General features: G+C 46.5%; 1 protein-coding gene and 2 long non-coding RNA genes across 8 annotated transcripts in view; 1 reads left to right on the top strand and 2 right to left on the bottom strand.

The window, feature by feature from the left end:
• Positions 1-3,893, bottom strand: part of LOC130151861 (uncharacterized) — an 11,342-nt gene extending 7,449 nt beyond the window's left edge. The window contains exons 1-4 of one of the 2 annotated variants that reach the window (XR_008822761.1): positions 2,497-3,893; positions 1,302-1,455; positions 488-579; positions 1-44 (exon numbers count right to left, since the gene is read on the bottom strand). The exon at positions 1-44 is cut by the window's left edge and continues 1,021 nt beyond it. This is a non-coding gene — a long non-coding RNA (uncharacterized LOC130151861). The remainder of the gene's footprint in view (positions 45-487; positions 580-1,301; positions 1,456-2,496) is intronic. The other variant, XR_008822760.1, reaches the window with a different exon arrangement.
• A 759-nt stretch (positions 3,894-4,652) lies between these two features.
• SERTAD2 (SERTA domain containing 2) lies at positions 4,653-89,432 on the top strand. 5 transcript variants are annotated; one of them, XM_056343660.1, is made up of 4 exons: positions 66,186-66,506; positions 66,764-66,893; positions 67,943-68,052; positions 83,920-89,432. In XM_056343660.1, the coding sequence occupies exon 4, from the start codon at positions 83,924-83,926 to the stop codon at positions 84,866-84,868; it is 945 nt and encodes a 314-aa protein (XP_056199635.1). In that variant the 5' UTR covers positions 66,186-66,506; positions 66,764-66,893; positions 67,943-68,052; positions 83,920-83,923; the 3' UTR covers positions 84,869-89,432. The 5 variants fall into 5 exon arrangements, with proteins under 5 accessions (XP_056199634.1, XP_056199635.1, XP_056199637.1 ...); XM_056343662.1 differs by lacking the exon at positions 67,943-68,052; XM_056343661.1 differs by lacking the exon at positions 66,764-66,893.
• On the bottom strand, positions 89,130-92,214 carry LOC130151418 (uncharacterized). The gene is made up of 3 exons (XR_008822570.1): positions 91,480-92,214; positions 90,726-91,023; positions 89,130-90,179 (listed from the first exon to the last, which is right to left on the bottom strand). It is a non-coding gene; the product is annotated as an uncharacterized LOC130151418 (long non-coding RNA).
• Positions 92,215-107,139: the final 14,925 nt, after the last annotated feature.

The raw sequence follows: 107,139 nt of genomic DNA on the forward strand, positions 1-107,139 counted from the left end.
CGGCAGGAAGAGAGGAGACTGGACGAATGGGAGAGACACATGACCTGAACAAATCAGACATGTAATACTGGCTTGCATTTCCCGAGTTGACAAATATAAATTAACACTCAGTAAGATGACTGTGTTTTTGAGATAAAATTATAAAATTTTGCTTTCCATGAATACCCTCTAAAATGGGCTTAAAATTCTTTCCATAAACATTTCCAGCCACTAATCTAATTGACTGGAATGTTTTCAAAAAGCAAACACAGCTGAAGGAAATTCACTGCTTTCATTCAGATGTAAGTGAATATTTGCAGGTTTTTAAAGGTATTCCCCGAGTTTGATAACTAACTAAACAACTTTATTTTGTAAACAGCTATTGTGCTGAAAAAAACCCGAACAACAAGCTCAGAGGTCTTTGCGTGAAACTATCTACCAAATCACCTCAATTACGCTCAAAAGAACAAGTATTTTTAGCAAGCATTCCCTTGAACACGATACATACCTTCTGACGCTCCCTGGAAGATGCAGCTCGAAGTGAAGTTTACGTCACCAGGGCACCTGCACGGGTATCAAAGATTTCTGCTTGAGATGCCCCTGGATGCAAGCAGGGAGAGATCAGGCCCCTCTTTTGGGCTTTGAAACCTCAAATTCACAGGCTTCAGGGGAACTACTCTCCACTTACAAGGATGGGAGAGCTGCATCAAGCTCCTGGGACCTCACCTGGCTACAGGCACACCTTGAGCAGGCCTGATTGCCTGAGCTCCTTTTACTTTGGGTTTTGTGGCTTGGTTCTTTCTCCCGAATGACTTGTGTAGCAGCAGCTGTGGAAACCTTCGTGCAAAGCCAGAGCCAAACACAAGATGCATGACCTTCCTCCAGAGTTTTGCACCACACAAATTACAGAGGGGGAGCTACTGAATTTCCAGGCCAGGGACAACAAGCATCCCTGCTGAGCTCATCCTTGTCTAAGCAGCACTAGTTTAGTCGTAAGCAGTTCTGAAGCAGTTCTGAGGAAACGCTGATTGCTAAACCCAGCCTAACTGAAGAGTAGCTTGGCTCAGTTCAGCTGAAGCAAACATGCTCCTCGACAACTGGCTCTAAAACAACCAAACTCACAAAACCAAAAACAAACCACCTCAAACTGAAACCTTCGGCAGCAGGCTGTGTTTTCAAACTTTTCTCTCTAACTGTGAAATTGAGATTTCAGAAGTAAAAGCCAAGATCTCCATCTAATCGCTTCCTTGCCAGCACTGGCCCTGAAGAAAAACTCTTGTATATTGGGAAACCTGCAGCACCGTGATGATATGAAATATTACCTTGGTTGCTGTCTCTGGAAGCGCACGCATGCGAAGCCCCCATAGTAGGTTGTAGCAGCAGAGCAGAATGATTGCTTGTAGACTTTTACCCTCCAGAAGCAATCGTGCCCAAATTCACGAGCTCAATTTCTGTCTCAATTCCCTTAGAATATTGCTGTTAAAGAAGATACAACTACAAAAGGACAATCATCTACCCTTAAATTCTCACCCCTTTCAGGTCTTTAAAGAGGATGTGTGTGTGTATATATATATTTCTCTCTCTATCATTGAATGGTAATACTCTTTTATTTTATTCACTAAATTGCACAGAATCTGATGCAAAGCCCTCTTTTGTGCAGCGTTCAGAAGTTGCTAAGCACAAATCAGTGCACGAGCACTGCTGATGGTTACAGAACCTGCAAGTATTTTAACCTCTTACTATGGCAGGAAAAATAAAGAGACAACAGATCTCATATTCTCTGCTTTTGCCATCAATTCAAATATGGGGATCACTTATAAAAATCCTTTGTTATTCCCAATGATTAGCCGAGATGAATCCCTTACGCCAAGGCAACTGCCTTGGGTTTCAGTGGAAACAGGTCTGTGACAAACAAAATGCACGTTCATATTCATAAATTCTAATGCAAACAGCCAATCACTCAGGAGAAGAGCAAAATGCAGTATGCGTAAAATAAAATGCAACAGAAGAACAATAGGGTGGATTCAGTTCATTCTAATCCAAGAGCAGTTAAAGCAAGAGCATTTACAATAGCAGAGCTCAGCAGATTCCAACACGAAAGGAAATATTAGTCAACAAATCCTCAAAGTTTTATGAACACGCCAGTCGGGGTGGGGAAGCCTTCAGATGCTTTTAAAGCAGACTGAAGAAACAGGGAAGATGTGGTAGTTATTAAACATTATTTTCCCAATAATATCTTAGAATGGAAGGGTTTATGGCTTCATGCAGCTGATGAGCAGAGCAGCGCCACTGCCCAAGGACTTCTGCATGTAAGAAACTCCCTGGGCCCTCAGCATGAAGGCGGCTAATTTCTTACAGCTCATTCTGTGCCAGTGCTAAATGCTCAGGAAGGCATAAGATCCCACTTCTCTTTCTTTGATGAAAGAAAAAGAAAAATCCCACTCAAATCCTGCATGTCTGTATGGCACCATTTCCCCCCCCCCTTTTTTTTTATTTTTCATTACATGATGGCCTTACTGGTCTTATTTGTCCTTCCCCTTTCACACTAAAGCACTCTGAGCACCATTCATCCTGGATTTCTTGCAAGACACTGCGGATGATAGGACAGCTGGCAGGATGATGCCTTAGATGCTAAGAGACAACTCTGAAGGCCATTTCTTTGGTGTGATTTAACATTCCTGCTTCAAATGAGCAACTGTGAAATCTTCACTCCAGCTCCCTGGATCTCGATAAAAGCAAGCAGGAAAAAACTGTAATTAGTCCCATTATTTCTAAAGTGAAAACCAAGAACAAATTATTGCAGGTTATAGTTTTTCAGCTCTTCCATTACTGTGGATGCCAAAATAAGAAAAAGAAAAAAAAAAAACCAACCCTGTATTTATAGCACTCTGTCCAAAGAACAAGTTTTTAAAGCAAACAAAACTGTATTTTTGCAGCCTGGGAAAATGCCAATGTAGTCCCTTATTCTGATAGCATTATCTCATTACCTTACAGAAGTCTATCAGCTATTTTATGCTTTTACTGAAAAAAACCCAGGTCTTATTTTAACAGTTTGTATGTAGAGATGAAGAGGTGACACACAATTTGAGTATCTCATTTCCTTCACCAGGATTAAATTTTTGGTAGGGCTCCAGTATTTTGTTGGAAACTCTTTACAGGCATTACTTCCTCACTCTACCCAAAATAAATTCCTCCAATACTAATAATTTGTGAAAAGTGTTGCTTTTTTACACCGATACTGCTCCTATTTGTCAATCCCCCCCAGCAGCACAAAAGAAACTGCACTTTGTAATGCAACTGTCAGTGCTATTACTTTTATTTTTTCATTCATCTGGTCAAATTTTGACATCACACCGGAACTTGAGATGGGCTTTGTTCTCTAAAAATATCAGACAAAAAAACCCAAACCCGAAACACCCAAAAAACCAAACCAAAACAAAAACAAAAAAAACCCCTCAAAAAATCCACCCAAGAGGAAAAGGTGGACGAGAGAGCTGGAAATATTCAGCCTTTCAGCCGTGACACCTATCAAACACGAGCAAACCCCAACTTCCCTCTTCCAAACCCCGCGGTCCTTTGGGGCCGAGGGAAGCCGAGGCTTTCACAGGCCAGGTTTTCCACCTCCCACCCGGCTGCCGGCCAGCCCTTCCCTGCCCGGTGCCAGCGGGGCCGCCCCGGTTTCCCCCGGAGCAGGCCTCAGCCGCGCTCTCCTTCCTCCCGCGGGAAACGACCTTGGCTGCGCCGCGCTGCCCCGGGGCGAACCCCTCTCCGCCCCGGACATCTCCCGGCCGCCGGCCCCGCTCCGCAGGCAACCCCGGGGCGAGTCCTTCCCCTCCCCGGGGTCTCAGAGGCGCCGGGCCCACTCCCTCCGCCCCGCCCGACCCCGCCTAGCTCGCTGAGGTAACTCCCGCCTCAGTGCCGTGCCCTCCCCCCCCGCGCTGAGGTAACTCCCGCCTCAGTGCGTCTCCCCCTCAGAGGTAACTCCCGCCTCAGTATCGTCCCCCCTACAACGAGGTAACTCCCGCCTCAGTGTCCTACCCTCCCCCCCCCCCCCCGCCCCCCGCTGAGGTAACTCCCGCCTTGGTGCCCCCTCACTGAGGTAACTCCCGCCTCTAGGGCCCCCCTCCGCCGCTCGCTGAGGTAACTCCCGCCCGAGCCCTCACACCGGTGCCGCCTCGACGCCCCCGCCCGCCGCCCTCGGGGCCCGCTGGATGCCCGCTCCCCTCCCCTGGGCCGCCCGCCCTCCAGCTCCAGTCACGCTCGCTCCCTCCCCCGCCCTCCGCGCTCTGCGTGAGCAGCTCCCGGCAAGAGGGCGGGAACAGGCTCCTCTCCCCCTCCCCCCCTTCCCCCGCAATCCTGATTGGGTCGCGCCTCGACGCCCATCAAGCCAAGCCTCAATCGTGATTGGCCGCGGCGGCAGGCCAGTGCACAATTCCCGCCCCGCGGGGTGTCCCTCCAGCCCTCCCCAACACTTCGCGGCAGTGTCCTCAGAAGACTCATTGGGCGGACGGGGCCGCTCCACCGCTGGCGGCAGATCCGCGCGTTCATTGGCTGGACGCCACGCCAATCCGCCGGACCGCGGCATTCTGTAGGCTGGCGGGGCGCCCGGGGGGCGGGGCGGGGCGGTGTCCTCCCCCCCCCTCCCCGGTCCCGCCCTGTGACTAACTCCCGTGTGTGAGTCACGGCGCGGCCCGTCAGCGCCGTTAAATGCCGTGTGCGGGCGGGCGGTGCTGCCTGGGCTGCCCCGGCCCCCTACGCGCGGGTGGCCGCCTCCCCCGCCTCCTCCCCCGGTACATGGCTGGCGGGCCGTACTTGTCACGGTGTCACATCCTCCCCGCCGGCTGCGGCCCCAACTTCCCCCCCAGCTCGGCTGCCGCCGCCGCCCGGGGCCACCGCAGCGGCATGGGATAGAGCACAGCCGCCTCAGCGCCCCGGCCGCCGCCTCCGTCGCGCAGCCCGGCGCCTCGCCGCACGCTCATTTTTACATTAATTTCCCCCCTCCGGTTTAAATTCTTAACCCGCGCGTACCCCCCTCCCCTCACCGCCTCCCCTCCGCGTCCCATCTTGCCGTTGACCCCCGCTCCCCTCAGCGCTTCCCTCAGCGGTCCTCAACGGCCCTCGCCGCGGAGCCCCCCGGAGCGGGTGAGTGCCGGGCACGGCCTTCCCGGGCTCGCTCCTTTCTGCCGGCCCGGGGCTGGGGAGGGGGGTTGTGTGTGCGGGAGTGGGCAGCGGGTGGGCGGCGGGCTGGGGCAGCCCCCGGTGGCTCGGGGAGGCGGCGGGCCGGGTGCCTCCGGTGCCTGCCAACTGTTGGAAAGTTGGGGGCATTCTCCTCACGGCGCAGCCTGGCACCGGCCGCCGAGGTACTTTCCCCCTCGGGCTGGAAAAGAAGCGGGGGGGGGGGGGGGGGGGGGGATTAAAAAAAATATAGAAACCCGCCGTCGTTGCCGGCTACAGATGCGTGTCATGCTGCCGGTGATATGTTTGATTTTTTTTTTTTTTAATTTTTTTTTTTTTTGTTATTTTACATCCTCTCCCCCCACCCCCCTTCGCTGAGGCTGTGGTGAAGGTTGATGTGAGGGGCAAGCTGCCCGGGTCGAGTGGTGGGCCAGACCCCTCCAGACTGGTCTCTGGCCACTGTCCTTGGAAAATCAGGGAAACCCACCTTTTTTACTTCCAGATGCACCATCCTTCCCACCTTGTCGTGCCTGGATCTTTCAGTATTACCTGAGCTTGACTTGGTATGGCAGGAGACTTTGTGTATCCTAGGGTGAAGCCGTGGTCTGCAGTGGGCAGTCTTGGTGGCTTGGATTGATACTGGGAGTGCTTATTGTAAAATGGTTATGTCTCTATTTCATTGCTATTGATTTTTATTTTTTTTCCCTTAATGTATTTTTCTCGTGTGCCATACGTTCAGAGTAGCTAAAATAAAACAGTTACGTGGAAACCCCCAGCAAGGACAGCAGTGTTTCCATACACAGGGCATCTGAAGTCTTGGTACTTTGCTGGGTTTAGTTATTAATATTAATTGCTCGATCTTTGTAATTCATATCATATGGAAACTAATTGCTGAATTGAAGGTTTACCAAACCCCACAGCGCTTCAAAATCATCTTTCCCAGACATCTGACAAATAAATGTGCTGAACTTTAGTGAAGAGGAAAGGCCAGCATCATTCTGAGAGTCTTCCACATGAAGTTTATTGTTTTAAGCTAAGCACTCTTGTGAATAAGAAGTAGTAAAGTATGGCTTTACTCAGAGACTATTAAAGCGTAGTCTTAAGTATGCTGAAGATCAGTAAATTTCTAGAGGAAACGAAGTATTTAACAAATCTTGTCTTGCCTTTATCTAGAAAGAGAGTGAGGGGAACAGCCCTGAGATTGATACCATACAGAAGATCAGTCCTTATCCCAAGGAGTAACTTGCCTGGTGTATCCCCGGGGCTTCTTAAATGCCTGATTTTTTGCCTTTGGGGGGCGGGTGGTCCTTGAGATGTGGACTCTTAGATTAATCTGAAGTAGACTGCTGCCTCTGGTACTAGTTTAGCACCAGTGTAACTTCATTAACTTTAACGGGGTGGATTTGCATTAATGTGAAAAGTAATCAAGAAATGCATGTTTTCAGAAAGGCCCCTATAATAGTGACGTGACAAGCTCTGATTCCTTCTCTCATCAGACCCAATTACGCCACCCTTACTCACGCTGAGTGGTACTTTACTGCGCAAGTGCTCCCTACGATGCTTGTATGACTACTTGTGTACTACAGTATCAATCTGGGTGAGGTACAGTGGCACTTATTTTTTCATAACTATTTTTTTCCCTTCCCTTGAAATAAGAATATATTGGATAACTATTTTTCTTGGGTCATGAAGAAAACTGCTGAGGATTAAATGTAAAGCTGCTGTGTTAGGTGACCATACAAAAAAACCTCCTGTGCTACCAGTGAAACAGGCAGGTAAGTTTTCTGCATGTTTAGCTTTCCCTTGTTGCTATGGAAAGTAGGAAAATATTGTTGAAAAATTCATTATCTTGTCCTGAAATTCCTCTGTGCCTGAGGGAATCCATACCTACATGCAGTGTTCAAGTTGGAGTTGTTTTTTTTCCTTCCCCTCCTTCTCCAGAACCCCCCCCAAACATTAACATCACATTGTTTAAATGTTTGCTAATGAAATCACTGGCAGCAGGATCAGGCCCTCAGTTGTTTTTCTTTGAAGCAGTTGATAGTGGCTTGGATGTGATGTTGTAGAAAGATAATATTATCTCGTGTGTCCACAGCTCAGATCCACTGTCTTATTAGTCTCAGAAGAAAGCTCTGTACTAAGGAGCCTGTAAAGAAAATACGTGTAACAAAGCACAACTGTCTTTTGCCTTTCTGTTCTTATTTGTAAATCTCTTGAAAGTTTGCTTCATACTCTTTCAGAACAAGACATAATCTTTTCATGTTTTGTTTCATGTTTTCACTTCCTAGTATGACTGTGTTCATTGCTAAGCTTTTGTGTCACTGATTGAGATGTTATTGTAATTAACATTAATTATGCAAACTAGATTGTTTTTAGAGGCTCTCCAACTCTGTATTGATACTGTCAACTTGTTTGTTTGTGGAACAAAAATCCACACATTTCACCATTCTCAGAGGAAATAGATAAACTGATTCCAAATTAATAGATGCATGGGAAACCATACCAAAATTAGGCTATTTTAGCTCAAATGGCACATTGAATCTTGATGGAGATGGTGAATACAGTATGGTTGGTACTGAAATATCAAGGCAGGGTAAACAAGGGGGAGCAAGAAAGGGGACTAGGTACGGCAGTTCCAGGAGGGTATTTACACTGCAGAGTTCCACCACATTCTTTCCAGATAGACAGTACTAAATTAATTGGGCCAAATTCTGCAGTCCCTAATTGAGTAAAACTCTCACTAAAGTGTACTGGAGCTGTCTGCTTGGTTGTGGGCTGCTGAATTTGTTTGAGAAATGGAGAAAAATGGCAGAGTTTACTTCATTAATTATTTAGGACATTTTTGATCTTAGACTTGGAGAAGATAGCTTTAATTTAGTTTATAAGGTGTTCTATTTTTTTTATAAGAAGAACTTTTTAAAAAAAAACTTTGAAATGCACATTCACTCTATAAAATAGTCCCTATAGCAATGGAAACATTTTACAGGTTTTTATAGTGTTAATTATAGTGACATTCACAAAAATCTCTGTCTGATTCTGAATCACCCCTTTGAAACACTTATGATCTGACAAGGGCTTTAGAATCTATCCCTAGAAATCATAATTGTTGCAATATTTATATGTTGTATTGTTTTGTACGCTCAGGAAGGAAAAAAAGGGGAGGTGGGGAGAGTTTAAATGAGAATTTGTTGTCATGATATCAAATCTGAAAATATATGCAGACGGGCAGATTATTCCCTGTCTTAAAAATTAAGTCTCTCTAATTTCCCATTTATGTAAGCAAAATTTGGTTTGCATTTTGCTTTGGGTAATGAAAGAGAGGTTTTTTTTGTTTCTACTTTCAGTGCAGTGGTCCTCTGGAAAGTTAGAAACAGCGCCCTGGGGCTCAGCGAAGTGGAGGGTGTACAATTATATGGGAAGGCTCCATAGCATCAGTGAATTAACGTTAGCAGCTGACTGAGTTTTTTAAGCTGTAGAGATGGTATTATGGAAATCAATAAAATGCTGATTTCTTTTTCTTATTGCAGATTCTGTGTTAAAAGGAAAAGATGCTGTTTGTTTGTCTGCCTTTCATTTAGGCTTGCCAAACCGTTGGTTGATTTGGGAAGGCAGGTTTTCCAGTTAAAATAAAATCTGACTACTTATTGTTTTATTTTATCTCTTTAAAATCTTCATTTATTAGATTGCCTTGCAGAAATCACACTTAACAACCTGGCTTGCAAGTGGCTTCAAGTGTGTCTGTCAGCAGAGGCAAGAGTGAAGGTCACTTATATTTCTTATGACATGCTGGTGTGGCATTGTTTGTTGTAGCCCAGATGCTGTATGTTCCTGACGTGCTTGTTTCTGCTTTAAATTAAATTATCTCAAGTATTTGGAGGGTTCTGAGGAGGTGTACTGAAATCCATGGTAAAAATAGAAGAGGAATAGTGACCTTAACTGTTTTTCAGAGATGCGAGTCAGGCGGGCTGATATTAATCACTGTAAGATCTGTAATATGCATTGGCCTTTATTTCTTTGTCTCAGAGCTTCTCTCGCTTTTATACTAGAAAGACTAGTAACCTGATCATTCATCACATTAAACGCTTACAGAGAAATGACAGATCGACAGCCTTATGTTCAGCACTGTGTAACATGTATGATGCATTAAGTTCTGATGATCTATATGAAACATTTTAATTGTGAAGAACAGTAAATGGGAATGGCTGTCTTCTAATCCAAGGACTTGTGTTTTTTTCCTTTCTGATTAAAATTAAACTTAACCCCATAATCAAATTATTTTAAAATACCTGTATGCTATGGCCCTTGATAAAATCCTCTGGAACGTTTTATTCAAGCTAAGATACACTGAGGGCTTTGGGGGAACCTGGGAAACCTGGCTGCCTTAGTGGTGGGTAGCGTAACTGGTGGTAATCCAGTGGACTTTGTGGAACCAGGAAGGTCCAACTTGGCAGCTTCTTTAGGTGGGCTGCAGCGAGCATCTGTTTTGTGATATGCAGGCAGCTGCGTACAGAGTTCAGATATCGTGAGGCGTGCAGAGCATGTTCTTGTATGAATAGAAACAGTTCAAAATGCAGGATTTATGATGCAGGCAACAGTAAAGGTCAGCAACTTGGAAAAATAATAATATGGTTCGTGTTGACATTTCAGAGGGAATTCTGATGGGGGTGTGGTTCCAGTGAATGTAAACTCGTCGGTCCGGCTGCACAGATAAAATAGGCAGCCATCCTCTTATCTGTTTGGTAACCAAAACCTTTTTACTGAAAAACTGGCAAAATTATGTTTATATTCTCCCTATGTTTTATTGTTTCTGCTAATCTCTAATTAAATAGAGCCAGTGAGGGCCAGCATGGTGCTTTTAGTGCTCAACTCCAGCTTAGAAATGACACTCTGCTTTCTAATGATTATGAGCAGGTGGTCATAGGAAAGGTTGGGGGAGTTGGAGTAATGTAGTATGCAAGTAAATTCCCAGTTCTCTAAAACATTTGCCTGTAGTTGTCACGATCCACAGTACTTCATATCTCTGTCATTGCCACAGGTGTCCAGTTAAGGACACTTTAAGAACACAGAAATGAAAAAAAAAAAAGGGATGAAGAGATGTCAACTGAACCTGAACAGAACTTTTTAGCTCCTACCCTGTGAAATAGGGAGGAAGGCCCCAAGACGTAACAAGGGTAAAGTGTTTCATAACTGCAAAATCACAGTAGTGATGGTGACTCTGAAAAAGTAGCTTCGAGATAGGGAAGGAACTGTAGTCAGTTTGTTGTCTTTTCATAAGCTGTTACTAATGTGGTTAAAGCATTAGTTCTGAGAACAAGTGCATTGAGAACTTAGATGCTTCCTCTTTAAAAATAAGTGTCTATTTTTATGTATTTACTGTGGGGGAAAATAAAATACTGCTCGTTTGGTTATCCAAATTCAACATTCTCATGAAAAAAACCACCTTTTTTTTTTTTTGTTAAAATGAAGTTAGCTCTTTCTGTGGAAGCCTTTTTCACTTTTGGGTATCTTTATCTGGTTTCCTTTCGTGTAAGTATCTTTTCATTATCTGTTTTCCTTTTTTTCTGTCATACTGAATTCCTTTTTCTGTTGTTGTTTTTGTTTCCCTCCACTTCTTTCCAGCCAATTTTTTTTCCCCCCATTTTGTTGTTTTTCATTCCAGTCTTAATCAACTACCGGTGTTGCTGCTTGCTTATAGAATCGCATTTAACAGCTCTGAACTACACTGCTCTACACAGGGTGCAATAAATAGCAACTGATCCTTCCTTAAAAAGCTCACAGTGGGAATGTGAAAACTGGGGGACTGGCATCCAGTTTTTGTTTTTTTGTGGCCCACATTGGTTTTGTATGGAGAGTGGTTGTGCTGCTGTCATGCAGTGTGAAGGCACATGTTGAGGTGTGGGTTGCCAGTAATATTTAGTGTCCTCTGCCCTTGGCAAGGAAAAGGTTCGCCACCACTGACCTATAGTCCAGAAGGAAAATGTGAGGGGAGAGCCTGTTGGAGGTGTGACATGAGTTGGTGCAGTCATCCAGGAGTCAGGACCACAGTCAGGAATAATACCCAGGTGTCATCAGCTTCAGACATGTGCCCTGTGCTGTAGCAAAGCAAGTTTTTTGCTGTTTCTGTTCTTTGTGGAGCTCAGTTCTAGCTTTTTTTTTTGGTTCTTCTGCTTCTATTTATTTGGTTGTCTTCTCTGTTTTAGTCTTTTCTCACCTCCAGTATGTCATGGCTAATAGTGACCTCTCAGACTGCATCACGAGGATGTTATTAAGATTTAGTGGCTTTTCCCTCTTCCTGTGCTGGAATATTTGGCCATTGCCAAAGGACTTGAGGTCAGAGTCAGGGCCTTTTTAGTACCATGCGCCAAAAAGTAGGTACGTATGCACTGAAGGTACTAAAATACTCTTAAAAAGAAAAAAACCAACAAAAAAATCACCCTAAAACAAAGATTGTAAAGTTAAAAAAGCTAGTATGTGGTTCATGATGCAAGGTGAGAACTAGGCTTCCAATGGTGATGTAAAGGTAAAAGGTGCAGCCTTTTTAAGAGAACCTTTAAATAATTACACCTTTTTAAAGGAACACACTAATCCTTTGCTGAACCTGCTAATTTGAAGGTTTTGGAAGGTAAAGAGGCCCTCTTTCCTGTGACAGGAACATACCTGGTAGGTAAGTTTCTAAACAGAGCTTAAGTCTCTAGGCCTGGTGGTGGTGATAGACAGTGGGAACATGCCCTGGAACAGGGCATCCTTCCAGCGTTCAGCCAACACAAGGAGGGCTGTTTAAACTGCTCTTTGATTTGGCATATTTAAATTTATTCCCTGTTTCAGTGCAAATTCTTGGAAAAGGCAGTTTCTGTCTTTTCAGATTGGCAGATTTTTGTGTCATTCCTACCTTGGAAAGTCCAAAAGAGGGTTGAGGGGGGAACCCCAACAAAACAAAACCAAACAAAACACCAACCCCCCCCTCAGGTATAGGTTTCTACTCTTCCCCTGCCATGTTCAAAATAAGGTAGTCTTCCCTTGTTCAGAATAAAAGCTGTGATAATCCATTGTCTGAATGTTCTGGTAGCATGATTTGATTGTGGTGCTTGGACAGCTATCATATCGTTCCTATAAAAAAAACAGTGTTTGAAATGATACAATCCAAGAAATCCAGAGTTAAAGTGCTTACAGCAATGACTAATTGTGTAATATTGAGTATTACTCTATCTTCCCGATTTATGTCCCTCATTGGCCAAGACAGACTTGCAGGTGAGTTCTTAACGTACTATTTAACAAGACTGTAATGCTCTGTGCTTAAATTGCTTGTTGTGGTTTTTTTATTCTCTCCCTCCCCAGTGTGGGGTTCAGACCTCATTAGTTTTATGGGAAAGCCACAGATCCAGATTCCTTCTGGAGCTGTTGCAGCCTGAGTGAACAAACTGCATGAGGTTTCCTGTTTTAAGAGCTACAAAAGTAGCCCGTGCTCCTTACCAAGAAAAGAATCTGTATTATCTGTGTGACTTTTCTGTTTTTTTGTTTTATTTTTCCTTCTTCCTTTCCCTTTCCTCCCCACTTGAACCCTGATTCTGAAGCAGCTGGAGCAATTACCCAGCCTATCTTGCATCTTTCTATTCAAAAGAGGGTGGGGTGGGAAGGAAGGTCTGCATTGGACTGCAAATGTTCTCTCTAGCCCCTTTACCACCCCCAAGTCACACTTCTTCAACCTGAAAAACAGCAGATGAAACATTCCCACTTGAACACTTTTTCCCTGGTTTTATTGAGAAAATAAGAAAAAAAAATATCTTACTTTTACAAAGAGAGGAAGTAGCATTGGTAAGTGCGTCTAGTGTCCTTTAGGAAAGGATCACCACCATGGGGGTGCTGCTAAGAAAGGTTGCCAAATCCTCCTGGACTATGCACCAGGCTGTTCTGAAAGCCTCCTGTGAAATGAAGTGGCTATATAGCCAGTGTATGCATGCGTATTTCTGAAGGTTATGCTGGATTTCTGCCATGCCACAATACTGATTAGAATAATTTATTATAAAAGTGGGACATGGATTTCAGAAATGGATAATGTGATGGGGGAAGGAGAGAAGTGGGTGGCAGGGAAAGCAAACCTGAAGGTTTTCCTGGTTAGTGGGTGTACCCCAAAGCATAGATTTTCTACCACTGTCTGTAGGAAGAAGCTACCACCCTCACTTTTGTTGTCAGAGGTGACTGTTATATGCTTAGCTTAATGTATGTATAGCATGCTTGTGCATTGCTGTTTATTTACTTGCAGTAGGACTCAAGATATTCCAGGTGCTTTCCAGATGCTTATGGATAATCTCTGCTGCAAGGACTTCACAAATCGGAGAGAGACCAGAGGAAAGTAAATAGGTGGGAATTTGCACGTTAGTAGTGAGAAACAGAATGAGATTCACAGGACACAGGGCCCTTGAGAGGAGTGAGAGTGCGGCAGAGGTGCTGTGCAGGTGAGGTGGGGAGGAGGTGTGCAGTGGCCTCCTTGAAAGAAGCAGGCGTGATGCAGACAAGTGCGCAGACTGCTGAGCCTTCTGTCTATTCTGCATTTATCAGCCATCTAGGCCTACTAAATGTGTGCGTTTTGGTCCCTGGTGTTTCTGGGAAGAAAAGAGATCCTTTGCTTTGCTTCTGCATTACAAGTCAGGCCTTGGTCAGCTTAGAGCTCCCGACACCTGATCCATCTCTTGGATGCTTTCCCCTGTATTTGTCATTGCGTGATGTGACAGCTGTGTAAGTGGAGTTATTCTGTCACGGTCTGTGCAGAGAAATGCTGCGGAAATGAGAAAGCGGGGGAATGAGGCATGTGAGGTGTGTGCATACAACATGAGGCTTGACAAGGCTAGTGAGAAGTAGCATTGGGGCTTTGCACATGCATTCCTTGGGGCACAAAGTGTCATAGTCTTCAATTTTTGCTGCGATTAAGGCCCCTGAGCATGTCTGTGACACAAACCAGAAAGAAAATGTTTTCTCTTCAGCTGTCATTCTAGCGTTGCTTATGTGTGTATGAATCATTCCTCCTCCATCTGGAAGGATGAGATGCAGAGCTCTTTTCTAAGGAGGTATCTAACATACATCCTCATAGAAGCCAGCAATTGGCATGACAAAAGGGTTACAGCTAGTAGCTGGCATTTTTCCCATCCATCTTGCCACTGGAAACATTATGCTTTTGCAATGTGCTTGTTCTTCAGGCACCAGCGTGCAGAGCCGGTCCTTGGGACATGCAAACAGAGCATGTTCGCTTTTGTTTGTGGTACCTCCTCAGAGGCCCAAGAACTGGGAAGTGGGAGTAACAGCGATGAATTGGTTTTCTTCAATAGTTTGACATGGAGTGGATGGGAACAGTGAGGTACTCCTGGAACATCCTCAGGTGTGGGAAGATGAGCAGCAAGACATTCAGCATTGCCAGTGTAACATCAAGTGTGGGAGAAGACCTTGTTTTGCTTCTAACCTTGTATGCTTTGTACAGGACAATGCAGAATTTAGTAGTATTGAGTGTGCAAGGGAAGCCTGATTTTTTTTAAAATGTCATACATTGTTCATGTAAACTACCTTGTATATATTCTGTCCTTCACTTGATTTGCAAGACCAAGGCCCCAAGTCAACTACGTTAGTCTCAAGTGTTCCTTGATGTCAAGAAAGAATTTTATTGCCCATCTTTTTGTAGAGAGGTGTTTAATGTGGTGTCGGAATGGGTAGTGGAAAGAAGGGCCCTTTAATCTCAGTACTGTGCTTTAACAAATCCATTGTTATCTTTCTCTGTTGTTGAGCATGACTGGAAATGTCCTCATCTTGCAGCAGTGAACAGCTCAATATGCAGTTCAAACCTAAATGTAGAAGCTGGATGTTCTGCTGCTGAAGCTCTTGAAACTCAGCAAACGCATGCCCATGGGATTGGACATGTCTTTGCTGCTTCCCTCTTTTGAAGGACAGTTGGAGATGAGGTGGAAGAGAGTCCAGCATACACTGTCTGACCCCAGGGCCTTTACATTTAATGAGGTGATGTTTGGACTACCTCATCTTGGAGCTGAGACCAGTGGCTCTTTCTCCCTGAGGAGGAGCACCTGTGTGAACAGGATGAGCCTCTCTGCTCCCGATTCCTGCTCTGCATTTTAACCAGGATCTGTTCTGCAAGGCAGGCTTATTTTTGCTGCAGGAGCTGGGAGTCATCTCTCCATCTCACACAGGACAGTGTGAAGGTTTAGGGCACCACTCCTGCGAGACCTGTGCCAGCTTGGGTTGGGGTAGGAATGGCAGGTAGGAAATAATCAGTCTGCTTCACCTGAGGGAGCAAAGTCCTGCTCAGCTGTGTGGAGAATACAGACTTGTCACCACTGCTATGCCCTGTATATGAAGGGAAGAACTTTGGCTTTCTGAAGGACAGGTTCCTGCCTTAGTGTGTGGATGGAGAAGCCTCCTTTCTGCTTCTTTGTGATGGATGGGTTTAAGTTGCAGCCCTGTTCTTAACATCTCTTACTAGCTGACTCTAGACAGTGACACGCTGAGCTCAGGAGTGCAGAGTACTGGTGTGTCCCCTAGTGCACTTTGGGCTTGGGGAAGAAGGACATGGCTGACAGGGTCTGTAGGCTTTCTGCAGCAGAGTTCTTGTCCTGAGGTGAGAACAGCTGTGCCCCTTTCCTTTGGAGCTGTTGTGACTCAGGCAGGGACTGTGAAACCCTCCTGTGCTGCTGAAGCTGAAAGCTGCATGAGAGAGACTGTAACTGCTCCCTCCCAAAGTGCGCTCAGGGAGACGTTTTGGAGTTGGGATGTGAAACAGTGTTGAAGAAGGCCACTCTGCCCCAGAGAATGAAATACTCCTGCATATTAGGGCTCAGTGCTGGACTTCGTATGTGAGGGGAGCTTTTCTTCTACTATGTCTCAAGCTTCTGCTTTTATCTTTCCTCTGATACAGGACAGCCTGGAGAAGACCCTTCAGGCAGGGATGCTCTGTTACTTTCTTTAGCTTCATGATTGCTGTTTATACTGTAGTGTAATAAACATGATTAGCATTTCTGGCTTATTTCAGGGTGTGTGCTTGCATGTGAAAAGATTTGGATATGTTAACTCTGCCATCTTTCTTACCTGTGCCTGAGATACTATCTGCTCACGATCCTTCCTGATACATAACAGCTATGGAAAGGAAATAACACTCCCCATTGTCTTGGAAACATTTCAGTAGCTTGACTTGGGTAAGCTGTACAGTGGCAATAGGAATGAGGGGTGATACGTACACTCTCTTGCTTTGAAAACTGGCTTCTGGATCCTGCAGAGCATGGTCAGCAGGTGGAGGTTGTTCACATTGCAAACTGTACCTGCAGTGTCCAGTTGGAACATGCTCCATGTATATAAATTCAGTTCTGCTTTTCTTTGTGTGACAGTTCAAAGCCTGGGGACCCCCAGGGCAGAATTATTGCATTGTTGTGTGTGTGTGTATGTGTATGCTCAGCAGGTGTATTTCTTCTGCAGTGTATTTAATATTTTCCAGGCTGCGCCAGCTGTGGGTATTTCCACTTGCTGGGAGACTGAAGACCAGGTTCTCATGGCCTAAATTCTACCTAAGGCTCTCTGCTTGAAGGCCAGGAGTCAGCTGGAAGGAAAGAAAAGATACAGGAACTTAGGTACAACTTAGGACATCTGAATCTGGCTCATTCTCTCCTGCAATACCAGTGTGGCATAAGCATCTACTGTAGCAGTGAACATGCCAGGCCAACGATCGTATTTTCACTTTCCAGAGTGTTTCTAGACAAACCAAACTGGACTCCCCACCTCTAACCCAGGTTCGATTTGAATTCTCAAGCCAGTCCTATCAGTGTTTGGCAGAGCAAAGAACCTGATCCAAGCAGTGCTGCTTATTCCTGGAAAGGTCCTGACATCTCACAGCATTCACCTTCTGGAGGATAACTGGAGGGGAGATGCCTGGAGCTGTGCTGGTGCACGTGTTGTTTTCTGGCTGTGGGGTTTTATTGTTGTTGTTTTCATGGATTCTTTTGTTTTTCCCTCTTACAAAGTTTCAAAGCTTGCATTGCACCTGTGGCCTAGAAGGACTAGGCAATGCTCTGTTACCAGTCAGCGCCAGGTAGATCTGGTGTTGAACAGGGGAGGCACTTGAGCTCTCAAGCAAGGGGTGCTGAGGGTGCTTTGCTGCGTAGTCCGCATGCTCAGCTGCGGGGGAACTGAGTCCTCCCTGGCTTGCTTGTGGCCATAGTGATCTCTCACTATGTTGGCCCTAGTAATCCCTGACTATCAATCATCCTCTTCTCATTTGGTAGAACTTTGACTTAATAATAATGAGAGATACATCAGCTTGAGTAATTTCTGTTTGAAGATATTAAGCTCTGTGAATACTGAAGAATATCACATCCTAAGCTTTTGAATGGTTCTGACTGTAATGCAGTGCTGTTCTTGGAATGATTTGTTTCAACTATAGGGCCAGTTTAAATAGAGCTATTTAAGTATATGTTGCTGTTCCTCATACATCAAAAAGTGAAGTTCAGCGAGTAATGAGTTATCATGGGGGACCACAATGAGATAAGAACTCATCATAGCTTTGCAATAAATGGCAATGTCATTAAAGGAAAAAAGGCTTTTTGTCTATAAGCTTAATTGGTCAGCATGCTAAAAATCTCCACTCAAGATTTCTGGCTTTTCCAACTAGAATATATTGTAATAAGAGCAAATTTCTGTGTGCAGAGAGCGTCCAAGATCTTGCTTGCTGTGTGAGCCACATGGCTGTAGGATATTTTCCTGTGTGTGCCTTTTACATAGATAAGCGACAGTACCTGATATCTGGTCCTGGAGGGGAAATGTAGTACCTTATTACTGAACAGCTTTCCAAGATGCAGCAGTTGTCATTAAAACTCAGCAGTGGACAGTGGAGCTGTATTTGGCAGGTGTGGACTCTTTATTTTTTTAAACTTTTAATGGCAATGACTTGCAGTTATGTCATGCTGTAGTTTTAAACTGTGCAGGGCAGTTTGACTCGTTTATGTTCTCATTCAGGTCTTTAATGTGCACGCAGAAGAAGCTGGTTTCTGGGATTGCTGATCATACTGACTGGAGGTAGGAATGATCAGCCCTGGTGTACAGGGGTGTTAGGCACTCGCTTCTTCAGCTGAGTTTTGTAACTAAGCCGCTATTCTCAGATTTCCAGTCTGCAGAATATGGGTCCATCCTGCAGTTAATAAAAGAATTTTAGGAGGAATGATGTGCAAGATTCATGTCACTTTTCTTCCCTTTGTGGTGCTTACTTTAACTTACTGCTTTTAGTAAGCAGAATCATTGTACTGCTGTGGTCTCAGTGATAGTTAGCAGGACACCACGATCTGCCCATCTGCAACAGCTCTGCTGGAAAGGTCTAATCTGCAGGAGCCCTTGTTTGCTCTTAAGGATGAAATGCGATTGAGCATCTGGTGAAGCCTGTTCTATGGTAGAAATTAACTATAAATATTTACCTGGGGATTTTTTAATCATTAGGCTTAAATTGATTATTTCCTACCAGTTGTAGGACTTCTAAAAGCTGTTTTTTTCTCTTTCCATAAAAAAATACCAGTTTGGTGGGCAAATGCTATGCTGTGGGTAAGATGTAGCAACAATAATGCATGAGGAGCAGTGTGAGGGGAAAAAGACAACTTCCTGCTCTGTGGTGGTTCTGATTTTTTTTTTTTTCCCCCCCCCCCCTTCCTAATTATGTGGAGTTGGAAGAATGATCTGGTAGGATGTGAATGTTGCCATCCCATAATGAGAGTTGTGGTCATGGGTGCCATGCAGGCATGAAGCTTCAAGAAACTGATGTGTTTTGAAGACAGACGAGGAATAATTCAGTTCTGCACATGGCTTTCTCAGGTAGAAGGTAAGCTAAGGGAATGTCTACAAAGCTAATGCCCAAAGCTGGAATTGTGCTCCCTGTTCCAGTTAAACCAATACATAAACAAACCAGTTCACTTGATGTTCCCATTAATTTGGACTGCTTACCTTTCCAGTTTTTCCAGCTTGTGATTTGAGCAGAATGAGCCAGTAGGAAAAATGGCAGTCTGGAACTGGCTTAACTTGTCTCTGTCTCTCCCCAGAAAGCTAGGTTCTTTTCTACCACCAAAACAGGGACTGGCTCCACAGCTATTGTTACGACACCTGAGACTCCACAGCAAAATCATCTGCCACTGCCCAGACAAGGGACAGCAAAGGAAAACTTGCAATCCTTTGCCAGCTCCTTCTGCGCCTCTCTACCTACTCGGGCTTTTCTCCACTGTACAAATGGTGCAGCAGCTGTGGCTTGAAAATCACTGGGGCCTTCCCCTCACCCTGGGGTATTTAACTGTATCCAGCCCTGGCACCTTTACAAGCACAGACAGCAGAAGCTGCGTGTGGGGCCAGTGTCACGTCTGTGCTGAACGCGCTGCTTCTGACGGCCGTGCTCTGCCAGTGTCTCCTTCCAGCATGGCCACAGCATATAAAGCGAGTTGGCCCATGGAAGGACAAGTTGCACTGTTCTCCTGACTTGAGGCCTTCAGGCCTGTGATGACCTGGAGCTTCTTGTCCCTGAAGATAAAAGGGAGTAGCATGAATAAAAGCCTTTCCTTTTTAGTGGAGAACCAGTCATTTGTGTTGCTGAGGGATCTCTGGGACTGGTTGGAGTAGGTTTTCCCACTGTGTGTGTAACAGGGGACATGGTAGGGAGAAGGAGACTGTGTACTCGGTACAACATTTAATTTGATTGTTTAACTCCACCGCAGCATGCTCATGACGTCTGTTTCTGATTTAACTAAGAACCACTGAAGGTGCAAAGCCCCTCGTTGTCTTCCCTATTCCAGGAAGTCCTGACAAGCTTCTGGCTAAACAGGCACTAAGTCCACTGAGTCCCTTTGGTGTTTTGATGCCTGTGGAAAGAGGAGTTGGCAGTGGGAGAAATGTTCTGGCTTGTGTTGCTGACTGACGCAAAAGTCAGCTTTCTTGCCCTGGAACAATGCTGAGGCTGCGTGCCGGCTGGAGAATACAGCCAGTGGTCTTTCCCTCATGCCTTTTGAAAGAGATTTCTTTGGTATCAGGGTAGACCATAACCTTCCATGAGATCTCCTGGTTGAATTCAGAGGTCCGTAGCTGAGATCTGAGGCCTGCTTTCTCCTCAGGCTCACTTTGCTGTCAGTGTTTATACTCGTGCCTCATGCAGAACTACATAGACTTCGTATTGTATTCTCACCTGTCACTAAGGGCTCCGTGCTTTTGTATGCTGCCTGCGTATCAGTGGATATATATGGTATGCTCACCTACCAAGTGTTCCTTTGTTTCCTTGATACTGCTAGAAGCTGTTCTCAAGTACATTCTGCCAGACAAAATAAAACTAAACCTGTGAATCTCTAAACCTTGGAATCTCAAAGACTACCAAGTTGGGAAATTGTATTTTTGGCAGCACCATCAAGGCCCTCTGACCCAAGATCACAGCAGTGATCCATGTCTGTTGAGCCTTTGGAGATCAGGGGCTGGATTTCTCTTTGTCAGCGGTTGGCAACCTTCAGTATAAAACAGAGTTGTGGGGGGAGGAAAGAAATATGTGTTTGTTTCATTGGAAAAAGAAAAAGGAATATCCTGAAAACCTGTAACTGAATTGGCTTGAGTTTATGATCTAAACTCTTGCAACAATTAACTATGATCTACTGTAATGTTCACACATTTTACTGGAGTGGGGGTTTTGTATGCTGGCTTGCCTTTTGGTCTTGTGTGTGCGTGAAGAGTACAGAATAGTGTGTCAGGTGGCAGGAAAAAATCCCTTTACATGTGCATCTAAGGGACTGTTGTTCAGTGACGAGTTGGGGGTAAACCACACCTTAGACCAGGAAAAAAATAAACTTGAGTAAATGAAGCTGCTAAAGTTGTTTAGTGCGTGGAACAGAGTCTGGCAGAGGAGATGCAGACTGCAGCATTGCACATCTTCCTGGCCTGAGTGATGTTGTGTCAGGGAATTGGAGAGGCTGAAATTCTCAGTGTTGGTTCTGAAGCTGGCATATGTGATAACTGAGATTTACCGTAGGCTCCAGTAGAAGGAATGGAGAGGACTTCAAACTCCCAGAAGGTTGTTTGAATGCTGTGTGTACTTGTATGAGAAATACCACCTGGGAGGGAGGTATTCCTGCTTCTTTAGAAGGAACTAGAAGTCACCTGAAACCATTTGCTCTAGCATTACATGGTAGTGTAAAACGCCATCATGGCAATTTTATTTTCGAATAGTTAGCAAACTAGGGAGTAGTAATAGAAGTGGTTAGTCATGAGTAACTGTGTTGCTTTGGATTTTGTGGCTGAACCAAAAATGTGGGTTGGTTTGAACTGAAAGATTAAAAATTTCTTTTGCTAGCATGAAAAATTAAGATTTTGGGTAATCCGAAAACCCAGGTATTTTGGATTGTCTAAACTCCATTAAGTTAGAGTAAGTGTTTGAAAACAGTTTTTTAGTTTTAGAGAAAAGGGAATCTTGAGGGCTGTTAATGGATTTCAAATTTTTCAGTCCTCCTGAATCAATGTTTTGCTGAATATAACATGGGAGAGATGCACCTGCAGAGGGAAAGGGAGCTGTAGTGCCCCCCCGCTCATACACTAGCAGCTAGAATCTCCCCTGTATCATGGGGGTGTAACCACAACTGTTTAGTTCCCTTATTCAAAGCAGTGCTGTGCACAACCTCGAAATAGTTCTCCAGACCAAAAACCTTCCCAGTATCTATAACAGACAGAACAGAAAGTCAGTCACTATGAGAAGCAGTGCTGTTTGTTTTTTTCCAAAGAGCTCTGTGTGTGTGTGTGTAAGGCAAGCGAAAATTATTCCCTAATGAAAAAGCAGTAAAAGAGCTGAAGAGCACAGCTAAACAAAGGTCAAACTGTGTTGACTGAATGCAGACAGAGGCTAAACCTATTTGCAATACATACAGAGAATGCAGTATAAAATGAAGGTGGCCAGCCCAAGGAATATTACCATGCATAGATAATACATATATATGTAGATGATATATGCAATCATATATTCTGAAAGCCTGTTATCAGAACAAATTGCAAAGCACGGAACACGCACAGGAGTTCAAAAAGACGTAGCTGGAGAGCATAATACCAAGATCACCACAGAAACAGTGTTCCTTGGGGGTCACTTTGTTTAAAGCAGCCCTTTAAGGCTCTACAATGCATTGGCAAGCTAATTCACAAAGTGAATTTCCAAATAGGTGCTGGAGTTAGGTACAGTGAAATTTCAAGTGAATGAATGCAGAAAGGATTGGTGCCAGCCTTATAAAAGCAAAAAAATAAACCCCCCTCAGATTCACTTGCTGGGCACAAGATCAGCCCTGTGGCAAAGCCCATGTTGGCATTTCTATATAATAAAGTTCGATACTATTCAGTAGTGCTTTGCTGTGGAACAGAAAGTCTTATTAACCTGATCAAAATTGTGTTTGCAGAGTGCTTCCACAAATGTATGTACAGAGCAGCATTTTTAAAGAATATAAGAGGCATTTCAAGGAAGAGTGGATTAAGGAAGTTGTGGGAGATACTGATACAGGTCTTTGCATCCCAACAGTGTGTATGATCCATACTGTGTCCCCCTTGTCCCTGAGGTGTAAAGCAAAAGGTGAAAGTGTTAGAATTAAATGTTGCTGATTCAATGTAGTTATCGACCAAGTTACTAGGGTATGGTTCTGGTTTAAAGAAACAAATGCTATTTTGAACTGTTGTTTCTATACAGCAGGTCTAAATGAGGCCACCTTGAGAACTCTTTACCTCAGCGTGGTTACTTGAGGAAGGTACAGAGATGAGCAGGCTTCCAAAAGAGGAAATCACGTCTAGACTTCAAAATGCCAGTTCTCGGTTTTGTTTTAGGTGCTGATAGCCTGTCTGGTATCTTTGAGCCTGTATGGAGGAGAAATAGTTTGACTGAGAGAAGGAAACAGTAACATAAGGAGATGCCATGTATCATTTCAGAGTAAAAGTTCCAAACTTTCATATTGAAAATTGTCACCAACCTTCAGAATTTGTCGCAGACTAGAAGGGCAGTATGCATTTTACTATCTGATGGAGTATCAATTTAATACTGCTGGCCAGCAGTGATGGATAGTGTTCTTGTAAAGGCAGTCTGCAAGGTCTTGACTAACTTGCATGCTGTAGCCAGTTGCTGCCTTCATACATTTTATGTTAAAGGTTAAATATTTTTGCTTGTTCCATGTTTTAGCCATCTTGGGAGTTGATGGATGTGCTATTTCCCAGCTTTTTTAAATAGGTGACTTGTTAAATGTAAATACAGGACATTGGAGCCAAGTTCACTATTTCTGGTGGTTCAAACTAAGTTCCTGAAGTTTTGCATATTTTCTGTGTGTACTGTGCTATTGATGTTGAGTGGGGATCTCAGACTTGGAAGTTTCTTAAACAAGGAAGAAAACAATTATTTATGTTGTTTGTGGTTAACCTACAGAGCAATGTTAATGGTCTGTAAAACCTCTGCAGATAGTTGACTCAATAGAAACTTTTGAGAAACTATTTAAACTTGAAAGAGAAGTTCCATGAGAAGGTAGGATAAGATGGAGTTAAAATCAGGAGGGTGAGTTGGTGTGCATATGAAGATCGTCTTGTGATGCATTTGTGGGAAGTAAGAAGGCAGAGGAGCGTGTACTTAGGTGCTGAGCGGAAGAAGCCATTAAGTGGAACCAAAAATCTTCAGTACAGTTACTTCTCAGATGACAGTAGCAGTCCATGCTTGGATGCAAATACTGGAAACTTCACTTGAGGTGCAAATAATTGCATTTTGTATTCCTCAAATTCAAATATACTGGAGCGTTTTTCCAGGCAGAAAGGATAGTGTAAAACTTAAAATGTCAAATGGATGCTTACAGCCATTGAGATAATTATATTTGTAATGTGTAAAAGATGTGCCTGAAAACAGGACTTGATGCTGTCATGTATCTTCTGTCCCTGCCCATCTGCACACATTCACTCACAAATGAAGTCTGCCTCTTCACAGGGAATAACATAAGTGAAGAAATCTTACAAAGAAGTCAGACTTGGTTAGATTTTTTCTTTCCCTCTGGACTGTTAATATGTTTTAGCATCTTTTCATATAGCAAATTTTAATTAAGTACTCTTACTTAACACTGAAATGGGGCTTTCCTACCCTTAGAGGAAGGCAATGCGGTAACTCTGAAAACTTAAGTAGGCCTAGTAAAACTTCCATTTCTTCTGTGCTGTCAAGTGTTCAGATTTTCATCTCAGTCCTTTTATTGATGGTCAGGCGTTTTTTTTTTTAATTACGTAAGCTTCTTTGTAGGGATTTTAGGGGTATCCCAAGCTTTCTTTTACTCCGTTATGTTTTCATGAATGTTGTCATCCATACTGTGATAGTTCTTGCAATAAGATTGTTAGTGTTTCCCTTTCTCTCCTTTGCAGTTTCTCAGAGAAGATGGAGTGTTGTATTTTTGTTGGTTTTACTTCTGGTTTCACAGTGGAAAATAAAAGCAAGTTGCTTTCCCCCCACATTTGTGTGTGCTCATAAATAGACACACATGCACACTCTCTCTCCCACATGCGTGCATGCATGCAAACACACACAAGGAGTTTGTTCTTGCCTGTGTACAGCCAAAAGAGGCTGGACATGGCTGTCTTCAGCTCAGTGGAAATTGGCACCATCCCATCTCCAGTAAACAACAGCCTGACGTCAGCTCACGCAGTGGTGATAGCAGTATAACTCGAGAGATTTTTCAACTGGCCAAGCTGTTGAAAGGCTATCGCTAAGTTTGATAATCTCTGGCTGCACTTGAGAGGAATTGGTGCAAAGGTGGGGGGAGGAATGGTTGCTTAATGACAGAAATAATAGAGCAATTCCTGATAACTTCATATGGGATGGAGAGATGATTTTTAAGTCTTACACCAAAGTGTATTTTGATTCCCACCTCGTCAGCTGCAGTTGTTCTCTCCAGTGTTATTCCAGGTTCTTAAATCCTGGCTGCTCTGTAGAATTCACAGTCGTTCTGTGTTGTAAGTCGGAGAACAATTAAAGTGCCATATAACAGTCAATCAAGCAGATGATGGAATTTGACTTTTCTATTGTGTTGAATTATGATTTCAATTCCTGATGTTTGCTTTATTCAGTTGTAGATATAGTTCAAAGAACTGAGCCTGGCGATGCTAAGATTTTCTCTAGGTTTTGTACATTAGGTTTCTATTACTGGGGTATAAGTTCTTGAGGCCCCACATTGTGACCACAACACTTAGAAAAGGTTTACTTGAAAGATACTTGATTGTTCATCATTATCAAATTAGGCTAGAATAAAGGTATCATTTTGTGGTGCTGGTTTCAGATTAGGCCTTTAGAAAAGTAGCTGGTTTTCATTCAATGTTACAAATGCCTTGACGGCAAAGTTAGTGAAGCCTCCATTGCGTTTCTGAAACAGAGCCACTGTGACTTAAATTTAATAACAGATGGTTCTCCTCATAACCCGACAGTTGAAAGAGACTTTTCTATTGTTCAGTACTACCGCTGAAAACACATTTTCATTATGAACTTACAGTACTCTTATGCCAAAACCAACAGTTAAAAATGAATGGTTTGCTCTGGTAACAGGACAAAACAAACATGAAAATCATTGTGTGGTGTGACAGAAAAATCAGAACGTTAGAGAAGTTGATAAACCTACCAGAATAATTATTTGATGGGCTATTCTTGGATCAATGACACTTCCAAGCAAATATTTCAAGGATATAAAGAACAGTGCATCGGCTTCTGGTTTGTTTCTTATAGTGCTACAAAGATAGAAAAAAGTTCCTGTTCCATTTAGGTCCTGTCACAAGGGATTTACGGAGTTTTGTGAAATCCTGGAAGGGAATGTGAATAACTACTAATATTAACATTTTCTAACGTACACGTTTTTACATCTGCTTTTAGGGTATATTCAGACTAGGTTAACCATAAAATCTGTCTTAAGAGAGAGGGACAAGAATGCAAGAGGGAAAGAAAAACTGGACTTCTTCTAGGATGATGTCTGTCTGTAAGTAGCTTTTGAGCCTTTTGACCAAATCTGATGAAGATGCACAAGTCTCAAAAGTTTCACAGCTTCTGTGAAAGTGGGTTAGAAAGCCAGGATCTGTCGTGAGTCATGCTTCTCAATGAATTCATAGAGATCAAAGGCAAGTGTGGGATAGATCTGTGCATCTTGAACGATGCAACTGGGACTGCTGATCTTGCAGAGGGGAAGGAAAGGGTGAACAGCAGCTCTTTCAAAACCAGGAAGGTCCTGACTTTCTGTGAGTCTGACTGTCCTTGGAGACTCCTGTGGCTGCTTGACATCCTGCTCCCCAGAGGGGCTGGCATGTGGCAGGGCCTGACTGTTCTTGATTTATAAGAAAAGCCCAGGATTATTTCGGAAGAGACCAGAAGCCAAGCTGTCGGAAAGCTTGTACTTGAGAGCTTGCAGTAGCACAAGAGCTGACAGCTCAGGTAAGAAATTTGTTCAAGAAGAATTGGCTGGAGCAAAACTTCCCAAAATCTCAGGCTAAATAGTCAGGCTGGCCGTGGATGAGCTGTTAGCTGTCTGTGGGCAGAATTGGAGCTCTGCTGCAGTGCAGGAGACGTGTGAGATGGGTGCTGAGGCCCCCGGAGCCACATTGGTGTGGCGAGGTAACCTTTCCCCAGCTGCAGGCTTCTTGTGCTTCAGGGCCTGTGGGCAGCTCCAGCGTTACAACTTCAGCTCCATGCAAATGTAAACTTGCCAGTGTGTAGGAGAAAGGCAGGCCTCTTCAGTTGTCCTTCCCAAGCAGGTGTGACACAGGTTGGGTAGTGTTACCTGCATACAAAGTTTGGAGCAGGATTGCCTTAGGTCTGTTCGTTATTTCTTTCCTTCTGTGGGGTCTGGCTTGTGACTGGGGATGTGTGAACTTGTGACTTGCAAGACTGAAACTCTTGCAGTGGACTTAGCTGAGCAGGGATCTTGTCCTAGGCCATTTCAGCAGCACTGTGCATTGCACAGGGCTTGTCACAACCCCCAGCAGAACTTCCCTTTCCAAAAACTGTACCAGCAACTAGCAAAGGCAGTTAATCTCTCAGCTGCAGCCTCACTGAAGATCTGTTATGATCTGTTATGCCATGAATGGGAGGAGGCGTGCAGTAGGAAAGTTACTTTATGTTCTTTTTTTTTTTTTTTTTGGTTGTGGGGTTTTTTTTTTGCCTGCCTTTACTGCCTCTCATCTTGTTCAACCAGCCTGCTACTGCTCTAAGTAGGGAGATGAGCTGGTGGGAAGGGCCTGTGCACTTTGCCTTTATCTCCAAGTGGGTAACATTTGCATTTGCTGCTAGTGGTAAGTTAGCAGAACTGCTCGCGCTAGCCTTGACTTAAACCACAAGCTAGAGACATGTTGCAGTGTGTTTCCTCTTGCTGGGAACCTGCAGAATGGCCTTCTGGATAGCCAGCTCTGCTTGGTTCTTTTCTGTGTAATAAAGTTTACTTGGATGGCTGTTGAGGTTATGGTTCGCTTTGTATTGAGCAAAGCATTAAGTTTAGCTTTAATGTGGCCAGGGATCCAATAATACGGAACTTTAACCAGTTGCAAAAAAATGTTGAATTTGCTTTTGGTTTTATAGAGATAGTCCTAGAAAGGCTCCCAAATAGGCTGGTCTGCTATGAAGGTGTAATTTTGGTACAATTTGGTCATGCATCTTAAAAGGAATTATCCTTCCTCAAAGATTCAGAAAAATCTTGAGGTCAGCTCTTTCAAAGTAATGTTGTAAGGCTTCTAAAGAAATGATGCTGAATACTTTTTGTTTTCAGATTATTTTTTGATCCTTGCCGGTTGATAATTTCAGGATTTCTGTGTAACATAAGGGGCTAAAGACCAAAAGGAAAAAGAGTAAAGTTGAAGTTCTTATTTAATCACTTCTCAGTACTTGGCAACACTGCATGCTCCTGCCATTGCTCCTCCTGTGCTTCTATAATGGTTGCAACTTTTCTGAATAGTAAAGAATCATTATAAGGATGGCCTCTCCCCATACTTGATTGCAATGTGAGATGGGAGCAGACTGCACAAACAGCTCTGGGCGAGACGGAGGGAGGGAGGATTCTTACCAGAATTTACCACCAGAGCTTTGCTGCTTTATAAGGCAAGAGCTGCTCCCTGACCTGTTCTGTGTCTGCTACAGCACGCACATCAGCAAGTTTCATAAGGTGGAGGACAGTCCCCGGTAGATGTTGGGGATTTGGGGTTTTCTTGTTTGTTTTAAGACAATCCTACAAAGTAAAGGAGCAGAATAATTCTGCAACTTACACCCGCTCTGTGTAAACTCAAAAACCCAAGAACAATTTCCAGGTTGGGTTTCATACCTTGGCCAGGTCCTTATAGCTTATTGGCAGAAAGTCTGGATTTGTAGCAAAAGGAGACCAGCAAGAGCAAAAAGGAAGGGAGCCAAAGTGATCCAGTTTCATAGCTTAGAGATAGCCATCATGACCTGCTCTTTTTTTAATTTTTTTTTCTATAATTCTTATTATTACCCACTCCTGCAATGGGCAGAAGGTCCTGTGAAGCATGTGATGCCTTCACATCCCCTCCCTTGCTCATGTCTTACTGAACAGAAGACCAGTCCTACCCAGAGGGATCCCAAAGTTCCCCACAGCTGCCTTCTCAGACTGGAAAGGTTCTCCTTCGTTCAGTCTTTTTAAGTGTAGTACCAAGCACAGAAAACTTACTGATTTCTTCTTGTTGGCAACGCCACAGAAGCCCAACAAGGAGGAAGAAATCAAGAAACCAGAACAGAGGGTGGGGTAAACTGGTGAGCAGGAGGAATTGGGCTTTTATGGGTCTAAACAGAACAAACCAGGGATTTGTGTGCTATTGGACAGTCAGGTAAAGCACACAGCCCACTGTTCAGCTCTGTGGTACTGTTGCTCCCTGTTGAGGCCCCCCAGTTTCACCTGTGCAAATGCCTTGTGGATTTTTTCACCCTGGAAAAAAATAGTATGGTTTTAAAAGAAAACAACAAAACAATTAAAAAAAAAACAACCAACAAACACAAAAAAAGACCTTGCAACTGAAATGCCTGTTTCTACTGCAAAAAAAAATTTTCTAATTACTACAATAATGTATTGAATTAAAGTGGCTGAAGACCTTCTTTAATACTAATTTTATTTTTCTTTTTGGTAGCAATAATACTCAAGCAATGGCATGCCAACGAAGAGAGCTTTGAATGCGTAGCAGTCCTGAGGGGTGCCATCCTGCTCCCTTCCCCCACCAGTTCCACCTCTCAATTCTTGACAAAGAAAACAAGTTGCTGCCTCTTCAAGATTTTTCTTGTCCTTTCTGTTGGTGACAGGCATTAAGTGTTAGTAACATCTGCTGGCCTGAGCTTGCTTCCTCCTGCAGCGCTGGTCTCTGGCAGGGCTGTGTGGAGGAGACAGGAGCTACGGGTGCCTTGTGCGAAGCACCCGGTGTGGCTTCACCAACCAAAGCTGCCAGCAGAACTGCTTCTGTGATAGCAGCAGCGCAGGCTTGACATGACTGGCAGGGCTCTGCTTATCTTGTGGTAGCTCTTGGGCCCTAACTCTCAAGTGGCAGGTTTTTTGTTGTGTTTGGAGTTTTTTTTGTCTTTTCAAATAATGAACGTTATTTTAAGCAAAATAGCCAAGGGGGATAAACTGATCAACATGTGAATCTGGAAACATTTTCTGTTAGCTTTGGCTTAGAAAGTTACTATAAATGACAGATACTACAGAGAAGACTTTTTCTTTCGCGATACATTCTTTAACTTGTTTCTGCCTTTCAACAGCGTTTTGCGAGTCACTAGGTTTTCTTTTTTTAATTTGCTCTGTCAGGTTTCCTTGATGGTGGCAGTATTTTCCGGAGCAACTGGGAGGAAAATATATCTGTATCTATTTTAACAGGAACATGGTATCTGTAAAGTCACAAGAAAACGAGCAGACTGTAAAGACAGATGCAGACCCTGCTTTATTTATTTTGTAGTTGTTTGCTCCAGAGCTGGCTGGGTTTTCCTTTGGATGAAAGGGACAAAATGTATTTTGTTTGTTTTGCTTTTTTTAAAGCAAGGCATAGGTTTTTCTGCTGCTTCCTAAGACTGGCTGGTTGTTTACTTCTAATTTTTTCATGAAATTAAAAAACCCAAACAAAACCAGCTACAGGAATATGTGGAGATTTGGTCTATTTCATGTCACATGTGAAGTCAATGGAAAAAAATTATGTGCGTTTTAAGAGTGAAATTTCTCATACTTGTCACCTCCTAAGTAGTAGTGATCTTGCTGCTTGCTCTTAGGTTGTACAGTACCTGTGATATACAGAGGAAAAATGGGCAGTAATGCAATACTGTGCTTCAGATCCATTATTGGGGGGAGGGTGGGGGGTTCCTGAGGTTATTACATGTGCAGTTTCCTGATGTGAGAATTTTTAAAGACTTCTGTAATGATTTATCTGGAGATTTTCTTCGAACAGCATCAAGAGGCAGCCTGAAGTTGTACTATCCTGTATTTCCCTCTAATCAGCCTTTGCAATAATCCAGTTGTTTCTTCCTCCTACATACGCACAGAGTGTGTGCAATGATGATCCTGGAGTCTGCAGGCAGCTGTGACAGAAAAGGACTTTTGTGGTTTGCTTTTGCTTTCTCTTCCTGTCCCCTCCATTTTCACATATGTTTTTTAGAAGGCTGAGTTTCTGATGGACTTACTGCAAGAGCAGTGGGAAGTGAAACTGTGTTTTAGGGCTTGTTTTCTTAGTTCTTTTGGTTTTCATATAGCACTCTATCAAAGACACTGTCCTTAATATTAAAAACAACCCAGTGGACTAAGAAATTAAAAATGTCAATTGATAAAAATGAAAATCTGAACTTTATCTGTAGAAAATATTAGTAAAAGAAGCAGAGTGTATCATCCCCCCCAACCCTGCCCCCTGCAGAATGCCAAGCGTGGTCACTTTGCATCATTTAGGAGTAACCCTGAAGTACCTCTAAGCAGCTGAAAGTGGAAAGATTAGAAATCAAGTTGATAATAGTTTCTCTTCAGATGCGTCCTCTAAATGTTTAATAATGTGTCCCTGAGGAAGTCCCATTATTAAAGCTGCGTGACTATGAAATCACCTTGACTCTAAGGGGTAGATATTTGAGAGTTCTGGGGATTTTCCTTATCTGACTTACAGCTTCCTTTCATTGCAATGGTTACCAAGTTCCTTGCAAAATGTGTCCCTCAGAGTTTATATTCTCTCTGGTCAAGTCAAATTGATGGGGGTGGCAGGAACTACTGCAGGTACTCCAGGCATATAAACCCAGTTATGGTACTAACTGATACTAACAGTTCCTGTAAACTTTTTTCCAAAGGCTGTTAGAGCTTGTCACAGATAAATGCTGAAGAGTTTTGGTGCTTTTCGGACACCTTTTTCCCGTGTTGCATTAATAACACTAACAAAAATAACGCAATAGTGTTTACTTCTAATAGATGTAATTGCAGAAGATCCTAACACAATTTGCAAATGATACATGCTTGAACACAGGAGCTGTTCCATTCTCCTCTGACACAGCCTGGGGTGGAACGCAGCAGCTGTTTGACAGAATGACAGCACACGCGACATTGGGATGAGAAGTAGGAGAACTTCACTGTGTTCTGTAGAAACTGTGAAGGATTTAGGGTAACCCAAAATGGAAGCTGATCAGGACATGAGGGTTTTAACAGTTGGCTGATTGATAAATTTCATTTCACTGCAAAGTGTGGACTGTTGGTTTGTTGGTTTTTCTTCCTGAGAGATGAAAACCTGCTCGTTCTTTGGTTCAACTTGACTTACTCCAGGTTTGGGTATAGGGCAGTTAGTGAGCCAAGGCATGGGGTATGCAAGGCAGTGTACAAGGTGCTTTGCCATATCCCCTCCTGTATGGATAATGTTGTATCTGCTTTGAAAGTGGTTACCTGTGTTGCATAAGGGCACCTTATGGCTCCTTCGATATCTGCACAGAGTTAGGTATAAGATACGGTGCTGTAGATACACAGCCGGGTGACTGTATAGCAGCTTCCCTGGGGGTAGGCAGTCCATGGGAGGGAAGTGCAGTACTGGTACATCACTCCCAGTTCTAGTATCTGCAGCACTTGGATCTTTCCCTGGGGGCCTCTCCTTTTTGTATTGACCCAACCTGACCCTGCTTGCCTTGCAGGAGCTGCTTAGATCACAGCTAAAGGTGGTATGGCTGTAGGCATGAACGTGTAAGGTCTGACACTGATTGTATCAATGAGCAGGAAGCCTTATACTGCTCTGTGTTTTTAATGAATGCTGAAGCCAAAACATTCATGCATTTCTCTTTTCATCTCTTTTCAGTACAGCATATTTAACAGTTGTTTGAAAACTACATGATTTAAAAAAAAAAAGGGGGGGAGGGGAAGTGCCAAACCCCTTAATGAAACTATTTCCAAAGCATTCTTATTCTGGATGGGCATAAGCAGGGGCAGAATACTAGCATGGTTTTCTGACAGGATCATTCAGCCTTAAACTGAAGTGACCTCATTCTGGAGGGATGCAAGGAGCTCAAGCTCTGAATTTTTTCTTGCCATGGTCGCTGATGATTTCTATACTGTTACCAAGACTTTTGGTTGATGATGTACCAGAAGCCTGCAGGGATAAAAATTACCTATGAATTCACCAAAGCGAAACTATGTGTGTGTCGGTTCCAAGGAGTAGAAGGGTGTCTTTGGATTTTGATTATTTCACCTTGGGCTTTGGTGTGTAGTTTCAGTCAGGTCCCTGGAGCTGCCACTCTCCTGACAGTAAATTCACATTTCTGCCTTTTTTTTTTTTCTTTTTTTTCAGTTGATTTGATTTTGTGTAATGGGTCAAACTTTTTCCTTAGTTATGATCAGATAGTGCTGATGGGTTTAGTAGGGGGCTGCTTTTGGGGTATAACTCAAGATATAATGTGGTTCTTTGTGTTTAGGTATATGTGAGCACAGAAATATTTTTAGTGACTGTGTTCCCACTTGAAGTGCATGCTCTTCTTAAAACGTTGGTTTTGCTTGGTTATATATACCAAAAATACTTTCTTTTCTGTTTTCCTCTTTCTGTTGCAGAAACTGACTGGTCAAAGATCTGTTTGAATTCAGGTTTTCTTTTTCATAAATTTTCCATTACTATTTCTTGGGGTGTACTGGGCAAATTTCAGCAGTGATTTAAATGAGCCTGGGATAGAAGTTAGGCATAAATATCACAAAATTCAGTATTTGTGCATGATTTCAAAACTAAACCAAGCAAATCTGAGAAGCTTTGTTTTCAGATCTGAAGACAACTCAAACTGCAAAGCAAGGGAAAAAGGAAGTCTGGTACTTCTAATGCTGTTGAAGTTAGTGCAGCTTTTGGAACTGCCAGCCATTAGAATATGCTAATTACTCCAAGGAGATGATAATGTTTTTGGAAGTCTGCTGAACAGTTGGTATGAAACTTGGGCCCTGGAAAGTCAGCTGCTACTGACTGTAATGGAGCCAGTGTCACCTGCTGACCCTTTTTTAAAGAGTTCAGGCTCAGTGTGTAAAGGGGGTAGAAGACATTTCCCTTCATGTAACTGGAGATACGGGTGTGTAACTATAAGAGTTGTCACTGCCCAGAGGCAGAGACTTGGGGTAATTAAGCAGGGGCACAGACACCTAAAGACAGGGAGGATTACCAATAACTAGACATATGAAATTAAACCAAACTGGTGATTCTAGTTTCAGGTAGTAGCTGTACTGGTTTTGCATGGCAGAGAACAGTGTACACAGGGAGTGTTGGGTTATAGTGCCAGCAATAGCTTTCTAAGTACCACTCAAGCAGCCACAATTGATTGATTTTGACCTGGATTTTTGACTACTTTTGATCAGCAGGAAGAACAGATTCCTCGAGACCAAGGGACCAAACCCCACGATCTTGCAGTTGTGAGTAAAGCCTGGTTCACTCCAGACTGCGTTGCAAGTTGTTGTATCATGTGTGACTCATGGCCTAATTAAACAGTCTCAAAAAGAATACAATCTCAGCATTAGGTGTGTTTTCACTAAGCGTATTGGAAAGTCAGATATGCGGTGTTAAATCATCTGCTTGCCTAACATCAGAATGCCAAACCAAAGTGGTATGTCATGAACGTGCAGGACTGGGTTTGTCCTGTGAGCATGTTGGATGGCTGCCTAGGATGGCTGGTTTGGAGGGAGAAATTTCTAGAACTTATCAGTAAGTACCCGCACCTAAATGTTAGTTGGGCCCTCACTTTTTAGATGTGCATGTCTGTGTGAGTGTATGAGAAAAAACAGCTATGAAAAGTAAAGCTTGTGACTCTGTGAGTATAATGGAGGAAGGAAGCAGCAAAATGTATTTGGCTTAGCAGAATAACGTGAGGAGGCTCAGCCTTGTGTTTTCAGCGAATAACTACTTGGTAGTGAAGTAAAGAATGAAAAATGTTCAATTTTGGGAGGCACTGTACATGTGAAACACAACATCTTGGCCTATTGAGTAGGCTGCTCCATGAGATTCATAGTCTTAGTGCCTTTTTTTTTTTTTAAATATGGTCCTTGGTGAAGAGCCAGACCTGCGACAGGTAAACTTTCCATCTTTGCCCCTCTTGCTTCTCACTTCTTAGATCTGCTAACTCGTAGCTTTGAGTCTCTGCCTGTGGCACAGAGCTGTTTGTGCATCTTGCACTCCTGTTCATTCATCAAAAAACAGTTAGTGCTCACAGAAGAATCTTTCCAGGCTGAGGCGCTCTTAAATGAAACACCTAACTTTTATTGTTTGGTACCTAATGTTTTATGACTACAAACTGTTGTAAAAATATCAATGACTTCAGAGACTTTCATCCCTTTGAATTATCCTCTTATTGGAAGTGTTTGCTTTTAACTTTTGCCTGTGCTATACCAACTTACATCTTGTTTCTGCTGCTCCAAATTTGTCATAATTAGGCTGCACTAATACATTTTTTGGCTTTCAGAGCTGGCTTGTGTTGCTTTTTCATTTGGGTTTACTGGTTTCTTTAGAGGGGAAGATTTATTTGTTAATACTTAACCCTATGCAATAGCTTAGCTTCTTTGCTGAATATTTTTTTTTTTAAAAGCCTCACAAAACAGGTGTCTTCCAGTGGACAGGAATGCAGGAGAGGAGAGCAGGGGGTGTGCAGGATGGGAGGGCAACTCGGGAGACCCAAGTTGAGCATTCAGCCCTTAAACATTCCCTTTGCTGTATTGCATTTGCTGTTCCCTTTTCTCTGTTTAATTCCTTATTATTACATTTCCTTTTCCCAACCCTCTGACATACCTGCTTAGCTTCTAAGATGTGTGGCACAGGATTGGGTGTCCAGGCACGGATGTATGTACTGAGCAGGACCCTAGAGAATCTCCCAGCTCGGGGGGAGGACAGTAGTGACAGCATTACCATCGTGCAACTGCAGTGATTATATTCCCACCTTGGGAGCTCGTGCATTTGAAGTTGCTTGTCTCTAGATTCATACACTAGGTAACTCCTCAGTGTGGGAACAAGAGAACCATGCTCCTCTGCAAGTTGCTGCAGCACATATAACCTCCTAGGAGCATCCTGCTGCTTCTTCCCTGAGGCTCCGTGATGGCTTTGGCCCATATTACGCACACCACCAGAGGAGATGCAGTGCTGGTTACCCGGAGCCCCAACCTCCATTAAATGGACTCACTGGTGTGCCTTTGCTGTCACTGCTTTTCTGGTGAGGTTTAGGGGTTTCGCTGGCCTGTCTGCAGGTGTTAAAAGGCTTTGCTACTTCACTTCTGTCTCAGCAGATTCCCTCTGAAAGTGATGTAGCACTGCAGCTGCATCTGGCTCAGGGTGGTGTTGCCTAATCTGTGTGCTGCTATGAAGCCTCCTGACTTCTGCTATCTCCAGGAAAAAAACTCTGTAAGAATAATCTGCTGTATCTGACTTAACGCTGCAGTGTGCTTTCTTTTTTCCTTCCTGCTGCATCCTTCTTACCTTTATACAATAACTAGAGAGTAGGTGCTTTCTGTAGTTGGTGCTTTCATCCCCTGTTCCTTGCTATCAAGCGCACATCACATGATAGCAGGCCTCACCCAGACCCAAGCGGCTGCCTATCACAGCGTGTCGTCAGCTGGCACTGTTCCCAATTCTCCAGAGCTGGCAACTGTCCTCTTTTCTTTGAGCTCTGATAACGGGAACAGATTAGCGGTGGGAGCAGCCAGAGCACTGCTTTATGGGGCTTTACTCCAGTATACCTCCGGTTTTCCACAGATCTTGCCAAGTGAGTTTCCTGATCATGGGCTATGTCATTTGCTGTGCTCCCCTTCCCTGCCCCCACCCATTTCCTGACATCACTTTAAATCCTTCTGTAGCCGTGGTCCAGTTCTGCTGGAGCACTCCACCCAGGACTTCCTAGTGCAGTAAATCTTGCTGATTGAGGGGCTCATACGGTGTACCGAGCTAGAGAAGTTACAAAGCTTAGGAAAGAAATCCTAATAAAATGAAGAGTATTGTACATTTTTCTTTTTTTTTTTCTTCTTCCCATGCTGTGTAAAACCTCACTTGATGCAGCTGCTCTACCCTAAGTAGAAACAAACAAACAGAAATCTTAGTTTGTCTCTACTGCAGTCTTCTGCAGCAGCTTTTAAATGATCTAGCATAAAGGAATAAATAAAATACATTCTCATTGCTTTATGTGGTCCCCATGTGGTGCCTTCCTAGACTGTCATCATCATATTATGAAATGCTATGGGCACTGTTCAGTTTGCCAGTGGCTATACAGTCTGGCCTCAGAGGTAGGAGCTGGTCGTTCTGGGGCTGGCAGTCCAAAGCAGAGGTTTGTAGTGCTGGTGATACTCTCTTGGCAATCTTACTGCCATATACCACGCTAAAGGAGGCTTTTTATTCATAAGGAAAATATTGGAGCTCCCAATGGTATTATGACCAGCTACTTTTCTGCTGGAGGTCCCTAGGATCCAGGATTTCCTTACTTTCCTGGCATTTGGGCTTGTCCCATGTGCCTGCTGATTCAAATCATAAAAGTAGATAAAGGCTGGGCTTTGTTCTTTGCTTTTCTGTTAAGCATGGACAATGGGAGTAAAAGGACATGTCAAATTTTGACCATCTTTTTTCCCAGTGTAAAGTCAAAGTCTTTCCAGCTGCATAACAGGGGGAGGGATCAGGTGGATTTGAGTTTATAACTGGTCCCAGCATGCTCCTGTTCTTAAGAAAACTAATTTATTTAAACAGTGGGCAATTGATGGAATTTGTAGCCTAGTGCTATGTGCTACAGGATTCATAAGCAGTGTCCTGTAGGACACCTGCAATTTGCTACCCTGAAACACTGCTTGGGATCAAAGCACCCTTCTGCCATATTGCCCATGGGCTACGTATGGATGGTGACCAGACACTCTTCAGCCCAGGGCATGTTTGCTGCTCTTTCACAGGGAGGAAAGGAAACCTGAGGGGGAGTAAGTTGTGTGTGAAATGCCCTCGGGTTCTTCCAGATCAGTTGTCTGACTTGACCATAGCTGCCCCTCCTGCCTGTCTGTGCCTTCTTGCCTTTAGCCACAGTTGAATTTTTGCTCACTCTGTATCGGTCTAAAGATACCTGCTGTCATAGCGTAGCATCAAAGCCCTAGAGAGAAGCTATGCCTGGTGGAAAAGATGTCTTGTGTGGATTTAACTGGCTTTGAATACTGCAGAAGGAGTGATGCTTGCTGGTGACAGTTTTTAGGGGAGCATCCTGTTTCTTGGCTGGGGATGTCACAGTTCTGGATGTTCCACCATTGGGATCAGGAAAATGTGCCTTTTTAATTTTTATCTTGCTGAGGCTTTTGCACCATTTTTGTTTTGTTTTGTTTTTTTTTTTAATCAGTTGTGGTTATCTCCCTCACACTGGGTTGAAGTGCAACATGGCGCTTGATCAGAATTGGTTTTATGTCCTGAGCACAGTGGTCCATTGTGAGCAGAGTATGTTTGCATGATACTCCTGACACCCTCGTCTTATTGTGGCTTTCAGGTTGCTTCCAGGGGGAATTCCAGGGACTGGCCATTGTGGGGTGCAATGTCACGAACATACTAGGACCAGTCTGTGTCCACACTGGTCAATTTCTGTGTGTCCTCCCATAAGTGATGTGCTGTGGGAATTTTTCTGCTGTGGATCCTAATGATGCTTACGAATGATACTGACATGGGAGGAGCTCTGAGCTTTCTGGAGAACAGAGTTAGGACTCAAAATGGAGAAATCACCTGGAAAAAATGAGGCAATTCAGCAAAGGGTGAGCACAAAGTTGTAAACTTAAGTGAGAATAATGGACTGGCCAGATACAAAATGGGAGATGTCTGGCTGAGCAGCAGCTCTGCAGAAAGGGACTGGAGTTGATGGTGGATTCCAGGCTGGCCATGAGTCATCAGGCTCATATCGTGAAAAAGGCAGGCTGGGGTTTTGAAGCAAGAGTGTGCAGCAATCCTTCCACTTACCTTGGTGTGGTAAGGTCTCAGCTGGAGTCTTGAACCAGTTTTCGACTCACAGCCTTCAAAAACAGCAAAACAACCCAAAAGTGTGTGTGTGTGAGCCTAGAGGAAAACAGTGTGAATGGGTGATTTAACAGACATGACCTGTGAGGAGAAAATGAAGGTATTGGGGTTGTTCAGTCCAAGGAAGAAGAAGAGGGGGTGGATGGGCGTGATAGCACCTGTAAAAATGTAGGAAGAAATAAGCTGTTTAGCATGTACCTTGGGAACAAGACTGTATACTTGTGTTTTGTGGGAGCATTGTGCAGAGCAGTCCTGGTGAGGCTGTCACCAGAAATCCACAGCAGCCTCTTTCTCTTTTAAGTAAATGTGTTTATCTGGGTGTGTGTTTCTGTGGTGATGTTCCTTCTTTTTTCCTGTTTGATGGTGGCCAGCCTGAGAACCGTGCAGTGCGAAGGGCACCTGTGCTTCCCATTGCAGGAGATCTTGTCCTGTGAGCCGAGGAGAGCCGGCCAGCTGCAGAGCTGACCTGCACCTCTGATCAATACGTGTCATGGCAAAGCTCGCCCCGTGCTTTCATGCTGAGAAGGCAGTGGATTAGTATCCAGGTGTGGCTCCACAAATGCTTGGTCAGAGGTATGCTCTGACATCAGGCAGTGAGATTTTTGGTTCCTGATGCAGGGAAGTTGAATGTTCACATTTCGCTTGCACCAGAAGGCCAGTCGTGTTTCTCTGGGAGTCTGAAGGCAGGGGAGGGGACCAGGGTGCAAGCAAGATTGCTGCTTTAGACTTGGTGGCCCTGCAGGAGCACCAGATACAAGGTCTCAGGATATGACAGACACATCCCGACAGTTGACCTTTTAGCACTGGTAGTCAAAGAAATGATGGTGGTTGCATTGTTGCGAGGGGTTGATTCCCTTCTTTTAGGGAGGTTTTTGTCTTGGGGATAGACTTGCTCTCCTCCATCATGTGGCAGCTACTGCAGCAAAGCAATATTAGGAAATAACATTTTAGCTGTCTTCCACGTGATTAGTCCTGCTTGAGGGAGGGGGAAGGGCCTCACACTCTCTATTAATCATTTCTTCTTCCCTCCTCCCATCTGCTCAGTGATTCTGTTGCTCTTGCATACACCACTAATACTTGATCGCTTCATCTCTCTCTCCCTCTCCTTGTTGGTTCTTTCTTGAGTCTCTGCCCTCCTTGCTCCCAGCTTCTTGCAGAGATGCTGCCCAATGATCTGATTCTCTTTCCTAGCTCCCTATAAAAAAAAGGGGGGGAAAAAAGACAAAGAAGGAAGAAAAGGAAAACACTCCAAAGTGTCCAGTGCCTAATTCACCTCTCCCTGGACATTATGCCTTTGCCTAGTGGTCAGCACCTTCAGCCAAAGTTGTGGAGCACGTGTGGGCAGTGCCTGCTTCCCTCTCCTCCTCTTCGTGCCCTCCCCAGAGGCAGCAAGCCTGACTCCTCCACCTCCTTCTCTTCCAGCTGCTTTCACTAGCCTCCTAGCTCTTCTTGGCAATGAGGAGCCTGGACATCTGTAGAAGCAGCTGGAAGCAAGATGGAGAGCCAATATCCTGCAGCTCACCAGATCTCTACAAACCTCAGCTCAGGAACCAACTGCTTAATTCACTGTGTTTTCGTACTATTTCGTTTGCACTACACACTGCTTGTTTCTCACCGTCACGACAAAGCTATAGCTTTATTGATGTGTCATTTCATAGCTATAGCTTTTTTTTTAATTTTGTAGCCAATCAGTAACAATACATGCTTTTATTCTGTAGTGGAAGAAGGCAAAGTTAAGCTTTGTTTCCCCTTGAGTCTTCAATGTTACCTGCCAGTATCATAGTATATTATTATGGACAGGATTTAATCCTGCATCAACTAAAATTTGACCTCTGTGAAACAACCAATGGTACCACAAACTCATATTCCTGAAAATGCAGCAAAAGTATTTTTGCTGGTTCCCTGTTGCTTTCCCACCTGATTTACATCAAAATCTTCTTGTGAAGGTGACTCCAATGATATTCTGAAAGGTGATGGTTATCTTCCCCTATAAACTGGGAGCTGGTGTTAAACCAAGCTCGGCAGGGCTGACCCTCTTGTGAAAAGGAGCACGAGAGGTGCAGGATTCCTGCTACTGTTCACGCAGAGGTGGGGGAAGCTGGCGGGTGTCAGGAGTTACAGCACTTCGTAGCAGGGCTTTTGGGGATGGGCCCCCGAAGGGAAGCTTGCGAGTCATGTTGCCGTGAAAAGCCTCCCAGCATGTTACATGATGCAAGCTACTTGGCAAACGCTGTAATTGTGTCACTGAAATGGCTGAGCCACAACGCTCAGGGAGAAGGTTTTGCCTTGTGAGCCTGTGAACACATTATCCCCTTCCCTGGTGCATGAGGGCAGTCTGGGAGCGCTGGTTGTGCTGCAAACTGCTGCGAGTGCTGTGCTTGTGTGGGGTTTCTTATACTCCGTTTTGGGATTTGAAATTTGCCAGTTGTGTGTCTGAGAGCATGTAACAAGATGTATAACTAAAGTGATGCTTTAAAGATATTTTTCAAAGGACTTGGAAGATGAGCGTGACTATTAGGGACAACGTTTTTATAAAGCCTTCAGCCCCGCATCCTGTTTTATTCTTCCAACAAACTGCAGTTATGCAGAAAGCAGCTATTGGTGGTGTTAATGTCCCATTCCCTCAGCAGCTAGCAGTAGCTGTTTGCTTTCAGATGTCATCATTCTTTGCGCCCAAAACAGTTGGAGCAGAGAGGTACGAAGTAAAGGGAATCACTTCAGATACCAGGCTTCAGTCCTGATTCATATTCAGGCTTCGGACCACCAGCCCTGACTGGGGCTGAGCTGCGCTTTGTAGCAAGGGTGCAGGTATGTTATGTGTGGGTACACAGAGCGTACGTGTGTTGTTCCTGTCAGGTGTTAAAAGTCCACTGTAAAGCAAATACCATTTGCAAGTAGCCCTGAGATGTCTTTTTTTTTTTTTTTTTTTTTTTCCTACACACATACACCACCACCCCCCAAACCTTTGCTGCGAAACAGAGCTCTCATATTTTCCATTCCTAATTCAAGAGCTGGAGGGATGGCTAAAGCCAGGTGTCAAATTACAAGAGAAAGAGCGAAGACATTTGGTTGCAGCTTCATCGGCTCACACGTACACCCAGGCAATCATTTTCATCAGCCCCCAAGTCAGTGTAAAAACTGCGTAAGGGAAATCATCTTTGCTCTTAAGTCTGTCCTTGGGAAGGACACTGTCTGCAAGGAAAGTTCCCACCAATAGAGGTGTGTGAGGGCTGGGAAGAGGAGGAAGGAAAACCCTGTAATGTTCAAAAAAGCATCTCATCCGTAGTACAGGAAATGTTGTTCCTACTCATCTGAGCTACTAAAAGAAAAAACCCAACAGGTTTCAACAATAACAATTTTCAAATGAAATCTTTTGAATGGGTAATGTGTGTAGCTTAAAAGGAAAATGTGACTCAGCCAGGAATTGTTACTATTACTGGTACTATTTTAGTTTTTTAAACCAAGTCTGCTTCAGATATTTGGCATGTCCTTGGTTGTGATAGGAGGCTGGGTAGAGGTGGTGGCAAAATACCCTTTATGGGCTAATTCAAACTTGGATCTCTTCTGCTGAAATTGGTTTGAGACTGTCTTCTTGAAGTTAGACATGAACTTGAGTGAAGATTTCAATGTGTAAAAGAAAGCCAAAGCCCTGTATTCTATTTTTTTCTTTCTCATTACCTTTTTCCCACCTCCTTGCTAGCATTTATTTTCTTGTTGGCGTTCTCCAGACCGTGGTTTTTCCTCAGGCACAGCCTATTCTCTTCGTGCTTGGATGCTTTCTTCAAACCTTCAGCTGCTTCTCTTTGATTCTCAAACTAGTATATGTGTTTGGCTGTTCCCTCAGTAGTTTTTCCCACCGAAAGAAGAGCCTCCTTGCCCTGTTTACCTTTCCTATGTATTCTCTTGGTCTTTCCCGTGTGTTGGTGTTCCTTTCCCTGATCTCCGTGTGTTACTCCTTTTTGTTCTTCAGTTGCACTTGACTGACTGGAAGAGATGTGAAGCTAGCTCCTCTACCATTTCCCCACCATGTCTTTCCTCCAGAAGAGCTGATGGGAAATGCCGTATTTCCCCCTTCTCGCCTCTCACCGCCCTCTTCCTCTCCTGCTTCTCTTTCTTTTATAGCTCAGTGAAAAAGGCTTAATGAAAAGGACTTTGGCTAAGAGAGGAGCAGCGCAAACTCAAGTTATTTCCCTGTGTGTATTTCTCCTGCCTGCCTGTTCTGGTGAGCAGGCACTCAGCCTTTGAAGCTGGATATTCTTGGGAGTCAGTAGAGAGGTTCATTTTGGAAAGGGTAGTAGTGGACAGGCATTTGATTTCCTTATTTAAGTGTGACTGTTACCCATGTGCTGGAGAGACCACATGTGACTTACAACACCCACTTTCTACGCTTCCTCAGTTTTTCTGCCCAACCTTCAGTTCACATTTTGGTGGCCATCTTCATCACGAGAAGGAACTGTGTTCCCTTTCACACTGAAAGCTTAGGTTAAGATTAAAACATGTACAGAGCTGCAGAAGCTCAGGAGCTCATCTCCCACAGCCCCAAAGGCTGCCTTGTACTTGGTGCAGGGGCTTTTCAGAGAGCTGAAAAGGGGAATTTCAGTCTTATACACAAGCATTTTGCTTCCTGCTGCTTATGTGGCAGTTGTGAAGGTGCCCCTAAACCGTAGTAGTTGTCAGTGTGTGATTGCTATATTGAGATACTCTGTGAACTGTGTGAACCCTAAATGTGAACCAAATACTTAAAAGCATGCTGAGATGAGAGGGGAAATGTAAATGATTCTGCATATTTTCAGTTTATCTGTCTTTATTTTTACCAGCGTAGCAGTGATTTGTTGTGTGTTGCTTGTGTACTGTGTAACATGAACAAAGACCGTCCATGCAGTATGAAGGACACAAATTGAATTAAAACTGTCAAGCTCTTCCCCTCCTCCTGCCACTTCTTCAGGCCAATTTTTTCCTGTGTGGGCTGTGTTGCTTGCGTGCTTCCAGGGCTCAATGAAACATGCAGCACTTCTGGATAACAGACAGAAAAGAACTAGGTGCTTTGTTGTTACCCATATGCCCAAGACTAAGAAAAGACTTGTCTCTTCCCTTGTCTCTTCCCTCCCTTCTCTCCACAGAGCTTCAGTGCAAGGAGTCAGAGTTTGAAGAAGTTGAGTGAAAACCTCAAGGGAGTCCAAGTTCTTCTTATGTCTATGTAATTCATGGTAGGAGTGATGTGATGTAACGCTGAGCAGAGGTGCTGTGCTCATGTAACTTTGGACCTGGGCAAGAGGAAGGAATGCTGTGAGACAGCCTCTTGTCAGGAGCTTCTTCCTGCAGTCCTCCAGACAGGCTGGCTGTATTCCTGAAAGACAGGTCATATCCTGCCAGACATGAGAGGCACTGAGTGAGGCAGTACAGCCTGTGTTCTGCAGGTCTGCAGACTAGATAGGCCCTTGGAGCCTTTGCCGGTGAATACAGCAAGGACACACTATAAAAGGTCCTTTATGCAGGTGCCTTCATATAGGTGAGGAAAAAGGAAGCCTAAGTAACCTGCCTCTTCTTCCATCTTGCCCTACAAATGCCTCCCATGATTGCTAGCCCTTTACTGGGCAGTATGAGACCATTCCCTCCAAGGGGCTGTGGATTGGAGGTGGTGAGTGCTTGCACTAGGGCAGTCTGAAGAGCCAAGTCATCTTTAAGAACAAGAGGAGGACATATGGATGATGCTGGCATACCCTGTCATGTACCCTGGTGCTCAGGAAGAGATATGACTAAAGAGCTCTAACAGACAAAGCTCAGATGTGCAAATACAGATGTCAAACATTTTCTAGTTATTCAAGTTGCCCTTTACTATAATAGAGGCATCAGAAGGAAATGTGCATCTGTGGCTTCTGCAACTGAAAATGTGGCCCCAAGCTCCAAAGTGCTGGTTTAGCCACTGTGTCAGTTGGGTAGTGTGAGATACATGCACGCATCATCTTCTGTCAGCATGGGAGGCTCCTGTTGCAAGGTGGAAAGGGTGCTTGGGGTGGGACAGCTTAAAAAGGCTCCTCAGAGCTCATCTACCTGTGCTGTTAGTCACTGTTCGTCATTTACTCACGCAAAGTTGTGCAGGACTTCCAGGCTAGCTGCTGTAGCTGACAGTCTGATCCCAGATGTGCAAATCTTGCCCTGGCACAGCCAAATGGGAATAGTGCCGTCGTATTTCCTCGGTGCTACCTCTTGATTTCTGCACCAGCAGTACTTGGCTTACCAGCTTAAAACCCTGATTCTAACTACTTATGAGGTGTCAGCTGCTATAAGCAACTACCAGCTGCCTAAGTGCAGCAGCATCTTTCCCTAGCCCTGAGCCTGGCTCGCAAGCTCTGCAGGCCCTGTTTTGCTCCCTGTTGGCCCCGGTGTCTCAGGCAGTGTGAAAGCAAAGTGTTGCACTTAAAAGACTGATTAGCTGTGCTAGAGATGGCATGAGGGCAGGTAGGGCACAGCTGTGGGAGGCTGGCCCTGCAAAGATTGCTCCTGGTCGTGTGGCCATTGGGTAGGACACACGGGACAGGGAACAGCCACCTCCTACTTCAAACGTGAGGGAGAGATGGACAGGAGCAGGCAATAGCACAATTGCATGTTAAGCTTCACAAACATTATGCGCATTGTTCAGATATTTATGGGAGTGGTTTTTATTTTCAGACCCCTACAGAATTGCTGCATTTGGGTCCTAATCATTTGTTTTCCTACACGTGATGGTCGTAAGAAGAGCCTACCAAGCACAGTGTGTGCTTGAGGGCAGTGATTTTGAGGCAAGTTGTTGAGATTGTCTGATGTTTCACATTTTCTGTAATTTAGTGTGTGTGTGAAGGGAGTATTTAAAACTTGTAGACAATAGTTTGCTGGGTTACAGGGAATGAAATCCCTAATGAATAGTCCATTGTTTACAACCATTTGAGGCTGTTTCTTTGCTGAACTAGTGTAGCTTGCAACTCTGTTGTTTTTAACTCCTCTCTTCTTACCCATCCCCTTTCCCATTCCTTATGGTTGCTAAATCCTGCCGTTATCTTCTCTACACAAGTTTCCAAACTTCCTTCTCTCCTCTTGATTTCCCTCTGCTTAAACCCCTTGTCCAAATGGTAATCTTTTGCTTCCAGTTTAGCAATTTTTCCTGTCTTTGCCCTCTTGGACTTGCACCTCACTCCTTAGTATTTTTACTCAAATGAATGGGGTGGGGAGGGACCAGACACACAAAACCTTTTTCCTGCTGCCATAGTCAGGTCTAGATCCTCCTTTTCCCTTTACCTTTCCATCCCCACCTCCTTGCTTTGGAGCTCTTCCTGCACCAGTTTGCAGCTGTGTATATATATTTTCATCTGATACTTGCCTGCAAGCCCCCTGCCCAATTTCTAGCCCTTACTTCCCCCTCTATTGAAGTGCTTTCCTCCCTTGCTCTGTCCGTACTGCTCCGTGCTCTGATCTCTGTGTCTTCTGGTGACCCCTACAATTTGAGGTATGGCTCAAGCATACTGGCCTTGCGACTGCCCCTCTGCCTGTCAGCCAGAGCGTTTACACAGCTTCTTCGCACGGCTTACGGACAGCTGCAGTCAGGGCATGATGACTGCCTTGCTAAGTGGTTTTGTCCCTTGTCTGGTGCTTTTTCTGCCATTGAAACTCCTAAAAGTGGAACCTGGTCTCACTGCTTGTCTTGGGCAGCATCTGCTGGGGGGGAGGTAGCTGCCTTTTACTCCTCTTTAAACAGATAAGCATGGCTGGTTGGTGAAGTTGTAAGTTGTTAGTGTTTTGTTTGGTGGTTTGTTTTTTTTTTCTTTTCCTGTGCTCAGTTTGTAGATGACCCTTTTTTTGCTAATTGAGTCTGTGTAGCTGTTTACCTGCATGACTTGCTGGAGCAATTGCTCGGACTGATGCATACCACACTCTGGGACTGTTTCTTATCTCTCCAGCCCTGATTTATAGATAACTGGAGAAGGGAATTCTTGGCTGCCCTGTTTTCAAAACTATTACACTACAGAAAAACTCATCAAATGAAATAGCAACTGATATAAAACCAGCTCTATTCAGTTTTCTGGTTTTCCCCATCAAAAAAAGCTTCCCTTTATTATTTAAACAATTTCCCTCAAATTATATTGTAAGGGCTGTAGGCACAAAGGCTTGCTTGCTTTTCCAGGAGTTCCTGGAAATTGGAACTGGGTAATTTCCATAATCAATAGAGGGAGTGGGGTATTTTGGAGAGGTGTTATTTGTTGGTTGATGTTTTATTTTTTTTTTTCACACACCACATAGTACAAACCAACCACAGCTCAGTAGAGGTTGTGTGTGCATACTGAAGCACGAGGACAGCTTATCTACAGGGATCTGCAGAGCCTTCCCTATGGCTGAAGAGATTAGCAGATGGGGAGGTTTGGAAGGCCCCAAAGATTTTAAGAAAGTATGTACAGACCAACTGAGAGTCTCCTTTAATTAAAGAAGCGCTATGTGTTGTGCAGAACAACAGCTTTTGCTTCCCTTTTCTGCACAGCCTCTGTGGGATGCCCTCTGGATTGTGACGAGGGCAACAGTATAAGTTTTGAAATACTGTTTGTATGTGTAGGACAGCGCTGGCATCCTTTTGGGTTGGAGGAGCTGCTCTAAAATATGTCGAAATCGTCAAGTGACAAGAAAACCATTGATGCTTCAACCCATGCCAAAGAAAATCCTGCAAGAGGAAGAGTTAGCTGTGAAAATTTACCTTGTTGCTACAGTGCTCCTTTGGTTGCACGTATCATGTGAGAGAGGAATGACTGAAGAAGTACTCCGCTTGGTAAATGAACAGAGAATACATTTGCAGCAGTTACAGGGCAGCTTATATGTGCGTAAAACCCGAGACACCTGGTAGTGGTGCTAGGCAGGTACTGTCTATTAATGGTCAGGTGGGGACACAGATTGTTTTTGAATGAATGGGCTTGTTGGAAGGCAGGGGACAAGGGAATTACCTATCTGTCTAAAGTATTTCTCCTTTTTGATGCCATGTACTGTAAAGGAAACCAGATTTTAGGGACATTAGTTCTGTAAGCAGCAAAAGTTTCTACTTCCCATAGTGGGGATGCTTTCTCCTCCTTACTTCCACTCCAGAACAATGGTGAGGTCCTGAGGCTGTGACACTGTGCTTTCGTTTTGGCCTCTTGCTTCTCTCTGAAAACACAGAGCCAATACATAGCATTTATACATCCTCACTTTCTTAAAACGATTTGTTCCTCCTCCCACCTCTGTCACTAGAAATTGCACGTTCCTCCCAAACCAAACTTCTGTAGGCCAGAAATAGGTCACACACCACCAGCTGGACAACAGGCATCGCTTGCGTCATCTGTTGGCGTGACGTCCAGTGAGATGTGGAGTGTGCTGCGTGAGCGCTTGGTTAGCAGGACCAGCTTTGTCGGAGAGCGGGCTGTGACAACGTCCCTTATGATACCTGCCATCTGGGCATTCAGAGATGACAGGGAAGAGATCTCTGTTTACAAAGGGGAAGGAAAAAAAGAGGTATAAGCTAACTCCATCAGCGCACAGATTTTCTGCTGGCTGGTTTGGATGATTTATAATGGTATACAGAGCTTTGTCACCTTTATGCTGACTCGTTCCAATGCTGCCCAGAGGTCAGCCTGTTGGCCTGTAAAAAATGAGTTGTTGATCTATGTTGCTTTCCCTAGTGGCCACGGTACTGGAGCTGTCAGTCCTGCTGCAGAGCTCAACTAGGCGCTGAAGAGGGCTGCCCAGGTTACCTGGCTTCTCAACACTGGTCACTTCATTTTAGGCATCCTTCTAACATGAACCTATGAAGGGCATAAGCAAATCTCCTTTTTGCTTAGTAGGTAGAGGAGCAGCAATGCCAGCGGTTAGACTTGCAGCCTTTGCGCAAGAATGTGATTTCTTGTCTACGTGGTTACTTTGGAAAGCTCGCAGGAGAGGAGGGCACTTTCCGTTTTTTTCAGATTGGGTTAGCATGGAGTAACAGGGCCAGTTGCCGCAACGGATTAGCTGCAAAGGGGATGAACGCAATGCAATTAGTAGCAGAGCCAGAGGTGTCTGCGAGCATGCAAACATTTTGTTAGGATGTATGTTGTGCTTCTGCCTAAGAAGTGCTGAAAACAAATTGTCATAGAAATACAAAATACATCCAGTCTGTTTGGGATTGAGGCAAGATGAGGGCCCTATAGCCTGGAGAAACATGTATGAGTCTGCATGGGGAAAATGCACCTTAATTAGATGGGTTGACAGATCCTGTTTCTCCTGCTCCTGCAGTTTGCAGTGTTCAGTCTAGGAAGTGCCTCCTGAATTCGTCCACCGGTGCCCTTATGGTGGGCCTGGCACACTCACCTGGAGTCCTCCATGCTGTACGGCCGGACGTCACGGAGACCCAGCTCGTGACCTGTTTGGCTGGATGGACAACTTCACCCTGGGAGGGGAGCCCAGCACATCCCATGCCTTCCACACACCGTGTTCTTTAATGCTGCTTCCCAGCAGCTGGCTGGGTTTTGGTGTGGAGAGGATGGCGCATCTCCTGGCAGGGCTTGGCTGGGTGCTGGGGCTGTGCCTGTGCCGGAGGCTGTGTCCCCTCCTCTCATGCTGTGGAGCTTGCAGCGCTGCTGTTTTGAGCAGTGCTTCTCTGAAAGGTGCTTAATAGACATGCTAGGCTCTACTTTTTCTTGACAATACACCCTTTTCTTGAGAGGAATGGGAAGTTTCCATTTCAGTCACTAGCCTGTTTTTCATTAACCTGTTTTAGTCAGCAAGTCATGTCTTTACTGTGCCACTCTCTCAATCTGCTGCTCATAAGCCTAAAGAGACAGTGGAGCAAAACTCCTGTCCTCTGCAGAAAATGCAGAGAGAGAAGAAGCAGTTTTACCCGGAACACGAGTCGAGACTTGGTCAAGTTAATACTATAGTAAATGTCAAATATTTTGAATTTACAGGGTACTTTAAGCCGCAAGTGGGGGGCAAGGGGGAGGAAAGGGAGAAAGGGATTGGAGTGAAGTTAATAAACCTTTTAAAACTTTTGACTTAATCTTGTATTCAGTGTTTATATCACTTAGTTATCTGCTAGTTAATACTAGTATTTTTGATACCTCTCCAGAGCCAATATACAGCAAACCTTCAGCCCTGTTGGGTATTTGTGCTACAGCATATTTAATAGCCATGACAACAATTCAACAATTGTATAGCAGCCTCCCCTCCCTGTCTGAGTGTTGCAGGCACCAGAGTGTCTCCATTGGAAAACCCCTAAACATACAGTTTCAGCCAAAACTGGTTTAATGATAGTCTACTGAGAGCTTGACAGACTTTAAAAAAAAAAAAAAAGGCACTTTTTTCCCTTCTCCTGCCTGCCCCCAATTTTTTCTTAACTTCTTTGCTTCTTTTGAAAATCTTTTGAAAAAGCTGCTGCTGTAAAATACAAGGCAAATTTAAAAAAATAAATTGCTTTAAATTGCTTAACAGGCTTGATGAGACAAAGGCTGGTGTGTTGGAGTGGCTGCAGGGAGCTCTGCGGCTGCTTTTGTATGATTTCAGAGGTGAATTTAGATGGCTGGAAGATAGATGGGTGCCAGATGCAGTTTGACACAGATTCCAGCAGCTGCTCCTGCGCGAGGTTTCATTAGCGGTGAGTTAGCCAGCAGCAGAGCTCCGGCGAGGCCCTGAACACTGAAATGACAGCGAGAACAGTGAAACAATACAATATTCACTAAGTGATTTTAATCTAGGAGATTAAATGACACCCAGTCGGTTTCCCGACTTAGAAAGCCAACACAGTATAAAGCTGTTCATGGCACTCACTCTACTCAGGCTCTTGTCAAATATATTTATGTTGCGAGTGCTTCCCTAATCCTGCCCCCACCCCCCCCGCCCTCTGAAATGGGAAGAGAAGGGTTGATTTTGTGTCACAGTCATATTTTTCCATCCTAACTGTATAATGTGTTTTTAACTGCAGCAGGAAATATTGGCCTCGCTTAGACAGATGCTTACCTTGGACTGAAGTGCTCACATGCTCCTGCTAAGCACAGGCGTAACTGTTTGAAAGATTAGGGCCATGGTGTGTAAAGCAAACGGCTTCCTTTTTAATAGATGGGCAAGTCCCAAAATCAGGAAGTCATCAGTATTTACGGGCTCAGGGAATTGGGTTTGGTTTTAAGTAAACCAGTGTACTACGATGGATGAGTGGATAGAAACAGTGATGGAGCTGCTGTTCTCCAGGCAGCCAAAGTTTTATTTGTGGAGGAACACTAAATGGTTGGGATTTTGTGAAGCGAGGGAAAATGTAATCAAACTTATTTGCAATACAACCTAGGCTGACTGTGGTTAAAGATTCTTCTAGGGGGAGTTTCGTGGGCTGTGTTTTGGGAACTCTCATTATGGCATGCTTACTATGTGGTTATTTGGTCTTTGTATGAACTTTGTGTATTTCTGATTGCTTTAACAAGTGAATCCCTGACTAGAAGAAGAGGTTTTCCCTCTGTTAGTTGAGGGAAAGTACATAGGGCACTATGTAACTATTATAGTATGTTGTATGTAACAAACAAAATCTCTTTTCTTCCATATGGGCCACCTGAATATTGCCATTGCATATTTAACTGCTGATGTCAAACTTCTCTGTTCACTTTGAGTCATTTACTCTCCTTGCAGTAAGCAAACAAACCAGGTTCCCCCCCCCCCCTTAATATGCAAGTTGGATGTGTACGGGTTGTCTTTCGATCTCAACTGTTGTTTGTTTGTGAATGTTACAATTCTGTGTCTACATGCCTTTGGTAAGTACCCCATGCGTGGCTTCAATTAAGCTTTCTATATCAAGAAAGTATGCCTTAATTTATCAGGTTAAAGATATCTCTGTTACATCAGTTTGTTCACAGTGTGTTGTGACCTAATCAACTAGGGATGTAAGCCATTTCATGAGGAGTAATTGCTCAACAACAAAAAATGTCTCTCTTTCCTAATAGCCATGAGTGAGTTGGCTAATTGGAATCCATTTTGGTAGTGGCAGGTCAGCAATCAGGAGGTGACTTTCCTGACTGGCTTCTAGGTGGGAGGGAAAAGCCAGCAGAAGGTAAAACACAGAGCTATGGCTTCCTGAGGCAGCTGCAAAAGCATTGCTGCTGTTTGAGAGCTTCGCTGCTGTTCATGTTGACGCCCTGTGCACGGAGAGTGTGGTGCCCCAGTGCACTCCTTTACTGATGATGCTGTGACACTGTTTGGTCAAAACCCTTTCCTGGATGTTTTTGAGGGAAAGAATCTGAGTGGGTTGGAAATGCCAGATCTACTCTGAAGACTTGCAAAAAAGCTCTGAATTTATTGTTATTACTGGGGGTAGGGGGTTGCAGTGATGACATTATCATGTGACATCTTCTCCCTTGCCTGGTTAGGCCTTGGTCGGGAGATGTGAAGTTTAGGGGTGTTGGTTCCTTATGTCTCTACTTGGAATAACTTATGACAGTGACAGAGCAATTTTTGCTGTCAGTGCTTCATCGCATAGGAGCATGGGCTGCAAAATCCTGCCAGAGGTGCCATGCTGAGGCATCTTTCAGATGACCCCACTGGTTGATGTCCTGTTTCTTCACTTCACCAAGAGACAGATCATGGAGATGCATTCAGATTTCCCCACCCCCCTGGCCTTGGCTTCAAACCTTGCTGAGAGGGAGGTGGAGAGGAAAATCCTCATGAATTAACATTATTTCCCTAGTGGGCTTTGCTGCCATTTTATCTAATTACGCCTGCTGTTTTCCAGATCACATTGTAAGCATTTGCATGAAGGGGCTTTCACTTACCTCCTCAAGTAAATTAAATAACAGCCCTTAGGCTGGGCTGACAGCATAATGCATTTTCATGTGGGAGATCAACAGCTCCCGTACCTTGAGATGGGAAACGCTGAAATGACAGGGAAGCTCTGCACTTCTTGAATTAGGGCAACTAGACTGAGTTAGGGCTACTTTGAAAATGCCTGCTGCTGACTCTGATGGTGTGTAGGGATCAGCAGGAAGAGAGGGACGCATGGGAATGTGCAGCAAGGGCCACAGAGAACAGACCATAGTTTTTGGCTCACAAGGATCCACAGTCTACGTGCAAGATGTGCAGGAAAGCCTGGGAAAGCAAGCCTGTTGTCAGCAGGTTTAAATGCATAGCCCTATTGGAAAGCGTGAAGGGATCTGCAAACCAGGAAAGATTGGAAGCCACAGACATAAAGCAAATGAGAGGTGCAGGCCCTGCCCTGAGGATGTTTACAATGTGACTTCGTGGATGAGGAAGGCTGGACTTGTGTTGGGTGCTCTGGAAATCAAAACACACAGCCTTGACTTTAATTTCCACAATAAGCCATCCTGTAGTTTCCTTGTGCTTCATTTCTTCAATTTGCAAAATGAGGCAGTAGCCCATCTGCTGAAATGACAGTCCGCTGCTCGCTTTGCCTGACCCGTTACTCCCAACGAGTATCCAGCCCCAGGAACTATCCTCCTGCAAATGTTTCAGAGCTGCTAGAGCCCTTCGTGGTATCAGCCTCATGGGATGATCCCGTTCCTTCCCATTCATGTGTGGTATACATCAGAGACGTACATCAGCCCTTCCCTGGCTCTGGTCACTCTTCCATTTCTTTGATAGAGCTGACAGCTGAGCAGGAGAAGGGATCAGGAACATATTTCTTCAGCATCTGCTCAGCCCAGGCTTGTCCTAGCAGAAGAGAGGATATTGGTGGAAAGGCAGAGAGAGGAACTCCACCTCCCCCCAACCATTAGACTAGGACAACCCTGGGTGGCTCAAAACTCTGATGTCCTCTTGGGCTCTGCCTTTGCAGGATGGTTAAGTGTGCCTGAACTGGGGACGTGCTAGTGAGCAGCCTGCTGCTGCATGGCCAGACTGAGTGAGCATTCAGTGAGTGAAGAGGAGGAGGATATGGGCCTCTATTGCAAGTAGGGAATTTCAGTCTCCACTCTGGCTTGCTCATGTTGCTTGTGAATGGAGGTCAGCAACAGGAGAGGCTGCTTAGCTCCATGTGTGCGTGTGTCTTATGTGGTGGGGAGCCTTGTGTGCCTGTTCTGTGTAAAGGAAGAAAGACTGTATGTGTCCTCTTAGCACAGTAGCTCTGTGGTGACAGCAACCCTCTCAGTATTGTATCTGTAATGCTGAACTATCTTCTAGCTTTTGGTGCCAGTTCTTCTTTCCCTGTGTCATCGGTTAGCATGATTTCCTTAATCCCTAAGATCACTAAGATCTGCTTGAAGGAGTCTGCAGTGACTCACTTTTGTCTGGGGACATTTGCTGAAGAAATGCAATTGGCTTCTTTTCCTTTTGAAAATCAAGATTTCTATTCTATTAAAACATAGTTCCAGGTTGAAGGTGGGGGAGAGCTAAGAAACATTAGTGTGGTAGGGGTGTAAACACCTTTTAACTTACAAGTAACTAGAGAACTACTTTGTGATGCATTCCTGTGTCTGAGATGAGTTTCGAATGCCAGCGAGATAATGAGATTTATCAAATAAAAAGCCTGTCTTTCACTTTGTTCAAGCTTGGCCTCATGCCTCAAATACATGGAGTTTAGCTCAGAAGCAGCTTGTAATTTGTATCACAAAACCACTGCGTGTAATTCATGATGGATGGTAGCCACTGGATACAAGAGGTTTGCAGTTGGGACGTGCTAACAGCTTTGGCTGACATTTGTGCTTGGTCAAAGTCACTGCAACAGGAGAGAGGACAAGTGCATGGTCACTACGAGGTTACTGTGGGAGGGGCTGAGGAGGTATCTGCCTTCATAAATCAGGGATTCAGATTTAATGTCAATCATTTTTTAGCATGAACATGCATGATACTCCAGATGCAAGGCACATTGCTGCTTTTAACACGTTAGGGCAAGATGATTCAGGATTGACACAGCTTCTTCAGTGATCTGGTAGTATACATCCCATTATTAGTATTATTCACTCCTTGTAGATGTTAGAAAGCTTTCTAACAATTACTGATACCTCTCCAGCTCTCATCCCCTCCTCAGTCTTTAAAAAAAAAAAAATAATTTAATTTTATCATTATTATTCAAACTCCTGCTGTACACATCCCCCAAGCAGGTGGGAGGGTGAGTTGGTGGGAGATGACTTGGCTTTGTTGGAACTTCACTTAATGCAGGGTGGGGGCAGAGAAAATGAAGCTAAATTACGCAGATCCTGAAGGCACAGCAAGTGTGCTACATCACTTGTGAGCATGACTAGAACTGAAAATGAATCACAGCCTTGTTAGACACCGTATGTGTCAGTGCATGTGGGCAGAAATATCATTCAGCGAGAGAAAAAGACAGAGACTACATCTTTCAAAGTGTGCTGGTCCCACTGAAATCATTGTAGTATTTAACCTAATGAGAGAGCTGTGAAATGGTGGGACAGCTGCTCTAGGATACTTTGCTACGTCGATTTTACTTCCTTTCTGAAGGTTCAGGAGAAGCCTGGGCCTCTCAGCAGTGACATCTGTTTTCTAAACCAGAAAAGGCTATAATTGCAAGTTTAGGTTTGAACCCACTTTTGAGGACTTCATAATACAACCACCAGGACTTATTCTGGGCTAGATTTGAATGTGGAGTTGCTTCAGCTTGTGTGTTCATTTTGCATTAGGAAGCAAATTTTATATGTTCTTCCTGTAAACTTTTGATGGTGCATGTGCATACAAACACACACGTGCACACTGAGCTAGTTCACGTATTCCAGCTACAAAAATCCAGTCTGGACCTGTAACCTTGATTCTTGCAGCTGTATAATTCAAACAGGACTTATTTCTAAAAGGGAAATTGATTTTACAGTTAGGTTGTAATGTGACAGAGCCACATCAAGTGATTTGATGGAGGGATGCTGGAATCGGATGCCCACTAAAATCTGCTATGTGCATGTTTGTATTCCAGAAGATACTTGACACAAATGATAGCCATGTTCTCAAAGAAGCTCTTCTGCCTCTGCAGAGGCCTAGCCATGGCAGCTAACGAGCAGCAGCCATCTTAAAATTCCCTCCCCCTGCACACCAAAACCACACTTTTTTTGAAGCCAGATGGAGTCAACTAGTGCATTGTTTCAGGGATTTCAGTTACGCATTTCTGTATGTTGTGATCGATCCTGCAATCTCCATATTTTTTTTTTTTTTTCCACTAGCCCTAACCCTGTTACTTCTCCAGCAAAGCAATGGGACCCATTTGTGGACTATCAACCAGGTTGCCAGAAGCATGTCTTCTGGTCTGATACTGCCAGCCTTGTATGGAGGGAGTCTTGTTCCATTTCTTACGAACTGAAGTGTGTCTGCTGCCTCCTAATAGAGATTAATCTGGCCCGAGTCTGCAATATGCATATTTTGGAGTTGTACTTCTCCACTGAGGCAGCACTTTTACCTCTTTAAGAGGGATTTCAGGTTAAGTTTTTTTGAGGTTGAAGAGGAGACTTTCACTTTTCTTGAAACCTGGGATCATCTTTGCTCAGCATAAATTGGAAGCTGTGGTAGGGCTGAGGTATGTTCTGAAATGACACTCAATGGAAGAGTTTGGTTGTTGACAGCACTGGGCTACCAGTGAAAACTTTAAGGAATTTAAAAAAAACCCCAACACACACACACAAAACACCAACAAAACCCACAGATTGTTAATACTGGTTTTCCTGAAAGCTCTGTTACAAGAATATAGAGCGGTTTGTATAGCTATTGTGAGCACTATAGGCTATAGACAGACTCCTGTGAAAGCAGCTTTAGATGCTGTTTCACAGCCTAACGTTTAACCAGAACAAACTCTTGTGTTATATTTTGTGGTTCTTTTTTTCTCTTCTCCTGTTTATATTCCCTTGCTTTCTCATCCATTGAGCGTTGGTATGGCTGTTTCTTGTTAATTGGAGTTTTATGTTCTGTCCCTGGTTGGCCTGTGCTGCTTTTGTCCCCAGCCTGCTTTCTGGTATTTTCTAAAGGCTTTTATCCTACTTGCCCTTCTGCCTGAGTCCATATTAGATAGGATTTCCTCCTAGGCCATGTCAAAGCACCTTGTCTTGAGTAGAACAAGGTGCATCTTCTTGTACTCTCTTGCCTGAAGAGGCTGAACACGTTCAGCTCCAACCACCTTTGCTAACAGCTCAGCTCTCTCCTGTAGCCAGGCATGATTGCTGTTTTCCTACCAAGAGGATGAGCCACAGGCTGGAAGGAGGAAAAGAATTGAGGAGTGGAATCAGCAGGGATGCTGTAGTACTATCTGCCTGACCTGTGCAGTCAAGGCAGGAGTAGCCCGTCAACCCAGGTAGGTTAATTTGAACCGTAAAAACTCCAGAATTCTTGGGGTCATGGTTGACAAAGTTTCCTCCGCAAAGCACAGCTAGTGCTTCCCGTGGCTGGCACTTGTCTTATGGCTGGGTCAGGTCCCAGTGCCAGGCCCTGCTGCTGAATTTGGGAAGACTGTATGCAGGAGAAGACAGGTGGTCTTTGCTGGTAATGTTTGCAGGCATTGGCCCGTGATGTCTTACGTAATTTAAAAGCTGATGATTCTAGACAGTTTTTAAAAAAGTGGCTAGAGATGGGTGATTTCTCCTTTATCCTCCTCCCCACAGACCAGGTGCTCTGTACTTTCTGAACATGCAGTGGTTTCTGAACGTTAAGAAGGATGTAAACTGTTTGCAGCTGATGACACAACAGTGCACCTCCCCCTGTCAAAAAAAAAAAAAGAGGAAAAAAAGGAGGAAAAACCACCATCAGTAACTTTTGAAAATCCTGGTCATCATGCGGTGTTCCTAGAATGTCCTTACTTATGAAATGGGAATAGCTTGTGGTTTTCTGACTCTTAAATGTGACTGGGGAGAAAGGCAGGGAAGGGATCCGTAGTTGTGACAAGAAAAAAAAAGTTTTAATTACTTAGAGCAGGAACATGTTCTGAAAAGTAAAGATTTTGGACTTAATGTGCATGGAACAAAAGGCCGTTGTGAGCTATGTACGAGAGTTGCTGAGAGTTTGTATTCTGCCCTTTTTTTCTGTGGGAGTTATTTCCTGTTGTTGACTAGAGTTCTTTATTTAGAACCACCTAGCTACTGAATGACGGCTCGCTTGCAAGAAGAAAGTGTGATTAAAACTTCCTAGGGCTTATTTCAAGATCTCCCTGCTTCCATTTATTTGAGGGGAATCTTTGCTAAATGAAAGAAAAAAGTTCAGAACAAATGCATTTCCTTCTCATGATTTCGCTCACATCAGCTGTCGACATCTAGAAAAAAACCGTAAGTTGGGAGTCTGAGGTCTTTCACCTGAACATCTCATGGAAGACAATGTTTCTCTAACAGAGGTGGTTTGGTTTAGGTTGTTCTGGTTTTAAAACCAAAACAAACCCGTGAAATGACAGGTGTCCCTTCTTGCTGGTTAAGAGCAATGCACCGGCATTCTTGGGGGGCAGCTCTTTGTACACACCCCACAACTAGAGGAGGAGTATGCACTTGCACTTTCCCAGCTGCTCAGATGAGAAAGTTTCCTTTGAAGAGCACTGCCAGCAAAAAGAGGTTTCTGTCTGCTGACCTGCATGGGAATAGTATTTGGGTATGTGTATGGAATCGAATGGTTAGCACTTTGTCATCTGCTTAACTTCTTTTGCTCTTATGGCAGGGCCTGAACATCCAGTTAAGAGTAAGGGACAGTTAGCAAAAGAGTTGGGAGTGGGAGGAATTAGCAAAAAAAAAAAAGCCCACGTGAAATGTTTACACTACTGGACTATAGGTGCAGGTAAGCAAGCAAAGTAACTAGGGTTTATTATGACTTTTTTTGCTTGTCAGGAATCGCACTAGGGATGTCCTCTGGGTGTGGGTGATTAGAGAGTGCTCTGGGGCATGAGGTATAGCAGATGGGCAATCATCCCTCCTTGACGTGGCTGGCCCCTGGCTGTGAGCTTCTCGCAGAGGGTGCCGGTTCCTGCCCAGCCGTGGCAGATAGGCTGGTGCCTTTCTGTGAGACACCAGGCTGCTGGCTGCCCTGGCAGGCAGGTCGTGGAACAAGATTTACGGCTCAAGACAGCCATTCCCATCTTCCCTTCAACAAATAAAGCTGAGAGAAGCTGGTTTGTAAAGCTTAACCTCTTTTCAGGTGATCTCTCTGTGAAAGAAAGAGGAGTGTGGGAGCCCTCTGCCCATCCCTTTGTACTGGGAAAGTTCATGGATGGGAGAAGAAGCAGGGAGAGCCTCAGTGCTACTCCTTGTGGTATGTTCTTCTCCTGGCTGTCCAGGGGTCAAACCAGAGAATGCCCTGGATTCATTAATAGCACCATCGATGGGGATGCAGCTGTTCCTCCTGGTTTCTCGGGGTCTACTCCTCTCCCTTGGATTGTTCCCCTCTGTACTCTCATCATGTCTCTGCTTTGGTCCCTCGCTAGGGCTAAAGGTAAAAAAAGGGAGCATTATTACTGTTTGAGAGCTGCATGTGGCTGTCTCAGAAAGCTGCTACGGGCTTTGGGAAGCAGCAGTGTGCCACATGCAGTGTCTGTGCCATCCTGTCCACAACATCATCCCACCCTCTCTTTTCTTCTCCCTCCCATTCTTACACATGCTGTGTGTGAGATGGGAGTGACCAGGCAGGAGATCTGCCTCTTCCCTCTTCCAGACCCCCTGCCCCATTTCAAGGACATTAGCACCCCAAAGCCCCTGTGGGAGGAAGAAAGCAAGCATTAGAGGTGTGAAAGGAAGGGAAAGACAGACCTTGATGAGAAGTAGTGGATTTTCAGGGTTTTTCTTTGTCCTGTTGGTAGACCCTAAATACTGGGTGGGTTTGCAGTGATTTAGTGTTTCTTCTTTGCTTGGGAATACTAATTAGGTGTAAACCTCTTTTAGCCTTTGGCTAATGGTCACTAAAAATGAACAGCTTCCTTTAAAGTGAGAGAGCATAAAAAAGGTTAGAGGAGAACTTAAATTAACTTGTGCAGTTCCCTTTTTATTCAGAAAGCTAAAATGCCTTTCTGACCGTTACAGGGGTGGTTTTAGGCAGAATTGAGAAATACATACTTCACCCACAGTCTGTTTACCTGCATATACAGTACAAGCTTTTGCTGACTCTTACCCATGCTAGCACGAGGGAATGTAGAGAGGCAAAATGAATCATTACCACGGGCATAGTCAGTAAAAGCATATGATGTACTCATTCACTCTTCTTCTTTTTTCTTTTTTTAAATCTCTTCTACATATAATCTAAGAAATCACACATTTTGTGAAGGGTTAAAACAGAAAGACTTGTGCATTCACTGCGTTGACTCAATGAGTTGAGTTCTATATGATCTTCTTTTATTTGTAGTGGAACAGAATGGCAGTGGGAGTTTATGCTACATTTGATGTTCTTGTGCTAGGTTTTTTGCCAGCTCCATTCCCCCCCCCCCCCCTTCTATATTTGGCCCTACAGATTCAACTTCTGTTTTATTGGAACTTGTTGTTTTGGGGGTTTTAGTGGTTGGTTGTTGTGGGGTTTTTTAAGAAGTGGTGTAGGTCACTCACTGTTTACTTAAAATTAGACCCTCAGAAACCTCTGTGAAAGGAGTACAGATAAACGTAGTCTGTAAAGAATTTTGTACATGGGACAGAGGAGGGATTTATCATTGCCAATTTACCTTGAAAACGCCTCTATCTTTGTTGTAAGCATTGCTTGAATCTAGTGGCTCTAAGAAGCTACAGAAACTAGTTCTAAATAAAATGCCATGCCCAAGCCCCCCAAATGGTGTTAAACGTGCTGTGTAGGTTGTATTCCAGCCAGCAGAAGCAGCTAAAGGTGGAAGCATTCATTTGGATGTCTTTGTATTGAATCCTGTTTTCATGTAGATAAGAATTGAAATAGTTCTGTTGTGGGGTTTTTTATTTTTTTTTCTTTCCCCTCCTCTCTGGTTAATGCATCTGAGCATGAACACATTAAACTCCAGTGACATGGTATTTAAGTCCTATATAACATATTGCAATGCTATATGACACCCTACATCAACACCATAGCCACAACACTGTTTTGGTTTTGCCCTCCCAGCCTCACATTGCAACTGTTGTACGATGCTTTAATGTGACAAATCTGAGCAGGAACATGCACTTCTAGAAACCTCTGGTCACCCTACTTGTGGCCCCATTTGGTCTATCAAGCCGTTGGCATCTCAGCAAGGTTGAGCAGTGCTAAACATATTCCAGCTTACCTATGCAGCCAGGCCTTTTGCAGGTTTCAAGAGTGTTTAAGAAGAGTGCAGGGGGCATCTGCACTCCAGAAATGCATGGCTTCACACAGCGCTCTGTTGGAGTAGCTTTGCTTCAGAAAAGGTCTGTTATATGTGCAGCGCACGTGCTAAGCCGGATCAGCAGAGCTGCTCTCCCTTGGTAAACAAGGAGCAGGTAGTCCATCAGCATAAGGGAGATGGTGGCGACCTCTGTATTGAAGCGTGTGTGTGGTTCACATTTTTGACAGCCCCATGCTGTTAAGATTTTTCAGGCTCATGTTGGGTTTGCGCTCGAGACTAGTGGGTGGCCGAAGTCTTCTGGCTTGATTGCAGCGACATCTGTTTACACCAGTGGTTAATTAGGCTGAAGACTGCCCATCTCTCTGTATCCACCCCCCCACCCCCACCCCCCCCCCCGTGTTTTTTCTCTGTTTAAAGTATTCCCTCCTTGGTTGTTAAACTGAGCCTTTGGTTTTATCTGCAGATATTATTTTTTTCCCTCTTAATCCACTGCCCCCAGTATGAGATGAATATCAGGACATCAGCGTAGCCTCTCTTCAAAGAAGTAACCAAGTGTTCCAGAGAAGAATGACTTGTGCTTGTGATAGAGACTGAACACTGAAAGGGAGAGAAAAGCAGCCTAAATTTGTTTGAAACTCAGCTCAATGCAAAGTACAATCCACTGTGTCTCGAGAAGAAAAGCAGAAAGGGGAGACTGTTTTAGGAGCCTGTGTGCCATGTGGACGGCGTCAGTGTGAACAGTCTGGCCTGGGTCAAAAATGAGGCACATCTTGCAGGTGATAGAGCCTGAATGGGATTTGAGAAAGAACACAGATGTTTATTAAAAGACAGAAAGATGTCAGAAGACACACAGCAATGGTAGGCAGCCTGAAACTTTCAGAGGACAGAGTGTTTCAGCTGGAGAGAGGATGATGCACACCAGCAGTCTCCAGAGGACTGGGAGTGCACAGGGAATTACAGGGGGAGGGAGTCATCTCTGTGCAAGAGGAATGCAGCAAAACCTCCTCTGACTAAGCCAGCTAATGCACACTGCGTTTTTTTCCTTTCCTGATAATCCTGTTCCATAATATTTCCTTAATAATTTAATATGCGAAGAGTAGCCCTTTTGAAAAGCCTCTAAATCACTGAGTCTTACTTTCAGACGAAACCTTGCCACCTTTGTCCTTGACATGCACTGGGGATTTTTACTGGGTATGGCTATTTGAGAGCCATCTTGGAGTTAAGGGTTTTTTTTCTTAATTACTTAATGAATTTACCATGTGGTTCAACCCTTGGTACTGCCAAGCAACAGCTTTCTATTACTGGACTGCACGGGCCCAATCCTGCGTTACTGAAGCCAAAAGCAGTATTTGGGAACAGACGTTGGCATCGAAATCTGTAGGAAGGCTTAGAATAACTATACAAAAGGGGTTAGTTGCACTCAGAATATTGATTCATGAGCTCCATGGTTTTTTGCATCTCTGTTCATTTTACCCAAGTAAGATCAACTGCCCAACTGGACATATAATATATGATACTGCATTAGAACTAAGGCTGCATTTGGTCATACTCATTAATTAAACTGATTTCTCCTGTAGTTTTTTTTTTTCCTAGAGAACTAACAGAGAATGATAATTAAGCATATTATGCATTCTAGGGAACGGAGTTTCTCCTACTGCCACAAAAACATTAAAGGAGAAAAACATGAACCAAAGCAAAAAATGAAGGGGGGGGGGGGAAGAGCTAAAATTGGAGTGTGAAGGGGGGGAAACATTCCTTCCTTCATTTTTAACAGCTTCCTCTGTGCCTTGGGACGTGTGGGGTAGCCTTGCTGCAGTGAAGAGTTGCACCAGCAAAAAAAGAAGAAAAGCAATTGAAATCTCAAGGAAAGCAGCCCACCTCACAGGTGCAGCTCCCTCCCTGCTAATGTACAGATGCAGACTGCAGTAATGCAGCACCCCAGTTTTTTTGAGGAGCTTGCTTTTATTTGTGGCAGAGCCTTTCAATGAAAAGGGCCTTGCTCCAGAAGGTCAGTATTGATGTCTGAGCTGGCCTAAACGGAGATGGCATGAAGGTCTCGGTGATGTTTAATCACACCTTTGCTTGTAGTGTGCTTGCTTCTTACCCATGAGACCTGTGTTGCTCGGTGGGGAGCACTGCTTTAGTGGAACGAGCATCCTTGGCTGTAGGCAGGCCCCGTGCTTAGCTTTTCCCAAGTTACTGTGCTGATGGGGTCTTTATTTGCAAAAAGTTGTCTCTCTTCAGGCGGTATTAGTTACTTGCCTGCCAGCTCCTGCATGTACTGAAGCAAAAACATCCAGGAGAAAATGAAGATGTGTTGTACAATTGCCTGATGAAATCTCATTGTATTAATGTGTGCTGCAGTTAGAAAGAAAAAGGCCAAGGATGCAATTAGAAACATAGGAGGCAGTTCACTGCTGCTTTTTTTTGAAAAACATGAGGGATGCTGATGTTTCAGCACACCAAATGTTGCTTCTTTTTCCTAATTAGCACACGTGTAGGCAGAGATTACCTGGCAGTCTAATGAATTGCCCTATGAAGTCTGGTGTCTGTCCCCCCCCCCCCCCCCCCCCCCCCCCAACCTTTCTAATCTTTGATTTCTGTGTGTTTGCTTATTTATCTTTAACACAGGACGGTTTTTGAAGGATCTGCAGGAGACCTGGCCTCAGTCAGGCAAGCTTTGACCATCCGTGCTCAAAGACAAGGCTATGCTTAGCCTATGGTCCATGTCAAGTCAGTACCGTTGTAGAAAAATGCAGTTTGGTTCCTTCTCTTTTAGTTTGTTGTCCTCATGTGTGAGCAGTTCGAGGGCCTGTGTCAAGGCTACGACTGCACAGTTAACCTCTGTGCTGCTGCTCCTTGGGAGGCCCTTGCATGTACCATTCCAAAATGGGATGCGTTTTGGGTGGCTCCTCCTTGCAGACACACAGACCTCTTCCCCCTGCTCCTGCAGGCTCTGGAAGCCTCTGCTGACACACTTCCTTGTACAGCATTTTGTGGCTCAGTTGCAGGCTGTTCCTCTGCGCTTACTAACGTGTTCAGGCAAACTGCATTTGGGCCTTGCAGACACCTTCTGGTCAGATTGCTCGGGAGCTGCAGAGCAGAGCTTCTGAGGAGGCCAGGAAGGCCTCATTAAATCAGGCACGAGGCAATGTGAGGAGCCGTGGCGGTAGGATTATTTGCCTTGCCTAGCCTAACCTTGTCCCGCCGCAACGGAGCCTCTGCTGTGCACAAAACGGAGGAAGAGGCTTTGCTTGTATCTATTTGTATCGTGACCTGTGCTCAGTTGAGAGTGCTTCTGAGTGTGGATGCAGGTTGTACTAGTTGTGTTTGGAGGAACAATCTGAGTTACAGCGTGACTAAAAACTCCTGCCAAGAAAGGCCCAGGGGAGTTACAGTAGGAAACAGAAGGGGCGGTGAGTTTTCTCTTATGCTAGTGTAAAATTGGAGCAACCTAACAAAGTCAGAAGCATTTAAAACTCAGACGATACTGAGTTTTAAAAGGCTCAGGCCTTTTACTACCGAGCATAACATGGCAAGATCGGAGCTGTGGATATCGGACTGGAGCCCAGCTGCTTATTTAGCAAATGTTTGTGGGTATGCCCATGGTGCCAGTGATAGTGTGCACACACCCAGGCACAGGGACTGTAAACCTGCTGCGGACTTTGAGCTCCGGAAGGCAGGCACTGCTCGGCCGGGTGCATCCGCAGCGCAATTACGCAAGGCCGATCCTGCTGTGTTACAAATCTGGTGTAAAGGAGGGCAGAATGTGCCCCTGACATTCAGTGGATATGGCATGCAAAAAAACCCCAGTAAAAAATGTGCAAATATTACAAATATTCTGGGTGGGTTTTGGGTAGGCTGGTACCACTCAAGCCCTAAAGAAAATGGGTATGTTCCTTTTTAGTGATTTTTTTCATTATTATTATGACTCTTGTAATTTCAAGAAAGGACTTGTTTCCCAGAGTAGAAGGACCAAATTTCAGTACCTTGCTGCTGCAAAGTATCTAGCCAGGGAAAGTTCTGGTTTTAATTTTTGCTAGTTCCTCAGCAATTCGCAAGTCACTTGTCAAAATTCAGTGAAGGAATGGTTCGTGATTTGCTTTGCAAATTTGGTTCAGGGCTACCTCTGCACAGCAGAGAGAGGGTGAGAGAGCTGGATCTCCTGAAAGGAATGGGTGGTGGTGCGGGTGGAAGGGGAGAGGTGTGCCAAGGCCTCAAGAACTGGCAAAGTCAAACGGTGGGTTTTAGATCTGACGCCCTTTCCTCCTGTTTCAGTGACTTCAGAGTATTAGTTGGAATACCAGTATGGGTATTTAAAACTCAGTTAGATGGGGTCTTTTCGATAATAATTTTAGGAATCCATAAAATCATCACTTAATCTCTTCCTGTTAAGGCAGATTCACTATTTTAATTGTTTTTTTTTTTCCTTTGTGGATTTTTGACAGGTATAATTTTCAGGTTAAAGAGATCTTCCCTCTAAAAGTATCCTACTTTTCCTTTTTGGTTTTCTAGCTGAAAATGGAACTTAATTTCTAACAAGGCCATCAGCTTGATTGATCGCAAATCATTACAGACCATTTCGAGCATAATACCTAAATGAGTCGTGATATTAACGACTAATAATCGCCTTTATGTTAGGTCTTAAAGCTTTATTGTCACGAAGTACAACCGGTTTAGTGGAACATGCAAGGCAGAATGAGCCGAGATGCTGCTGGGGCTGCAGCCAAGACTGTTGGAATCGCCGTTCCAGCACCGGCTGGGCTTGCAGTGCCTTTCGGAACACAAATCATGGAGGTAACTTAAAATAATCGTCGTCTTTCCAGATAGCGCCTGGTGCCGAGCTCCCCCCCCCCCCCCCCCCAGTCTTCGTGCGCTCGAACATCTCCGTTTGGCCTCATTTCTGTGCTTCAGCGGTATCCGCACAGCCCGAATTAGCAGCGAGGATCCCGCGGAGGGGGGCGGCTGCCGGCCTCGGCTCCCAGGTGAGCTCCAGGCGGGGGCGGCCGGCACCCCCGCCCCGCTCGGCCCGGCCGGGGGGCAGCTCCGCGGGGGGCCGGGCTGGCCGGGACAACCGAGCCCCCCCGGTGCCCCGGCCGGGTCCCCGCCGCCGGATAGCAGGGATACTTGTCATATTTGCGGTCGGGGCGCGCTGGCACCCGCCTTTGTCCCGGCCCGGGGCCCCGGCGCTCCCCGGGGAAGCCCCGGCGGCCGCTCTGCGGGGGCCGCGCCGCCCGCCCGGGGCCCGGGGCAGAGGCACGCGTGGGCAGCGCGGGGAGCCGCGGCGGGGCGGGGGGAGCGGGGGAGGGGCGGGGGCGGGGGGGGGCAGGCCGGGGCCGAGGCGGAGCTTTGACGCGGGCCGGAGGGCGAGGAGCTCGCCGGAGCCGCCCCTGTCGTCAGTGCTGGCGGCAAGTGCTGGGAGCCGGGGCTGGTGCCTCCTCCCTCTCCTCCTCCTCCTCCATTGTATAATGCTGCGTGATCGCAGCCGCCGGGGCAGAGCGGAGGCTTAAATCCTCACGCCGCCTGCGCCTGCCGCTGCCGCCGCCTCCACCTCCTCCTCCTCCTCCTCCTCCTCCCCCCCCTCTGCATCCCACCCGGCCCCTCCCCGGAGCGGCGCGGCGAGGGAGCGACATATGGAGCTGCTCTAGGGCGAGAGTTCGCGACCTCCCCCCCTCCATGCTTTAGTTCTCAGGTGGAGCTGCATGTGGTGAGTGGGGCTGGGGGCTGCGGGGAGCGGCGTGCCGCTCGGGGGGAGCAGGGGGCCGCGATTTCCCCCCCTACCCTCCCCCCCAGCTTTGCGAGCTGGCGGGGCGCGTTTTATCTCTGCCTTTAAATTCGTGCTCGGGGCGGGTGTCCTCCCCCTCTCCTCTGGGGAGGATCGTGCTGAGATGAGCAGAGGAGGAGAGCCGTGGAGTTGCTCTTAAAATACCATTAACCGCCCCCCCCCCCCCCCCCCCCTCCCAGCTTCACGGCGATGCGGGGGGATCCCGGCCCCGAGCAGGTGCGTGTGGTAGTTGGACATAAGAGTTTTCATCGGGGCTGCCGGGCTCGCAGGAGCCGGGCTCCTCCGGCTGGAGGAACCGGCTTTGCAGCGGTAAGTTCGCCTGAGCGCCGGGAGCCCCCGAAGCCGACAGGCTACCGCCTTCTGCTCCGTTTTCCCGGCAAGAGCGGGGACTTTCGGGTACCCCTAGAAGTGTGTGCTGTAGTGCCGGGAGAACTGAAAGGGCCGGGGGGGGGGGGGGCACACACTTTCCCTCCGCTGGAGCAAAGCTGACATATGGCTGGGCAGGACCCGCCTGGCCCCCGGCCGGACCCTTCCCGGGTTGGTGCCGGGGCGGCCCTAGGGCCGGGATCAGCCTGTGACCCTGAGCCATAGCGAGCCCCGCCAGCACGCAGGAACAGGCGTCGGGGGGGCTTTCTGGAGCAGGATGGTTCATCTTTTAGGAGCCGTGGTGAAAAAACTGTTTATTGCGATTTCCCTCAGGGTGAGGAAATGCTTTAAAAAGAAATAAATAGCGTTTTGGGATGCTGCTTTCATTTAGAGCTTTACTCATGTCAGTGTATCAGGATCTGGAAAGCTAAGTTCTCGTTAAGTATGAAAATAGGAGTGCAGTTACCTGCTGTCACTGCTTGCATTTTGTGAAGCACAGCTGGAAAACCCATGGCCACTTCTGCTGAAAATCCGTGGAGGGGTTTGTGTGCTGTCCCCTGGGACCCTTGGTGGCTGATTTACAGCTACGGGTCGGCTGCTGGTGTAAAATACACTGAATCTGCCCGTTTCACCTCCATCTGGGGGGGCTGTGAGCCCCTTTTTTTACCCAAACTTCAGCAGAGCATGCCAGACCTGTTGCGTGTGACAGTCTGTTCAGACAAGTCCAGAGGTCTTAGGATGAGGAAAGTCCAGGCTTTTTCAGCTAGTGCCCAGTGAAGTCAGCAGGGTGGCTCTCGCTGCCGTCAGTGGGTGCTGGATTTGGCCACCATAGAATGTGCTATTGCACAAACAATGGTGGTAGAGGGTTTGGCCGCCCCCTAACATCAGTTTTATGCTTGTCTCTCAAATGGAGGAAAGAGTTTTTCTGTTTCTGTGAGTTGAAATGACACTTCCTACCTTTTTATTCTGATTTTTTTTTTTTTTTTTTTTAGGGATTCACCTGCACAAATGAAGGTGCCTGTGTCTTACAGGCTTCTCACAGGGTACAAAATTGACAGAGGCACCTCAGTTTCCATTTAAGTGCACAGGAAGCTTTCACATGGTAAAATGAACTGTAAAAACGAATTATGTTTTCTGAAAAGTTCCTGCTGCTGCTTAAATTGCTGTAAGAAATTAAGCAGTTGATTAAGCAGGCTAAATTGAAAGTAGCCCTTTCTGCTTCAAGGTAAAATGCATACATTTTTACATAATAAGATGGTATCTTTGGTGTCTGATTTGACAAAGTGAGCTAGTGGTGGTGATAGAGATGGGAGGAGGATTAGCAGTTTGTGCTGCCAGGCAGGTATCTGAGAGCATGTCCTAGGGAATACTTCCATTGTCCAGGGAAGTATTGCAGCATCTAACGTAGCAGCTGTGGATCTTCCTCCTTTCGTGACTGATCCTACTTCCATTTAAGTTGGTAGCAAAAACCACCCACTTCTTTTCTGCAGGAACTGGATTGGACTGTTAACAAATGAGCTAGACTTCGTGCATATTAAAACACAGCTTTGATTTTCATGTCAAGCTGATTTCTTTTTCTCTGAAGCCGATTAAAAACAAACAAAAAGAAACTTGCTAGCCGTAGGTACTTCAGGTTTTGTCTGTAGATGAAGCAGTCTTAAAGAGCATTAAATATGTCTGTAGGTGCTGATTTATAAAGAATTGTAATTGTATTCCTTTATACACCTGCTCTTTTTAATGGGAAAGATGAAATAATGAAAGCCACTCAGTGTTTTGGTGGAAATAATATAAATAATCTAAGCACTTGTAATTGTCTACCTGAGAGGCATCAAGGAGTTTGAGGTAATGCCCTAATATCAAGGAAAGCCTCAAATTTCGTATTCTAAATTATTTTGTTTTAGCTTTCATGAGGTGCAACAATCTTATGCGATGTCTGGTTTGAAGGATTTTGCCATCATTTACACAAGATGCTTTTATTTTTCCAATAAATAATTCATAGGGAAAAAAAATTTGTAGGAACCCTGACTTTTTTCGCGCTGTTGTAAAACACTCCTGGCATAGTTCATCTCTGGCAGTGCTAACACTAGACAGGTGATCCAAAATACTTGTGACTATTTTTGCTTTTATGTAACATCTTAAAATGTAATCTGTCAAGCAAGGAGAATGCAGTACTTTGAAAGTGTAAGTAGTCTTCTGGTGCTCTACTTCTTGTAAGGACTGGGTAGTAAGAGAGACACCTTCTTTTAACTCTGCTTTGTATGTGTAACTGGCTCGTGAGGAGACAGCTCCCGTTGCAACAGTTCCTTAACATGAACACGCACACAAATCGGTACCAGAAATGGCAGCTTTCAGTTACCAAGTCCAAAGATCAGGAGCGTTCCAAAGGAGAGAGCAAGGTCCAGCTTAAGTGTAAGCAGGTTGGCAGTAAGCAAAGATCTTTAGTGTAGATGAACACTTTGCTAATTACTAGTTTGTAGGAAATGGAATTTGCCGATCTGAGAACAGCGCTCACTTTCTTCAGGGGGATATAATTGCATGTTTTCTGCCACTTGTTTTATTTGTTAAACTTCTATCAGTCAGAGAAACTGTGCTGTCACAAAGAAGCATCTGGTTTTTGTAAGTGGGGAGAGACCCTCAACATGTGTTGGTTCTTTAATTCTTTTATAAACAAAGACAGTTTTTCTGTTTGCTGTAGCGGAGGATTCAGGTTTGTTCAGCATTACCAATGCAAACACTCTGACAAAAAATAAGATAACAATGCTGATGCTTCACACAAGTGGGCAAAGAAGGCCTTGTAAATGCAGTGCTCACTCTGCCATTGGGTGTGCTGAAGTCGAGCAAAAGAGGCCGAAGCGAATGTGTGGCTGGGAGACAGCAGAAGTTTTGCGGTGGACGTGGGCCTGTATGTCCTGCTGCGTGTACAGCAGCAGCCACAGCAGGGGTCCCTACCCTCCGTCTCGTGGCTGCGTGGGTATTAAATGGCACGTTGTTGTGCAGAATAGAAACTGCATTTTGTGTGATGTTGGCTTTGCTGGTGGCTCCTGGTGAATGTGTCAGATGCTCAGTGTCATTGTAAAGTGGCCAGGAGGAGCTGTGAAGACATGCTAGACCTGCAGCTGGGAGATTCCTCCAGCACACAGGGGAATTCCTGGGTGGGGAAGGGCTGATTTGAGGGGCATTTCCCAAGGGGGAGCTGGGGGTGGTCTCCAGGGGCATCGGGCAGCTGGTAGGTACAGCCTCGTTGGTCTTCTTCAGAAATGGTTTTAAGTTGTGACAAGGAGCAAGATGGGTTGAAAGGACTGAAGAAGCTGTCAAGTCATCAGAGAGTGAGTTTTCGGTTTTAACGTGTCCCTCTGAGGCTGGGCGCTCCGCTAGCTCAAGTGAGGCTGCGGCCACCACCACATCAGAGTGACTGGATTCAAGCTGCTGCAGTGATATTAAGAACATGCTTAGATCCCTGCGTTGGGCAAGTTCAGACCATTATTCTTCCACATTAAGGGGCCAGGTTCAGTACTCTGCTCCGCTTGGTGCGTAAAGCCATATAATGTCTGAAGTTCCCAACCTGTATAACATGATCAGTATTTTGAGGAGCAGTGGGCTTAAGGAGGAATTTCTCATTAATATCACTCTGGAACAGAGTTTTAAGTGGCATTGAATGACAGGAGTCTCTGTCTGTGTAATTATTGGGAACCACGGGCTGTTTACTTTGCTTCTACACCAGTGAGATGTATTGGATTTCATCTGACAGCTTCTGTTTCCAGTAAAGTTAGAATAAAATTTTTATTCTTAATACAACAAAATACAAAGAGAAAAGTGCAAATGTGGGTTATTTTCTTTTAATGTTATTTTTAAAATTGGGCAGTATATGGAAGTAGCAGAAGAAAGAAGTTCCCCTTTTCAAAGGAACCCTGAGTTGCTGGAAAGATCTAAATTTGCCCTGAAACTTGCTCGGATGATCTGTAACAAGTAAAACTGTTTTCTTGATCCCAGATTTTCCAGTCCCCTAGGAAACCCTTGTGCTCTCTGAGGCACACTCACCTTTTAATGGAACTGTGACAATTATCAGCTGCTTTCTTACAGTTTCTTATAGTAGCCTGTAACATTAGTCTTCTAAAAACTCCTGTCATGCCAGGCAGGCAATGAGGTTGAGTGAACTGCACTACAGAAAGAACCACCCATGATTGGAGGTAAACTATGCGGATATATGTTGGGGTGGAGGTTGAAAGGAGCGTGGAGGGCATATTTGAAGCAGACTGTGCAACTGCTACAGCAGGTCTGACTAGTTTGAGATGCCTAAAGGCAGCTTTGTCTTAACTTCAGGTAGCTGCAAAATGAAGTTTTAAAACCTAATTCAGAAATACATCATCATCTTCCGGTGCCTCCGCAAACTCTTGACTTCTCATGTGTTTTTACAGGCGCTCTTTCACCTTGGAAGAAACATTTAATAGATACACATACACGTGCATGCATATCACTTGCATATTTTTAAAATACATGTTTCATCAAGATAGGAAACAGGCGTTCATACTCAAACCACAGTGGTTTTTTTAAACAGTGGTAACATTTTGCTTTCTTATCACGCTCTGTGCGTGTGTATGTGTGTGCATGTGAGAGAGAAGCCTCTCTATTTAAGCATTTTTGACATGGCATGATTTGTTGCCTGTTGGTTCTTGTGCCTTCGCCTGTCCCTGTGTAGGAGGAGTGACTTACACTTCATTAGTCTGTGCTGCGGTCAGAAGGATTTTGACCAGAGTACTCTCATGCCGGCTGTCCCAGGAGTACAATAACCTGCTTAGGTTACCCTCCTGTCATCTAGCTCACGGTCTCCCTTACCCTCCTCCTCCATCTGTTTGGCATAACTGGCTCTTCTCAACAGCTCTTCCCCTTTCCTCCCCTAACTAAAGTATTCCACAAATAACTTGCAAATGAATAGAAGAGAGAGAATATTTTCTGTGTGTGTAACGTACAGTGTAGAGCTTCCTGTTGCTGCTGTGCTTTCCCTCACTGGCAGTGGAACATACGTGATACATATGTGCTCTTATGTGTTGAGTTTTTCTGTTTGATTGGTTTTTTTTTTGTTTTTTTTTTTTTAATTTGGGGAATATCGGTATAATACTGTCTTGGGTGAGGTGAACGGGTTGTGCTTGAGTGAATATGAAATGAAGTTTGGGCCATTTTCAGTTTCCTGATCTCTTCTGTATTTTCCACTCCCAATTTCCAAAGACTCGGTTTGTGGGTTAAGTTTGTACCATGTTAATTGACATGTACTAAGCCTGCTTTGAAATACAGGTTTAATGCACATGTTGTTAAAATATGCTGTTAAAATGGTGTCCCCATATAAATTTAAATGATTTATTTGAGAATGTTTAATTTACTACGTAGAAGTTCTGTGGATCCCATGGTGGCTGTTTTAAAGGGTATCGCTTTGGTGTAGTAGTATTTGTTGTGAAATCAAGCAGATGCCATCAAAAATGGGATCTCTTTTTGTCTCTTAACTTGTGGCTGTTGCAGTTTGAGAGTAGTTCAAGGCTGGCCAAAGTTCCCTTTATCAGTTTTCAGGCGACTTCGTAGGATGTGAGAACACATGCTGTATTTCAACAAACACAAAAGCTTTAGTACCCTGGACTGAAAGGCCAGCAGTTATCATCTTGTCTAACATCACTTAACACCATCTTAGCAAACTTTCATGTCAAACTTTAACTACCTTTTTTTTTTTTGTTTGTTTTGTTTTCACTGGTGGTGGAGAAATGTCCAACAGCTTTTCCACCTCTTTAAGAAAAACATGGGGGTGAGTGGGCGCTTTTTCACAGAATATACTTGTTTTCAGGGCTGTGTTCACTTCAGTTAAGCAAAAATGTTGAAAACGACTCATATGCTGTGTAGCTACTTAAAAAAATGCCAGGGAAACACCTTTCCTTTCTCTTAACTCTCAGTAGTGAGAAACTGGTTAGCAAATAAAATCTGCAGGCCAGGAACTAAACATGACTTGTCATTGCTGGGATGTATGTTGCATTTTGCAGTATACGTTATTTTAAGAGGTTGGGTTTTTTCCCCCCTTCCTCTTCTTCCCCCATGCCATTCGCTGCTTTTCAGTTTGACTGTGATAATTTATTCAACACTGTTTTCAGAGCAATAACCTACTTTTTGGCAAACGATTCGGTTCTTTCCACAGTAGCACGGGTATTTTTTTCCCCCCCATGTGTTTATTAAAGGTCTACAACAAGAGGGGAAAAAATAAGGGGTATCTTTGGGGAAAAGATGCTATGATACGCTTGAAAGCGAGGATTCAATCCAAGTAATTATACATACATGAGGAAAAACTCTTCTCTTATTATACACAAAGGGGTCTCGTCTCTCTTGGATGCATGCACAGTTCTCATTAACCTTAGTAGAAATTATACCCATCGAGTGAAGATGGGTCTACAATACCCGGTCCCTACGCATGCTAAAAATATCAGCTAGACCGTGACATGCGTGTGCCAATGGAGATGTCTTGTACAATATAACACAATGTTGCTGTAATACACTGTTCAGAGCGATGTTGTGGCGGAGGAGGGATGCATAGCCAATCTTGCTATTTCATCATTCTCCCTTAGAGTCTGACCAGTAGCATCTTGTTATTACAGGCATGTAATTTTAGCAGTGAAAAGGGAGCGTGCGTTTGCTAGCCTGTGTCACTTTCTGGTGGCCGTGCTAGCTCTTTCTGATTGTTTTGAATTTAATTTACAAGTAAGGTGCCTCTTTTTAGCCAGCACTTTCGCTGTGCCGATGCCTGCCGGCTCTGCAGTGGGGAGAAATGGAAGGCAGTCAGCCCTTGGCTGAATTGGGCCCTGAAGCAGTACACAGTCGTCCTAATTGCTGCTGCTCCTCTGCTTGAAGAGATTACGGCTCTGGTTCTCCCAGCATGGAGCTGCGTGCACCAGCTCTGGCGTGGCTCCTTGCCTGCTGGTGGGGAGATCTCACTGTGCTGTGGTCTTGCTCGTGGGACCTCCTGCTCATGTGCAGGGAGGCCCAGAGTGCCAGACTTGGGGGGGGGGGGGGGGGGGAACCGAACAAAACCCCAAAATATGAATGTGGAGCAGAGGGAGCTTCTTGGCTGATCCCGGGGAGGCATGTGTGTAGAGGCCCTCACATATTTTTTGGGTGACAACAAGCAGAGTCTGCTGAATAATCAGCTAATCACGTAGTAAAGTCAGAGGATCTGGCCTGGTGCTGTGCCTGCTTTTCTTTACTGCAGCTCCGATTTCCTACTGCTGATGCCCAGGTGTGTAATGCAGCTCCTGGTCCTTGAGCTTTTGATGTTGGCAGCAGAGTTGCTCAGCCCATGTGTACACAGCAGTATAATTTCATTCATGCTTGACGGGCCTGGCTGCTTCCTTAACACTGCCACGTGGAGACCCGAATTTCAGAATAACCTCAGCCCAGCTTTTTTGGGTGGCTTTTTGAAGCAGAGTCTCAGCCAAGGTGATCCCCAGCAAGGAGGCTCCTGTGTGGTGGCACGGGCACTGTTGTGAGTAGCTGGTGTGTGTAGCCATCCTGGGGAAGGGTGTAAAGAGGATTTGGCACAGAGATGACCCAAGGAGAGGGGCAGCTTTGCCCTCTTGCTGAAAATCCCTCACCCCCCAGTGACTATCCCTAACAAACAGTTCCCGATAGTGGGAAGGGGGGAATCCTCCACCCTGGTTTGGCTCAAAGCAGGTACTGCCTGGGGTTGGTGGTCAGTGTGGCTGTGTCTACACCAGGTCTGCGAGGGGTTGAGGTGGCGTTAGCAATCATCGAAAGCCTGTTTCATAAAACTTCCAGTTAAGGACAAGACCAAAAAAGGGCAGGCTGGCGTTCCTGGTTGCATCTGCTGGGCGCTGGCGTAAGGATGCTGATGGGACGTCCTGTCTGAAGCAGAACATGTGAGAATTGTCTCACATGGCCAAGACGTCCTTTGAGATAGAAATTACTTCTGTTGGACAATCCAAACCTGTTCTTTCTTCCAGTAAAGACCAACTGCCTTCCTGTATGTGAATAAAACCTCTTTTGAATAAATGTTTTCTAGCCCCGGTATGTCACAAAGCTATATTCCCCCCCTCTTGCTTCGTACTGAGAAGAAGTTGCCAGAGTTGCTCTGAGCTTTTGCTCTTGACTTCAGCCTCACAGCTGGTTTGAAATAAGCCTAGCTAGCTTTCCATGCACAGAACCTGTGCGGTCTTGTTCACCTTCTAATTCTGCCAGGGCAGTCTTTAATGGTTTAACGAGCTAACAAGTGCTCGTCTGATTTAAACTTGCATTATGTTCTGCTACCCTGATAGAATTCCTAATATTATAAACACCCTTAATAACATAGCTATAATCTAGAAAACCTGCTCTCCTTTTTCCAAACAATTACTTAATGAGGCAGTAATTTATTCTAAGCTGTATTTATTGGAGCCCATTCCAGCTTTATCAGACATACTCTGTTTGGTGTGTGCAGTTAGTCAAAAACATTAAAACTGCTCCACTCCTTCCAAGGGAACATGTTACATTTAGCAAACTGACAGCATTAGAAACTGTTTCCAATTTAATAGAAGCATATGTTTCCTGCAAGACTTAACACACTACAGAGTCGGAGATTGCCTTAGACTGCGGCTTTGCCTTTTTTTAGCATGGTGAAAAGGAGCTGAAAACTGAAGGCAGAAGTGGAGTTTGTAGTCATGTTTTTGGTTGTTTTGCCCGCTTTTGTTTTTTGGAGAGCCTTGTAGCAGGGCTTCGGCAGGCTGCAAGTTTAAGAAACTATCAAGAAAGTAGTGTGGGCGGTGCACGGAGAGCTCTCGCTCCAAACGCAGTTTCTGATCATTAACAAACAGCAAGAGCTTGCTTTGCCCTCTGGGCCTCAAATAGTACAGTATGCAACAAGGGAGCGCAGGCAAGGCACGGGGATGGAAACAGTAGGATCAGATTACAGTTTCAAAATATCGCTGGAACACGTTGGCTGGCGTTTACACTATTGACTGGCTTTATAATTGCATTGCTTATTTGCTGGGGAAGGCTTCACCTTACTTTCTGATTAACACAGACACTCCTTGGGGAACCTGGGGACTCCAGGCTCTGAGTACTGAAGTCAACCCCCACGAGAGCTGCATGACTTCAGATGCTCTTCAGATGAGAGCCTGAGCTTCCTCTGATGTCTTGTCTCCTATTTGCCAGGAGGTTTCCTTGCACAGTCCTTAACTAAGTCCTGCTTAGATTAGCCTCTGAAAGTCGCCCACTTAGGTTTTCCTTTCTTATTTCGATTTTAACTTGAGACTAGAAAAGACCCCTGTCGCCCAGCTGAACTGCTCTCCCCCAGTCTTCACTTGCGGGTGCCTAGAGCGGGGGGCCAAGGCTGCCTTCCTGTAGGAAGGAGGGAAGTGCCTGCCTTGCTGAATGCAGGAGTGGGGTGCTGAGCAGCTTTGCTTGCCTCTCTGCTGCTTCTGGAAGAGCCAAGGTTTGCCCATCCACCACAGGAGATGGGAAGAGTTAGGTCCCCATAAAATGTATGTGAGAAATACCTGCCACTTAGAGTTACTGCTGGCAGTGACAGCCTTGCAGCAAAGGCTTGCAAACAAAAACAATTCCCTGTACTCTCTGGAAGCACAGAGCTACCCAGGAGGCCAATTTTTTGATACAGCTCTAAAGGAGAGTTTTATAAGTGCTTATTAAACCTCACTCAGGTTAAAAAAAAAAAAAAAAGGCAGCCAAAATTAATGTGAAATGTGTGTTGGGGAAAACAAACCTTGTAAATGGTGAATGTCTGAGCACTGGGTCTGGAGTGGACAAGAAACCCCAGCATAGCTCTGCTCCCTGTAATTCTTGTCTAGGGTTGGGGGGTTTGTTTTCAAATTTGCATGTGACATGAGACCCAGTTCTTAGCAGGCAGCGGTTGTCAGGAGTCCTTTCTAGCCAGGCAACATGGACGCATTACACTTCAACAAGTAAAATCTGCATCAGATCCTAGAGAAGCAGCTTTGCAAAAAAAACCCCAACAAAAAACAACAAACCCACACCACCCGTCAGTGTACAAATTGCAAGCCAGCTGCAGCATATTGAACGTAGCTGTGCGTTACTGCGTGGTACATGCTGTACTAGCTCCCGGGGATGCTGCCGTGCCAGGATTTAAAGACCCTGGTGTCAACAGATGAACTCTTCAGGGAGGGGTGATTTTCATCATGCTGTGGCTGTCGCCTCTGAAAGTCCATGTTGCTTGTTTGCTCCAGTCCTGGAGTTAAACCTTGACACCTGGGCTGTACAGCTTTCTTCCTTGTTTTTAGCGAGGTTGGGAGAGGGTGCCAGATTTATGCTGGCGCTCCCTCCGCTGTTTCTCTTCCTTTCCAACTTCGAATGGGAGGAGGATGCTTGCGCTCTGGGAGGGCAGGCCAGCTCCCAGCTGCCAGGGCAGGTTTGCTGTGCTTTGCCAGGATCCTGCAGGCCAAGGAGCATTGTTCTGCAGTGGGTGAGCCCATGGTCCAGCCCTGAGGGGGTCTTCCCAAGACACCAATGCTCTCCCTCCCTCTGCCATGGCCTTGGGGATGTGGGAACAGGGATGGGGAGAGAGAGGTTTACCTGCTTGCCTCCCAGGATCTAGGGGACAGATACTTTGAAGTTGAGTTGTGGAGACTGATTACAAGTTCAGGTGGTCCCTCAGGCTGGATCTGGCAGCACTGAAATGCCTCACGGCAGCCCATCCTGCCTCTGCTAGCTTAGAGGATCTAGCCCTTGTCTTGCCAGTTGAACCCAGTTGGCACAAAAGGCCTTTTTATTTTGGTCCTGCAGCTATCTATGCCAAATTCTGATCCTGCTGAAGTCAGTAACAAAACACTCATTGACTACCGTTGGGCCAGGATACAGCCAACGCAGCCCTCAAGGATGAGGAGCGAGGGATGGAGGAGAGGAAAATAATATTTCATGTGCCAGAAGTGACACAGAAAATGCTTTTGTAATTTACTGGGTAGAGTCTCCAAGAAACCCTGGTGAGGCTCATTTACACCTGAGGTTTGGGGAAACTTCGTTTTGCAAATGAAATGTGCAAATTCAGTACTCCTTGCTGTTCAGGCTTTTATGGGGGGCTTTTGTGTGGGTTTTTTTTTTTTTCTCTGTGCACATGTGTCTGTGAAGTTGTGGTTTATTTTAATCTCAAGTTGCCTTTTTCTTTCTTTTTTTCCTCTTTCTCATCTTTCTCTCTTTTATTTCATTTTTTTTCTCCCCCCCTCCCCCTCCCCCTTTTGGTTTTAATTACCCAAGATTTCAGAAAGTAACCAGTCCTGCTTTCAACTCCACTTTTTACACGAGCCCCTGCTGTTCATGTCTGTCTTTCGTCTTTTGGCTACATGGGGAGGAATTGTTGCCTGTGGACTCTGGAGTTTGATGCTTTTACCTTTTTGAGCAACGTCGTGTTCATTCTAAAACTGAACCTCACTGTATGAAGCTGTTCATCCTCTAGACTGACTGATAGGGTGGTGTAAATATGAGTGGAAATGTAACTTTTTAAAAATCCTTTTCTGCTGTCCCTCTTGGTGTTTGGTTCCTCTTTTTCCTTCCTGTCCGCCTTGATGAGCGGGGAGGGACTAGTGGGTTGTGGAATTGTCTTCCAAGAAAAGCCCTTGGCATTTTAAACTAAACTGTTAAAAATCTTTGAGAATTAACATTAAAGGGTGTTTTTGTTATTGGTGCGATAACCAAATCACTTTCCCCTTCCGTTTTTTATATATCTAGTGCTTCCCTATGCCAAACTCCTAATTATTAAAGACTTCAGAAGTAGTCCAGCAGTGACAAGAGACAACGTCCCAAGTACAATCAATAAATACAATACTTCTTTCATGATGTGCAGGTACCTCTGTCCTCTGGAGAGCGAAGGATCGTCACTAAGTAGGCTCAGAGACACAGTCAGGCATTGCACAAGCTTTTTCTGTGTTTAATCGATGACGGTTGACTCCAGAGAACCACCCGCTCCAGGCTGATTATCTCTTCTACTGAGCCCCAACTGCATTTTTTTCCAGCTCTGTCTGAAGAGAATGCAGAGCCAATAAAAGGAAGCTAAATGACATGCAAATGAAAAAAATATATATTACTTTTGTTTTTCAATTAAGAAAAGCCAACTCCCAAACAATGCTAGGGTTTCTCTGGCTCTGAGGCGCGTGCAGTTGCCCTAAATGGGCAAAAAAGCAAGTTGAATCTTTCTCAGGAACAATGGTTCAGCTTTTGGGCCTGGGTCTTCCAGAGCTGGAGCCAACTGGTGGAGAATATTGGGGAAGATCTCCAAGTAACTCCCCTGGCCCCAGTCCCTGGATAAATGCAGTTTTTCCATTGCCTTTCTTCAGCTTTCTGGTTCCACATACCTAAGTAACATTGAAAACTAACTTGCATACCAAACCCCTGCAACACCCTTTATTAAAACAACAACAACAACAAAGCGATATCCCATCTCAGCTCTTAACAGTTGGCCCCAAAATGACTTTTGCTGGCAGATGGGTGGAAATGCAGCAGTAATACATCTGGCTGGGATTGCTGCTCAGCCAAAATAGATGCACGAAAGACCCTCTGTGGACATGACCCTTTGTCGCTGCCTGTCCAGGCTTGCATTTTGGTGGGTTGCTGTTGTCTGACTGTCCCCATTACGGCCATATGACTTGGTAGGCCAACTGTCCTCTGACACTTGAGAGGATGCGGGTGTATCTCGTTTTGTACTGATCTTTGGCCAAGCCAATCTGTAAGTTTGGCGGTTTTGTTTTCCTAGCAGGAGCTTTGGCTGGAAAGGCTAGGAGCAGTTTTTTGAGATGTACAGAACCAAACCAGATCAAATGTTGGCATTGTACAGCTTAGTTTTTTGGGGGTTTTGTTATGTTCAGTATCTGGAGATATACGACATTGATCTCTTTAATGTAGGTATGAAGCTGTTGATGGAAGGAGAGAAGAGATGGTTTGAACTGTAAAGAACAAATGGGCAACGTTGTCTTAAGCTCTGGGGTGGTCAGAAACTAAAATTCCTTTAAGGAGACCCAGAGAAAGTCTTGCAAGCCTGAAAGCGTGTCTGGTTTTATTGACTCTGTCAGTTGGTCTAAAAGATACTGCCTCCTTGCTTTGCGTCAAATGAATCAAGTGATTTATGGAAACTGGAGGAAAATGGTTTTACAGTTCCCATTTGCATGCCAGAGGAGAAGGGAAGAAAATAAAACTTTATAAAACTGAGAGTCTAGTGGTGCTCATTTGGGCCCACTCTTTGGAGGAATAAACACCCCTTGCTTAGGCTGGCATCCTGCTTTGCTGCTTGAATAGTTAAACCAGCTTCAGTTCAGAGAGCTTTACTGGGGAAAAGGAAACCGAAAGCTGTGCTGAAGAGCAAGTAGGTGAAATTGGGAGTTGCCTGATCTATTTTATCTTTTAAAAGGACAAGCTCTGAACCAAGCTGTGTGAAGATCAAGTGAAATATGAAAGCTTGACAGTGATACATGCAGGAAACCTTGAATCATTTCTAAGCTTCCTGGAAAATGATGTAGTGATGTTATTGTCATGTTTACTAGTGATGATCCCATACCTCTTACTGATCAGCTTAAAAAATGTCTTAACTACCAGCTCCTCAATCCTGGATGCAAACGGGCTCAACTGGATTCATTTGAAATGCTTGTTGACGCCCCCAACAATAATAATTAATAATCCAGTGCAGAGAATGGAGTGTGGCCACCCAATTGGTCTGTTTTCTTTATCATGGGGAAAAAGGTTTGCTTTGTAGAGTGAATATTTCTATACATGCCTGGCAGAGCCTGACAAACTTCAAAACTCTCATAGTCCCTAAGACATTTAAAATTTTTTCCTTCACACAGAGCATTGCTGTTTCTTTAGGACAGAGTCTGTCTTTTTTTCAGGGGGAGGAGATAGGAAGGGATGGGAAGCTGCTAGCTCTCCTCCTGACCCATTGCTGCTGTGAAAACATGCTGGACTGGGGTAGGGGTTTCGGTTCTTGCTAGCCCAGTCCTCCCTTTCTTGCCCTATCTGGCCAAAGTGGAAGGAAGCATGTCTGTCGTGAACATCTGAACAGCAGAGCCCCCCGTCATACCCCAACCCCCGTGCACGGCTCTGGAGTAGTCCGTGGAAGTGACACTAGGGAGCAGAGAAAAACCAGACTTCGGCAGTAGTGCTAAATTTCAGAGGTTTTGTTCACCCAAGATTCCAGGCGCGGGGATTGCTGGTAGCTGGCCAAGGAGCTTGGATGACAGCCTACCTGTTCCTCAGCTCCGCTCAGCTTGCTCCCTCCCCCCTGCCTTTCTTTTTTTAATTGCATAATATGCTAGAAAATGATCTGGATTTGGGACTTATTTTTAACAGAAGAGGCTCACTTCACCCGATCTGATTTTGGATTTAATGTCCAGCAAATGCTTTCTGAATTATTTTTTTTGTCTTTTGCCATTGAAACCCTGATTTCTTCTGCCCCCTCTCCCACTTTGCAAGTGGTCTTTGCTTTTAAATTTTTGTCAGCCATTCTTGGGGATGTTTGCCAGTCCTTAGCTACGTTGTCTTTCTGCAGAACCAGTATATGATGATCAAATTGGTGTTAGACCTGCCTGGTGCAGTCATTTTGCAGGCATGGATCCCGTGGGGGGAACAGGGAATTGTACTCAAATAAAAGGAAGGCAAGTTTTGTCTCCTAGACGATAGCTGCATAATAAAACTGCATACAAGAGGAGTCAGATTTGGGGTTAAAAAATATACGCTTGTTGCAACTTCTGTCTGGGCATTTTTCACTTTTTTCTTTTAAACAGAAAAAACAAGGCAGAAATCTTCATGCCATTTTATTAGTGTTTTGTTAAATGGAGGGGAGGGATGCAGGCGTGGCCGGGGGCTGTCTGTGATCCTACGAAAAGGGTGACTGGGTTAGCGCTCCAGCACCTCACCGCTCTGCCTGGGAAGAGAGAGAGGAAACCCGAGTGTTTGCCCGAAGATGTGGAAACAGGCCGAGCATGGGGTGCTGTTCTGCCGGGCCTGCGATCGTACCCCCGTCTCCGTAGGACTTCTCCTTGGCTGATTTGATGCAGCCCATGGGACAGGCACCTGAAGTGTTAGTACGGCCTCTGCTCCTCCTAGATTTGATTTAGATGTCATAAAATAGCTTGTCTGGTAAACTGGGTCCATGCAGGTCGCGGGGGAGAGAGCTGGGGGGAAGCTGCCGTCTCACAAGCACCAAAAGAAGTGCCTGGCACAGGGGCTGTGCTGTTTCACCTGATTAATTGCTGGTATTTCAACAAACCAGACCCTGGCTACTTAGTGAAGGTGGGGGGGTAGAGTGATGCAGAGGGTTTCTGACCCTAATGCCCTCCCAGTTCAGATGCATAATGTTAGGTCGTGCCTCTGTCACAGCACAGCACAGCAGTTCCTTCATTCCTCTGTGTTTGGGGGCATCTTTGTGTCACAAAAATAATGGTGACAAAATGAGGCTGGGACTGTGCTGTGTAGAGGAGCATTTCCAGGCACTCTGAAACATCCTGGAAGAGACAGCACCAGGGATTGAACTGCCCTACTTACTCTTAGCCCAGAAATTATTTATGATGTGGGGCAAGTTTGGTATAATTCCCTTTGTTTCCTTCTGCAAAATCTGCCATCTGACTGGGAGAAAAGCACATGCATTTATGCTGATTTGTGTTCTTTGGAAAGCCCTACAGCATTCTTTTGTTCTCAAATGAGACCTGACATGGATGTAGTCCTGAGTGAGGAACACGCTTTGATGGGGGAGAAGTGAAGACAAATGGTGCATCTGGAGCGATGCATCCTTGCTGTGGTGCGAAAGCTGTTCTGCCTGTGGCGAGCAAGTTCCTGAAAACCTTACCAGAGGAAGCAAAGGCTGCCGGTGTTGCCTTAGCCAGGCGGAGGCTGAGGAAAGGGTTTCAGACCCCATCATATAAAAACGCTTCCCGCAGCCAGAAGCGCAGGGGCTGCAAGCCCAGCCCGCCCCAGCCCGCTGCCAGGGCTTGCTGTGGGGGTGGGGACGTAGCGCACCCCCCAGTCCAAGGTGCAGCGGGGCCCACGCTCCCCACGTGGATTCGGAGCGCAGGACTAGAGGTGCTGCTGGGCGCCTGGTTCCGGGGGGGGGTGCTCAGCTCTTCAGGAGGTACCCAACCCCTGTGAAGTTTCCTGAAGAAGATGCCCCCAGCCTCAAAGCGGGACCCAGGCGCTGTCGGGGTTGAAGGCCCTGGCTGCAGCAGCAGAGTGTAGCGCAGAGAGTCTTCTTGGGGAGTAGACTAAAAGACCTGATGGATCATCTTCTTCATCTGTAATCTCTCTAATTCCGAGTGTAATAACTGCATTGCCTGCTCTAGTACATTCCTTAGGCGATCAGTTAAATAAACCCACGCGGTCAGGTACATGCATATATCCTGGCGTGCTAAGGGGTTGGATCTCCTGACTTCCCTGGAAGGCTTCTCTCAGCAACTGCGCGAGCCTCGCTCCCCTTCCCACCGGCAACGTGCTTTTAGACGAAAAAGGGAAATGCATTGTGAGAACCTCGGTGCGTTACATGTGTGTTCGCAGGCAGAGTACTGCATCAGTCGGGAAATGGAAAGGAGCGCTCAGTATAGCGTCTGTAGCTTGTGCACCTAGGTGTAGATACTTGGGGACCATATGCTTAATGTATGCGAGAGGGAAATTTGCTGCCAGGCGCGTAAGGGCTTGAGTTTTATAGATGCTGGTTGAATTTCGGCTTGGAATTTACCAGCGTGGCTATGCTTAAACACAGCGGGCCAGAGCACCGTGTTAAGGCGGCTGCTGCCTCCTCATCCCGCTGCTATGAGCCGAGAGTGAGTTGTTCGTGGGACGGGTTTCCAGTTGTGACCGTCAGGGGTAAGCAAGGAGGGGACGGAGCCGCCAGTCTGTCCACACCACGCGTGTGAGGGAGTGGGTGGGCCAGGGTGGCGAGTCTGGTGCGAGGGACGGGCTTCAGGCTTCGCCCGCTTCATCAGTCTCGTCTCTTTCCTTTCAGATATATGTTGGGGAAAGGAGGAAAGCGGAAGTTTGACGAGCATGAAGATGGGTTGGAAGGCAAAGTGGTGTCTCCTACTGACGGTCCCTCTAGGGTGTCTTACACCTTACAGCGTCAGACTATCTTCAACATTTCCCTTATGAAACTTTATAACCACAGGCCATTAACTGAGCCGAGCTTGCAAAAGACAGTTTTAATTAACAACATGTTGAGGCGAATCCAGGAAGAACTCAAACAAGAAGGCAGCTTGAGGCCCGTGTTCGTGACCGCTTCGCAGCCCGCCGACCCTCTCAGCGACAACTTCCGCGAGGCCCAGCCGGCGTTCAGCCATCTCGCTTCCCAGCCCCTTCTCCCCACTGACTTTGTAAGCACTATGCCCCTGGAGTCCTGCCTCACCCCAGCCTCTTTGCTCGAGGACGACACTTTTTGCACTTCCCCGACTGTCCAGCACGATGGTCCGACAAAACCACCACCTCCTGCTCTCCAACCAGTAAAGGACAGCTTCTCCTCAGCCTTGGACGAAATCGAGGAGCTTTGTCCAGCACCTACCTCCGCAGAGGCAGTAGCAGCCGAAACGGCAGCCGGCGACTCCAAAGCCCACCCCAGTGAGTCCAACGTTCAAAAGCCCGAGGGCCTCCCGGAGAGCAGAACAGCCGAATCGAAACTCATGGACTCGCTACCTGGCAACTTCGAGATAACAACTTCCACAGGTTTCCTCACAGACTTGACCCTGGATGATATTCTGTTCGCTGACATTGATACGTCCATGTATGATTTTGACCCCTGCACGTCTGCCACGGGGGCTGCCTCAAAAATGGCTCCTGTCTCCGCAGATGAGCTCCTAAAAACTCTCGCTCCGTACAGCAGTCAGCCAGTAACTCCAAATCAGCCTTTCAAAATGGACCTCACAGAACTGGATCACATCATGGAGGTGCTTGTTGGGTCTTAAAATATAGAAATATAGCAATTTTTTTTTTTTTTTTAATTTTAAGTACCAGTATATACACTTGGTAGTATTTCCATAGTCCCTCCCACCCCCGATTCACAGCACTGTGCATGCGTCCTTGCTTGCCTTTTTTGAAAAGAAAAGGATCACACTAGTTTTTGCTTCAAGCAGAGTTGGAGTGCCTTCATCCATGTATGACCACTTCTAATGTATTTTTTTTTTAAAGTGGTTCCTCAAGGAAGACCGAATATCCTGGTATAGGAAAGAGTATGTATTGTAGACAATGTTATGTTACTACAAAAAAAAAGAAAAAAAAAAAAAAAAAAAGAAAAAAAATTGTAAAAGCTAAGCACAAGGATTATGTTGGGGAAAGCTGTAAATTGCATGTGCATATTTGTCTATTTTTTCTATAAGTTTTATTGCAAGAGGTAAAAAATTTTATTATTTAGATAATCTCAATACCATTTTAGCCCTGTATAGGTTGATTTAGCAATTCAGCCTTTTGGAGGCATTAACCTGCTCCTCTTTAAGTGTTGCATTTACATGGCTGTTTAGAAACTGCTGCCCAAATTTATTTTATATTTTTGTACAGATTCTGCAGTTTATGATATTGTTTTTTCTAAAAACAAATGCTGTTTATACACACAAAAAATAGCTATTTTGATAGGATTTGCTCACATAGTTCCTGCATAATTCAGATGTACAAGAACCACTTGTACTTTTATACAGAGTTGTAATGTTTTATATGTGTATGGTGCAAAGAGAAAATTGGATCAAATAAGCCTGCAGTCGGTTTCCCTGAATGCAAACAAAAAAAGTGCTTTAAGAAAGGGCTGGGAGCTGCTTCTGTAGGAGTTTCACAAGTGTTTGCTCCCTGCTGTACCCACTGCGCGCTACTGTGATTCCTGAAACTTAGAGCCATGTCCTTTTCCAACACGTATGTGAAGCAGTTGGCAGGAAACAGTTGTGGAACTTCACCCAAAGAGGTCCTGAGCACCACCGCGGCCGCAGCCTCCCTGCCCCGGCGCCAGGCTGGTGCCCCCAAGCCCACCTGTGTCCCCTTGCCGAGGCGTCCATCCTGCGTGACGTGGAGCGCCTTAACACGGCGGCAGATCAGCGCTTCCTCACCCGAAGCTCCTGGGAGTGGTTTTGAGGGAGAACATGCCCGTTGCCTGCCGAGAGCCGACCTCTCACGGAGACCTTCCTGACTGATGGGCACACACGGAGCAGGCGGAAGACTGGTGTTGACAGCGTCCACTCGCCCTTTCTTGGAGCATTTCTCCTTCCTCCCCTCTCCCCACCTCACTGTGCTAAGTGCTGAAAAAGGTAACTTCAGTATTACTGCAGTGAAGCTCATCTCTTAACCTGCACTGGATGGACTTGCTTTAATATCCATTGCTGTTGGAACTGGAGCCAGTCACGTTCCATCACTTGGCATCTCGTATAGGGTTGGTTTCTTGTATCAACTGTGTTACCTGCTTTACACTTTATAGACCCGTTTTACAACGAATATACAGACACAGCTTTCTATGCATGGTCCCGTTCCCTGTAACACCTGAGAAATCTTCTCCTTACTGCACCAATAGCATTTTTTTAAGTTCATGATGGTGTACATTTAATTTAAAAAAAAACCAATGTTTGCAATGTATCATGCCTATTGCTGAAGTTGCTATGGCATTTTAGTTTTTCAATGGTACTTTAGCTGTTGAGTGCCGGTTACAACCTATATTGTTGACATGCCTATGGCTTCTTTAGGAATAACTTTTATATTTATTTAAGAAATTTTAAATTATGTTTTACGTCATTTGGCAATATTCAGTCAGTTCTGCTCCCTTCTTGTCATGGATGAAATTGGGTCTTGCCTGCCTTTTAAGGAGGCAGCTTTTTATAAATTGGCACTTTAAAACAGGCCATATATATTTATTAGTATATAGATAGATAGATGTAACATAGATATGCACACAGACACAGTATAAAAGCAAATACATTTTGCAATGAAGGAACTCCTAATTGAAATGAAATGCGTCATGTACAATTACGAAACGCGCTTCTGGCTCCTAATTCATCTGCCAGGGTGAGATGCGTGGTAGGGGAGGGGGGACTTGTGGAGCGGGTGGGTTTGCTTGCTTCTTTTTTCCAAGCTGAACTCAGTGAAGCAGTGGGATTGCTGAAGGATTTGCAGTTGTTTCCTTACATGGACTAAAAAAAAAAATATAGTAATAATAAAAAAAAAATTAATTGCTTTGAACAGAAAACTGTTGACCAAGTGTAGCTTTAGGGACCATCAGAGGCGAGGGGGTGGGTAAGGAGGGGGGGCGGTGCTGTCTCACGCCCAGCAGGACCAGCCCTTGCCTCAGCCACAGCCCTCGGCCCTTGTCGGGAAACAGTCGGCTCTGCCCATTGCGCGTTTCTGGTGACTGGGGCGATGGCACCATGCCAGGGTGCCGGGGCTGTCCCCGCAAACCTGCAGGCGCACGGTCACATCAGCTGTTCCACACGGTGACTGGGTAAGCACTTGCCTTACCAGGGCTAAAACCCAACTGACGGCACGCTGGATGGAACTGCCTGTTTTTTTGGGAATACTTACGCATTTAAACAAGTACCATATGCTAGGCAAGAGTTCGCATCGATGCGGTTTGTGGAGAGCTGTGCTGTTAAGTGGGGTTGAAGTTTTTATGTCCACAGAACAGGAGCTTGAGCTCTAAATCCACGTTACCACTCGTAAGATGATGTCTGTGTATCCTTGGTGCTGAAGCGCACGTCCTGCGGGGTATCCGTGCAGGAATCCCGTAGGACATAAGCCTGCCTGACTTACGGGACTAGGCGAAAGGGCGGCGAGGCTGGCGCAGGCTGCGGAGGGAAGGGCTCTGCGGCCCTTGCTCCCCGCACAGTCACTTCCCGCCTGTAGCGTGGCCTTTGCCCTGGTCCTAACAGCAGCCACGTTCGGAATTTCTGAGACCTACACCAGGGATGGAGATTGACATTAATGTGCAATGAAGTGACAAGATGGGAGCAGAATTAAAGAGCTTTGGATTTGAAGTGATTTTTTTTTTTTCATAAATTATTTATTCTTTTTTTTTTTTCCTTCTGTAAATATATTTATTTTATTGTGAAGCTAACAACATCTGGATTGTAACATGTACAGAATGTATGGTAGGAATGTATTCTCTTGTAGGAATGTAAATCTGTATGAAAAAGGGTACGGGAGCCAGATTCAGAGAAAATGAATTGAGTTCCAGTCAGGATATGCATGGCTCACATGACTTACCCCCACCCCACCCCTTTTTTTCTAATATGGGTCCGGTTTGAAATATGCAAAAAAAGTATGGATGAGGGGCAGTTTTATGTTCAAAATTAGGCCTAGCCGGGCTCCTACCCCATCAGCCTCGTGAGCCGGGCGTCCCTTGGGAGCTGCAGCAGAAGGCAGGAGCAAGCGCCGTCCCCTCCGTCGCGCTGGGCTGGCCGGTGTAGGAAAAGGTGGCGTTTGTAACGCCTGCGGGAAGCCGCGCTCGAGCCCCCGGTGCTGGACGGCTGGAGAAGGTGGCAGGATGTCACCTCCAGCCCCAGAAGCTGCGGCAGCCAGTGCCACCTCGCTGCCCTGCCTGTCCCACCGGCCGGTGCCTGGACACCACGGGTCCCCTCCAGAGCCCGGCGGCACCGCACGGCCCGCTGTGCGATGGGGAGCTTCCCTCGGCGAGAGCACGGCTTGGAGCAGTGTCGTCCCTGAGCACATCCGCCTGGCGCGGGCCTGGCAGCCAGCTGGGCACACCAGGCCTGCCAGCCAAGCTGGACCCTCGCAAAGGGGATTCGGTTTTTCCTCAGCGCTGTGTGGTCATAGCCCGGGTTGTTTAAAACTGATGTTCTGAATTTAAAAGTTTACACTTTGATCACCATTAAGTTGAGTAAATGGTAATGGGTCCTGTCCGACAAACGGTTTAATTCACTCCGGCATATTGTGACCTTTTGGTTCTTGTTACAGGGTTTCTTTTGGGTTTGTCCCCCCCCCCAGCCCCCTACCAGGTTTCAGTATCCTGCTTCTGTGCAAGTTGCTTTCAGTGCTTCTATTAATTAATGAGACTGAACATTTTTAAAGTCATTAATTCTTTTTTAAGCACTTTTTCTGAAAATAAGCCTAATGCAAGTTCTGGAACCTCTTTAAAAACACAAATTGCAGATAAAATCCCAGCCTTGACTCCTGTCTAGTTCTGAGCGTAATCCATACTAGCGCCTGTAAAGGCCAAGATTCTGGAAAAGGTGTAAATAGTGTGACATGTTCAGTGCATGGTTGTTTGAACAGGGCTTGTTATTGTCAAAAAAAAAAAAAAAAAAAAAAAGAAAAAAAGAAAAAAAAAAAAGAAAAAAAGGCTGTATTTCCCCTTCCCCTCCCACAGACCTTAGAGCTGTGCCTTTTCTATGCAATATTACAGACATATACATCTGAAACCAGATTACTGTATTCACATGTAGGTATGGGCTGTAATCAAAAAAACAATGGGACAAATTGTACATGGAAATGAGCAGTCTTACTTTTGTAGTTTTATATTATACAATAAACAATTAAAATAAATTCTGGCTTCATTCTTTCCCTCCACAGATGAGGACAGTAAGGGGGAGACGGACCCCACGGGGGGGAGTGGCAGGGGGCAAGGGACCGCCCGGTCCCCACCCTGCTCTTCTGTACAAACAAGAGAAATGTCACCTTGTGTGAGGCGTTTGTTGGTGACGGAGAGGTGCCCTGGGTGGCCGTGTCCCTCCGTGGCTGCTCTTGGACTCGGAGGGACCGGGGGCTGCTCAGCTCCACCACGGTGCGATCTGCGGCTCTTGACTCGGGCCACCTGGAGCGTGCAGCTTGCCAGGTGCCACCAGGCTACCAGAGAGGAATCCGTCCAGGTTTGATACATATAGTGCACTGGCCTTCAGGGCATTAAATCCCAGCAGGAAACATCTGATACCTTAATCCATCCCTCCATTAACCAGTGCCCTCTGCCCCCCAGGTGGCTGGGCCAGCCGGGAGGGAGATCTCGCCCCGCTTTGGCTCAAGCCTTTTGCGGCAATGAAGCGGCACCGCTGGGGCGCAAATGAGTCACCCCCTGCGGCCCCCCCAGCCTCCAACACCCACAGGAACACGACTGCTCCATTGGGATTTACAGCCGAACCAAAAAGCAGACAGTTGAAAAGCAGCAAGTTTTCCCCTACGCTGACGCACCGCACAAAGCATCGTCGGCGGCGGCGAGCTGGCTCCTGTGACTGGTGCGGCGGTGGCAGCATGCGGCATGGGGCTCTAGGCACCAGCGGCCCGCTCGGGGACAAATGGCTGCGGGGGACACAAGAAAGGCAAGGAAAGGAGAGGTTGGAAGAGTTAAAAGCCAGCCCAGGGATTGAATTTCTGTGTGCTCAGCTCAGAGGGCGAAATGCACCCAGGGCTACGGTGCAAACGCTTTCCCCAGCGGCTCCGCTCCTGGCCAGGCCACAGGGTGTTCACCCCGCGCCGGTGGCTGCCGGCGGGCTGCCGGCACGTCTCCATTGCCGCTGCATCGACCTGGCGCAGGGACACGTGGAAGGTGCCACCGCTGACGCTCCCAAAGCCACTGCGGTTTGGGTAGCCACGTACCTTTGAAGAGCTCCTTTTCTCACTTGTGACTTTGGTACCAGGTGCCACCAGCCCCAAAGGCCAAGGCTGCGCCAGAGCCGCACTTACCCCCCTCCCTGGGTGAGCGGCTTCCCACCCGCTCCAACCCCCCAGCTCAACAGCAACCCAGTGCTCGGGGCTTGTGCAACGGGGCTACGTGTGCAGGGAGCTGCCAAGCGTTGGTGGCGTTGAGTTCTGGGGTACCCCACACCGGAGGGGTAAGGCACTCACCTTGTTTCTCGGGGTGACAGGAGCCTGGGGTGCCCTCAGGACTGAAGGGACCGTCCCTCCCTCGCTGAGGTTGCCCCAGGAGGGGGGTTTACAGGCAAAGGAGCCATCATGGTGCTGAGCGGCGGCTCCTTGCCAGCAGCACCAGCCCAGGTCTGCACTCAGCTCCGCCGCTGCTCAGGACCACCACGAGCCGGTGCAGCAGCTCCACAGCCGACAGCAGCCACGAAGCTCCTCCCTGGGCCCAAAGCACCGGGAGATCGGGGCGTTGCGGCCGGGGTGGGCACCAGCTTTCACTGCCCTGGCTCAAATACACGCCACGAGGGCAAGAAACACGCTGAAACGCAGCACCGAGGCAAGGAGGGCAGAGCGAAAGGCAGCCCAGTCCCACCGCACTCCCCAGTGCCCTCGCCCAGAAGGGAGGGTGCTCCCAGCCCCCAGCCCTGACCCAGGAGCGGAGGGACACGTGTCCCCCCCCCACACACCGGCGGCGGGGGCGAGCCCTGCCCTCGCAGCACTGCCAGCTCCCCCGCATCTTGTACTCACCAGGGAAACCACATGCGGGAAAAGCCACTGGGGGAAAAACCACCCCCCTCCGGCCCCAGGTAGGACTTCATAGAGCTGCTCTGAACCACAGCAGAGACGGGTCCGTAGGGATGCTGGCTCCACGGCTGAGCTCTGCGAGGAGCCGCTTCTCCCTTCCCACTTCACCCCTTTTTTTCACCTCCCTCCCGCTGAGCCCCCCCATCCCACTCACCTCCATCACTGGCGCTCACAGGCTCCTCTCTCCGCCTGGTCCCTGCGCATCATCTGCCTCCTCTCCAGGCAGCTCCCTCCTTCCACAGCTCCTCTCGCTTCGGAAGAAACTGCCTTAGCAACTGGCAGCAGGCCAGCAGGATCATGGGTTTTTTCCTCCAGCCCCCTCCTCCTCCTCCAAATAACGAGATGGCCAAGGAGGGGGCCGGGGCTGCAGGGCCCCGTGTGCTGTGGCTGCGGGGGCTGCGTGCGGCAGTGGGCTGGGCACAGCCCACCCGCTCCCAAAACCTCTGTAACCAAGGCCCCAGGTACACCAGCTGCTGCAGGGTCACGCGGGGCAGGGAGGTTTCTGGTCCTCCTGCCCCTCTCCCTTTTCCAACCGACACGTGCCCAAAAGCCGGCCAGCTCCTCCCCAAACACCTCCCGATCCAGAGCATCTGCCAGGAGAAGGCACATCGCGGGGAACAGGAGGAACACGTTTCAGATCGCCCGTTTCTGCAAGGATTTCCTTCCATTCTTCTGGCCCTGCTTACTCACCTCAGGCTACTCTCCCCGGACTCTTTCCTCTGCCGTTTCCTCTCCTTTTCCCCCTATTCAAGGGGCTTCCTCCCCCTCCCCGTTCCTCCTCTTGCCTTCTCTCCCTTGTGCAGTTTGGTGCCACTTGCTGCCTGTACATCTCCCTTCCTGGTGCGAGCGGGGATGACATGGGTTCTGTGCTTGTGCCAGGCTCTGCGTTTATTAGAAAGGGGGGGGGGGGGGGGGGGGGGGGGGGGGGGGAGCAAAAAAAAAAAAAGCCCCAGAAGGCTGGAAGTTTGCTAGCAGACAATACCCAGGCAGGGTAACAGCAGTCCCGCTTTCCCGCTTTCCCAGCACGGCTGCTCCAGTTCACTGCGTTGCGCATCGGAGGTAACAGCCCAGTAATGCCAGTTCCTGCTGCCCGCTCCTGCCTGCCGGGGGGGTCCGCACTGCGGGAGGCACGGAGGGATGAAACCCCCGCCCCTCTGCTCCCCTCTGTCCCCCGCCTGCCCCCAGCTGGGGGCGAAAGCCTGGGGAAGCAGATCTGCCCGATGTAACCTGGAATTAAGGGTGGGGGGAGCAGGAGACTCCCCACCGGGAAAAATTCCCAGAGAACTTCAGCATGAGGGGCCACACACCCGGGGTGGGGGGGCTTCCAGTCCTGCGGGTCTTTCCTGGAGAGTGGTGCCGCCCAGGTGCGTCCGGGCAGCTGGCTCAGTGCACGACGGTTTCAGGACCAGCCGTTTTTAAGCACAGCCCCTCTGCTTTCACACCTCTCGCCTCCCAGCCCAACGTCAAGGAGCTGCCTTCTGCCACCCCTGCATGGGACCCAGGGGGTGCCCTCAGCCACTGACGGCTGCCCCCCAGCTTGAGAAGACAAAGTTAAACACCCTCATTTCAAGGGCTGAGGAGCACCTACTGAACACCCCACCCGGTACGTGCCCTCCGTAGGGCCGGCACAGACCACCTGGTGCGTGTGACCCCCCAGGCTGCCGGTGTGGACCCCCTGTGAGTACAGCTGCAAGGACCCCGGTTTAGGTTCCACCAGGGTTTGAGGAAGGTCTGGTGAGCTGAGCTGAGCTGCCAGCTCCAGCAGCAAGGCTTGATCCCAGCTGTCAGCTTTCATCCCAGGAGGGGCTTGGGGGTCAGGAGCAGCTCAGCTCCAGATCTCAGAAGCCTTTCAGGGGCTACCTGTGCATCCTAGTGGCCTCCACAAGCAGCAGCTGCTCTACCTCTGCCCCCCCAACACCGTCAAACGGGGAGAAAGCAAAGCACAGGGCCCCCCCAGCAGGGACCGAGCTGGCCGTGCTCCGACAGGGCCACGGTCACGCTCCTCAGACCAGTCCCTCCCGTGACGAACCTCACGGGCAGCACACCGACTCACAGCCGCCTTAGCCAGGGAGGGAAAATGGGATTTCGCTGCTCTGGGAGCCAGGTTGCTCCCACTTTGGAAAGGAAAAGGGTTCAGGGAAGCAATAGGGCAGGGAGCTGGGGAAGAGCTGAGCTTGCAGTTTGCTCTTTTGGAGACCTCAGATGCAGGCGACAGCTCTGGCAGACACGATGCTGGCAGTGAAGCCGCCCCTGTTTAGATGACCCCCCTCCCCCGCCACCACTTGGCACCAGCCTCAAATACAGAGTGGAAGCAGCTCAGAAGCAGCTCAAAACACCACCTCCATCCCTCCAGCGTGACAGATCACCCCCAAACACTGCCAGCATCGCTGCTTGTTCCTGCAAACCCGTTCTGGATGGTTACATTTGTCCTCTCCAAGTGAATAACCCTAATGCAACAACAACAACAACATCACCATCACCTAATCACCTCCTAATCACCTCTGCCACTCAAATGAGGTTATTGAAAAGCCTCAATTTACGGGTCAGGGATCACTGGGACACCTGGAATTACTTGCAGGAAGGAATATGATCACGGTTGGTACGTCCCTGTGGTGTGACTGTGGGCAGCGCCCGGTGCCTGGCAGGGGCTCCCGGGACAGCAGCGATACGGAATGACAGCCAGCACGTCCGTGAAAACCGCGAGCTGCTGGCAGACGCTGCCGAGCAAAGCAAGGGCCAAAACGGGCCCAGTGAATCATCCGCTACCAGTTGGTTCAACCAGTTTGAAGTCCCGCACCCAAAAGCGAAGACAACCCCGACTGTGTAATCCCAGGCGAAGGAGCGGGGGAGAAAGGGAGAGAAACGTGCTGGGCAGGAGGGACGGCTCTCCCGTCTGGCCCTGGGGGTGAGCTCGGCAAGGCGGCGAGTCCCAGCTTGCTCCCTCCTGCCAGAAACTGATTCCTGCCTCCCCTCCCACGCTGCGTGCTCCTGCCGAGACCTCCCTCCCGGCACAGCTGCCGCGTGCTCCCTCCCGGCACCCGGAGACCGAACGGGAGCCGAGACCACAGGTCCCCGTGGGGAGCAGAGGGGCAGGGGGTGAAGCCAATGAGACCAGGGAAGGAGAAGGGCTCCGAGGGCTCAGGGCTTGCCGAACTGAAGCGTCCTCAGAAGCGGGGGGAACGGGGGGAACTGGCCTTTCCACAGTCCACGGGGGCTGCTCCTGGTGGGCAGTGAATCCACTTGGCTCCGACTCACTGCATTGCGTGCCTCGACAGGAGTCAGGGCCAGTGCTCTCCAAAGGTGAGGATAAAAAAAATAGTTAAAAAAAAAATAGTAAAAATAAAGATCGCCTGTCTCCAGTTAACCCCAGCCCTCCCGCCGGGTTCAGAGCGGGCAGCACGAAGCAAACTCGGCTGCATCGCAGTTCTGGGGGTACAGCTGCACAAAGGGAAACCTGCACCCCCAGGAGCGCTGAACACATGGAGCCTGCTCTCTTATGCTGCTCTAAATGCTAAAAGGCCTTCAACTGAAAGGCATCACAATTAAAGCTTAAATTAGGATTTATGATAAACAGCAGGAACAAAGCTATCGGGCCCGACTCCTTTATCTCCAGCAGACTTGCAACCCGCACCAGGCGGGCAGGACCAACAATTTCTGGTTATGGTGTCTGCTCTGCAGGAATTAATCCAAACCTTCTCCGCACCAGCTCCAGCAAACCTCGTTGTTCCAGACTGCCCTGTGCCACCTGCAGGTAACGCACCCTGCTGCAAAGGGTTAAAATAACCCGTTCCGAACAAATACCTTCCAGTTATATATAATCTATCGCCCAGAGCAACTATAGGAAAAACACATTTTAAATGTGGTTTTTGACTACGGTTAAGCCTGAAATGAGGGACTTTATCTTTTTTTTTTTTCGGTTGTTCTGCTCATCTTTTCGAAGCGCAGCTGCCCCCAAAGCCGAGCTCCTCTCTGCCTCTTTACAACAGCTCCGAATGCGACGTGTCCCCCGGCCCAGCTGTGTCCCCCCAGAGGTTAACGCGCCTTCCGCACAGAACACGTCCTGCAACCGCACATCGGCCAGCAGAGCCGATACCTGCAGCGCAACGAGAATAGAAGTTAGAAACGTGTTTTGTAAAACACTGCCTCCTTGTTAACCCGAGGGAGAAAAACCAGGCGCTGACTATCTCACACAACCCTGAGAAGCATAATAATTTACCAACATACAAACGGAGGGCTTAGCGGCAGCTGCACTACATAAACAGTCACTGGGGTGCTCTGAAGTTTCTGTCGGTATATGGTATATAAAGCTGGGTGAATAACTGATTTTTCGGTTCGCTGGCAATCCTGAAAAAAAGTTTTTTTAAAAAAATTCATTTGGGGTCAGACTGAAACAAATGTTTCACTTTGACTCTTCAGCCCTTTACAAAAGTAGTCTCCGAAGATCATTCGAAATGAAAAGTGGCTTCAAAGAGAAAAATCCCAAAGCCTTTCGTTTGGAAAATGCTGTAGCAAAGTAGTTTTTTTTCTTTTCTCTCCAGAAAAAAAACCCACAAACAAACCAACCAACTTTGGCAAATCAAAACAACTCATAATTTTTTCATTTTTCCAAAATTTGCTTTCCCCCCCCCCCTCAAGATTTTACCCAGCTCCAGCACAACCAATTTACATTCATAATAACTTCAACAGAGACATTAGTAATCCTGATGAAATACAGGCTTAAATAAAAGGTCTCAGCCACTGCATAAATGTCCCGAAACTGAAACCCAGAAGAAGAAAGTAAGCTACAAACCGCTAAGCTTTTCTTGGCTTGGCAGGAGAATCTTATTAAGTCTCTGAATCGTATAGCCACAGATTTGGGACGTTGTAAAAATTAAATTAGTCTTACTTCTTATTAGCAAGGCAAGAAAGGAACCAGGAGATTATGATACAGCAACTGCTATGGTGAGCCAATTTTTCAGCGTGTTTCTGCTTTTCTCCTGTAAACCAACAATTAGCAGGCGTTCTCGCTGCTCTCATAAAGGCAGAGTTATTTTTAATCTCAGGATGCACGTTTCTGACTTTCCACTCAGCCCAATGCAGTTCAAGGATTCAACGCCGCGCCACAGCGAGATTCTCGTTTCACTTCCCCACTTGTTTCATTTGAAGCCTGGGCTCACTCGTGCCTGTAGCTGCTTCTCTCTACGCGGCCGGCAAACCTGCGGGCCAGGGCAGCCCGGAGTTAAACCCTCGGGATACAGAGGAAGAAGAGGCATCCATGCACAGCAGTCCAGAGATGGAAAGCGGGATGGCCTCCCCCCTCCTGGTTTGCCTTTTGCCGGGAGTTTAATACTTGAGTTTAACGGCTGCTCGATGGCTCTGATGCCTTTGGGGACACAGGCTGGCCAGCTGGGACAGGAACAGTGCCCTGCACGCGGGCCCAGGGGAATAGATGGGATTTATCCAGATTTATCCACGTTTTCATTCAGAATACGATTGCTTCAGGTGCTGGGGAAGAAGTGGGAGCGAGGTGATGTGTTTTTAAGTGAAGCCGGGCTTTAGCAGAGCTCCCTTCGTAACTCCCAGCTCCCAGGCATCCCACCACGCTCCTCAATGGAAACGGCAGAAAGCAAAGAGCAGATATTCCAAACGTCACACCCAAGCCTGGTTTTAAAACAGTAGAAAAGAAAATAAAAGTGGTTTTCCTATTTCATAAACACAGAAGGACGGGTAGTGACAGTTTGCTGGAAATTATTTTAACAGCTCACAACGGAAAGCGGCTTTGAATCCAGAGAAATCCTTGGAAGAGAAAAAACCAAACCAAGACACAAACCAAATCAAAGCAGAACTTGGACTGTCTCAAATCACCACTACACTATGAAACCATAGCCTTCCCAAGGGCAAACTCCAAAGCAATATTTAATGTATTTAATGGCCCAATACTTTCCATTTATCATGAGTTCATTTGAATACCGGAGTCCCCGCGTTACACTGCAGGCAGGTTTGATTTATTTATTTATTTATTTATTTTTAAACAGCACCTTTAATCCCCAGACAGCTGGCTATCAGCACTACAGCAGCACGGCAGGGCTGGAGGCGAGCAGCACGGCACCTCCGCTCCGTAGGGCCATGGTGCTCCCAGCGGGTGAGGCGTGACGGGCTGTCCTGCTTGTCCATCCTCAGCTCTCCCAGGAAACGGCACTCACAGGAGGGAGAAACCAGGCACGGCCAGCCCCGCTCCAGCCACGGCCATCTCCTCCAACCATCGCCATTGCTTCCAACCCTGGCTCCAGCCATCGCCATCTCCAACCCTGCTCCAAATGAGAGGAGCTGGAAATCCCTCCAAGAGAATGTTGCTCTTAGCCCCGCACACTCAGTGGAAGCCCAGGGAGCTCTAGCCCCGGACAGCTCCAGCCGACCGCTTCTGTCCTTCAGCCAGACGACAGGACCCCATCCCTTCCTCCCTCCAGTTTACAGCACCCCACAAACACCCCAGGTTTTACACAGCGCCTTGCTAGCCTGAGTTAAACGGAATAGGAAAGCTTGGCTCTGTGCAGGAGTAAGGAGAGCTGGGCTTCCTGCACACCAGGACCTCTACAGCCCTTGGTCAATGTCCCAGGAGGAGAGAGGAGCCCCGGGGAACTCCTGGCACACCCCCTCCTGTCCCTTTGGACAGGCTCATGTTTACTCCTGGGTTTCATGTCCCCTATCCCGAAGGTGCTGCTGCATGCCGGCGCTCCCAGTGTCCCCTCCAGCCTTTTGAATGCTGAGCTTTCCTCTTGTCTCAGGTGCCCAGCCCAGGGCAAGCACGTACGGCCTCCCAGGATGGGCCAGAGCCCAGACACCCACCTCCTGCACCAGTGCCAGCCCCGTGGGTACCAGCTGCCCAACACCGACGTGGTGCCGCTGGTTCTTCCTTCAGCGGCGACCAAAGGGCTGAGGTTTCTGCAGGTGCCCCAGACGCCACTGCAACGCCCAGCATCTCCCACATGCTGCAACAGCCTCAGCAGTGCACTCATGAGATGCCTCTGTACTGGACCTGGGCACCAACCTAACTAGCACCCAGCACCTGGCAGAATAATCCCAGCTGCACCAATGTCACACATACCTATCTATGGATCTAGCCGGTGCGTGCACAGCCATATATAACCACCTAGGATCATTACATAAAATCAGCTCCTAACAGCAAACTCTAGACAGGGAAAACAGTCTGGACAGCATAAATTTTACAAACAAAAGCAAATGCAAAATCCCTATTTAGACACTTCAGTTGAAGTGTTTTGCTACAGAAGCCAGTTTTGAATTTATCAGCCTCTTAAACCAACTCCAAAGCAGCAGGAAACAATCACGCTGTGACTGTAGCATCCCTCTTGACCCTGGCATTTGAGCCAACTCTCCTTGCAGGGAAAAGGGCACCTGCAATTCGTGAGCTGTGCTGCAGCTACGACAGCAGCCACGGGAGCCTTTTCCTCCCCCTCTCCAGTTAAGGGTTTCCCGCGTGCGCATTTGTTTTGCAGAAGAGCTGGCCTACCTATGTCTTATTTTCGTCTTTTCCAGCAGCATCGCTATTTTTGGGGAACCTACAGCAGCAGCAGGGTCCGCAGTGCTTTGTCAGGCAGGAGAGAAAAGCACGCCGCGTTGAAAGTAGAGCATGAACTCCCCTGCGATCCTGCCAGCGTTCCCTCGCCTGCCTCTACCTGTTTGGGTTGCTGAGAAGAAACTGGAACCTATTATCAGGCCTGCTCCTTTGTCAGGTGCCGCTTTGATGTAAATTCAACCATGATCAAATGTGCTGATGGCAGCAAACAGCCAAAGAGTAACAAACATGCAAACTGCACAGTGACCTGCAGAGATTAGAGTACCAAGGCTGTAGACAAATCGGGATGATTAAACACAAATGAGCTAGGAAGTCTTGGGAGAAGTACCCAGGGAGACAGAAATAAGCAACGCAGACAGAAAATACGAGAACAAGGCAGACCAAAGATTGAACAGACCCTACCAGCGCATAAATCAAAGCCTTCCCCCGCTGCCCGTGCTTTAGCTGTACCCTAACGCTTCTGCTCTGAGGAAGCCGGCACTAGGCTTGCTGCAGGGAAGCAGGCGGAGAAACCCTCCGTGCGCCTTTGCTGCATTCCGCCTGGCACACCGCTGTCGCTACAGAACCAGCGCAGCCCTTACAGAGGAAAAAAAGAGGCTCCCCTGCACCCCCCCCCCCCCCCCCCCCCCCCCCCTTTTTTTTCCCCCCTTTTTCTTTCTTAAAAATCTTCTGGAGAGGCACTGACAGGAGTTCCCTGCAATCAGAACCGCCCTGCTAATTGCAGCATCTGCAGAATCCACCTTCGCTCACAACCCGCAAATCCAAGGAAAGCCTAGCGGGAGCTAATGGCACTATTGACATCCGTCTTCCAGCAGCACAACTTTCCCAAGCGTGGAGGACCAGGAGGCTTGCAAGGCCAGAAAATCACGTGCTCATATATAACGTGATGCAATTCCACGGCTGTGCAGCTTCCTCTGCCGCTTTACGTTGGGGATGCACGCGAGTTCCTTGCGTGCCTCACGCCGTTCAAACACGCTGCACATACATCCCCGTCTGCAGCACAACAACACCTGCTTGAAAGGTTTCTTTAGAATCTGGAGAGTAGGGCTGTTCTTTGAAGGTGGGAACTTATTTTGGGGCAGCACAGTATATCATTGCATTACTTCATTTTTCATCTCTTGCCAGTAGCGATGTCACCACCCTGCACGCTCTCAGACTTAAAGACCTTTACCGGTTTAGGAACCACTTAGCAACATGCCAGGTGGCAGAAGCTAAATGAGATCTGCTGCCTTATTACAGGCATATTTATCTTTCAAATCCCATAGCTGCAGACAGCACTTTCTGTATCCCTCAAAAAATGAACTTCTCTAGCAGCAACACAGGGAAATCTGTAAAATCCCCCTTGTAAGCGTGTTAAAATCCCCCTTGCCACTGCATGCCACAGCTCTTCCCACCATCACTTGTAAACCGGAGCAGTGACACTGTGTTCACACTCGCAAAATGAGAACGAATCCTCGACCCTGCTGATCCAAAGTGGAATAAGATCGAGATGTCAGCAGGGCAGATTTCTGCACACACAGCCTATTATTCGCTAATGAGGTTTCAGCTGCGATCCTCCTCACTCGCATCCCTGAGATCAAAGCCCACTTCAAAGAGCAGGACGCTTGGACATGGGCTGACAGCGCGTCCCGAGCTCTCTCCCCTAGTGCTGCCGTGCCGCTAGCTGGCCTGGGCAGCGCTGCACCTCACCGGGGCTAGCTGGGGTCTGCTCTAATTGTGCTCTGGTCCGTCTCTGGTCTGACTGTTTTTTCCTGGAGGTTCAGTATATTTTCCAGCATACATAAATGACGCAATACAATGCAACATGCAACACACCAGCTTAGCACAGCACAATCCACATGCGGTTTAAAATAAAATAAAGACTGCAAGGAGATCAGCGCACCTTTTGGAAGACAAAGACAAATACCATCTTTCTTGCCAGGATGGAGGAAAGACCTGCAGAAATCACTTGGAGCTTCAGGTATTCGCTACGCTCCGGGCAGGACCCCTGCTGCTGCGCAGCACTGCCCACGCAGGCGGATGGTACAGCATCCATAGCACCCCACAGGCTGACCCCATCCCTCTTGTTTTCTTAAAACCTGCTCAACTTGGAGGTTTAACTCAAGCCGGGCTAATCCAGGTCTCCTGGGAGTGGAAAATCTCCACTCCCCGTCTCAGGGGAAGGTGGCTTTAACAAGCAGATGGGAATTCAAGCACACACGCTGCAACATTTCAGTCGTTTCCTGAGACAGGCTAATCTCCAAAGCGCCAACATGGTCCTCCGGCACTCCGCATGAATGAAACACTAGGAATCGGAGCCTGTGCCAGCTGCAATGGTCCTACAAGCTGGAAAGGACCAAACTCCCTACCTCTTTGGTCCTGGACTGGGGGAGAATTGGCTCAGGCCATCTCCTGAATGAAAGAGCAGCTCTCCTAATGACTGAGTTCACATTGCCAGCCTGCTAAGGAGCTGCATTGATTGGAAACCTAAAGGACAGCTGTTTGTTCCTCCCTTTCCACCCTGCTTCCTCCTCCCTGGCCAAAGGAGGAGGAAAGTTGCCAGAACAGGCTTCATGTAGGTGGCCAAGGACAGAGAGAAAGGGAGAGGACACCCCTTCAAAATGGAAAAGGAAGGGAAACTGTACCCTTAAGAGCACAAAGCAGCCATACAACCGCTCATTCTGCCATTGTCAGAGGGAGGCAGCTCAGTCCAAGAGAAAGTGGAGTAACCTGCAATAGTCCTAACAGCTGCAAAACACCCGCTGCCAACTGCATGTTGATTCTTAACTTGCTTCAGCATTAACGAAGTGACAAAAGGCTTTAGTGCTCCTAATGAAAACACAGTCCCTGCACTCAGTAAAATAACACAGCCATGAAAAAAACCCTTTTTGGTAGTAGAATTCGTGTGCAAACAGGATTCAGGTCCAACTTGCCCAGACTAGGACAAAACATCTGATGAGATTCGGGGCTGGGGAGGGAGAGGAAAGGGAGGGTTTGAAGGGGTGTGTGTGTGGCACACTTCACGTCCGCTTTCCATTTGTTCCCAAAGCAGCCCTGCTTTCTATTTGGGCTAAAAGTCCCTGTAGTTTAGAAGCCATGATATGATCAGAAAATAAGGCTGTACGGACCCTGAGCCAGCCTTTGCATTTTTGGAAGAGCACGTTAGATATTTTCCACTCTGCTCTGAACTGCTGTGGAGGCTGCTCCCGGACTCTTTCTCCAAGGCTGTAAGGAGCTGAAGCGCATTAGGAAGAGATCCAGCAAAACTCGCTGCCTCAACTTCTTTAAAATCCTTGGACTGGTGAGCGTAAAGGCGTAAGGAAATCAGCAGCCCAACTACTCATGGACTGCCTGCACACAGCCGCCAGCATTCACTTGTTCTTTCCAGGTGGTCTTTTCCACACCCTTCTTTCCCCCAACTGAAAAACCAGCTCCAACCACAGCAAAAATTACAATTCAGCCATATCGCAGCTCTGCAGACCTAAGTGACATCCAGAGGGGACACTAGACAGAGCCAGCTCCGCCACGACCACACACACGTGTCTTCTGCACATCCCACCATACACCCAACCTGCTCCTGGGACCATACAGCTGCCCACTGACTCTGGAAAAGCACACTGGAATGAAGCTGTGCGGCAGGAGCAGCAGGACTCCCCTCCCTTCCCCTGTGCCACTATGACCAAGACTCGTCGCTATCAACGGGGCAGACCTTGACCACCATGTTCTTGGAGATATTTATACCAACAGGCTGCAGCTCACAGTCAGAAATACCACCGGGACTAGCACAGGAGAAGCCAATTTGTCTTGTTTCTTTCACTGCTAGAGTTGGACCCCGTTACAGCCGAATCCCCCAGAGATGCTGTCACAATGCCACCAAAAGGGGTCAGGGTGGGAAGGGAGGGTTTGTTCTCCCCAAAGTACAAGTCCCAAAGGCTCACCCCCCTGCCGAGCCAGGCCAGCTCTGACACAGCGCAGCTCGTCAGGATGGAGCTGACCCCCACAGTGGTCCGTGGGGTTTGCGCCACAGCAAGGCTTGCGGCACTCTCTGTATTACAGCATAAGGCCGTGGCTACCTGAGGTATGCTGGACAACTCCTTTTCCTACGAGGCATCCTCCTGAGCAGCTGGAGGCCAGTCAACAGATTAAGGTCTGATCCAAAGAACTTGCTTTTCTCCCTTTGTGTAATGCCTTCTGAAGACCAGCTCAGGCGAGACAATGCTTCCTGCCATTTATAAGATTAAGGCTGTCTTGAAAACCACACCTGGCTTCAGTAAGCTGCTCTCACTGCAGTTCTTCACCGTCTGAGGGAAACAAACACCAAGTGTTTTATCACTTAAAGATTTAAAAACAATCAAGACACATTTCATTGGAAAAGCAGAGACAAAGGCACAGACAAGCTGCTGAGCTGAGCTGAAACTGCCCCTCTGCTTCCCCTCCATCCCCATTCAATAACTTCATCGCTTTAAGTACGGGAGGCGAGGCTCACACGATGACAGTGGTCCCAGCAGCAAGCCTACCTGTATTCCAGGGGGATTTGCTTGCTAGACCTGGTGTCAACCATGCAAATGCTTGCAGCATGGGACTGTGTGAGCATCTGTGCTAATAACCGCCTCCCCCCACCCCGATGACCCAGCCCTAACAAGCAAGTATCAGTCACAACAGCTCAGCTGCCAAACTCTCCTGGTTTCAGCTGGGACAGAGTTAATTTTCTTCCTAGTAGCTGGTGCAGTGCTGTGCTTTGGATTTGGTGTGAGAATAATGTTGGTAACACACTGATGGTTTAGTTGTTGCTATGTAATGCTCATACTAAGTCAAGGACATTTCAGTTCCTTAGCCCCCGACAGTGAGAGGGCCTGGGGGGGTACAAGAAATTGGGAGGGGACACAGCCAGGACAGCTGACCTCAGCTAGCCAAAGGGATATTCCGGACCACAGAACATCATGCTCAGTATATAAGAGCTGGAGGAAGAAGGGAGGGGGGGGCCACACATTTGGAGTGATGGCGTTTGCCTTCTCAAGTCACCATTACGTGTGATGGAGCCCTGCTGTCCTGGGGATGGCTGAACACCTGCCTGCCCACAGGAAATGGGGACCAAATTCCTTGCTTTGCTTTGCCTGCATGCGTAGCTTTTGCTTTACCTATTAAACTGTTTTTATCTCAACCCACAAGTTTTCTCACTTTTACTATCCCAAGGAAGCAAGAAAGGGGCTGGGTGGTGCTTAGTTGCCAGCTGGGGCTAAACCGTGACATCAGCACAGGTACAACAGGTCAGCAGCAAATGCCACCTTGGCCAGACAAACAGGTGGAAGCCCAGCAGAGCACCTTAGGGCACACAGCCCGAGAGGGTCAGCTTCATTTTGATGCTTCAGCTTAGTTTATTGCATGCATGGGTACGTATTTTAAACGTACACAACTATGCCAAAAAGATCGTTAAGCATGTGGAAAACCATGCCAGAAAATACGATACCTTAATTTGACTCTCCTTTGAATTAGCTTTTAGTTACAGAGCCTTGTTATTTTGTTTTCCACAAGACCACAGTGTCTTCTAGTTCAGTGAGAAGCATTTTTCTGCCTCACATTCTAAAAGTAGTCCCCAGCCTTATTTAAGGCAGACAGTCCAATTCCTATATGGAGTACAGCATTAGGTGACAAACACTGGATCTGCAGAGGAAGATTTCAGTGCCCATGAACTAGGGACATACTTTTCTTCGGTGACCGTATGGTGAATCTGGGTGTCAGACAGTGAGCGTTCCTCTGTGCTTTGAGAGGTGTGATACCTGTATCAGCCGAGTCCTCCTCAGATTCTGCTGACAACCTACAAAGAGGAGCATGGCGTTTCAAACAAGAGTTGATCTTTGCAACCCTGCTGTAGCACAGGGGCAACAATGTGTATTACAGGTTTAAGAACAGGCTGACAAGTTGAAAGTAAGAGCTCCAGCAGCTTCGGGTGCTTAGCACATGCACCTGACCCCTGGTGCATATTAAACGAGCAAAGCTCCTAACTGCTTAAGCTACATTCTGGAGAAATCAGCATTTCTGCACATCCCAATCAGGCAACTCACACTGGGCACCAAATGACAGAAATGCACAAAAAGAAGCCGGCACAGCTGGCTGCTTCAAGCCAGGAGAGCATCGCACTCCACTGCGCCTTCGCAGTGCCCGCGGGCGGCCATCCTTTCCCTTTAGCTACATGCAGCAGGGGCCCTGTAGGGAAGTTTCACTGCACTATGCTGATTCAGAGAACAAATTTGCGCAGGGCATGAGGCAAGGATTGGGTGAAGACAGGATGATATCTAAGTAACCACTGTCACGTTGCAGATGCATGACAGGAATCAAGCTGCAGTTCCAAATCACAGCAGTGGAGCTTAGCTTTTGAGGATTTGATTTTATACCCACAGACTGGATTTATAATGTACCTCCTTATTTAAAAATACTTTTTAAAGAAGGTCTTTAACATCTGGACTTGTATCAATGCTAAAACAGGCACCAGCAGCTGCATTTAAACCCCTTATGTCTGCAGTTCAGCTCTACCAAAAATAATTGACAGCAATAGTGGGCTGTTGCGACGTGTGCAAGTTACACTCACGTGACGGGTTTGACACATTCTCTCTGCAGTACAGTAACACAAAGACTTGGGTCTGAGGCTCAGTTCCAGATTTTGGAGAAAAGCAGCTAGTGGGCACAGTGTGTGCACCTGTAATCCATCCCAGGCTTTCTCTCCTCTCCAAATGCCCCTGCTCCTCACGCTTGTATCCCACTTTCTCCACCACCTGCTCCTCCTATAGCTATCCCAGCTGCCTGCACTCCCAGCCCGGCTTCACCTTCTTATTTCCCCTGCTCAGAGCTTCTCCCGAGCTTTTGCTTTGTATTTTCTTCCAGCAACTCCTCACCTTGTGTTGTTTCCTCCTATCTCCCTTTCAAGTTGCCGGTTCACCTAAGGGAGCAGGCCAGGCTGCTCGCTGCCTTGACTGGCTGTGCTCTTCAGCAGAGAGGCCAGACTACGAAGAACTCTCCTTTCGCAGCAGGCACTCCTAGCAGGTGCCATAAGCTTCTATAAATTATACTCAAGTGTATTTTGCAACTATCCTGTATTTTCGGACTGCTCTGAAATTCAAAAGATAACTCTGCATGGGTGCAGAACTGTCACAAAAGAGATGCCCCTAGACACAAGCGGTTGGGTCAAAGCTGATCCATCCGTCTTGCACGCTTTGAGCTGTTTCACTTGCATCCTATAAAGACTACTAGATACTCAGCGCAAGCACGGCAGTCCTGCAGTCCAACAACAACTTTCCACACGTTGATTTCATTACCAGGTAAAATTCTGTACAACAATCTCATGTGATGAAGGGTTAACTTCAGTACACAGTAATTGCATCTGAGGGCATCTACGTAAATCATTTGCAAGCTTTATTTTTGGCATCTCAAAATGAATCTGTCACGCTAATGATATTCTGAGAAGGTCTTAACGTTTCAAGTGCTGTGGGAAGTGCAGCTCTGCTAACACCTGCAGCAGGTGGTAATGCTGCTGGTAAGTCAGCGCTGAACCGCCGGGTGTCAGAGTGCAGTCTCTTGGATAATCCAAGCTGAGTCCAGCTCTTCTTAGCAGTCACTCAGGGGCCTGCAGCTCGCTTCACAGTGGGAGTTTTGGACTTTGCTTCATGGCCATGTTCCAACTCAGGCAATTGCATCTGAACCAAGTGGCCTCTGCTGCTTCTGTTGCACGGGCACATAAGCCCCTCGCTATTAAATGACACTAGTTCTGGAGTGAATGTGATACGCATTGACATGTCTGATGACAATGCAGAGCAACACGTATGTGCAGAAAGTATCGGTTACCGTCCTGCCCATAAACCTACTGGCAAGACTAAACCCATATGGCACGCTGTATCAATGGGAACGGCATGCAAGGACAACCCTCTGCAGCCGGATCTGCTAGGCAAAACTTTCTGCGTAAGAACAAAGCTGTCTGTACACAACAGGAGAGAGGTAGTTCAGCCTGTCTGTCCATGCCACAATCGACCAGCAACAGGCAGGCTTAAGCTAGGAGACAAAAAGCAATGCTACATTTTAAGGCAAGCAGCATCCAACTCAAAAGGGTGAATTATAGACAGAAGATTTATGTCTTTCGGCAGCGTGAAGGTCTACAGGATGCGATTGAGGGGGGGGGGGGGGGCACGCGCAGAAAGAACATAAAAACCTCATAAACACACTGTAGGTTGGTACCAGGTTTCATAAAGTTTCAGATGGGTACATCCGTCACAA

Source organism: Falco biarmicus, chromosome 6 (genome assembly GCF_023638135.1).
Source record: "Falco biarmicus isolate bFalBia1 chromosome 6, bFalBia1.pri, whole genome shotgun sequence".
Lineage (NCBI taxonomy): Eukaryota > Metazoa > Chordata > Aves > Falconiformes > Falconidae > Falco > Falco biarmicus.

Coding starts and splice junctions, on each gene's coding strand:
- SERTAD2 (XM_056343659.1), top strand. CDS start 83,924: ATGTTGGGGAAAGGAGGAAAGCGGAAGTTTGACGAGCATGAAGATGGG.